This window comes from Pinus tabuliformis, chromosome 7, assembly GCF_031772625.1.
Source record: "Pinus tabuliformis cultivar Carrire ecotype Pingquan chromosome 7, CPIR1, whole genome shotgun sequence".
Lineage (NCBI taxonomy): Eukaryota > Viridiplantae > Streptophyta > Pinopsida > Pinales > Pinaceae > Pinus > Pinus tabuliformis.
Window position 1 is genome coordinate 1,452,938,142 of NC_142293.1, and position 144,179 is coordinate 1,453,082,320.

At 35.0% G+C, this 144,179-nt stretch overlaps 3 long non-coding RNA genes and 2 pseudogenes across 4 annotated transcripts; all 5 read left to right on the plus strand.

Moving 5' to 3' along the window:
• Window positions 1–1,640: 1,640 nt before the first annotated feature.
• On the plus strand, window positions 1,641–73,663 carry LOC149253181 (uncharacterized; annotated as a pseudogene).
• A 4,721-nt stretch (window positions 73,664–78,384) lies between these two features.
• Window positions 78,385–84,730, plus strand: LOC149253182 (uncharacterized). The gene is made up of 3 exons (XR_016266141.1): window positions 78,385–78,618; window positions 78,704–78,783; window positions 84,011–84,730. It is a non-coding gene; the product is annotated as an uncharacterized LOC149253182 (long non-coding RNA).
• A 17,464-nt stretch (window positions 84,731–102,194) lies between these two features.
• Window positions 102,195–112,821, plus strand: LOC149253183 (uncharacterized). Its single transcript, XR_016266140.1, has 4 exons — window positions 102,195–102,726; window positions 102,813–102,894; window positions 112,493–112,547; window positions 112,647–112,821. It is a non-coding gene; the product is annotated as an uncharacterized LOC149253183 (long non-coding RNA).
• An 18,322-nt stretch (window positions 112,822–131,143) lies between these two features.
• Window positions 131,144–132,565, plus strand: LOC149253184 (protein trichome birefringence-like 11; annotated as a pseudogene).
• A 4,222-nt stretch (window positions 132,566–136,787) lies between these two features.
• LOC149253185 (uncharacterized) lies at window positions 136,788–139,440 on the plus strand. Of its 2 annotated transcripts, none has more exons than XR_016266142.1 (2): window positions 136,788–137,025; window positions 139,059–139,440. It is a non-coding gene; the product is annotated as an uncharacterized LOC149253185 (long non-coding RNA). The 2 variants fall into 2 exon arrangements; XR_016266143.1 differs by lacking the exon at window positions 139,059–139,440 and adding an exon at window positions 137,111–137,191.
• The last annotated feature ends 4,739 nt before the right edge of the window (window positions 139,441–144,179 follow it).

Genomic DNA, 144,179 nt, shown 5'->3' on the forward strand with positions numbered 1-144,179 from the left:
GTACATGAAGTGTGTGTGTGTGTATATATATATATATTAATTTTGAATTTATCAAAAACATGACTAAAGTTTTAAAGTACAATATACATGTCTTATAATAAAATTTGCAAAAATAGATAAAGATTTGAGCCTTTACCATTTCAATACTAACATTTAACAATGGAAGTTAATTTGGCAAGTTGCTCCAATATTTATTATATATATATATATATATATATATATATATATATATATATATATATATATATATATATATATATATATATATATATATATATATATATATATATATATATATATATATATATATATATATATATTTCTTTTCATTTATATATATATTAAAATTCCTTTATATATGGTGGGAAGAAGAGAATAAGAGCACAAAAAGTATGTATGGTGAGAATACAAAAATTAAATATGTATGCATAGTGAGAGTGCAATAAAGAAAATGTACACATGTAACAACACAAAACATGCATGGTAAGTGTGCTAGCTTTAGAATTTATTTGATTTTTTTCTTTTGAACTTGAGCATAAATATAATGTTAAGTGTTGTAATTGTGATAAGAAACAAAAGGGGTTGCTCTAGAAAGTTTTGTCACTCATAATACAAACTATCTTAACGTAAAATCAAATTGAATTGGTCCAAATTTTATTATAAATATTTTTTGTTTATTATTGTTATTTTTTTTGTATATTTCAAATTTATAGATGTACTTCTTTTGCCTTAATTGTTAATGCAACAATTAACACAACCATATCATGCAATATCAAACAAGTTATCCTTAAATATCAAGCACATCATCTTTATCGAACATGTCATGTTTAAATATCTAACAAATCATCCTTATTAAATTACCATGTCATCATTAAATATCTAACGAACCATCCTTATTAAATTACTGTAATAAAAAGATAATCGTAAGATTCTATATCTTGATCTTTTATTTACCTTCATAAGCCATAAGTTATTGGGCAAGTAATTATGACAAAACTAAGTTGTTTTCTGAGAGCAAACTAAGTTTTCCATCTTCTATTATTTTTTTTTCCAATACTATAAGTAAAGTTAAATCTACGGTCAACATCAACTCCAAAATATTTATATGAAAGAAAAATACAATCATGTACAGAATAAAGATCATATACACTAACTACATAATAGTTTCAGAAATAACCTTATATTAATTTTTCCTAAAACAATATAACTTTAAAAAAAATTAAGGCAAACCAATTTATATAGGACAATTCTAATTAGGTGACAAGAAAATTTTAATTAGGTTTGAATTTAAAAAAAAAAAAAAACATTAAATAATTCAAAATAAAATATATGAAAAATTAGGTGAAAAAAAAACATCAAATAATTTAATTCAAAATTTATAAAAGGATAGCTAGTAAATCAAAGATATAAAAAAAAACTAATAAATCAATATTAGATTATTTAAATCAAAGTAAATATTATCTAATTTATTTTATTATTGTAATTAATTTTCAATTATTAAAATTAGTTTTTAAGTAATGTAATGATTGTTGATTTTCTTTCATATTAATATTTTATTTTTTCAACAAAAAAAACTGCTTTCTATTGATAATAAGAGAAAGTATATTGAAGGACCAATTTTAAGGGGAATTGACGGCGCCATGGAAATGTGTTTCTCCTGTGACTGCAACACCTGCGGCGGCGATGCCCAGTGCCATTATCGCTCGGTGGAGTTTAAGCTCAATGTGAAATACGATGGCGATCAAACCCTAGACGTCACGAGCGTAGATCTCGTGAGAGAAAACCCCGTTGTTGCTGTGGATCGTGCTGTCGATATGAAGGTTTCTGATCCCTCTGAACAAAGATTGAGTGGATCTGCACTGACGACAAGCAAAGGACTCGATCCCTTGCCTTTCACTCGTCGCTGCAAGATAATCCTGAGGCCCAGGGTTCGATTCATCATACAATGGGGCCAGATTCCGACAGACCATGGGCTGGATCCTGTGCAGGGAGCGTTGGAAAAGAAGCAGAGTATGAATATGACGCCTTGTCTGCACGCAGTGGAGGTTCACCTCATCGCGATGCACGATATCTTCTGCAGGGGAAGAAGAGAAGGAACCCGGGGAGATCAGAGAGCGCGCCGGGACGTGGTAGGGTTTGGGCCTGTAGTTTTTCACGCCAACACAGCCCGTCTACCCCCGCCCCCTGCATGCAAAGATGGGGGACTGCATGTTGCAGATCCGCTCCATCACACAATTGCATGGCCCAAACTCTGCAGATCTGGGCCGGATCTATCCGATCTGATCAAGATTCAAGAATACCCAGAACCCAGGCAGCAGATTGGTGGAAATATGCATCGATTGAGCAGAGGGTACGCAGACCGTGACATGCAAATGGAAGAACTACCCAATAAGAGGTCAGATCTGGAAGATTGCTTACAGTCAGGACACATGGCAATCAGCAGTGACACTGGTTTAGGCAGATCAGGAACTCAGCCAAAACGCAGACATCAGGTAACAACATCTCGATTTCAAATTTTCATTAAAACCCCTGAGGGGAAATCCTTTTTAGTATGGGTACATGCAGAAAGCACTATTTTGCAGCTAAAACAGCAAATTTGGGCATTGATCGGATATCCCGGTCAGATCCAACATTTAGTCAGTGGCAGGTGGTCTCTCCAGGACAACAGAACCTTGGGAAGTTATGAGATTAGTTCAGGAAAAACCATTGTTTTAAACCTCAGGCTGAGAGGAGGGGCCCTACCTCAGGGACAACCAAGCAGCTCAGGGGGAGACAAGGGGAAAAAGACAACACCTCAGCATCAACCCAAGGGAGGTGCCTCCTACAAAAACATTCTTCAAGGTAACAGAGATTCAGGGGCCTCTCCAGACCAAGGTGGATATACACCCAGGCCATACATAGTAGATCAGCTAGGGAAAACTCCAGCCCTTAACTTCGACTCTACAGGGCTCGATGATTTTGTTAAATCCTATGAAACGCAGGCCCTAATATGTCGTTTCAACAGTTTTTGGCCAAAACCAATGGATCTATTTCATTGGATTTTCACCACTTGGACCATGGAATGTGATATACATCTATGCTCCAAAGGGTTTTTCATAGTTAGATTTGCATCCAGGGAAGTCAGAGATACAATCATCAGTGCTGGGCCTTGGTTCTGGGGAACGTCGGGGCTGTTCATGACTCCATGGTTTCCAGATTTCGATCCAAACAAAATGATTGTATCCAAAGTGCTGGTCTGGGTTCGTCTATATAACCTTCCCCTTCACTTTTGGAGTGAACGAGTCTTGGAAGGAATTGGGAACAGCATAGGGAAATACATCAAAACAGATCTGGAAAGGATTGATGAAAGGGTCTACACTTTTGCACGCATTTGTGTGGAAGTAGATCTAAGTAAAGGGTTGCTAGACAACATAAGGCTGATCTACAAACAACAAAATTGGTTGCAAGCATTAGACTATGAAAATACTGCTTTCAGATGCAGGCTCTGCAGACAAACAGGACACTTGCAAAGCACATGTCCAGAAGCCAAGAAAGCAAATAGTAAAAGAAAGCAGAAAGGGAAGCAGAGGAAAGGATGGCAATTCCCCCCTCCTAACTCAGAGGATGAAGAATCAGAAGCAGAAGAGGAAGATACTCCCACAGAGAATGTTGCGGTATCCCAAGAAATGGGGACCCAGAAGGAAACCACATCAGACAACAGGGCTTCACAGCTTCACCCAAATCAGGCAGAGAAGACAAACGAGGATCAGAGCATGGGCAGGATCAAACGGCACCACCAATCAGACACTTCAGATTCAGACAAGGAAATAGGCTTACAGAAAGCAGAAACACAATTAGTCATAACTTCGATCGAGCCCACCCAAGGAGAGTGGCGCAAGGTCGAAAAGAAAAAGGGAAGAAAAACTTGAAGTGTGAGTTTTACTCACTACTGAAACTCAGTTTTTCTTGCCTCCTACTTTCTTCTCTCTTTCCCTTTCTTCTTTCTTCTTCTTCAAATTGCACGTTAGTTTTGTAACGTTGCGAGGGGTGCGAAAGCACTCGTGCCCAATGGGCAGCTTATGGAAATGCTTCAATGCATCTGCAATGTGTAAATTTTCATTTTTTAAATAAAAGGTTACCAATTTTTCCACTGGAAAAAAAAAAAAAAAAAAAAAAAAGTACATTGACAGAGAGGAAATCTCATTAATGGCTTTGTGAAAGCTAAAGCAACAACCAAGAACTATATCTAATACATTTGATCTCTAATATGTAATAGGATACATTATAGAGGGATGAAAACTGTAGAGAGTTTTTTGGTTACAATGATCATAACATAGAGGTATTTTTGCACAAAAAGGGAACAGAGTGCAAGATATACAATAAAATGCCAAAAGTTAGATCAAAATATACCCAGACCTATGATAAGTTTCAAAGGCAAAAAAAAAAATGGAATTTTATCTTATGAGTGTTCGAGTTGCATCCTTCCTTGGAGAGGCGATCCACTTCACCATTTTCACTCCGATAAATGAGTGTGATGGAGACAAAGTGGAACTCCATGAGCAGGGTTTTGATTATGCATTTCTAGGTGTTGAGGTTAGGAGAGTCTAGGGAGCCTCAATCGTTTTCCTAGTTGATGATAGATTTGGAGTTTCCAAAAATTGTAAAAACTCAAATGCAAGCCAAGAAGCTCAATGTAAGACCCCCAAAGAGCTAGTAATTCAACACAAGTATTAGTTCCAATTCCACAATGCCAGTGCAACCTATAGAAACTCCTAGGTCCTAAATGTATGGCCATGCCATAACCACAAAGGTCAAAAGAGGAGGCCCCATCAAAGAAGCCGACTGGGTAAGAGGACCAATTGTTTTGAGGAGGAGAGGGACATTTAGAGACCGCTGACTTCAACAGAGAGTACTCAAGATAGAAAAAGAAGATTCTACAACTAGTTTTTGAGATGTCGGACTTCACATGCTTAAAGATGAGAGAATTTATGGAGTGCAAAATCCCTCAGATGATAAAGAAGGCTAGTGTTTTGTGTCGAGGGTTGATCCAGATTCCATCTGCCAAAGACAAGAGACAATGTCAAAGGAATCCCAATCTGCAGAGGATTTTGTCAGTTGTAGTGCATGTGTCCAGATAGAAGAGCCAAATCAGCAGTCGAGAAAGAGGTGGTTGATGTCCTCTCCAGCTGATAAGGAAAGGCATCATCTTCTCGAGCCTTGGTATCCTCTCTTGCAGAGTATTTGCAAGGTTAGAATCTGGTTGTGTGCCACCAACCAGGAGAAACACTTGATTTTGAGAGGAAAATTCCATTTCCAACACAGAGCTAATGAAAAGAGGAGTGATATATTCCTTGAAGGTTGGAAGATTATCCGATATGCTTCATTTACAATTACCTTTCTCTGTTGTGAGCCAAGGAACTAGATAAACTTGTCTACTTTTGTGGATAGGACAATCCCAGATAGTTTAAGATCTGAAATTTATGCTGACCATTCCCAACTCAGAGGGACTGAAATTTCTAGCTCTGCGGCATCTTTCCAATGTGTAGTTGTAGGAGAGGAGAGATATTCATTTTCTTTGTCATTCATCACAAAAGGGCCTTGATTTTGGAAAAAAATAATGAGGAGGTGATAATAGATGTGGACTTGTTATGCTTGAGAGGGGGTCTAGGCCAATATTTGAAGTGGATCCCATACCAAAAACCCATTTCAGGTTCCCAAAAAACCAGTGCTTAGTGAGGAGGAGGTTGTGCCACGAAATCGAAAAGTTGGGAGGGTCCGGAGCACCAACACGAAGCCATTCGATAAGATCTTTGTTCTAGAGGTATTTTGACTTGATAATTTGGTTCCACAGACCATCATTGCACACTATTCTATAAATGTTTTTAAGAAGCAAAGCCAAGTTGAAAAAGGTTATGTCTATGAGTCCCCAACCGCCTTTTTTTACTGTAAGGTTGAGGATATCTATATTGGCAAGATGAAATTTGTGTTTCGGTTGTGTGCCAACCCATATGAAACTTGAGATACTGGAATTGAGATTACAAGCAACTCCTTTGGGAAGTCTGAATATGTGCATCCAGTAGATGGGAATGTTGTGTAGTACAAACTTGATAAGAACGAGACGCCCTCCCAAAGAGATCCAATGGTGAGACCATTGTTTTAGTCGCTTACCAATTTTGTTAAGAAGCCAATCCCAATCCTTGCTTTTGTAGCCATTCGAATTTAGGAAGAATCCCAAGTAAGTGAAACCATCATCTAAGTGAGTGACTTTTACAGGTTTCAAAGTAAAAACTTTTCATCGTTCCATTTCTGAAATCCATGGTGCCATGGCGGTTTGTACCAGGGACTTTTGGGATTCAGGTAAGGAAACCTCGATTGTTTTCTCATAGAACAATTAGCTATTCTATCTGTCTTTTGTGTATTAGATATTTATTATTGTTGTATAGTTAGTGGAGGCCAAAATATTGGAAACTACACAGTACAGAGTTGTGAATGGAATGGGTAGAATTGAAAAGGAAAAAACACAATGTTATATGTTTATCTACCCATGTTTACACTTCTTTCTACGGATTAAAAAAAAAGTGTTTATCTATCGTGTTTACACTTTTTTCTAGAGATTAAGAAAAAAACCACTGAATGGCATTTAGAATGAATGGTCGTTTTACATTTTCATGTTAATATTTTGTGAGAAGACAATGAATGGTAATTTTAAATCTTTGTCATCGCCGACTTGGGAGTTTCAAAAATAGTGGTTGACCGAATTTTTTGTCGAACCACCATGGTCTTGTGAAAACCTATGAAGGAACCATTATTTTTGTAAACTATGTAATATTAGTGCATATAAGTCACCCATTGTGTGAGTAGTTTCCTCACCTCACAAGGAAAAATGGGCATATTGGGGTCCCAGTTATTATTTTCCATTCAAAAATCTAAGCACTCACTTTCATATGAAATTATATTTCCGCTCTTTAAAAACTGTAGAAATAGTCATAATGCCATTCACTACAAGAAAAAAGGTCATTGGTGAGGGTCATGCCTGTGACGGACCTTTAAGGTCCGTCAGGAATGTCACATATGGTGACGGTCTTTAAAAAAGCGTTGTTGTAAGTGTATATAGTGATGGTCCTTTAAGGTTTGTCACCAAAGCCATTTTCAATGACACTTTTGGTGAGGGTCGTTAAAGGCCCGTCACTAATTCTCCCTTTGGTGACACTTTTGGTGAGGGTCGTTAAAGGCCCATCACTAATTCTCTCTTTGGTGATACTTCTAGTGACAATATTTTATTGACCGTCACCAATGATCTTTTTGGTTACATTTGGTGACAGTTAATAAATGTTCATCATCATTGATCATTCCAATGAGTTTTTGATGACGCTTCATGCCTATGACGGACCTTTAAGGTCCATCACCAATGTCGCATATGGTGACGTTCTTTAAAAAAACATTGTTGTAACTGTATATAGTGATGGTCCTTTAAGGTTTGCCACCAAAGCCATTTTCAATGACACTTTTGGTGAGGCTCATTAATGGTATGTCACTAATTCTCTCTTTGGTGACACTTTTGGTGAGGGTTGTTAAAGGCCCATCATTAATTCTCTCTTCGGTGACACTTCTAGTGACGATCTTTTATTGACCCTCAGCAATGCTATTTTTGGTTACTTTTGGTGATGGTAAAAAAATGTTCGTCATCATTGATCATTCCAATGAGTTTTTGATGATGTTATGTACCTGTTACTATATTGTTTGTCAAAATATAACAATTTAAGACCATTGTTGTGGAGTCTTTTTATTTATGTGTCCAAGGTCATAGTGGTTATAATAGTCAGTCAATTGTTTAAGAAGTAATTAGTGTGTATCATTTCCCTCAAGTCATAAGATATAGTCTTTCTATGAGTCAACACATGATTCATCTCTATTAGGTTTATTATCTAGCAAATTTCATTTAAATAAAGTTCCACTAGTGTGTGTAGGAACTATATTATTTAATAGATAATCAAGTTCTGTCAATTCTATTAATGAGAGAGACTAGAACTCCTCAACACTCATGACACGCCTTAACATGCTTTGGAACACTACACTAACATTCCTTGGCACCTCGCATGTCTTGGAACATCTTTGTACCTGGAACATCTCTGTACCTAGAACATCTTGCCATGAGTAGGACGCCCAAGCGCATGTTGGCATGCCATAGCATAGCATAGCACTCCCCTATCATGTGCTGGCATTCCCTGTAGTCCCTAGCATGCCCTGGAACTCCTTGGCATAATATTTTGTTGACAAATATTAGCACATGGCACACATCGGCACTTGGCATGTATTGGAACATATTATTAGTGTGCCGAGCATGCCCCTTTTGAAAAAGATAAAGTCTCGACTTATTCACCCTCTTATGTGTTCATTTCCTTTCATTTTAGCTTGGTTATTCCTTTTTTTGCCTTGAAACACCTTCACACATATTGGCATACTCTGGCACTCGGCACATCCTAGCATGTCTTAGCATCTGGCATGCCTTGGCACTATTTGGAACATGTTAGCACACCCCGAAACTACCTAGCACACTCTAGCACTTCTTGACATTCCCTAATATTCCCTGGCATTCCTTACCCATTCTTAGCATACCTTGTCACTCCCTCCTTGGCATGACAACTAGCACTGGTTGACACTCCCCGACACACCCTCATATTCATTCACTTCCATGCATTTTGACCTACTACTCCCTTGTGTTGTCCTAGTACTCCCTAACACTCCTTAGCATGCATTGGCACTCTCTAGCACACCTTAGCACTCATAAGTGAAGAATGAAACTTGTAACCAATGTTACCAGACTCGAAATAGACAATAAATCAGCGAGGCAAAAGAGCTAAGAGTTTTAACCGGATTGGGGAAAAATCAATGAATTCAATAAATAAAAATATACACATATATTGAATAAAAAAAAAAAAAACTTTTTTCATTGATATTAAGTAAATCCATGTCCAAACAATTCATAATATCAATAGATGTCCAAAATATCATGAATGAATAAGCATCTCATATATGTTATGAGTCCAAACATGATCCAAAGTACTGAGTCATGACTCCTAACTAGTGACTACATAGAACTAGAAGCAACTATTTCTAAAAGTTTACAAACAACTGCATACTAATTAGAAAAAAATTAGTGACTAAGACTCTTAAGAGTGAGAACTAGAAGCGATTCCTCCCAATCCTTCGCTTGCTTGACTCTCAAAGTTATTCAAGCCATGTAGGCTTAAAAGAGGAGCCTCCTCTAATTGGACCCAATCTGCTGCATTTGTAGTTTGCAAATCTATGTCTTCAAGGTCTATTGGTGAATGATCCAAACCTATCATTATCGTGAGACATTGAAATGTGAATTTAAGTTTGACTTTGAACTTTAAAGTTTAAACTTTAAATTGCAAATCAGATTATGAAACCTTCAAATTCAAGCTCTCACCTAGTATTGTCTTGTTGCGAAGTCGTAGATTGTAATGGAAAAATACAAGGTCATTTAAGCGCTTTTGTGTCAATCGGTTGCGCTTCTTAGAATTTATTTTCTCAAACATGCTCCAGTTGCACTCACAACCTGAAGCACTGCATGCTTGGTTAAAGATTCGAATGGTGAATCTCTTCAAATCTGGCGTATCACTACAAAAGTTTTTCCACCAAAGACCTAGCAAGTGGAAAGGGTTTGTGAGTAGACGTACTAAATACTAAATAGTAAAAACTTAAAAAGACAACAAAATTTAATAAAATATTTAACATACAAAATAAAATTTAAACAAATTTAATTAATTGATGAAGCGTTCAAGCCTCAAAGGGTACCTAGAAAAATCTTAGACCTTTCTCGTATAACACTGGTATAGGCAAATAGTTTAGCTGGTGCTCTATAATCCTATAGTTGGGAAAAGACATGACTTTGAAATTTTGGATCAAGGAAGAACCTTTCCATGTATGTCATAAGTCCTCTGTGAACCTCCCCATCCTCATTAAATTTTATCTTATCATAAAAATACTGTGGGTTTAAGAAGTTCCTAGCAACATGTAAGGGGGAATGCAATTTCCTATCCCAATGTGCATCAAAAATGTTCCAAAGAGGCATATACTTTGCCTCCTCATCCCCATATCTTCTTTTGATGGCCTCCTTTGTGAGATCTATCGCCTCATAAATGTAACCCATAGCGGGTTTGTCACCATAAACCATCCTGAAAGTTCAAGCTTTCAAATTTAAATAAATATGAAACATTGAAAATAAAAAGAAGCTTGAAATGAAATTTAAAACATGAAAAAGTTAAAATACTTGAAGTAACTGAGAACTCTAACAAGGGACTCCATAATAGCAATAATCTCTTCGGCATCTTTCCAGAAACCATCATTAAATACAAGTGCAACAACTTCAATGCCTTCAAAGGGTCTTGGAATGTTTAGATGCCATCCACTCAGGTCCAATGAAGCTTACCAATGTCCTCAAGGATTAAATCTATGCAATGGGCAACACAATAGGTCCCAAAAATAGTTGGGTGCCTAATCTCAAAAACTCTACCAGCAGTCATATCATTAGCTGCATTTTCGGTGACAATTTGTACAACATGTTCTTCTCCCACTTCTTGAACGACTTCCTCCATAATTTCACAAATAAGTTGTGCAGTCATAACCTTGTCTGAGGCATCCACCGATTTGAGAAACATTGTACCTACTGGACAAGATACAAGGAGATTTATTAAAGTTCTATTCCTCTGCTCTGTCCATTCATCACTCGTGATGGTGCACCCTGTTTCTACCCATGATGAACGAAACTCAGATAGCACAAGCATGACATATTCAACACTTTCTAATAGAAAATTTGTCCTAATTCTCTCTGATGAAGGGAATTTGAACCTTGGACCTGCAACAGCAATTGCATCAATCATAGCTTGCCAATAAGGACTTATGGCACAGTGGAAAGTTATGTTAGAATAGTACCAAAAGTTAGCAATGGCCTTCCTTGCCTGACTATGGATATTTTTTTTCGAACCAATGGTATCCAAGGTAGGTTGGGAACCGGGTTTTGTGCGGGGAGAAAAAAAGGTGTTTATGTTTCCACCTCCAATGTTGAATGCAGGAGGATTCATTTGGCCTTGAGTTTGACTTGGACTTGGAGGCATGTGTGGGAAACTTGGGAACTGCATTGAGGATTCAACAAAGGGAGAAAAATTGTCAACTCCAGAAGTTCCTATTTCTTTTTTTTGCTTTTCTTTCTTTGCATTATGCTGACTCAACATATCAATGGCCAAGGTTGCTTGGTGTTTGACATTTTCGTCAATGTTTTTGTAGAGACCTATATCACGACCAAGTATTTGTGCAAGGTGGTACTTGAATATATAAATAGCTCCACTACATTTCACTTTGCCAAATTTATAAAGGAGCTCAGGATCTTCAAGAATCTTGTCACAATAACCCTAAGTAAAGTCCTTCTCCCTCAGCATTGTTGTTGTTTTGGACTTGTGTTTAAATTGCGGCTTATGTTTAGATTTGGAGTTGTGCCTTCTATTTAATTTGGCTCATGTAAAAGACAATAAAATATTAAAATTAAAAATGCCATATATAACTTCGCAAAAAATAGGGTTGGTTTTAAAAGATATGAGGTTTTGTTCAAGATCAAAGAGGAGTTTGTCCAGCAACACAAGCACATTTCGACCTAATATATCATTATGACCTTGAAACACAATTAGGTATGTATGAGGAAATTCTACCTAAAGGAAATATTATCAACATGTATTGCATTGTAATCTTGAATTTTCAAGTTCGTTTAGCATAAGACAACTGAACCAATACATTAATAACAGATTCTGGAAGAAAAAATACCCAAAGTTGTGAATGCATGGTTAAAGCCTTTGGAGTCGGCAAGACATCGACCAAGGAAGGAATGCTTGATGACTTGGCCGGTGGTTTATATGAAACCATTTCTTAGTGCATTTTTTAAATCTATTTAAGCCCCATTTACAGGGTTGAAAATTCATAACCAAAGGAATACGCCGAACATTCGATTGCTGAACAGTGATACTTGAAACTTGCCATTGAAAATTCAATATAGTAATATACCTATTATTTAATCCAAGTGCCAACGTACCTCGATTGTTGAATAGTGAAGCGGCTAAGCCTCAAGGTAACATATGTTGAAGGTGACGTGCGACTGCCCAAGGGTCGATATGGAGTATGGATAGAGCACAAGTTGGCAACTGCCCGATATGGAGTCTGGACTTAGGCTCACGTTGGCAGTTCCCCGATATGGAGTCTGGACTATGTAATAGTGAGTAGTGATTGATTACTGAAGGTCTCGACGTATGAGTTACGGGCCTGAGAAATGAGAAATAAATTTTGGAACAACCAACGTTTAGTTTTTGGTAATGCGGCATACCTAAACTTGAAAAACTTGTGCTCGTCGAGTCAAGGCCGAAAATCGAATAAATCGAAATCAATCACAGGAATGTGCTTTAATCGGCAAGTCGCAAGTCAAACTTGCATTGACCATGAGTTAAACTTGGTCAACATGAGTTTGACTCGCAAATATTTGGATCGGATTGTTTGGAGAGCGAGCAGATTCCGACTCGTGATTAATCGCGATTGATCGGCGAGTCCTGTTTCACTGCTTGTAACTGAAATCTGAACTGAAAATAGGAGATATTACATTTGAAACTAATTGTGAATTTTCTAAACTGAAATTGGCCCATCGGCATCGTTTCTATTTGCGTTTGGGCGTGTCAACGGAAGAGATTCATTTTAAATTAGGTTCATCGAGAAAATATTTTATGGAAGATGTTTGTTTTATGTCGAGGAAGACATAGTAATATTTTTTATTAAATTTGAATAACAATAGTATCTACTCTGTATCTCCCATATCTCATTATTTTTATCTCATGTAACTCATACAGAAAGTGGGGTAATAGTGGACATGTAGCATCAAGCTCCACTCCTTTTAATCCAAAGTTTTGCATGCAAACCTTTGTGTCACTTGCACCGCAAAGCCTTTGTTGTAAAGTGTGGAGTTAACACCTACCTCTGCATGACAAAAGCTACACATACATTTTGACTTGGTTTTTTCACCTTTTTTCCATTCTTTGTGTGGAGTCTGGGACAACAAGCTCCACATACTTTTTTTCCGTACCTCTATGTGAGTTTAACTTTGCACATCTTCTTTGCTTCAACCAATATCAAAAGCATTTGTGAGCTTCTTTCAAGGCATGAATACATGCTTCAATCATGGAAATTAGCAAAGTTTCTAAAGCAAAAAATAACCATGGAGTTGACCTTTGCCATTTCAAATATATTAGGATACTATTGAGAGTTTTTTAGAGATAATTATTAATTGGCCCTCTACTTTTCCCTTTTTCTTAATATAAACTGCATCTCTTATTACATTTCTAATCAATAGATTTACATCAAATACTGGATCAAAGGGCCAAGGACTTTTCATAAATGCTTCCTTGTCCAGTAGAAGAATAAATGGTCAACATGTCAGCTTGGCTCCAATTTCTTGGGAATTAATAATTGTTTTGAAAAATGACTACTCTTGTTTGAATCTAGAACTATGTTTAAGCTTTGAAAATGGATTTTCCTCCAAATTGATCTTGGAAAGGTCCTTATTAAAGGCTTCTCTATATCTCCTCCACTAGAATGAATAGCTTGTATGTTGAAAAGTATAGCAGAGCTCCCTTCTGAAAAGCCTAATCATACCATTGTCACCAAGGGCTCCTCCTTTTCCCCAAATTGGAGCCAAAACAACATTGAGTAGTTAATTATGATCCAACCTGAGAAATTTTGATTGAAACTGCAACATAAGAGCTATTCAATTTAAAGTGCAACAATATCATTCATCATTCTTTCATTGAATAAGTATATTGTTTTTTAATTTGTCATTTGTGAGTGTAGTATGTGGTATTGACCTTGTTTCACGCGAAATGGTTTTTATTCTTGGACTATGAAAATGCTAGTAAGATTTAGGCCTTTTGTAGTATTTGTACCCCATGATCATTTTTGCAAGATGTATGTCCTGTCTAGAAAGAAATAAGCATTTAGTTATTACCTCCTAAACTAAAGCATTGTTTCTTTTATTAGGTGCCATGTAACGTCCTCTACAAATTAAGGGTGAATGGGATGTAATATCCTGTCCATCCTTGTAGGCTATAGTCCTCCATAAAGGGGAAAAAACCCCAAATTACCCATTGTTGTGCAATTTTTGGGGAAACTAGGCTTAAAAAACCCAAATTTGGGGTTTGGAGTAAGGTTTACTCAATCACTTAAGAATATGAAACCCCTCTGGAAAATCTATAAATAAAGAAGGATTGAATTCATTTTGGATCACCAAGTGTGGATTAATTCATTTGTTCTTGAGCATTAGGTCTAATAGTTTTTTACCCCTTCTATCTCTTCTCAATTTCGGTGGTGAAATATTCCACCCTAGTTGACATTCCCTTATTATCTCTCTGTTTGGGCACAAGGGTCTCTGGTTGGTCAGTGAATTCTGTTGGATATTGGTCTCTTGTCTTTTTCTAGGCACAAGATTTCCGTTAAAGGTGAATGAATTTGGAGGATAGTGAAAGATAGCTTAGTTCTGTTTGGCATAAACCTCTCTTGAAGGAAGCAACAAAGTTTCTGAGTCCTTAATATCTTGTTCTGGGAAAAGCACTTACCTTAGGCAGTGGATTCATTTCTGGCACCTGGAGTAGCGAAACTCATTGCTTTATTTAGTTTTTGCATGAACAGTTAAAAGGAGCATTTCCCTAGTTATTAATTCTCAACCTTAGCTAAGGAAGCATGTTTTCATATCTCATATCATATTCAGTAGAGGTAGACTTTAATTGTCTTGTCTATCCATGCAAGGAAGGTGCATTAGGATTAGGAGCTAAGAAAGTTGAGACATTGTTGTACATGTTTCCAGATTCATTATACCTTCTAGACTAAAAGAAAAGTGAATAGTAGTGTTTGAAATTTTTAGTTATTTCCTGTTTCAAAGAGTAATAAACACTGATGTGATTTTCGTTTCAAATATGTGTACTTGTTGTTACTTTCTTCAATGGCATGTGCTTTCGTGTTCAGAACAAGGGGTTTTTCTGCAGTATCTAGCCTCCAAAGCTTCTTCAATGCAAAATAAATATCAAATCATGCCCTCGTACTCCAAATCATCTAAGGCATCACCCTAGAGAAGCTCCAAAGTAGACCAATGAGCTTTGACAAACCAACTCCAACCCCATGTCACCATACAAGTGTTGACATCACTGCTACAAAAATTATTCTGAAGTGTTGTATCCTACACTAATTCCTAAGATGGATGCCCAAAGGGGTTCTAGAATGAGGCTCAACCTTCATTGCCACATTTAAGACTTTTCAAAGGGATCGGTCCCTTTAAACCATACCAATTTTTACACTTTCACAATTTGGCCCTGTTCCTATCAATTTATATTTTATATTGAAAAGTCAGTCCTATTTTACCTGTTTATTAACTTTAGGAACAATTATAGGTCAACTCCAGCAAAATGTCAACAAATTTGTGGGTTATGTTGGCATTTCTCCAAATACTATCACACATGTACATATAATCACACATTTTCCTTTTTAGATCTTGATTGGTTGAACGAAAAGGTTTGTTGCCTGTGTAATTATGTCCCATACCTCCACATCAGCACTCATAGATAACAATCTTCTTAATTCTTCATCTGTGTGCACAGTAAGGTCCCTTTTGGTTGCTATTTTTGATGGAGCAACCTCTGACAGTACACCTTTTACCACAGAGATGTTGTTGTTGGATAGAAATCTCCAGAGGAATCTTACACCATACATATAAATCGCTATTATATATCACAATAATAAGAATTAACATATGAATATGTGGCAGACCCTAAACTTTGTGCATTCAATCCATTACTTTTCTTTCATGGCATATTTCATTCTGCATAGTAGATGTGTTGTGGCACTTGAGTGTGTTCGCATAAAAAATTCTAAGTCCAAACCCGGATTCTCATGTTTCATGGAAATTCAACATATGCCTTGCTCACCTAATAACTACTTGCAACTCATCTTAGGGTACTCATGTACAATCAAATCTCATCCCACTTAAAAAGTTACCAAGACAAGGCTCATCACATCCAACCTTGGTCTAAAACAATTAAGCAACACAATTTACATCTTGACATGCCATAGCACCTGACATGTCTTAGAATGCCTTGGCACTATGTGGCATGCATTAACATCCCCTACATTCCTTGGCATGCTTTGACACTCCCTAGCACACCGTGGCACTTCCTGACATGCCTTGGTATTTTAGCATACCTTGGCATTGCCTAGCATATAACCTTGTCACTCCCTCCTGACCACACCTAGAACTCAATGAAACTCCCTCTCACACACTCTTATTCGTTCATTTCCATGCATTTTGACCTAGTGCTTCCTTATGTTTCCCTGACACCCCCTAACACTCCCTAGCTCACCCTAGCACCTGACACATCTTGGCCTACCGCCTTAACACTCTAGCATTCCTTGGCACTACATAGTATACCTTGTCACTCTCTCCTTAGCACACCTAGAGATCGCTGACACTCTTGGTCACAAAATCTTATTCATTCATTTCCATGCATTTTTACCTAGTTCTCCCTTATGTTTCCCTATCACTCCTTATCACTCCTTGACACGTGTTGTTACACCCTAGCACCTATGACATCTTGGCATGCTGCCCTAGCCTCTAGCATGCCTTAACACTGCCTAGCATACCTTGTCAATTTGTCCTTAGCACACCTGGAACTCGCTGAAACTTCTAATCACAAACTCTTATTTGTTCATTTCCATTCATTTTGACATAGTTCTCCCTTGGTTTTCCCTGGCACTCCTAGATAACAATTCCTTACACACATTGGCACATCTTGGCCGCATGTCGCCCTAGAACTCTAGCATTCCTTAGCATTGCCAAGAATGCCTTGTATCTCCTCCTTAACACACTTGGAACTCACTGACACTCCATGCCACACACTCTTATTCCTTCATTTCCATGCATTATGACCTAGTGATCCCTTGTGTTTACCTAGCACTCCTTGGCACACATTGGCACACCATGGCACTTGTCACTTCTTAGTAGGCTTTCCTAGCACTCTATCGTCTATTAGCATTGCTTATCATACGTTGTCACTCTCTCCTTAGCACACCTATAACTTTTTAACACTCCCTATCACACACGCACATTCATTCATTTACATGTAATTGAAACGAGTCCTCCCTTGTGTTTCCTTGGCAATCCCTAGCATGTGTTGGCGCCACATCCTAGAACCTAGCACACATTGGCATACCTTAGCACTTGGCATGTCTTGACATGCCTAACATTCCTTGGAACTTTCTAACATGTGTCAGCACTTCCTGAAATTCCCTGCACACCTTGGCACTCCCTAGTTTTCATGTCCTCATAGATAATCTTACTTTCTTTGTGACTTGGGAAACCAACCAAGTCATTGAAAAAATAGTGTCGTGCCTAGACCAAAGTCTCCCTTTGTCTCAAACTGTTTTTTCCATCCTCTTATCACAATCGTAGGCTTTCCTCCTACAAGTCCTAATATGAAATTCTCCTAACACACTTTGTCCATGGGACACCTAGAATTCACTAACACTTCCTGGCATAATCTCTTATTAATTCATTTCCATTCGGTTTGAGCTAGTTCTCCCTTGTGATTCCTTGACACTCCCAAACACTCCTTGACATGCATTGACACTATCTGGCATATGTCAGCATGCCTTTTCATTCTTGGGCACGCCATGTCACTCCTTAATTATCATGCCCTCATAACTACCCTTATTTTCTTTTAGACTTAGGAACCCAACCAAGTCCTGCCTCGACTACAACAACTTTACCAAGTTACATTTACTACAACTAGACTATGCATTGTTCCCCTAATGGACTATAAATCATCTTAGGCTTCTCATGTCCAATCTTAACTCATCCCACTTAACACATTACCAAGTCAAGGCTCACATACAACCGTGCCCATAAAACAACTCAGCAACATAGTTTACATCTTCACATGCTATAACATCTGGCACGTATAACAATCCATTGGCACTACATGGCACACATTATCATCCCCTGCATTCCTTGGCATGATTTTCCACTCCCTAATAGACCCTACCACTCCCTAACATGCCCTGACACTCTAGCATGCCTTGGCACTTCCTAGCATATACCCTTGCCCCTCCCTCCTTAACATTGGAACTTGCTAACACTCCCTATCACACACTCTTATCCATTCATTTCCATGCAATTTGAACTAGTTCTCCCTTGTGTTTTCGTGGCATTCCCTGACACACATTAGCACACCCTAGGACTTGGCACATCTTGGCATGTCGCCCTAGCACTCTAACATTCCTTGGAACTACCTAGAATACCTTGTCACTCCCTCCTTAGCACACATAGAATTCGCTGACAATCCCTGTCATGCACTCTTATTCATTCATTTCCATGGATTTGAAACTAGTGATCCCTTGTTTTTCCCTAACACTCCATAACTCTCTCAGGCATGCATTGGCACACCTTAGCACCTAGCACATCTTGTCATGTTTCCCTGGCCTCTAGAATGCCTTAGCAGTGCCTAGCATACCTTGTCACTCCATCCTTAGCACATCCTGAAATCACTGACACTTCCTGTCACAAACTCTTAATCGTTCATTTGCTTGCATTATTTTCACCTAGTGCTCCCTTGTGTTTCCCTAATGCTCCCTAACACTTCCTAGCACTATTTGGTACACCTTGGCACCTAGCACATATTGGTTGCATGTCGCTCTGGCACACTAGAATGACTTATCGCTGCTTAGCATACCATGTCACTCCCCTCTTACCACACCTGGAACTCATTGACACTCCCTTTCACGCACTCTTATTCATTCATTTCCATGCATTTTGACCTAGTGCTCCTTTGTGCTTCCCTAGCACTTGCTAACACTCAGCAGACATTGGCACACCTAACTACAATGAGTTTCACTAACAATCAATCCAAAAACCCTTCCAGAGTCTAGCTAGTTACTTGTTCTTCACTAAGATAGTAGGGTTAAGTTTATTGTTTAGTGTTTAGTGTTTAGTGTGAAAATATTACTAGGTGTTTTTATCGCATTACTTGGAAGGTGGCTAAGCCACAAGCATTACTATATCTTGGATTGTAAAACTAACCAACAAATATATGACTATAATATATTTGGGAAATTGTAGTTCCCTAAAGAGATTCATGGTAGTGATTTTCCCATTGCGCTAGACCCGAGAACTTGATTGTTAATTAGATGTAGAGATGTGGTAGTTTGATGTTGTAAATGTCAAATTTACAGTTCAACAACATGATGGAGGCTTACCTCTAACATCAGAATCCATTTTTTTATCTTCGTGGTACAAACCCCACGATGTCTAAGTGTGACACCCTCCTTGCAACAACACCCTTCGAGTAGTTACCTAGTGACTTCCTTGCCTTTGATTGCCCTCTCCTCATCTTTTTCACTCTCAGTTCCTTCTCCCTTACTCTCCTCTCATTGTGCTCTTTTGCTTCCTATTCTCCTTATCCCAATTTCTCTTCTCTTTCTACTTCTCACTCCATCCTTCTAGTTAGTTAGGGCTTGGCTAACTGGATTTTACCTTTCCTGCCATTTGGCCTCCCATTTTCTCCCTATCTGTCTTTTTCCGTCTTCTTAGGTCTGTTCTAGCATCCATTCATGTGTGCTAATAGGTTGCAAAATATCTCCCCAGCCTCATTCACTACATCAAGGCCTATAAATATTATGCCTGTGAGTGTCTGTGAGTCTCTTCTTAGGTCTTGGGTCGAATTATTTTTTCTCTTTCAACTATATGAGTCGAGCTATATGCTCTTTAACCCCCCCATTAATAGAGTTCCTTATACTTGTATCATGCCCCTGGTATAAATACATATGTATAGGTTATTATGTTATGTATTGAACTTTGGTTATTACCCTCACCTTGAAGTCATTGAGGTTCCATCTAACTCCCCCTAGTTAATACAAGGTTCATTAAGTTATAAAAATGTGTTGCATCAATAATTATAAGTGGTTACCTTAAGGAAGGACCATTGGTTGAAGCCTCATCAATGGAGATTGGGTCGATGGTTAGGGTTTTGATTCAGTTAGACACTATTCACTATTATATTTTTGGGCATAGAGAAATTATGATCTTCCCCGTGTACACAAGGATAACTAAGAAGTGTTTCCCATAATCATGCAAGTGGAACTTCAACATGTACATCAGGGTAACCACAAAATATTTATCATATTTATACAATGCAAGGTGATAGGAAAACATTTACATTATATACATGAATTTATTAAGATCAGGACCATTAGCATCATATCTACATATTTACCACAAGACGAGGGTCATTACAACCCCTTAAAAATAGCCATAAGGCCTTCCTCTTTTGCAGCTCCTTGACCACAAGGGTTTAATTGAAAAACACATAGTTCCTTTAAAGATTTGTAGGTTGAGGCAGCCACTTCAAGCCCTTGAACTTAAAGATAATCAAATATTTACAATTTGTTACAATAATAAGTCCATTATGCACACTCCTCATCTTAGAGATGGGTGAGAGGGAGAATACTTGATTGATGCCAACCTTGTAAATGAAAAACTTTGCCTACTCATTGGTTGAACTCTCCACCACTAGTTGACACCACTAACACACACCAAAAGTCCAAGATACCCATAATATGTTCCCTACACCCAAGGGCTTAGATTACACCTCCATAAAATGTACCTTCAACTTTAGACGTCCCAAAACAATAATATCCTAACCCTAGCCTATTTGTTAGATTTTTGTAACTTTCTCCTTAACTAACATTTTTTTTAACTATTTAATCCACTTACCATATACTCTCTCTTGTTTGCACCCACCTAGTATACAAGAACACTTATGTTTTTAATACAACCAAGTTAAGAGGGCATGTTTCTTTCTTACACTTAAATGTTTTCAATACAACCAAGTTAAGAGCACATGTTTCCTTTTCAAATTCCAAAAGTATAACATGTATATCTCTATAAACTAACAACAAAATCATTGCATAAAAAAGGTAAGCTTAAAATTAAATTAAAATTAGATTATTATTATTATGATAAATACACCAAATATGGAAAAAATGTTTTCAAACACAACCATAAAAAAAAGTGTTAGTTTATCAAATACAACTACAAACTTATTAAGCCAGCCTAGATCCATCTTAACCCGAATCTATCAAGCACTGAGAGGGATCCAATCTCTCGATGTGCAAACATCTTTTTTAGTGCTTGATAGATCCAGGTTAATATGGATCTAGGTTGGTTATATAATACTATATAATATCTATATTTGTATCTATGTGTCTCTTTCTTATTCCCTCTCTCTATCTCACCCCCAAAACATACACACTCTCTCTCCATATCTATCTCTCTCTCCCTCCCTCTTCCTCTCTGCCTCTCTCTCTTCCCTCTATCTCTCCTCTCTCCATCGCTCCCTTGTCACTCCCTCTATCTCTACCTTTCTCCCTCTATGTTTTTCTTCTTCCTTCCCTCTCTCTCCCCCTCCAACTTCATCTCTCTCTCCCCTCTCTTAGTCCTCTCTCTCCCTTTCTCTCTCACCTTCCTCTGTCCCCCCCATCACTCTCTCTCTTTCTCTCCCTCCTCCATCTCTGTGCCTCCCTCTCTGTCTCTTTCCCTTCTCTCCCTATCTTTATCCCCACCTATTCTATCTCTTCCCTCCTCTCTTCTCTCCCTCTCTCACTATCCATCTATCCCTTGTCACTCCCTCTCTCTCCCGACCTCTATCTCCCTATGCCTTAGTTCTTTCCTCCCTCTCTCCCCCTCCAACTCCATATCTCTCTCTGCCCCCCTCTCTTCTTCTCTTTCTCCCCCTCCAACTCCATATCTCTCTCCCCCCTCTCTTCTTCTCTCTCTTCCCTCTCTTTCTTCATACCTCCTTCTCTCTGTCTCCCCCCATCACTCTCTCTCTCTCTCTCTCCCCACCCTCCATCTTTGACACTATCTCCCCGCCCCCACCCCCCCCCCCCCCCCCCCCCCCTCTTCCCTTCACTTTGCTTGCTATCATCGCTTGGATCCTCAGTTAAGATAGATCTATTTCTTACTAATATTTGTATTATATAAATTTCACATCTTTAAATACAAAAGTATTCTCATTTTTAATTTTATTAAAACCTTAATTTAATTTATATGGGAATAATTTCAGTAGTAGTGAGGATAGAGAGTTTATATATATCTCAAAACTAATTACAACCCTTTTCCTATTAGCTTCAAGTAAAAAATGTTATAAAATTAAATTAAATTAAAATATTTTTATTGTGAAATAAGTTATGGTTTTTGGGCATGTGGTATTGATAAGCCATGGTATTGGCCCATGGTATTGTAACAAAGCCTATTTTCAAGTTAATAATATCCATGGTAAAGTGGGGGTGAATATTGGTTAAGAATCTTGTCATATTGTTAAAAAATATTTAGATTGTGAAATAAGATATGATTTTTTGGCATGTGGTATTGATAAGCCATGGTATTAGCCCATGCTATTGTAACAAAGCCTATTCACAAGTTAATAATATCAATGACAAAGCGGGGGTGAATATCCATGGTTAAGAATCCTGTAATATTCTTATAAAATATTTTGATTTGGAAATAAGTTATGTTTTTTGGGCATGTGATATTGATAAGCCATGGTATTAGCCCATGGTATTGTGACAAAGTCTATTTCCAAGTTAATAATATCCATGGCAAAGTTAGAATGAATATCCATGGTTAAGAATATTTTCATATTGTTATAAAATATTTTTATTGTGAAAAAAGTTATGTTTTTAGAGCATGTGGTATTGATAAGCCATAGTGTTGGCCCATGGTATTATAACAAAACCAATTTTTTACAAGTTAATACTATCCACTGTAAAGTGGGGGGTGAATATCCATGGTTAAGAATCTTGTCATATTGTTATGAAATATATTGGTTGTGAAATAAGTTATGGTTTTTGGGCTTGAGGTATTGATAAGCCATGGTATTGGCTCGTGGTATTGTAACAAAACCTATTCACAAGTTAAATAACAAAATCAAAATATAACAAATTGATTTTTATTATTTTTATTCTTAATTGAGCCAACATTTAGATTTTTGCACTCATCCCCATACTTTTGACTTTTATCATTATTATTACTATTATTATTTAACTAATCCCATATTTAGAATTGTTTACATACTTACACTACACCTAAACATCTACTCTATACTCTATAAATATTGTATTTACTGTTTTTTAGGGAGGGAAATTTTAACATTTTTGAAAAAATTCAGCCTTAATTTCGATGTAACAAAGCCCTCCCAATTCCAATCTTCATTTACATTCTAAAACAAGTAGTATATTTTCACTTTTCATAGGGCGGAGGGGAAACGAGTAGATATTTTCACTTTTCACAAGGCGGGAGGGAAAATGAGATTCAAGAGAGTTGTGAATTAAATTTTCACTTTTCATAAGGTGGAGGGAAAACGAGTAGCATATTTTCACATTTCACAAGGCGGCAGGGAAAACGAGATTGAAGAGAGTTGTGAATTAAGGTTTTACTAGTAGTAGACTAATATCGAACCCCACCATCGAATCTTCAATCCATTAATGGCGCCCAGGTATGTTTCATTTCTAACCTCACTGCATTTCCACCCTACTTTTAGTCTTTTTCCACACAGGGAGGAGTACACACACCTCATATCTCTGGTTCAAATTTCACTATTTTTTTCATCCATGCTTACACACACCTCAGATCTCTGGTTCAAAGTTCACTATTTTTTTCATCCATGCTTTTAAGTTTACGAGTAGCATATTTTCACTTTTCACATGGCGATAGGGAAAATGAGATTGAAGAGATTTGTAAATTCAGGTTTTACCAATAACAGACTGATATAGAACCCCACCATTGGATCTAACGAGATTTAAGAGAGTTGTGAATTAAGGTTTTACCAGTAACAGAGTGATATGAAACCCCACCATTAGATCTTCAATCCATAAACGGTGCCCAGGTATGTTTCATTTCTAACCTTGCTACATTTCCACCCCACTTTTAGTCTTCTTCCACACAGGGAGGAGTACAGTAACAAACTAATATCGAACCCCACCATTTGGATCTTCAATCCATTAACGGCGCCCAAGTATGTTTCATTTCTAACCTCCCTGCATTTCTACTCCACTTTTAGTCTTCTTCCACACAAGGAGGAGTACACACACCACAGATATTTGGTTCAAAATTCACTTTTTTTTCATCCTTGCTTTTAAGTTTATGCTTTGATCTCTGTGCCGCATTTTGTTACTGTTTGCAGGGATGGCATTGGCATTTGATGACTTTGGGAAGCCATTTATTATAATAAAGAAACAGGGGCAAAAGACCCAAATTAGAGGCTTAGATGTTCAAAATTTCTAACATTGTGGTCACCAGAGCTGTTATGAGAATACTGCGCACCTCACTGGACTCCAATGGAATAAAAATGACGCTCTAGAACCCCTGCGGTGATGTCATCATCAATAAGCTCCTATTCTTTTTATTCATTCTATATTCATGGATTAGTGAAACCACGCTTAAATTATGAAAATTAGTAGAATTTATTTTAAAACTTGTATGATCCATAACTAAAAATTACTTAAATTTTCGGTGAAAACTAAAATAAACCATTAAATTATGAAAATTAGTAGAATTTACTTTAAAACTTATATGATTCATACCTAAAAGTTACTTAAACTTTCTGTAAAGACTGAAATAAACCAATACTCTCCGATCTACTCACTCTTTCTCACAAACTCTGAGGCCCACCAAGCTAGATGCTCTACATATGTCGATGCCTTCCTACTAAAGCTATTAAAATTGGTGAATGGGTTCAAATGTCGTTTGGATCATTGGACGTCTAATGTGAATTAAGGGCGTTTCAGCCCCTAGATTTGTATGTGTCATATTCCATCATGTTGGTTCCATTTATAGGTGCATGTCGGTTTTCGTTGTGGGTAGTTCTCGTATTTTATAAGAGCTATATTTTTAGGGCCTTCATGTCAAACATAGCTATATTGGTCGATGCATGTAATATACCCAATAACTTCTGTGCACTTTGAGGATGTGGTACTTCAGTTTACCACCCAAATTTGTGCACTTTGAGGATGTGGTACTTCAGTTTACCACCCAAATTTGTGCACTTTGAGGATGTGGTACTTCAGTTTACCACCCAAATTTATACAAAATTGAACCCAAATTCACACAAATTTACGAATCACACAAATTTACGAAGTAACTAAACTGAATTGTTTCCATTATTAACTATTTACTATTGACAGGCATGAAACTATAGATTTATGCAACCTAGATACACACAACCATACCATTAATCATGAATCATGAACCCATAAATCACAAATGCGGCTAACACAAGCAGTTAGAGAGGCAACCTAAAATTAATTCAGCAATGAAATAAACCATAAAAAATTAGTAATAATTCAATACAATTCATATATACATTTAAGAATACTTGTCTATCTGGAATTGTTCAACAATTAGTTGCAGAAGAGGGAAGTAAGATCACAACCATATAACCGAAGATCAATCACAGTTCATTTTTTACTCGATCACTCGCTTCATCATTGACATTAGCACTATTTCACGTGATCACGGGATCCATTGTTAGTAATATATTTGTTTGACAATAGACCACACATAAGGGTATGCAAGCGTATTGTCTTACTGTCCATAAGCATACCTGAAATATAATCTCTTCATGAGTATAATTGATGGCCTTTATTATATTGGAGCTAAGAAGTTGCTAAATTGAAGATTAATTTTTGTAAAGGATAGTGAGTAGTTTCACTGCCTTTTTATTTTTATAAATCTTCCTCCCAGACCTGTAGTTGTTCCTAGATGATAGGTCCAAACAGAAAAACATGATGCACTTCTTATCTTCACATTATTGTTTGTCAAGTCTATGCTTCGAACAAGACATGATAGCTCTTTTGACGATACAAAAAAAAACACTTCATACTTGGTGAATAATCTGAAGAAGTGCCTTGGTGGTGTTGTGCACAAACTTATGGACAAGAACAAGAAAGTGAAAGAGAGTTGTAAAATTGGCTAGAACATAGATTTTCTACTGATCACTAGATCCATAACTAATAATCCAATAGTGTTAGTAGATAATCGTTCCTTCAAACAATGATCCTCATATGTCTCGGGTTATTTTTGTTTTTTTCTACCTTCCATGGCGCCGACCTGTAATGTGGAAGAAATTTTCCGATGAAGGCTGCTAAATTAACCCACCAACTTCATAGGGCTCCAATTGACGTTCTTATGTCTAGCTTCTAATTTCTAGTCTTTAAGCTCTCTCGCAATGGTATATATATATATATATATATATATATATATATATATATATATATATATATATATATATATATATATATATATATATATATATATATACACATACATATATATATACATATATAGATATTCAAATATATATATATATATATATATATATATATATATATATATATATATATAGTTATCTATATATACATATACATATATGTACATGTACATATATATATGTATATGTATATATATATATATACATATATATACATATACATATATATATGTACATGTACATATATGTATGTATATGTATATATAGATATATATATATATATATATATATTGACAGGCCTTTCCGAACTATCTATATAAACAGATGATCTTTCACTAGATAGACAACGGAGTTAGCAGCCTGAAGTTTTATATCACATTTTTTTTTTTTACTATACTTCTTCTTTCAGGGTTCCTTGTTGCCCTTCATTTTCACTTCCATCATTTACTTTGGCTATAATTTTTCTCAATTGGGCTATTTCTATGGTTTCAATGTTGTAGTAATTGTTCTCAACATCTTCGTAGTATTTGCATTTCTTTGATATATGCTTCTCCAATTCACGTCCACTCCTCCATATACCATGTTTTTTCTCTTTTCGCAACTGGCTTCTGGACATCATCTTACCAGTTCTCATCCTAGAGTTGCTTCTCTCCCGCGAATCTCCTTTGTTGGATTTGAAACAAAGGAGGGAGAAAAAAAATTTCTCTGTTGGATTTGCCTCACTACAGGTTCTTCATGCTTTAATACCAATTGATGGGTGCTAGAAAATGCAAAACCTGAATAAATGCACACTAATCTGCTATAGGTAGATAAGAAATAAAATTTACTACCCATCTCAGTGGATGGTGTCAATCACAATCAATTTACTTCGTTAAACAGAGGCCAAACAATTCCACATGACGATTTTATCATTAAACTTGTATTATAACATTCAAGTAAATTAGTGAAATAATAGTGATGCTACTCAATTACATTCACTCTACAGCAGAAATTGATCCTCGTGCACAGGATTAAGAAAGGATAAATAAAAAGAAATACTATATTTCTCACAGAACAATGGGTTGCACGGTTTCTTGTTTAGGCAGAGATTCAATGCTAGTTCTCTTTCCAGGAGTTTACCCTTCTTGCTGCTCGGTGATTATTCCTTAACAATCTCCTTCATTTTCAGTGGAGTAATCTTCCTCAATTTCCCAGTGATATGCCTCAACTGATCCAAGGATCTTCTTGCCCAATGATTGTGCTCAATTGCAGTTGTGGAGAATACAAAAGCCCTCTATAGTAACATCATCAGACATGAGTACCAAATACACGACATTTCCATTCTCCAGCAGAGCTTTGGAAGCAATTGCCCCTTCCACCAGAGCTATAATTTGGCTCTGCTTCAGAGATATGCCAAGGGAATAACCAGCATCCAACTTCTGCTTTCCTAGCCTTGTATTTTCCATGGCGATGGCCTTGTTGGACTGACCATGGTATCTCTGAGTGATTTTCCACCAGCTATACAAAGAGGGCTCTAGGGTCTTGCTGGCTTCCAAGGACTAAACAAAATCTTCCACAATGGAATGCTAAGCAGGGCTGAATCTACCATACCAAATCAGATGAACATCCACAGTAGGACTACTAGTGAGCAGGGGACCATTGTGATAATTTAAAACAAGGGGTTGTTATTCAACCAATACGAAGGAACACAAATCAATCAGAAGAAGCAGACATACAATAAACTTAAACCCTCCCATTCCCAAAATCAGAGAAACCCTACAAACCCTAGTGTTGTTGGGTTTTGCGTGATAGACAAGAAACACATAAATAAATTTCTCCCTCCTTTGTTGGATTTTCCTCACTGGAGGTTCTTGCTACTTTAATACTAATCGATGGGTGCTACAAAATGCAAAACGTGCACAAATGCATACTAATCTGTTGTAGGTAGATAAGAAATAAATTTTACTACCCATCTCAGTGGATGGTGTCAATCACAATCAATGTACATCACTAAACATAAGCCAAACAATTCCACATGAGGATTTTATCACTGAACTTGTATTATAACATTCAAGTAAATCAGTGAAATAACAGTGGTTCTACTCAATTACATTCACTTTGCAGCAGAAATTGATCCTCGTGCATGGGATTAAGAAAGGATGAATAAAAAGAAATACTCTATTTCTCACACAACAATGGGTTGCACGGTTTCTTTTTTAAGCACAGATTCCATGCTAGTTCTCTTTCTAGGAATTTACCCTTCTTGTTGCTCAGTGATTATTCCTTAACAATCTCCTTCATTTTCAGTGGAGTGATCTTCCTCAATTGCCCAGTGATATGCCTCAACTGCTCCAATGATCTTCTTTCCCAGTTATTGTGCTCAATTGCATTTGTGGAAGTCATTGCCTTCTTCTCGAGAGAGTCTGTTTCTTCTCTTAATTTGTTTTCCTCAACGAATTCTTCCACTTTAGCCTAGTGATTTCTGGTCTATGTTAAAATTTCTTTCTTAGTGCTCTCCTCCTTTGCCATGAATGTCTTAATTATTGTTGGAGTTGATTTATGTTTCATCGTACAGTAAGATGTTTCTGGAAACAACAATATTCGTGATGCCATGCCATCGCACCCTGTTGTATTTCTGTTAATTCAGTATCTCTTTGTTTTTGTCTTATTTCTCCAGTAGCAGCAATCCGTCATCTCAACTCTTGTTTTTATTGTGGTTCCAGTGTAATGGGTGAATAAACTAAGTACACTGTATCTTGCCTTTCCTGCCAGCTATTTTTAGAAATGTCATGTTTAAAGTGGGAGTCGGTGAAGCTAAGAGTGATCTCATGTGGGCTCATGTAAGTCTCACAAGCACAAATTGATGATTAAACATGAACGAGATGCTGGAATTTAAACACGTTTTTGGTGATGCAAGAACACTAATGGACTGGGGATGCTCCTGCATCACTCATTCCAATGTCCAACAGATAGCCTTTGTTTGAAAATATATATTGAAGTTACAATTTATTTATCATGTGGCACCATTTGGTGCAGTTATAACAGATTGAGTAGACAAGTAGATGAATAGATTCAATAGAGAAGTGGATCCAAGCCTGAGATTCCAATGGTATTTTTCTTGATTTCAATGATAGGAATTGGATTTGCAACATGCCCCTGATGTTTTTAACTGCTTTCAACTTTTCCATTTGACAACATGTTTATGCCCTTGTTTGAATGCTAGAATTTAGTTATTTTCCCAATAACTATTTGGAGTAGTTTATGTTCTATTTGCAGGAATAATCTTTATTTATCAGGGTTCTTTGAATTTATAGGTTCATGTTTAAAGACATATACATTTGAGTTCCCCTAGGTCTAGTTCATTCGATTTCATCCTTTCATTCTATCAATCCTTGTGTTTTATGGTGATTTACAATTTGGTGATATCATTTTCTAGCTGCAACACCTTGTTGGATTTCTTAAAGATATTTCCTTGCCTTTATCTTACTATCTTTCCTACGAAGCATGATTATTTATTTGCATACGTAGGGTTGAAGTTTAAGCAGTTGGTTCTGCATTTGAAGGACGATTTTCTTATATTATTTGGTTCTGTTTGGCAGGTATATCAACCTTCAAAAGAAGAAGTAATGGGATTTCTTGATCCCTATGTAAATATAGTTTTCTTAGATTGTAATGAGGCTGGTGATGGTGATATTTTATTATTGTGTGATCGCTATGATTCAACATATCATACATATTGTGTTGGCCTTGGAAGGGTTATCCCTAAAGGAGATTAGTATTGTCAAGGCTATCAAACATCTATGCCTGGACAGTCCAGCACACATGATGAAGATGTTGAGGATTTTGTGCTTGATTTTGACAATGGGGATGAAGCTTAGGAATCAGAGGATTTGTGGAAGATGCTCCAGTTGGGATGGTTGTAGAAAGAATAAACTTAGAGCTCAATTTATCACCACCTTCTTCTTCTGCTCCTCTCACAGAGACAAGGCCAATTCATGTAAGAACAATTCACAGAAGGATTTTGCGACGAAGCACTCCAAATCCATCTCCTAGATTGCCAGATGCAGCAAGGGCTTCACTTAGGAAAACTGAAGTATCTAGGACTACATCCCAAGTATCCATTGTACGAACAAAAACTCTCTCAGGTCAGCACATACTTCAAGAGCGTGTACAGGCTTTACATGACAATTGGTATGTACCAAGAAAAGGCTTTTAGAAGTTTTCACCTAGCTCTTCCCTTGACAGATTTGGGGCCAGAGATGGGACTGATGTAATTGTACAACCCACACCCAACAACAAGTTGCTTCTCTTTCGTGAATCAACTCGGAGAAGTAATTTAGCCCCTGTTTTAGAGATGGAAAATTATACAGTTAAATCTAATGTTGATCAGGCGTGGGCAATGATGGAATGTACTCTAACATCAAGAGAAGATAATATAGGTCCGACTAATTCTCATAAAGATGGAAGACATTGGCAAGGATCATCTTCTGGTCATAAAAAAATGATTTATAAGAATTGATGGGCAATGCAAGGTCAAGTGTTGTGAGTGGAAGCATCTTAACTTCTCATGTACGATCAAGAACTAGCTATAGTCAAGATAGACACATTCCTGCAACTACTAACTATTTGGAAAATCCAAAAAGGATAACAGAGGAGATCTCATGTAGGGATGTTGGAAATAATAGGCTGCCAACACCTAGTGTTTCTAATGAGATATTGGGTATAAGATTATCTGAAAGAAGTAACAGTTTACATCATCAGCTAAACAATGGCACTTCATTTAGTAAACCTCATGAAAATGGAGTCCGCAAAGTTGAAGGTGAAAAGGAGAAGGTGATCTCCATGGTAAAATCTCACATGAAGTGCACACTCACAAGGGAACATAGGTAAAAGCATCTGTATTTTTCCTTCTTTTATGGTTTGTCTCTATAGAGTTGATTTTACTGGGTGTACACTGTATGCATCTCAAAATTTCTCTTTAGGAAATCCTATTTTTATTCTTTCCAAGAAAAAATCTCTAGGGAATCCCAATGGATGTTTCCCCACATTCATGGATGGCATCCCTGGTAAACCCATTGGCATTGACTAGTGCACCTCACCCAAGGGATTTCGAACAGGGCACCTGCCAGCACAAAACTAGCCAAATACCCAATAACATTAATGACATTCGGTTGGGCTAACCCCTTGGGCTCAATAAATCATAATCAACTAAACTATTTTTCATATTAACATATTGATCCTATTTAACATTTTGTTAGAGTAACCATAACAATCCAAGCCTGTTCTTATTTTTATTTTGGTTTTTAATTCCTTTTTTGGTGTGGTGACAACTTTATATGACTGTATAGATGTTTATTTTTGTCAGAGTATATTTTGAAAAGTAGATGCTCTCTTACATTCTACCTTGTCTGTTATGTATTTATGGATTTCACTTTCATTAGTTGTGACCAGAGAACTATTTCAGGCAAGTATACAAGGATTCTTGTATCACTATTTATAAACTGAACAGTGTCCTTAAACAAGCAAAGTAGATCCTTAATGCTACATGTTTGCATCTCAGGGAACTTCCAATCCTAATAAATGAGGTGAAATTTAAGTGTTTCCATAATCCAAATATCAAGTTTTGTGAATTCACTCATATATGGTCCTGGAAAAGCAAAGTGAAATTTAATTATTTCCAAATCTTAAGTTCTGTGAATTCACTCATATTTGGTGCTGGAATCTTTTGAGAAAACGGGAATAATTTCTTTTAGTTGCATTCAAATTTTCCAAAAATAATACTAAATTTCTCCGTGACTAAAATTCACCCTGAAATGGCTTTGGGATTGAAAATTTTGTAAATATTTTCAGGGAAACAACCCAAAATACTTTTTCCAGATTAGTGTTTTATAACACTAGGTACTAAAATAGTCTTCTATTTTCTGTTGCAAATGTCTAATAGAGTCTGACCAGAAACTGATCAGAAAATTAGGTAGATGCATTGGACGGACTAAATAATTTTGAATGGATAATCACTTAATATAAATGATATATTAGGTTACATAAATATATAACTTAGAAGCATGAACTGAAGAAGAAATCTCAACGAGATTGACATATTCTTAATTGAGTTGAATGAGGCCAGGTATAACTTTGACTAGAAGGTGTTGAAAATGGCATAATCTTGTTCTGGTTGGATAGATTTAGAACTAAAAATCAGTAGTTTTCTTGCTTGCATAACTTGGGAAGATTTTTGTATCTTAAGTCTCAACCTTATTGAATAGTATGATTTATGCCTTGCAATGTTGAGATATGTTGTGATACCACTTGATAGTAACCTAAACACTTTGGATGAAAATTTAGTTGTGAATTTTACTTGCAAAAGATATAAGTGAAATTATAGATTAATTGTCCCTTGTGTAGAATTTCCTTGAAATTCTGTTACTACTTGAATGAATAAAGCTGAAACTAATTGTTGTACCAAGACAAAAAATATCTCTACCAATTTGTAGTGGAATAGAACAGAAATAAAACACAGTCACACTATAGCAAAAAAAACAAAATTTTCTAGGGAACCCAACTAGGAAAACCCTTTGTTAGCTGTAGAAATTTAAAATACTATCCATATTAGACTCTGAGACACCTTCTTTAAGACCAGGTTCATCGATGCTTATTGCTTTTCATATTCATTTTCATGATCATTATGGTTGTCTATCAAATCAGAGTAGCTAGAAAGTGTCTCTTTGATTTCAGAAAGGAGATCAGGATCAACTTCATCCAAGAATCCCCAAAAGGCTCATCAGTAGCAAGAAGAAGGTCTTTGTTTACTTTATTTCATCACATGCATCCATCATAATCACTTATTTGTCTTCATTTCTTTCACAATCATTTTCAATGTTAGATGCAAAAGGTAATTTAGTATGATATAATCCTTAGGTAACCAACCTCAGACATATTGTTGGCTAATTTATGTTGTTTGAAGTTTATTGAGTTTAAGTTTTATCATAAAACTACTAGAAGTGTACTAGCATGGGTGAGTTGATTATCTTGATAATACTGTCATGGTTTGATCTAGTCCTTGAAAGGAACTTATAGTTGATGGTCAAAATTTCACATTCCTTTCATTTTTTTATCTTCACATATAACAAATATCTTTATGTTATAGCCTCTAGCTAGATATATACAGTAACTTCCACTCAGAAGTTGGATGCCATCATTTTGTAGCTTGAGCTTACTCAACTTAACTTTGTTTGAGTTTAAAATGTCATTAGATCTCAATGTTATATCATCTATGGCAGAGCATGAATCCAATTTACCTTTGTTTAAGTTTAAAATGTAATTAGATCTTGCTATATCATCTTTTGTAGAGAATGAATCCAATTTCTCATAGTCCATTTGCTTGAGGTATAACAAAGTTACTTTAATTCATTACACTTACTTTTCATATTCTATTTGTTGATTGTGATTCTGCAGGCCACATCTGCATTGGAAAAGGAGCATATTTAATGAAGTGTGAAGGAGAGGGAAGCTTCAGTTATGTCCTTTCAACCTTTCTAAGGTATGTAATAAATTTTTAAAAAAATTCTCCATAGAATGTTGTGATTTACCATTTTCTTTTGACAATGAATTATTTATGTGATCTCCCCTCTCTTACACACAACCAGAGTCCAGACATACATGGTTTTTTGGGATATGTGGACAATGGACAGATTTACGCTAGCCATTTATCTAGAAATTTACATTGTAGAAGATCAAGCATTTACAGTTGAATATTTCCTTTCCACTAAATTAGAGTTGAAGAGTCGGACTCCTATTTGTCAGGCATATACCTCACCTTTAAATCAATTTATTGCTGACTCTGTATAGACCTTCCATGGGAGGGAAAAGAGTGATCACTACCATTGCTTAATATTTCTGCAGACCAAGTAAAGATTCCAAATGTGTATAAATTAGTGGCTCCTTGGAGAATCCCAAGAGTGGCGCTATTGTAGCAACAAGAAATTCGTTTATTTTGAGTTCTTCATTAGTGCATTGATAGTATATTGTTTATTCCATACAATACCTCAACAGTGTATGATCAAATTACAGTTAATTCTGTCATAATATTTTGACTTACCCTCTTTTAGAGGGACACTAGAGTGTGTGTCAAGCTTGCACGTCACAATTGTATCATGCAAAGTTTACCTGGGACAAGTTTTGTGGATCTAAGCAGCAAGATACCTTTTGGAATTCAAGAGGCAACAATATTACAAAGTGGGAAAGAGGTTTCACAGTTAACCTGGCTTTCACATTATGGTTGGAGTCGGTTTGTTGGCAAGATGCTGGATACCCCAACTTCCTTTTTATGACTGAGTGCAAGATTGAATCCTTCGATACATTCCTTGCTCAATTGTCATTAAGTGATGGGCTTTCTCAAAAGTGCTTCAAACCTATAAACTGTACTAGAGTTATTCTTGAGTCTTTGGAGGTGGTTAGACTTTCAAAGCACACACGTACACAAAGAGGAGAAATAATATGCCATGCTAATTTGAAGTTATCTACCTGTGAGTAGGGTGTTCCCATTCATAAACCCGAAAACTCACTCTATTTCTTTCTAGTGAAAAACTTTGGGACTTGCCATGAATCGTGAGACAATTCCAACCCCATAACTATAAATTTCTTATTTAAATCTATACCCAATAGATTAGAATATGTACAAGGAGAAATCCATTCTTGTTTCGAAAGAACCTGCAATCGACTAATACCATGCTATTTAATATTTTCTGTATTTATTCGCATCCTTGGTCTGTCATATAAAGATGCAACAGGCTACCTTGCATTTTCTATACTAACACTCCTAAAAAATAATAAAGTATTCCCAAATCTATCATTTCAAATGATCTATGTAGCTCACCTTTTGTTTTTTCAATTATCGAAGTTGTTACCTATATTGATGAGATCTTTTACAACCGATACGTAGTGACAATATATGTTATAGTTTTATCTGTGTTTCTTTGAAGGTGTTTCTCCTTCAGTAGAGCAACAATACACTGCAGTTTCCATTTAGCAGAGAAGTGTACCTAGTAGCAACCTTGGCCTGTGTGCAGATGGGTTGAATGCACATTAGACTCTATCTGTTGTTTTGAAGGTGTTTCTCCTTCAACATTACTTCATCTGAGTAGATCCTTTCAGTCTGCACCTTTAGTATATGCATGCAGCCTTGGGATACATGTTGTAGATTACAGTTTTCCTATGAGGTTGTAGCGGCGATGAAAGAAGTGCATCGATTTTAGGCATATTTTGGTTGTTGTATGAAAGCATGTTTGTTTAGTGTTTCCCAAACTTAGATACAACCATATTTAGTATGCTCTTATAGTTTGACTTAGATGCTCACTTTTCTTAATTTAGGTGTTTTTCTTAGTTATGTTTTATGCACATATTTATCTTTAAGAAAAGTGCACAATAGAGAAGGGTTCTATATTTTGAGCAGGGGACACGCTTCTTGGTAGGAGGTACTCTATTCTAGGAAGCTTTTTCCATGCAAGTTAGGTGCTTTATTCGAGAATCCTAATTTATTGTTCTTCATTAGTGCATTGATATTATATTGTTTATTCCACGCAATACCTCAATAGTGTATGATCAAATTACAGTTAAGATTGTCATAATATTTTGAATTGCCCTCTTTTAGAGGGAAACTATAGCGTGTGTCAAGCTTTCACATCACAATTGTATCATGCAGAGTTTACCTGGCACGAGATTTGTGGATCTAAGTAGCCAGATACCTGTTGGAATTCAAGAGGGAACAATACTACAAAGTGGGAAAGAGGTTTCGCAATTAACTTGGCTTTCACATTATGGTTGGAGTTGGTTTGTTGGCAAGATTTTGGATACCCCAACATTCTTTTTATGACTAAGTGCAAGATTGAATCCTTCAACATATTCCTCATTCAATTGTCATTAAGAAATGGGTTTTCTCAGAAGTGCTTTACATCTATAAACTTTACTAGAGTCGTTATTGAGTCTTTGGATGTGGTTATCTTTTCAAAGCATACACGTACAAGAAGACGCGAAATAATATGCCCGACTAATTTCAAGTTATCTTCCTACGAATAGGGTGTTCCCTTCCATAAACCTGATGACTCTCTCTGCTTCTTTCTAGTGAACGAATTTGGGACTTTTCATGAATTGTGAGACAATTTCAACCCCATAACTATCAGTTTCTTATTTAAAGTTATACCCACTAGATTAGAACCCGCGCAAGGAGAATTCCATTCCTGTTTCAAAAGAACCTGCAATCAACTTATACCATGCTATTTAATATTTTATATATTTCTTCGCATCCTTGGCTTGTGACATAAAGATGCAACAGGCTACCTTGCATTTTCTATACTAACACTCCTAAACAATAATAAAGTATGCCCAAATTTGTCATTTCAAATGATCTATGCATCTCACCTTTTGGTTTTTCAATTATCCAAGTTGTTACCTATATTGATGAGATCATGCTATAGATCTTTTGTCATGCATGTTAGGTTCTTTATCCTAGACAAAGTTCCAAGTCCTTGCCTCCTTGACAAAGTCCCTGCCAGACAAGACACCGGTGGATAGAGTTCCAAGTCCCTAAATTTTCAAAAAACCCACCTGAGCCTAGCTATCTAGCCTAAAATCCTTTGTATTCCAGTGATCTCTTGGTTGTGATTTCATAGAGAGAGCCCTCTCTAGTTTGGTAGGGCTAGATACCAAACTAAAAGCTTGGTTTGTGGTTACCTCTGTTGATCTCCTCATCATCTTGGGACATTATGGAGGATAACAAAGGGCATGGCAACTAGGGAGTGCCAAGGTGTTCTAGTGAATGTAAGGTTCCCAAGTCATGGAAAAATGCAATGCTAGTTGTGAGGTCATGACTGCCAAGGTGTGTTAGGGAATGCTAGGGCATGCTAAGATGTGAAAGATAGTACAAAGACATGTCAAACAAGCTAAGATGTGCCAAGTGCTAAGGCATGCCAAGATGTACAAGGGTTCCAAGTCCCTGTCTCCTCTTCTTCCATATGCTATCCCCTTATGACATCTACTTTGCAATATTTGGTGCATTTGATAGTTATAGGTCATTTATAAGTTATAAATGTCTTCATAGTTTCACTTCTAATTGATTATTCAACTAAACATATTGATTCTCTTATACATAATTATTTTTCCCTCCAACTAATTTTCATAACTTCAATAACCATTAGGTAGGGACCTACAACTTCGATGTTGCTTTGCTTTTTTAGTAAAATATTGTTGAGACTTTAATTTATTGAAAGTTGTAGAATTTACAATTTATGAAGTTTCAAGGTCTAATTTTTAAAAATATAATTCTTTAAAGCGTGCTAGCTCAATGGAAGAGCACCTGCTTTACAAGCAGGAGGTTGGTGGTTCGATTCCATCGTGCCTTGACATCCATATGGAATGGCGACAATCAATTTTTGGTGACGGAGGATCTTTTGACCATCATCAATGAGCTTTGGTGACATTTTTTGACCCTCACCAAAAACATGAAATGGTGACGGTCAACGAACGCCACCATATATACGCATCAATAGTGACGACCCTCAAAGGTCCGTAACCATAAATCGTTGTTGTTGATATGAAATGATGACGATCATTGTCTGTCATTATAGTCATTATTCGTGACGGACCTTGAATGTCCCCACAACACCTATACTTTTAGCAATATGTCTCTTGGTGACGGTTAATGAACGTCACCATATATATGCACCAATAGTGACGGACATTAAAGATCCATCACAATAAATCATTATTGTTCATATGAAATGGTGACAGTCACTATCCCTCATTATAATCAATATTCGTGACGGACCTTGAATGTCACCATAACACCTATACTTTTGGCGACGCTAACTTTGGTGACGTTAAGTTTTTGGTGATCGAGGCTATGGTCGATCACCATTGCTCATATGCAATGGTGACAGTCACTATTGTTCATTATAAATTATTATTGATGACGAAATTTGAATGTCATTACAACGCCTATACTTTTGGCGACGCCTCCTTTGGTGACATTTAGTTTTTGGTGACGGAGGCTATGGTCCATCACCATTGAAATTATGAAATGGTGACGGTCACTATCCATCATTATAAATCATTATTGGTGACGAACTTTGTATGTCACTACAACACGTATGCTTTTGGTGACGCCACCTTTGGTGATGTTCAGTTTTTGGTGAAGAATGCTCTTTTGACCGTCACCAATGAGCTTATGGTGACATTTTTCGCCCCTAGGCAATGTCCCTTTTTCATGTAGTGATTGTAACTCAAACATGTGTTGAATCGCCATTTGAATATAAAATTGCTATATTTGGAAGTCCCGAGCGAATGCTACCAGATCCTGCGCTTCTAGAGTATTCTATTCTCTGGAGAAACTGTACTTTTCCCATCGTAGGACCTTCTCAACAGTGTATATTTATAAGCAGCTCATAGGATTCATGTTAATTACTCGCAAAAGCATAAAGCGTCGGCCAAATCTAGGGAAATTGGTACAGTGGATTTCCAAAAAAACGGGTGAACAACAAAGCATTGGATAAAAGAAACAACTACCAAAATTAGGGTGCATTCTATAGTTTGGTTATATATAAAACACAAATTGGAAGTGCCTTTTTTTCGTTTTTAGTGGTAAATCAATAGATCATCTAAATCAGATGGAATTTATCTTCTCAACCTCCAAGGAGTTGAAATAGAGATCCAAATATGAAAGAATTGGTAGCTTCCTAGATCTGTAGAATTAAGCCTTGAAAATTTGTTGTTTGAGTGATAAAGATTAGAAAATTGATTAGGTCAATGGAACAAGCTGCCAGAGGATTGTTTTGCTCAAATATTCAATATTTTCAATTCATTTAGTGAACCAAGCTACGAGGCAGAGAACCCATGAATTGATTTTAGCCTTCAATCCATTAGAGCAACTTGAGGCAATAAACCGATCTGGGAAAGTAAGAATCTAGAAAAATGGTTTATAAGGAGTGAGAGTCACAAAATAATCCAATATATCCCTCATACAATGTATTCAACCTTTGTAGCTAATGGAGTACATTACATACAAATTAAGCTAAGGAAATATTTTTTGTTTTTTTTTTTTTACAAAATATAGTTGCATTTCAAAAGAATCTCTTAGATAAAAATAATGTTAAAAAAGAAAAAGAACAATAGGAAAATAACAAGATAACAAGACGTTTTTCAATCGTAACTTGAGACCATGAATTTTGAGCCAATCTTCATGGGAGACCATGATTTCTAAGCTAGCTTACTGGATTGGTTCTAGGCCAATACGAAAACAGTTTGGTAGGGTGTTTCGTTTCGAGTCAACTATTTTCAAAGATGGTATTATGTGCGTCTTATTGGGTCAGCAACTTGGTTGGTCGTCTTCGGACCTAAGATGAGTTGGGCCTCTAAAAATAGTGGTCGACCGAATTCTTACAATTGTCCTTTAATGTGTTTTTTTCTTCTACCTTCCAATTTGTGTGGGAACACTCATTATTACTCAATTTTTCTTTTTGCTTTCTTTTTTTGTTTATTTAGAAAGGAGTAATTCAAAAGGAAAAATATAGGAAAATGTTTGTTGTATGTTAAAAATGTAGTGTTTTTAGTTATCATCTATATAGGTATTTGTGAGTGAGAAGGTGGGTAGGGAATGCATAAGGGATATAAAATATATAATACTATGTGATGTGGTTTTTTCTTCCACCTCCCAATTTGTGTTGAAATACCTATTATTGTTCAAAGTTTTACTTGGAGCTTTCTTTTTCTTTCCCATTTTCACTACTAAAAACCCACCTTACTCACTGGTCCATGCATTGATTTGCTTCAAAGTTATGACATAAGAATGGAAACATTTGAGTGTAGATAAGGGGCATTGTGTGAGTAGTTGTCTTGCGTTAGAAGGAAAAGGGGCATTGTGGGCTTAGTTACCATGTTCCATACGAAAACCTAAGAAACCAGATCTAGTTTACGTTTTAGCTTGATTAAGTAAAGGCAAAGTTAGTTTCTCATTTTAACAACGCTTCGTCAAAGGTTGTTTGTAAAATGAAAGTTAGAATTTGCATAAATGTGAGTGAGTGGATAGCGGTCAAACACCTCGAAAGATCACTCAACTTTGGACATGGTAGGACCTTCGTAATAGCTTATAGTTATAAGTAGTCTACAGGATCCATTATAATCGAAGATTGTATAGTTAAATTACTCGTGAAAGGATAAAGCATTGGCCAAATCTAAGGAATTTGGCACAGTGGATCTGTAAAAAACCGAGTGAACAACAAACATGGCTACTACCTTTTCGAACTCCAAAGATTAGGGTGAACTCTATATGTTAATTATATATCATACGGAAATTGAAGTGCCTCCATTTTTAAATCACCTAAATTAGATGGAATTTGTCTTGTCCACATCTAAGAAGTTGAAATAGAGATCCAAATATGTAAGAATTGGTAGCTTCCTCAAATTTTGTTATTTGAGTGGTAGAGATTTGTAAATTGTTTCCATAATATATGCCAATGAACAATATGTTGGAGGATTGTTTTGCTCCAATATTCACTTTTTTCAATTCATTTAGTGAACTCAACTATGAGGCAGAGGGCCCATGAATTGATTTTAACCTTCCGTCCATTAGAGAAATTTGAGTAAACAACTCGATCTCCAAAGGAAAGCTGTTAGAAAAATGGTTTATAAGGAGTTCAATCCATCCCTTACAATTTTCACCAATCCATAGTTTTGTAGGGAATATATCCCTCGCATAATGTATTATTCAACCTTTGTGGCAAATGAATCACATTGCATTTGAATTAACCGAAGGAAGTATCCCTTTTGCTAACAAAATAAGTTGCATTTAAAAAAATATCTTAGATAAAAATAATGGAAAAAGGGACAATAACAATATTTTTTTTCAATCTTAACGTGAGCTAGCTTATTGGATTGGTCTTAGGCCAAGACTAGGACCAGTAAGGTTTTTTTGTTTCGATTAAACCATTTTCAAAGATGGTATTGTGTTTTATTAGGTTGTCTGTAACTTTGGTTGGTCGTTGTTGGTCCTCTAAGGAGGATTATAAATGATGTTTGTCCTTGTATAGAAAGAAAAATGAGGTTATAGATTTTATGGTTATAATAAAGAATTTTGATGCTTTTGAAATTTACATTTTTAATGGTATTATAATGTTTATTTATAAGGAGTAAATAAAAAGGAATAATATAGGAAAATATATGTTGTATGGTAAAAATGTTGAGTGTTTTTAGTGGTTAGTATTTAAATCGGTATTTGTGGGTGGTGGGTAGCCAATGAATAAGCCATATAAAACATGTAATATTATTTGACATTTTTTTAACCGAAACTTTATTGAGCGTCTTTCTTTTTTCTTCTTTTCTCTTTGCCTTCTTTATTATTGAAAACCCACCATTCTCATTGGTCCATTGCATTGATTTGTTCCAAAGCTATGACACAAGAATAACAACAATTGAGTCTGAACAAGGGGTCTATTGTTGTTAGCAAACCATAAATGACCAACCACATCATTGAGATTCTCCCCTCTTCATTGAAAACCCTAGCATTGAGGTAATCATTCTCTTTAACATATTTTGAGTTCTTATTACTATCTTGATTGGAATTGTTTTTTTATGAAGGATGCTTCAACCTGTTGTTGTTTTAATAAAATAGGCAAATACGGATGGTATTGTGTGGGTCTTTTTATTTTATTTTTACTCTTTTCTCCAATAGATGTTAACTAATATGGTTAGTTGGATAGGTTAAAAATAAGGTCCCCCCATTGGGAATTTCTCTCTCAATCAAAATTCATGAGAGAGCAATCCCTCTTAAGACTACTTGACTAGATTTAACTGTTGTTCCCTCACATTTATGCACTTGACGAAAAATCTTATTGGTTGTGCCTTCTTTGACCTTTGTCATTTCACTAGAAGGCTTCTTTGACCTCAAAAAATTAGTTGATGGGCTTGATCTCGTTCCTCCCATTCTTTGTATAAAGCATTTGAATGTTAATTGGATGGTTGAGAAGCAAATATACTATGTTGGTTGAGTTGGGGGTCAATGTCATTCATCCACTCAATTAGGTGGATGGGTTCATTTATAAGTTGTTGAAGTGATGGCACGAAAATCACCCAAGCATAGAAAGAACGATCAATTCCAATGTTTTATCCCCCTGTCATCTCTTAGCTTGAGTGACATTGTCAATAGAAAATTGCCTCTAACTTATCATATAGAGAAGAAATTTAACCTTTCTACTCACGAAGAAGATATTATTTTTTATTTCCCCTTTTTGAGCTTTATTCAGTAGCTTGGGTGATATCATCCCACAATACTATAGCTATCATTTCTAAATGGATGTTGACCAAACTTTCCATTGGAAAGAAAGAGCGACCATATTGGCATGTTCAAGCCTTCATCATAGATGATGTTACTGTTGAAATTGAAGCATTAAGATGATGTGTTTATTCTTTTTATAAGAGGAAAAAAATATTGTTAATGTATGTCCTCTCTAAAAATTATGTTATTCCAGGTCTTCAATCAAGTGTATAATATTACTATCTGTGTGGCATGTCTCCCGTGCATGGTTGGAGAATGTTAGAAATAAAGTCCAAGGGAAAACCCAATCTGCATTTTTTGTGCTTTAAGAGAAATTATGTGCACGTGTCAAGATGATGAATTTGTAAGAAAGACAGTTGAAAAGTTCTTTTAAGAATTTAGTAAACATAAAGAGTTTTTGGAATATTTTAAAACCACTTGGTTAGTCAACAACAAAATATGCAAGTTTCTTGTAAGTGGTTTTAATGACTCTATTTTTCATGTCATATGTATGGTTGTTAATGCATATCTAATAAATTTCTTTCTACAGATATGTGAGCAAAAACGTACATAAATTTTCCACACTCCAATCAATATACAAACAATGCAATTGAATCTTACCATTGGTATATCAAGGAAAGGTAATTAAGTGAAAAGAACAATGCATGCCATAGACGGGTTGATTGGTTATTTTATGTGTTGTTAACAAAGGTTGTATTATATTACAATCATATGCAACATTTAAAAGAAGTTGGTTTTGTACGACCCAAAAAAATTGAGGAACAATTGAATTCATTCAAGTGTAGAGTTAACCAAATCTCAAATGAAGATTGTGTGCCTGATGAAAAGAGTAATGATGATTATTGAGTTCATAGCCAAAATAAGGATACCCATGATATTTGCAATAATGTAATTTTTGTAGCGATTTCAATTTGGAAATGTACTTGGGAGTGCTAAGAGTGGCAAGAGTGACTTGTAGACCCATTTTCTAGATCAACGATGATGCCGTTTTTCCATTATGTCATCTATATCGGCATGAACTTTCATTATCCATGTTGGGAATGAAGATCCATTTTGTAGAAAAGCAAAATTTATAGTTGAACCAACTTTGAATACAAATACATGAATTTGGACTTGTGTATATCACAATGTCTTAATTGACTTTTAAATTCATGATGTGGATTTGATGTTATATTCTATCAATGTTACATTACTTTTGATAAATGTAGTTAGAATGGATTTATTTATTTTTATTTACAAATTATCAAATCTACAAGTTACTTATATATTTATATGTTACTCGATGTTGCATGCATGGACTAACATATCATTACCATGGAACTTTGTGTAGTTATAATAATAGATGATGTACATGAAGTGCATATATATATATATATATATATATTTTTTTAATTTTGAATTTATCAAAAACATGACTAAAGTTTTAAAGTACAATATACATGTCTTATAATAAAATTTGCAAAAATAGATAAATATTTGAGCCTTTACCATTTCAATACTAACATTTAAGGATGGAACTTTATTTGGCAAGTTGCTCCAATATTATTTAAGATAGATATATATATATATATATATATATATATATATATATATATATATATAGATATATATTTCTTTTTATTTTATATATATATATATATTAAAATTCCTTTATTTATCTATGGTGGGAAGAAGAGAATAAGAGCACAAAAAGTATGTATGGTGAGAATACAAAAATTAAATATGTATGAATAATGAGTGCAATAAAGAAAATGTACACATGAAAAAGCACAAAACATGCATGGTAAGTGTGGTAGCTTTAGAATTTATTTGATTTTTTTCTTTCGAACTTGAGCATAAATATAATGTTAAGTGTTGTAATTGTGATAAGAAACGAAAGGGGTTGCTCTAGAAATTTGTCACTCATAACACAAACTATCTTAACGTAAAATCAAATTGAATTGGTCCAAATTTTATTATAAATATTTTTTTGTTTATTATTGTTAATTTTCTTTTGTATATTTCAAATTTATGGATGTACTTCTTTTGCCTTAATTGTTAATGCAACAATTAACAATTAACACAACCATATCACGCAATATCAAACAAGTTATCCTTAAGTATCAAGCACATCATCTTTATCGAACATGACATCTTTAAATATCTAACAAATCATCCTTATTAAATTACCGTAATAAAAAGATAATCGTAAGATTCTATATCTTGACCTTTTATCGACCTTCATAAGACATAAGTTATTGGGTAAGTAATTATGACAAAAGTAAGTCATAAGTAAGATATTGGGCAAGTAATTATGACAAAAGTAAGTCATAAGTAAGATACTGGGCAAGTAATTATGACAAAACTAAGTTGATTTCTGAGAGCAAACTAAGTTTTCCATCTTCTATTATTTTTTTTCCAATACTATAAGTCAAGTTAAATCTATAATCAATATCAACTCCAAAATATTTAAATGAAAGAAAAATACAATCATGTACACAATAAAGATCATATACACTAACTAAATAATAGTTTCATAAATAACCTTATATTAAATTTTCCTAAAACAATATAACTTCAAAAAAAATTAAGGCAAACCAATTTATATAGGACAATTCTAATTAGGTGACAAGACAATTTTAATTAGGTTTGAATTAAAAAAAAAAAAAAATTAAATAATTCAAAATAAAATATATGAAAAATTAAGTGAAAAAAAAACATCAAATAATTTAATTCAAAATTTATAAAAGGATAGCTAGTAAATCAAAGATATAAAAAAAACTAATAAATCAATATTAGATTATTTAAATCAAAGTAAATATTATCTAATTTATTTTATTATTGTAATTAATTTTCAATTATTAAAATTAGTTTTTAAGTAATGTAATGATTGTTGATTTTCTTTCATATTAATATTTTATTTTTTCAAAAAAAAAACACTTTCTATTGATAATAAGAGAAAGTACATTGACAGGGAGGAAATCTCATTGATGGCTTTGTGAAAGCTAAAGCAACAACCAAGAACTGTATCTAATACATTTGATCTCTAATATGTAATAGGATACATTATAGAGAGATGAAAACTGTAGAGAGTTGTCTCGTTACAATGATCATAACATAGAGGTATTTTGCACAAAAAGGGAACAAAGTGCAAGATGTACAATAAAATGCCAAAAGTTGGATCAAAATATACCCAGACCTATGATAAGTTTCAGAGGCAAAAAAAATGGAATTTTATCTTATGAGTGTTCGAGTTGCATCCTTCCTTGGCGAGGCGATCCACTTCACCATTTTCACTCCGATAAATGAGTGTGATGGAGACAAAGTGGAACTCCATGAGCAGGGTTTTGATTATGCATTTCCAGGTGTTGAGGTTAGGAGAGTCTAGGGAGACTCAATCGTTTGCCTAGTTGATGATAGATTTGGAGTTTCCAAAAATTTTAAAAACTCTAATGTCAAGCCAAGAAGCTCATTGTAAGATCCCCAAAGAGCTAGTAATTCAACACAGGTATTAGTTCCAATTCCACAGTGCCAGTGAAACCTATAGAAACTCCCAGGTCCTAAATGCATGGCCATGCCACAACCACAAAGGTCAAAAGAGGAGGCCCCGTCAAAGAAGCCAACTGGGTAAGAGGACCAACTGTTTTGAGGAGGAGAGGGATGTTTACAGACTGATGACTTCAATGGAGAGTACTCAAGATAGAAAGAGAAGATTCTACAACTGGTTTTCGAGATGTCGGGCTTCACATGCTTAAAGATGAGAGAATTTCTGGAGCGCAAAATCCCTCAGATGATAAAGAAGGCTAGTGTTTTGTGTCGAGGGTGATCCAGATTCCATCTGCCAAAGACAAGAGACAATGTCAGAGGAGTCCCAATCTGTAGAGGATTTTGTCAGTTGTAGTGCATGTGTCCAGATAGAAGTGCCAAATGGGCAGTGGAGGAAGAGGTGGTTGATGTCCTCTCCAGCTGATAAGGAAAGGCATCATCTTCTCGGGCCTTGGTATCCTCTCTTGCAGAGTATTTCCCAGGTTAGAATCTGGTTGTGTGCCACCAACCAGGATAAACACTTTATTTTGAGAGGAAAATTCCATTTCCAACACAGAGCCAATGAAGAGAGGAGTGATATATTCCTTGAAGGTTGGAAGATTATCTAATATGCTTCATTTACGATTACCTTTCTCTGTTGTGAGCCAAGGAACTAGATAAACTTGTCTGATTTTGTGGATAGGACAATCCCAGATAGTTTAAGATCTGAAATGTATGGTGACCATTACCAAATCAAAGGGACTGAAATTTCTAGCTCTGCGGTGTCTTTCCAATGTGTAGTTGTAGGAGAGGAGAGATATTCATTTTCTTTGTCATTCATCACAAAAAGGCCTTGATTTTGCAAAAAAAAATAATGAGGAGGTGATAATAGATGTGGACTTGTTATGCTTGAGAGGGGGTCCATGCCAATATTTGAAGTGGATCCCATACCGACATCCCATTTCAGGTTCCCAAAAAACCAGTGCTTAGTGAGGAGGAGGTTGTGCCACGAAATCAAAAAGTTGGGAGGGTCCGGAGCACCAACACGAAGCCATTCGATAAGATCTTTGTTCTAGAGGTATTTTGACTTGATAATTTGGTTCCATAGACCATCATTGCACACTATTCTCCAAAGGTTTTTAAGAAGGAAAGCCAAGTTGAAAGAGGTTATGTCTATGAGTCCCCGACCGCCTTTTTTGACCATAAGGTTGAGGATATCTATATTGGCAAGATGAAATTTGTGTTTTGGTTGTGTGCCAACCCATATGAAACCTGAGATACTGGCATTGAGATTACAAGAAACTCCTTTGGGAAGTTTGAATATGTGCATCCAGTAGATGGGAATGTTGTGTAGTATAGACTTGATAAGAATGAGATGCCCTCCTAAAGAGATCCAATGGTGAGACCATTGTTTTAGTCGCTTACCAATTTTGTTAAGAAGCCAATCCCAATCCTTGCTTTTGTAGCCATTCGGCTTTAGGAAGAAGCCCAAGTAAGTGAAACCATCATCCAAGTGAGTGACTTTTACAGGTTTCAAAGTAAAAACTTTTCACCGTTCCATTTCTGAAATCCATGGCGCCATGGTGGTTTGTACCAGGGACTTTTGGGATTCAGGTAAGGAAACCTCGAGTGTTTTCTCATAGAACCATTAGCTATTCTATCGGCCTTTTGTGTATTAGATATTTATTATCGTTGTACAGTTAGTGGAGGCCAAAATATTGGAAACTGCACAGTACAGAGTTGTGAATGGAATGGGTAGAATTGAAAAGAAAAAAACACAACGGTATGTGTTTATCTACCCATGTTTACACTTCTTTCTACGGATTAAAAAAAACATGTTTATCTACCATGTTTACACTTTTTTCTAGAGATTAAGAAAAAAACCACTGAATGGCAGGTAGAATGAATGGTTGTTTTACGTTTTCATGTAAATATTTTGTGAGAAGACAATGAATGGTCATTTTAAATCTTTGTCGTTGCCGACTTGGGAGTTTCAAAAATAGTGGTTGACCGAATCTTTTGTCGAACCACCATGGTCTTGTGAAAACCTATGAAGGAACCATTATTTCTGCAAACTATGTAATATTAGTGTATATAAGTCACCCATTGTGTGAGTAGTTGCCTTGCCTCACAAGGAAAAATGGGCATATTGGGGTCCCAGTTATTATGTTCCATTCGAAAATCTAAGCACTCACTTTCATATGAAATTGTATTTCCGCTCTTTAAAAACTGTAGAAATAGTCATACGGCCATTGTAACTCAAACATGTGTTGAATCGCCATTTGAATATAAAATTGCTATATTTGGAAGTCCCCAACGAATGCTACCAGATCCTGCGCTTCTAGAGTATTCTATTCTCTGCATAAACTATACTTTGCCCATCGTAGGACCTTCTCAACAACGTATATTTATAAGCAGCTCACAAGATTCATTGTTAATTACTCGCAAAAGCATAAAGCATCGGCCAAATATAGGGAAATTGGTACAGTGGATTTCCAAAAAAACGGGTGAACAACAAAGCATTGGATAAAAAAAAACAACTACCAAAATTAGGGTTCATTCTATAGTTTGGTTATATATCAAACACAAATTGGAAGTGCTTTTTTTTCGTTTTTAGTAGTAAATCAATAGATCATCCAAATCAGATGGAATTTATCTTCTCAACATCCAAGGAGTTGAAATAGAGATCCAAATATGACAGAATTGGTAGCTTCCTAGATCTGTAGAATTAAGCCTTGAAAATTTGTTGTTTGAGTGATGAAGATTGGAAAATTGATTAGGTCAATGGAACAAGCTGCTAGAGGATTGTTTTTCTCCAATATTCAATATTTTCAATTCATTTAGTGAACCAAGCTACGAGGCAGAGAACCAATGAATTGATTTTAGCCTCTTCAGTCCATTAGAGCAACTTGAGGCAATAAATCGATCTGGGAAGGTAAGCAACTAGAAAAATGGTTTATAAGGAGTGAGATTCACACAATAATCCAATATATCCCTTGTACAATGTATTCAACCTTTGTAGCTAATGGAGTACATTACATACAAATTAACCTAAGGAAATATGTTTTGTTTATTTTTTTGACAAAATATAGTTGCATTTCAAAAGAATCTCTTAGATAAAAATAATGTTAAAAAAGAAAAAGGACAATAGGACAATAACAAGATAACAAGACATTTTTCAATCGTAACTTGAGACCATGAATTTTGAGCCAATCTTCACAGGAGACCATGATTTCTGAGCTAGCTTACTGGATTGGTTCTAGGCAAATACCAAAACAATGTGGTAGGGTGTTTTTTTTCGAGTCAACTATTTTCAAAGATAGTATTCTATGTGTCTTATTGGGTCGGCAACTTGGTTGGTCGTCGTTGGACCCGAGATGAGTTGGGCCTCTAAAAATAGTGGTCGACCAAATTCTTACAATTGGCCTTTAATGCGTTTTTTCCTTCTACCTTCCAATTTGTGTGGGAACACTCATTATTACTCAATTTCTCTTTTCTCTTTCTTTTTTTGTTTATTTAGAAAGGAGTAATTCAAAAGGAAAAATATAGGAAAATATTTGTTGTATGTTAAAAATGTAGTGTTTTTAGTTAGCATCTATATAGGTATTTGTGAGTGAGAAGGTAGGTCGGGAATGCATAAGGGATATAAATATATAATATTATGTGATGGGTTTTTTCTTCCACCTCCCAATTTGCGTTGAAATACATATTATTATTCAAAATTTTACTTGGAGCTTTCTTTTTCTTTTCCATTTTCACTACTAAAAACCCACCTTACTCACTGGTCCATGCATTGATTTGCTTCAAAGTTATGACATAAGAATGGCAACATTTGAGTGTAGATAAGGGGCATTGTGTGAGTAGTTGTCTTGCGTTAGAAGGAAAAGGGGCATTGTGGGCTTAGTTACCATGTTCCATACGAAAACCTAAGCAACCAGATCTAGTTTAAGTTTTAGCTTGATCAAGTAAAGGCAAAGTTAGTTTCTCATTTTAATAACGCTTCGTCAAAGGTTCTTTATAAAATGAAAGTTAGAATTTGCATAAATGTGAGTGAGTGGATAGCGGTCAAACACCTAGAAAGATCACTCAACTTTGGACATGGTAGGACCTTCGTAATAGCTTATAGTTATAAGTAGTCTACAGGATCCATTATAATTGAAGATTGTATAGTTAAATTACTCGTGAAAGCATAAAGCATTGGCCAAATCTAAGGAATTTGGCACAGTGGATCTGTAAAAAACCGAGTGAACAACAAACATGGCTACTACCTTTTCGAACTCCAAAGATTAGGGTGAACTCTATATGTTAATTATATATCATACGGAAATTTAAGTGCCTTCGTTTTTAAATCACCTAAATTAGATGGAATTTGTCTTGTCCACATCCACGCAGTTGAAATAGAGATCCAAATATGTAAGAATTGGTAGCTTCCTCAAATTTTGTTATTTGAGTAATAGAGATTTGTAAATTGTTTCCATAATATATGCCAATGAACAATATGTTGGAGGATTGTTTTGCTCCAATATTCAATTTTTTCAATTCATTTAGTGAACTGAGCTACGAGGTAGAGGGCCCATGAATTGATTTTAACCTTCTGTCCATAAGAGAAATTTTAGTAAACAACTCGATCTCCAAAGGAAAACTGTTAGAAAAATGGTTTATAAGGAGTTCAATTCATCCCTTACAATTTTCACCAATCCATAGTTTTGTAGGGAATACATCCCTCGCACAATGTATTATTCAACCTTTGTGGCAAATGAATCACATTGCATTTGAATTAACAAAAGGAAGTATCCCTTTTGCTAAAAAAATAAGTTGCATTTAAAAAAAAATATCTTAGATAAAAATAATGGAAAAAGGGACAATAACAATATTTTTTTTTCAATCTTAAGGCAAGCTAGCTTATTGGATTGGTCTTAGGCCAAGACTAGGACCAATAAGGTTTTTTTGTTTCAAGTCAACCATTTTCAAAGATGGTATTGTGTTTTATTGGGTTGTCCATAACTTTGGTTGGTCGTTGTTGGTCCTCTAAGGAGGATTATAAATGATGTTTGTCCTTGTATAGAAAGAAAAATGAGGTTATAGATTTTATGGTTATAATAAAGAATTTTGATGCTTTTGAAATTTACATTTTTAATGGTTTTATAATGTTTATTTATAAGGAGTAATTAAAAAGGAATAATATAGGAAACTATATGTTGTATGGTAAAAATGTTGAGTGTTTTTAGTGGTTAGTATTTAAATAGGTATTTGTGGGTGGTGGGTAGGCAATGAATAAGCCATATAAAACATGTAATATTATTTGACATTTTTTAAAATTGAAACTTTATTGACCGACTTTATTTTTTCTCCTTTTCTCTTTGCCTTCTTTATTATTGAAAACCCCCATTATCATTGGTCCATTGCATTGATTTGTCCCAAAGCTATGACACAAGAATAACAACAATTGAGTGTGAACAAGGGGTCTATTGTTGTTAGCAAACCATAAATGACCAACCACATCGTTGAGATTCTCCCCTCTTCATTGACAACCCTAACATTGAGGTAATCATTCTCTTTAAAATATTTTGAGTTCTTATTACTATATTGATTGAAATTGTTATGAAGGATTCTTCAACCTATTGTTGTTTTAATAAAATAGGCAAATACGGATGGTATTGTGTGGGTATTTTTAATTTTTTTTACTCTTTTCTCCAATAGATGTTAATTAATATGGTTAGTTGGATAGGTTAAAAATAAGGTTCCCCCATTGGGAATTTCTCACTCAATCAAAAGTCATGAGAGATCAATCCCTCTTAAGACTACTTGACTAGATTTCACTGTTGTTCCCTCACATTTATGCACTTGACGAAAAATCTTATTGGTTGTGCCCTCTTTGACCTTTGTCATTTCACTGGAAGGTTTCTTTGACCTCAAAAAATTAGTTGATGGGCTTGATCTCGTTCCTCCCATTCATTGTATAAAGAAGTTGAATGTTAATTGGATGGTTGAGAAGAAAATATATTATGTTGGTTGAGTTGGGGGTCAATGTTATTCATTCACTCAATTAGGTGGATGGGTTCATTTATAAGTTGTTGAAGTGATGGCATAACAATCACCCAAGCATAGAAAGAAAGATCAATCCCAATGCTTTATCCCCTTGTCATCTCTTAGCTTCAGTGACATTGTCAATAGAAAATTGCCTCTAACTTATCATATAGAGAAGAAATTTAACCTTTCTACTCATGAATAAGATATTATTTTTTATTTCCCCTTTTTGAGCTTTATTCAGTAGCTTGGGTGATATCATCGCACAATACTATAACTAATATTTCTAAATAGATGTAGACCAAACTTGCCATTGGAAAGAAAGAATGACCATATTGGCATGTTCAAGCATTCATCATAGATGATGCTACTGCTGAAATTGAACCGTTAAGATGATGTGTTTATTCTTTTCATAACAGAGAAAAAATATTATTAATGTATAATCTCTCTAAAAATTATGTTATTCCAAGTCTTCAATCAAGTGTATAATATTATTGTGTGTGGCATGTCTATCGTGCATGGTCTGATAATGTTAGAAATAAAGTCCAAGTAAGGGAAAACCAAATCTGCATTTTTTGTGCTTTAAGAGAAATTATGCGCACATGTCAAAATGATGAATTTGTAAGAAAGACATTTGAAAAGTTCTTTTAAGAATTCAGTGAACATAAAGAGTTTTTGGAATATTTTAAAACCACTTGGTTAGTCAACAACAAAATATGCAAGTTTCTTGTAAGTGGTTTTAATGACTCTATTTTTCATGTCATATGTATGGTTGTTAACGCATAGCCAATAAATTTCTTTCTACAGATATGTGAGCAAAAACGTACAGATATGTGACTAAAGTTCTAAACTACAATATACATGTCTTATAATAAAATTTGCAAAAATAGATAGAGATTTGAGCCTTTACCATTTCAATACTAGCATTTAAGGACGAAACTTTATTTGGTAAGTGTTCGCATTATGAGATAAGTGTTGTCCTTGATGGCAAACCTCACTGATGACAAATCATAGTATAAGAAGGTCAGCAGCAAGGAATTGATGATCAGATTATAAGAAGAAGAGAAAGTTCATACACGCAGGTTCGTTAAGCCCAAGTCGCGTGTACACGCAGGTTGGCTTCAGCAAAAGCGCGTGTATGTGGAAAAGTACCTTTGGTCCATTGCGGTTATTCCTTGGAAGTTGTGCCTATGGTTTTGGACCTTGGCGTCTCGGCGGACGTGTTGATCCCTAGTTTTGAAGTTGATGGTATTGGATTTCTATGGTTTTGGCTCTTGGTATTGAACAAGGCCTAAGGCTATATAAAGGGAAGGAAATCATTAGGCAAGGGCATCTGAAATGTCTTGAATATCTGATGAAGCATTAGATCCAATATACAGGGTTATGGGTTGATGATGCATTGCTTGATCTGAGCTAAGGAGAGATCTCACCGGTTGATGGAGAACTAGATCTAAGGAGAGATCGGGATCAAATGGTTTGAAATGAACTATCTTTATGATGCTTATTCTAGATCTACATACTGACGCATGTATAGTTCTATAAGTGTTATGAGTATGACTGATGTCTGGTACAGCTGCAAGTTATGAGAAATTATTTTTAGATCTGTACGCGGGTTGTCTTTGGTAATAGCGCGTATACACGCGGGTTTGATTCATCGAAGTAGCGTATACATTGTAAAGCTTGATATTTGAAGTTGCAGATGGATCTGATGGTTATTACAGAGTTCCGTATCTGTTCTGTGTTCTGGTGACTATTGTTAACAGGGTTTCAGTGATTCAGAGTTTGATGATTGTTTTGAGCTTCAATGATAGTTATGGGTCCAGTATGAAAATTGGATGAAAAGTGGCCTTACAGATTATGTGTTGTGCTTCAGTGTATCCAGTCTGAAAATTGATGAAACGTGGTACCTGGAGGTGAGAAGATTGTAAGCAAGCACCTATGTACTAGTATCTAAGCTAGTACAAAAGCTAAAGGAGATCTTTGGAGCATTGCAGCAGGTAGCAGCCTGCGTACTAGTAAATGGATCGGCTAGTACAAGAGCAAAGGGGTTGTAGCTCCCGTACTGGTATAAGACTGCACCAGTACAAATATTGTAAAAGGATTTTCTTATTAAGAAGAAGATTGAGATGACTTGCAGCAGGTGGTTTTCACCCACATTGGGTTTCCACCTTATATCTTTGTGTTCATGTGTGTGGCTCTTGTGTGATGTTCTGTTCTGTTTTTCTGCACCTGTTTACTGTTAATATGCTTAATAATGATCTGATGCATTTACTGAAGATTAAGCTAACTGAATTATAAGATCTCTGGATATACGCGAGTTTCATTAGACATAGTAGCGTGTACACGCGGGTTCACTTAATTGAAGTAGCGTATATGTTTCTGAGTATGAAATTGAAAAGTTTGATTGATCTGATAATACTGATTCACCCCCCCCCCTCTCAGTATTATTTCCAACAGTAAGTTGCTCCAATATATATATATATATATATATATATATATATATATATATATATATATATATATCTATTTCTTTTTCTTTTATATATATTTTAAAATTATTTTATTTATCTATGGTGGGAATAAGAGAGTAAGAGCACAAAAAGTATGTATGGTGAGAATACAAAAATAAATATGCATGCATAGTGAGAGTGCACCAAAGAAAATGTACACATGTAAAAACACAAGACATGCATGGTAAGTGGTAGCTCTAGAATTTATTTGATTTTTTTCTTTCGAACTTGAGGATAAATATGATGTTAAGTGTTATAATTGTGATAAGAAACAAAAGGGGTTTCTTTAGAAAGTTTTGTCACTCATAACACAAACTATCTTAACGCAAAATCAAATTGAATTGGTCCAAATTTTATTATAAATATTTCTTTTGTTTATTATTGTTAATTTTTTTGTATATTTCAAATTTATTGATGTACTTATTTTGCCTTAATTGTTAATGCAAAAATTAACAATTAACACAACCATATCATGCAAATATCAAACAAGTTATCCTTAAGTCTCAAGCACATCATCTTTAGATATCAAACATGTCATCTTTAAATGTCTAACAAATCATCCTTATTAAATTACCGTAATAAAAAGATAATCGTAACATTTTATATCTTGATCTTTTATCGATCTTCGTAAGCCAAAAGTAAGTTATTGGGCAAGTAATTATGACAAAACTAAGTTGTTTTCTGAGAGCAAAATAAGTTTTCCATCTTCCATTAATTTTTTTCCAATACTATAAGTCAAGTTAAATCTATGATCAATATCAACTCCAAAAGATTTATATGAAAGAAAAATACAATCATGTACAAAATAAAGATCATATACACTAACTAAATCATAGTTTTAGAAATAACCTTATATTAAATTTTCCTAAAACAATATAACATTAAAAAAAATTAAGGCAAACCAATTTATATAGGACAATTCTAATTTGGTGGCAAGACAATTTTAATTAGGTTTGAATTAAAAAAAAAAAACCAAAACAAACAAACAAAAACAAAAAACATTAAATAATTCAAAATAAAATGTATGAAAAATTAGGAGAGAAAAAAAAAACATCAAATAATTTAATTCAAAATTTATAAAAATATAGCTAGTAAATCAAAGATATACAAAAAAAAACTAATAAATCAATATTAGTGTTTTTTTTTTTGGTGACTAACCAAATTGGCAATGGCAGTGGTATCATACTCGCGTTACACGGGGTCGAATCCCTCTGACTGCCACTATAACCTCTATGAGGAACCGCCCAACCCGCAAGAACGGCCCTCGACTAAGACGAGACTCGAACTCGTGACCTGCACAATGGCACGGACGACTTAGCAGATCGTTCGCTGGCCACGAGACCAAACCTCTGCGGGCAATATTAGGTTATTTAAATCAAACTAAATATTATCTAATTTATTTTATTATTGTAATTAATTTTCAATTATTAAAATTAGTTTTTAAACAATGTAATGATTGTTGATTTTCTTTCATATTCATATTTTATTTATATATTTTTTTAAGGATTTCTATTGATAATAAGAGAAAGTACATTGACAGAGAGGAAATCTCACTGATCGCTTTTGAGAGATAAATCAACAACCAAGAACTGTATCTAATACATTTGATCTCTAATATGTAATAGGATACATTATAGAAAGATGAAAACTATAGAGAGTTGCCTAGTTACAATGATCATAAAATAGAGGTATTTTGCAGAAAAAAGGAACGGAGTGCAAGTTGTACAATAAAATGCAAGAGGTTAGATCAAAATATACCCCGACTTATGATAAGTTCCAGAGGCAAAAAACTGGAATTTTATCTTAGCAGTGTTCGAGTTGCATCCTTCCTTGGAGAGGTGATCCACTTCACCATTTTCACTCCGATAAATGAGTGTTATGGAGATAAAGTGGAACTCCATGAGAAGGGTTTTAATTATGCATTTCCAGGTGTTGAGGTTAGGAGAGTCTAGGGAGCCTCAGTCATTTGCCCGGTTGATGATAGATTTGGAGTCTTCAAAAACTGTAAAAACTCTAATTTCAAGCCAAGAAGCACAGTGTAGGACCCCACAAAGAGCTAGTAATTCAACACACGTATTAGTTCCAATTCCACAGTGCCAGTGAAACCTATAGAAACTCCCAGGTCCTAAATGGATGGCCATGCCACAACCATAAATGTCAAAAGAGGAGGCCCCATAAAAGAAGTCGACTAGGTAAGAGGGCCAGATGTTTTGAGGAGGAGAGGGACATTTAGTGACCGATGACCTAAATGGAGAGTATTGAAGATAGAAAGAGAAGATTCTACAACTGTTTTTCAAGATGTCGGGCTTCATATGCTTAAAGATGAGAGAATTTCTGGAGCGCCAAATCCCTCAGATGATAAAGAAGGCTAGAATTTTGTGTTGAGGGTCATCCACAATCCAACTACCAAGACAAGAGGCAATGTCAAAGGAGTCCCAGTCTGTAGGGGAGTTTGTTAGTTGTAGTTGATGTGTCCAGATAGAAGAGGCAAATGGGCAATGGAGGAAGAGGTGGTTGATGTCCTCTCCAGTTGATAAGCAAAGGAATCATAATCTCAGGCCCTGGTAGCCTCTCTTGCAGAGTATTTCCTAGGTTAAAATCTGGTTGTGTGCCACCAACCAGGAGAAACACTTGATTTTGAGAGAAAAATTCCATTTCCAACACTGAGCCAATGAAGAGGGGAGTGATATATTCCTTGAAGGTTGGAAGATTATCCGATGTGCTTCATTTACGATTACCTTTCTCTGTTGTGAGCCACTGAACCAGATAAACTTGTCTACTTTTATGGATAGGACAATCCCAGAGAGTTTAAGATATGAAATGTATGCTGACCATTCCTAAATCAGAGGAACTGAAATTTCTAGCTCTGTAGTGTCTTTCCAATGTGTAGTTGTAGGAGATGAGAGATATTCATTTTTTGTGTCATTCATCACAAAAGGCCTTGATTTTGCAAAAAAATAATGAGAGGAGGGAATAATAGATGTGGACCTATTAATCCTGAGAGGGGTCCAAGCCAATCTTTGGAGTGGATCCCATACCAACATCCCATTTTAGGTTCCCAAAACACTAGTGCTTAGTGAGGAGCAGGTTACGCCACGAAATCGAGTAGTTGGGAGGGTCTGGAGCACCAACACGAAGCCATTCGATGAGATCTTTGTCCTAGAGGTATTTTGACTTGATAATTTGGTTCCATAGACCATCATTGCAAAAATACTCTCCAAAGGTTTTTAAGAAGCAAAACCAAGTTGAAAGAGGTTATGTCTAAGAGTCCCCAATAGCCGTTTTTGACCGTAAGGTTGAGGATCTCTAAATTGGAAAGATGAAATTCGCGTTCCGGTTGTGTGCCAACCCATATGAAACTTGAGATACTGGCATTGAGATTAAAAACAACTCCTTTTGGAGATGTAAATATGTGCATCCAGTAGATGGGAATGTTGTGTAGTACAAAATTGATAAGAATGAGACACCCTCCCAAAGAGATCCAACGATGAGACGACTATTTTAGTCGCTTACCAATTTTGTTAAGAAGCCAATCCCAATCCTTACTTTTATAGCCATTCGGCTTTAGGAAGAAGCCCAAGTAAATGAAACCATCATCCAAGTGAGTGAATTTTACCCCGAAGATATTACCAATCTCCTTGGCCCGGTTTGCATCAGGTTCACTAGAGATCAGATTGGACTTTAATTGGTTCATGAGAAGGCCCGGGGTGAGTCAAAAATCAGAGAGGGTATTGAAGAGCACCTGCCATTCAAAAGGGTCTGATTTTCCAATTGTAAGAAGTTCGTCCATAAACATTAGATGGGAGAGGGAGACCCTATCAATGATTCTGCATCCAGATATGAGACCATGATCATGAGCATGAGTGATTTTTCTAGACAAACCATCAATAATGATGAGGAACAATAAAGGAGACAAAGTGCAGCCTTGTCTGAGTCCTATGGATATTGTGAAAAAATATGTGGGTGAGTTATTTATTATTATTGCAAGGGAGGTAGTCTTGATGCATGCTTTTATCCAATTTATCATACTGAACCCCAAACCAATTTTTTGTAGGATCATTTAGAGTAGTTACTAATCGACACAGTCAAAATCCTTGGTAAGATCAATATTCATGAGGCAGGAGTCTAGATGGTAGGTCTTGATAGAATGAATTCATTCCTGTGCAATTGCTACAACATCATGGATATGTCGATGCTACAGGAAGACAAACTATTAAGCATAAATGTGTTTTGACCAAAAAAAAAGAGTCGGTTTGTGATGGTTTTCAAGATCAATTTGTAGATAGTGTTGCACAAAGAGATGGGATGGTAATCAGAAAAGGTGTCAGAGTGAGGGACCTTCGGGATCAGGGTGATGAACATAGTGTTTGTAGCACCAGAGACCAAACCAAGGCTACGTGATTCCTCCACCATCTTAGTGAGATCAACAATCATGATCTCTTGAAAATGAATGAACAGTTGCACTGTCTAGCCATATGGACATGGACATTTTCCCTGGGAAATTTATTTTAAGATTGAAAGGAATCTATCTTGTGTAATGGTGTGGTCCATTTTCCTAATGTCCCCCATGCTAGGTGAAAAAGGAAATAGGTCGCATGTTTCCCGCTGCTTGTTTAGTGGGACTTGTTCCCAAGAGCAGAATATGTTGCAAAAGTGTCTCATTGCCTCCCTTTCGATTTCCTGCTCTGTTGAAATTTGTTCACTTGATTCTGATTTTATGCTCCATATAGAGTTTCTTTGTTGCCTCATTTTGATCTGTTTATGGAAAAACTTGTTGTTCTTATCTCCTTCCTCGACTCACATAATATGACTTTTTTGTTGCATTTCTTCACTCTGTCTTATTAAGATTTATGATCTGCGAATATCCAGTTGTAGGATCTCTTGCTTTATGGGTTCAGAGAAGTAAGCTAGGTCAGAAGTGTCCTCCAGTTTTTTAACCTGATGTTAAATCTAGATTAGCTCTCTACTCAGATCCCTTTTCTTCTTCTGAGCCCATCGTCTGACCCTTTCTTTTAGAGCTCTCAATTTACAATTGACCTTATCCATTTTCTGGGAGCCATGGTCTCCAAAAGGTGTCTGCCATAAGGTCTGGACAAGGACAATGAAGTCCAACTCCTTCAGCCATAAGTGCTTAAATTTGAAAGGTGGAGATTTCTTTTGTTGTTCCCCTAGACCATTTTAGCAAAATGGGAAAATGATATGATATTTTGATTTAGAGGATCGTCAAATTCAATTCCTGTAATTATTCGACAATCCATTATTGTACATAGAATCAGTGAAGTTGTTTTACAATTCCTTGTGAGCCCCATTGCCAATTTTTCCATGTGGGTCCAATAGGGTCCGGTTTAATGTCTTGGAGGCTTTTATGATTGAATAATTCCTTGAAGAATATCCCCAACGAGTCAGGCCTATAGTGGGAACCCCATATTTCTGAAGAATCAGTGGAGAAGTTGAAATTCCCAACTAGCATCAATGAGTTGAGCTCAAGGAAACCATTGTGATCTGCATTGTTCCATAACACCTTTCTATTTGAGTAGGATGCATATATATTGATGATTTGAAGGCGGATTTTGGAGCCTCTTTGACCCCCCGTGATGAGTAAACCCACTATTGTGTTGAAAGCCTTAAATTTATAGGTTTTTGGATTTCACATTGCGTCCATTCCCATAGATAATCCAGTTGCAGTGATTGCACATATATTCCAATTTGGACAATCCTGCAGTAAGTATCCCCACATCTTATCTTTCCTATTCATTGTTTCTTGTAGTAGAACAATATCAAGATTGTGAATGCCAATTAGGCTTTTCAGGGATCGTCTTTTCAGGGATCTTCATTTGTGTTATGACCCCAAACCCCTAACATTCAGTGACATTATGGTCATTATGGAAGGTCATGTTCGGGGGGATCTGCTCTAAGGACCCGAGTTTTTGGGGTAATCAGATCCCAGTGACTAGTCTGGGAGGATGAAGGGGGACTGATTTATGCAAGGTTGACTGGACACTGTTGAAATTGTTCCAACAGATTGAATGGGGCAATGGTGTAGTTTGATATTTTTTTGAGTTTGGGACCTTTCTTTCATCGAATGGTGACGTTTTTATGGGCAACACGATTGGGAACGGAGTCATCCAAATCAAAGAAAGATTTTTTAATTGTTAGTGGTTCTAGAGAAAATTGCGTCTCCCGAACTAGGACTTCTAGCTCCACGTCTTCTGAGAAAGGGGAGAATGTTCGACCTGAGGGAGCCCCAAATTTGATAGGGGAAGAGAAAAATTGATCAACAAGTGATTAAGTCATTATTGGGGACACATATTTCCTTTCAATATTAGCTATATGGGGGGGGCATGGTATTGTGTTTGAGGAGTGTTGATAGGGGCTTATGTTTGATTGATGAGGAAGATTTGATGATTGGGTTACGACGTGTAATTGGGGGTATAGTTTGGGGGTTTGAGATAAAGCTATGGATGTTGTTCGAGATGAGGCATGTAATAGAGGGTGTGGGGCAAGGGATCATTAGGATTTTATTATTGGGGGCAGGTTGTGAGGAGTGATTGTTTAGTGGTGAGGTGGAGAGTGTAATGGGATTGCTTCTTAGAGGAGGGGATTTTGGATGGAGAGAGACATTTGAATTGATATTTGCAAAAGGGAGAGTATTAGTCCTGTCATTTAGAATAGCGGAATGAGCCAGAATGTATGCTCATCTCCCAAAAACATAGGTGGAGTCCAGATATCGGGCCACTCTTGAGTGCCTATCTGCTCAGTCTATTATCAGAGGTCCCGTGCCATGACAACAGAGGCATCAGAATGGAATTGACCAATAATCTACAATTTTTTTAATATATATATTTTTTTCTCTGCGAGCATGGACTCCAATATAATTCAATTTATGCAAGAAGTCCCTTGAAATTTCTGCGAATTTTTAGATTTTTAGTTTTTAACTAATATGTTGAGAAACTTGACGTTATGCTAAACATCTTCAAAATCTGCAGTTTTTTGTATTGGTTCAATTCAAAAAATTCTAGTAATTATGATGTGCATTAGTTGGTTTCGTAAATATAACAATATCAAAGTAGAGTCTGTTTAGATTGTTACAACACTTTTTTTTTTCAAAAACGCCAAGTTAACAAAGAATACAATAGTGCCAAAAAACATGACTTTTTATGAATCCCTTGATTTTTAAAGAACACACAGTAAAGAATTGCGAAGTTGACATATTAGACGTGAATAAAAAAATTCCAATAAGCAATAGAAAGCTAAAATTTCTGACAAGTTTCTTTTTATTGTAAAATGAAATTCTAAACAAAAAAATTGTAACCCAACTTCACATTTTCACCCAAGGAATTTAGAAAATGGAGGAAAATAAACATAAATGGGATGTAGCTATCAAAGGCACCAAGCAAGTGTTCACTTGTCTTCTTGGCGATTGTGTTGGGATCCTGATTCAATCTAAATTATCTAGCCTCAATCACCATCGTGCTATCATACACAATATCCCTCCAATTCGTACATGTCAAAGATGTCGAGTAAGAGATGCAAATGCCAAATGCGTTGCCAAATCAACAAGTGCAGTTAAAATGAAAAATGCAAAAATACAATATGATTTAGATGCAAGGTTATGTTGTGCACGCTAACAAGCATATAAAACATTTGCCAATGTAGAAATTGTTTCAGTTGTAAGTATTTATTGGTATTTATGTGCATATGTTTTTTAATAATATAAATTTATTGTTATGGTCTAAATTCATTGAAACTTGTTTTCATAGTCAGTTGCTACATTTGATCAACTCAGTGATACTTCAAAGCAAAAACTTTGTGAAAAAATTCATCGTTGGGATCAAAGTCTACCTCGTAGACGTATGGCACAATGAAGTGCATAGATAATGCTTTAAAACGGAAAGTAAGGACGAAGGTTCCTGATGATGTAGGGGAAGAAGGATTAGATGGTCATACCCATATATTAAACTTTGATGAAACTAATAATAACAATGACTACACAGTTCAGTCCATTTTTTTGCATGTATTACTTTTCAAGACATTTTAACATTAAATCATATTTACTTTTATTATAAATTGTATACTAATTTCCCATTGTTATTGATATGCATAGCCTAATCAACAAAATTCCCTAGAGAGATCTCCACATAGTTTGGTTGCTAAATATAGATCCACAGACTTGGATATACAACAAACTTCAAGCTACCAACCATTATGAAGCTCACCAAGATTTCAAGGGGTTATTAGGCCAGTAAGTTTTTAATCCATATAACTTATTCCACAAAAGCATTAATATATAAATTGGTATGTTTTACTATAATGATGGATGAGAAATGGATGTTCTATATTTTATATTGTTATCTTTGAATTGTTTTGATTATATATATTTAATTTTTTTAGATCTATATGTTGTTTCTTATTTATGGTGCAGGTGTTTCTTTGGAACTAGTGCAATCAATGAAAACCCCACAAGATGGTCAAAGTCTTAAGAAAGATGGAAATGAAATGGTTCAAATGCTACAACCATCTTCACATCTAATGTCATATTGCAAAATAAGTTTATATTTATTTATTGATTCGTAAATTGTCATGGATATTTCGCTAGACAGTTCGTCACAACATATATGATAATAATATATTAAAATTCTGAATTTTGACACTATTATAGTTTTATTAAAACTCTAGATCTGTAAATTTATCTGTAATTAGTGTATGCATGCAAATGAAAATTATGCAGAAAAATAGATAACAACGAAATAACCTCGCACACACATTGACTATCATGTCCACCAACATATATGTGCAAAGGTGTTTTGGGAGATGTATATTCATTACTTTGAACATTATATTATACATAGATATAAGTATTTGACTCAAATAGAATTAAATGTAAAAATATGATAAAATTATAACAGTATAAATGATGTGGATTGGATCATTATATTGCTTTTCATCCATCTCGATGCATTCGAAGTGGAAAAAGTGGAGGAATCAACTCATGGGATTGTTTTTACCGACAGGATCCATTTTGGTGAAACAGTGTCTAAAACCTTCCAGGAGCATTTTGAAGCATCAAACAACATTTTTGGGAGGTTAAAACTTTGTTGCTTTAGCCCCAAACTTTTTTATGCTATTATACATACAAATATTTCCAATGACGTAAGAAGCACATCAATGAGAGTTTGTATGCAAAGGTTATGCCACTTAGAAGTTGACCTTCCACTTTTCACACCTATAATTTGGGAGGATGCTGTGTCAACCCCCATTATTCATGAAAAGGGACTAGCCACGTGTTTGTGATGTAAAAGAATCTAGAAGAGTCTACATTGTAACTCTCGTTAAGAGTTGATGTAGTCAAACTTAACCATTAGTAGGCTTTCAAGTTAAGTTATAATCGGGCCACTAGGAGGAAGAGGCATTCCATCCTTTTGAGAACATTTTGTTTCATAACTGAGCAAAGGTAGCCAAGAGGGATAGGAGGTAGAGAACACAGGGAGGGTTTGTGCACCGTAGCAGCCTACGAGCCACAAGACTAACTTCTTTGTACTTGCAACAAATTTATAGACAGAGAAAGAGAGTGAAGCAACCTCACCTTCCAGGTGGGTTTTCTCCCACAAGGGTTTCCCAAAGCATATCTTGTGTCCCTTATAAATGAACATTGAAACAATAGTGATGTTAAAACCATCATAAAAACACTTTCAAATAAGAATCAATATTCATATCTATTTCTTTCTTGTTAATCATAAATGAGCCATGTTGTTCCTATTATTTACAATGGCAATTTAAAGAATAAACCATGTTGTTTCATGAGCTATGTATAGTGTTTTTTTATCTCCAAGTGATCCAAAAATGATTAGCATGCAAACATAACATGAGTTATTAAAGTATGATAATAATAATTATAATATTGTTTAATTTTAGGTCCAAGATGCTCATCAATAGCCTATGGAGAATCAAAAGAGATAGGCCCATTTTGATTAAATAAGAGAAGCGTCAAGGTCTGCACTTGAATCCTTTCACATGAAATAAATGTAAGTTATTGAAATCATGTTAGGAAATTGACCCACTTTTTGGAATGATGAGTACTGTGGAATGATGAGTATTAGAAATATTAATTTTTTTATCATAGATTTTAGGAATATTTCAAAATTAAATATATAAAAGTGAAATATTTCAAAATTAAATATATAACAACAAAGGCAAAGTCAAAGTCAAATAATTAACTTTTCTAAGTTTTAAGAATATTTCAAAATTAAATAGATAAAGCAAAAGTAATGTTTCAAAATTCAATAGATAAAATCAAAAACAAAGTCAAATAATTAACTTCACTCATTTTCATCAAATTCTAAATGTTCCCAAAATCCCCAATAAAATTCAGAATTTCTTGCTTGGATAATCTTCACCTTGTTACCTTGATATATTGTTCGTTCACATAACCATTCGTTTGGGTAAATTAAAAAATTAGCAGTGGCCAATTTACTTTTTCTGGAGTCTCTTACTGGAGAGGGATATTCTTATACAAACACGAGATCAAATTTAAAAGATATTGGAGACAAACGAACTGGTAATTTTATCCATCTACTTAGTTATATAAAGTTATTGCAAAAATACATTGATCATAATTATATATTTTCCTCCTTTTCCAATCAACTAGTTTGAAAGGTTTCCTCAGTATAAACATCAAATTGTAGTTTGCTGGCGAGAGCTATGCAGGTGAGGAGTAGCTTTAAATTAAGAGCGGGGCATGGCTTTGATATGGGTGACAATAGGCAAAAATCTTGAAATTTTAAATTAAAATGTAAAATCTTGAAATAATAAAAATTTAATTATTGTAAAATGTTGTCTACCTTAGTCTTTAATCATCAAATTAAAGTGGCTGACAGAATTTTAAAGTGCCAGCGAAAAACACTAAATTTTGATTGGATTTATTTGGGATAATTGGGAACTTTAATTCACACTTCCCATTATGTTTTCAACTGTAAAATTCATGTTAAAAAATCTTAATTTGTTTGTTTATACAGGACATTATGTCCCACGACTTGCTAAAAAAATATATGAGTACAACAAAGGAAAGTTTAAACCATTTATAAATATGAAAATATTCATGGTAAACCCTTCTTTCTATAATTTTAGTTTCTATTAATGCAAATGATTTAGATACACATTTACATATGTAAAAGAATAATATTATTGAAGGTGGGAAATGTAGTTATGGACAATTATTATGACAACTTGGGCACTGTAACAATTATACTTATCGTAATATTACGAGGAATTGCAATTTTAGAATGCAAGAAAATTCAATTGATTGTGATCATTACATCAACCATGCAATGAATCACCTATGCGAATCAGTTTTTGTAAACCTCGACTTCAATAATTTTTTTTAAAACTTATATGTACTCCAATATTGAAATACACCTTGTTAATACTTTCACCACTGTGTATAATTTGTTGTTTCTTTTCTTTTTGTAGTTACTGAGACATTATAAAAATAAGACCCTATATGACCCTGAAATTGTTTTCATGAAGAGTTTGCATGTTCCCAAATTTGAAGGATGGCAAGTAAAACTAGTAAAACTTGTGGGTCATGGCTTTGATATGGGTGACAATAAACAAAAATATTGAGGAGCAATAAGGGTAGAATTGAGGAGTTTGTAATACATACACAACAATTAGAACATACAAGAGTTGAAATACATATAGGGACAAAGAAATAGATTATTGGTAAGGTTTAACATTTTCGAGAGTCAATAAAGTTTTCAATTAAGATTTTTGAGTGTGGTTATTTTATCCAATAATTCAACTTCTCCCAAATTCTGATGCATAATGAGTTCGAAACACCTATATTGGATTATTGAAAGTTCGTTCTGTAAATAAATACCAATGTTCATTAATTTGGCCCTGTGTATTAATTTATTGCACAGAAAAATTTTGAAATTAAAAAATTTAACACAGTTTCAAAAAAAGTATTGTTTGATTTCTAGAAAAAATGAACCAATAAAAATACCAAGAAAAGATGCCAATGGTTACACTACATTACTAATTTATCATCATTAATATGGCAAACCATTCGAGTATTCTGCATGGGATATGGAAAACCATGCGAACAACAATATAAAAATATGAATTAAGAGACAACCTTAAATGTATGCACATAAAAGAATGTGATCTTAATACTTTGTTATTTAGTGTTTATTGTTTACTAACTCTCAAGGTATCGCACAAATAAGCAGGCATGACAACCTAAAAAAGGAAAGCCTTTCTTAATGGTTAGTTTGGGATAAAATTACTTGTGACCTGGGCATCCGACGTATTGGATAGACTAACACAAGCAATTTCCACTCACGCCTCTACGGATCTTTTATGTTGGTACTAAATTTTCGTTCACAATGAATTACACTCCTGCTCTCTGCTCAACAGGGCATGCTCCAACTACTGCTTGACATGGATGAGAGTCGAGGTGTCAGAGTAAGACGCGGGATCCAAAAGGGTAGATGGGTGAGTTAATTCAACAGTAACTTGGCTTAATTGAGCATTGTTCCCCCATCCCTCGAACAACTAGTCGTCGTCCCATCTACAACTAGCAAGTCACATCCGTCAGAAGTCTAGACACTGGAAAATTCACTGAAGTCGTTTGGGAATGTAAAAGCTTCATCCATGGCATACATCACCATGGCCATGCACTACGCCAATGATTGGATTAGTGCACGACCCTTAAGAATTGCTTTCATGTATGGCCTCTTGTTTGAGTTTTCTCATTTTCTGGTGGGTCGTATATCGCTAATGCTATTAAAACTTACGTGCATTTGTTCTTTTGAGTTTCTACAACAAGATGTGCTTAATTACATTGCAATCTGACATGATATCGGGGTCTGAGCTCGTTGTGTTTTAATTCTTACATGATCTTGGGGTCTCAGCTAGCTATGTTTTAATGAGATCTAGATTGGTGTATTTGCCCAACTTAACTATTTGATTTCTTTTTTAATTTGCAAATTATATTGCAATCTAACATGATCTTGGGGTCTGAGTTGGTTGTGTTTTGATTCTTACGTGATCTCGGGTCTCAGCTCATTGTGTTTTAATGAGATCTAGATTTGTCTATATGCCCAATTTGATTATTTTATTTTTACTTTTTTCATTTGAAAATATAATTTTCAATAAAAAATGTTTTTTGTATTGTTTATAATATAATTTTATAAAAAAATGTATTTTTAAATTATTTATAATATAGTTTTAATATATAATTTTTTTCACTCTTTAAAAACACTCAAATTATATTCAAGTACAATTCAAAATTATAATTTCAACAATTTTCTCATAAATTTAAACAAAATCCACAAAAAAAAAACCATCAAATAGTTAAACTAAGCTAATCAACATCATTTTCAAATTTGGAGAGCGCCCTCGCAGCCTCACAACAAGGCCAGATAGCTAGCGTTCCCTGCCTCTTAGTTTAATTAATTAACTTTGAAAGATATGAACTAGCTCTCAAATTTTAACAAGGGATACAATGTACCTACTCTCGCTTAATTTAAATATAATTAAAATTAGAGTCAAAAGCAATAAAAAAAAAATTCAACATTATATTAATAAAAATTATAATTAAAAGTAGTCTTTAAGTGCAACTTTATGGAGTTTTCGGCGGGTTTTTGGTCGGAATCCGGCAAAAAAAATTGTGTCCAAATCTTTATTTGTTTTGTTTAAACAGGTTTTTTTACTGGATATATCGTTTCAGGCCCTCAAAAACCCCTGGGGCACTTCTATTGTGAAGAATTCACCAGTAAAACTTATGATTTCAATGAATCCCAGATTCTAAACAAATTAGATCGGAAAATAAATCGGAAAACTTTTCAAAAAGTCTCACTTAAAAACTACTCACAATTTAAATAGCAAGAAAATTGACCACTGCATTATATAATGCGACATGCTTGCACTTTTACGCATTCTTAGTTTATATATATGCGTAGTCTAACTTATGGATGGAATATATTTTTCACTGAAATTTGACAAAATAATTTCAATAAAGAATGTGATTTTTGTTATTTAAAATGTTTTTTTGAATGCATAAATAGATTCAACACCCTGAAACCCCCTCGTGACACTCAAATTCTACATATTAAACAACTTAAACCTAAGTTTTTAAAAATCTCTGTTGGATTTTAGTTAAAATTAAATAGAAAAAATGTCCCAAAAGACAACTTCTTCTATAAATTAGATTGCATATGCATATATGCAGGTAGAGGATAGTTATTAATGTACACATTAATAACACTCTACTTACATTAATAACACTCTACTTTGAAATGAGATGATTATTAAAGATATTATCAACAACATGTAGTTACGTTCATATGTGGTATGGTAATCGTGTTTGTCCAATTAACTTATTAATGTGGCACAAGCTATGTGAAAAGTCGTTGTCAATGAGATCTATTGTTTGATTGATTTTATACACAACTTGATTATTGATAAAATTATATCAAACATTCATTATACATTTATATACAAAATTATATTTACGTCGATAGGTGCCTCTTCTTGAAAATGGTGAGCCCAACCTTCGTCTACCCTTTTTGTCCTATGATGACATATGTCCCGTGGTGTGTGAAAGACATTTATTCTCAGTTGTGAACCTTCCCCATGCTGGATGATCGTGGTCTCCACATATTTCTATGCCAATAGATTTCTAGTGTCTTCAACAATCCGTTGTCCCCTTTGGGGGTCGCCGCCTTTCTCATCCTTTGCTTCTGTCACAGCAGGGTAAAGAGAAAATAAAAAAATATTATAAACAACAGAAGAGCCCCCAAACTGATGCGGATGATGTTCCCTCCCTGCTTCCAGAAAAAAATATCTCCAAGTTTTTCTGTTGGCTAGGCTGAATCATCCATGACCTTGATGAATGCTACCTGGGTTTGATCCTAGATGATTCTCATAGACAAAATCTCTTCGTAACGCAAACAAGATCCAGAGGATTGCCAATAAAACTCAGCTATGCAATAGTAGTTGGACAAGCAGAGGCTCTTGCATTCATCCAAGCTTGCTTGAGGCAGACACAAATACCTGCTTGAAAAATAATCGATTCCTCGTAGCTGCACCAATACTGTAAGGGACACAGTAGTTGGGAAAGAAACATATACCATTGAAGAAATCGACGAAGAAAATCTTTTCTACTGTCAATCTCAATGACGTACGCAAATAAAGCTTTATGTTCGCATTGAGCTCCATTACTATATATCGGAAGCCTTTCGGAAATTGGAGAAAACCATGATAGAGAACCTATACAACACCCCCATACGGGGCCAGGGTTCGTTGGATCAGAGGGTCTTGGGTGCTTATCTTTCCATTGACTCGAATATAACCTACAATCAGGTTATGTTGATGACAAGGATTGCTTCAGGTTTTTCTCATGAATTTTTGTGTTCTATTTTTCTCTAATCAGGATTTGAACAACAATCTGCATAACAATCCATAGTTTCAGTGGTTGGACCCTTCTAGAATTAGAGTAAGCTTAATTGTATGATTATAACTAAAATTGTGAGGTTGAATAAACATTGCGATTAAGCAGTCGATCCAGTCATTTCCACGTGTCGATAGCCAGTCGCCTGGAGGTGGTCATGGTTGAGTCGTGCGTGCCAGTTGTACGTGCCCCATAGTACATGCCCACCAGTTGTTGATCCCCATGCCCAGTTGTATGTGTCGTGTTGATCATCGTTAAAATTGTAAAATCCAAATTAAATGTTCCATATCTATATATATATATATATATATATATATATATATATATATATATATATATTTTATTTTTATTTTTTTTCTAAGCAAGTTGATAAAAAAAATCTCTAATTATTAATTTTATATAATTTAAATATTGTACGAATTGTTCCAAAACGATGAATTTAAATAATTCAATTTAATTATATATTAAAATATTTAATTTAAATTTAAAATCCACAAAATTCCCCCCAAAAAAAATCATAACATCCAATTCCAGTGATTTAATAAACGCCTATCGTTATATTGCCTGAACATATTAAGCTCCAAAACACCATATGGTAAAAGTTGTGGCACGAGTGTATCAAGGCGATTCTCAAAACTCTGTCAAAGTAGCCCGCCATTTCGATTATATATCAAGAGATTCCCCTTGGAACTTAGCATCATGCGGTAAATGACTATAACGCATTTTTGTGGGTTCTTTCTCGTTATTCTCGCAACACCTCTAGTTGTTTCTATGAAGCTTTTCATTAGATAAATGTATTCCAGAGGCGAGCAATTGATCCCAACAGGAGTTGAAACTGACTCGAAGAATTTGAGCATGTTAATTTCATTGTCTGTAAAATTCACGACCATAGACGACTGCCTTGCTCAGTGTAGAGCTTCTCGCAGTTAGCCTTAGTGTAAAATCCAATCCAAAATCTAGTAACTAAGGCTTAACATTCTGCTTTTCTAAACTTTTCAAAATTGCAATTTAAAAAAATTGTAATTTTGGAAAAAATGAAATTATTGTTTTCTATGCAACAATGTATCAACCACCCTCTAATACCCTTTTCTGAACATTAAATTGTCTACGGATCCACTCTCCATAGGGACTCTATTACTTTTGTGAGGCATATGTCCATTTGTTCTATTTATTCATGTTACATAGATCTATAGAGTGACCCAATGGCCATTTTCCTTGACTCAATTGTGACTAAAGTTTTTTGGAGGATTTGAATACTGAACCCACAACAGTGGACCACTTTCATCCACCTAAGAGACCTCTAGTGGTTATAAAACCCTATTAGGCCAACACAAATTATAACAATCTTTCCTTCTCGTGCTTGATTTCTACGAAACTTACCAATTCAATGAAATTCTAGACTGAAATAATCTTACTGTAGCCCTTTTATTAGTAAGTCACTGATGTGACCTGCTAAGCCATCGAACTATTGTGAGTGTTTTATTTGAACCCTGAGCTTTGTCTGCCACTATGATAACATGGTTATTTTCCTTCCCACTGAACAAAAAATGTGAATATTTTGATAATCCAAGGATTTTAGGATTGACTAAGATTCTCATGGGATTTTAGGATGTTTAGCAAGCCAGGCTTTGTTGGTTGGAGCTCTGAGTTTTGCTAGCTCAAAGTAAAAAGATCATTTTTTTCTTTCTTTCTGGGATATAGGTGATTTTAGAAGTTATGGACAAATGATTCTTTTTGTTTTCGAAGTGCAACAAACCACTGAACACAAGGATCTTCTGTTTAGCTTTTGTTTAGCTAAGCTTTTAGAATAGAGTGCACTATTCCATTGAAATCACCCAGAACTTGCACCCGATCTCAATGGTTATTCCTTTTTCTAAGGGAATTGAACCTTGGTGGGTGGCATCCAATCCCACCGCCTTGATCGTCAAACTCCAACCCCATTGAGAGCAATAGAATTTTGAAAATAATATGATGTTTTTTTAGATTCCATTGTCATCGAGAGTTCATGTGCATTCATCAAATTTGCACCCAGTTTACCAACTGCCATTGATATGATAATTGTTCATAAAATGCTCAATGGGAAAAAAGGGTTAGCACCAGTATACAATTTTGATAAATGTTGAGTGGTTATAGTTTGAAAACATTGATTTGTTTGTCTCTGTATTTTTCTGAACTTATATTCTTCTCAACATTCATCAAATATATTTAATGTCTAGTTTGAATTGAACTTCAGGTTCAATATAAGCGGCTTCTTGAAGAGGATCTACAACAGACATGTGGTGTTTGTGGGTGATTCCACTGGGAGGAACCAATGGGCGTCTCTGATTTGCATGCTTGTAGAAGCAATTCCGAACAAGAAACAAATTTATGAAGTCAATGGAAATCCCATAAAAAACACAATGGATTTCTATCCTTCAGATTTGTAGATTACAATTGTACAATAGAGTATTACAGGGCACCATTTCTAGTTTTCCAGGGTTGCCCACCTAGAGGAGTTCCTCATGAGGTCTAAACCACGCTGATAGTCGACACCCTAGATTATACTTCACATCTCTGGTCTAATGGGGATGTGTCCATCTTCAACATAGGACACTGGTGGAACTATGGAAATACAATTAAAGGGTATGTATGGTTTTTGATATTTCATTTTTGAGGATAAAAGAACCATGCCAGTTTAAGGAATGTAATTTTTTGACAGAAGTTTTTTGTAGGGGTTGTTATTTCCAAGAGGGAAATACAGTGGACATGAAGATGGATGTCGAAACCACACTCCAGAGAGTAATGAAGACATAGGTTGAATGGTTTCTCCAACATGTCAAATCTGAAAAAACCCATCTGTTTTCTGTAGCTACGCTCCTATTCACTACAAATAATTTTGGCCTCACTGGTCCATGGCAAATGCTTTCAATTCATAGGATGAAACATCTATGTACTAGATGCGAAAAAATAAAATAGAACCATTCTTCTATGTGATTTTGATTTTGAATTGGTCACAAGCTCATGACTCAAATATTACAACATGCTTTCCTCTTAAATGGTAGGATTTGAAGATTTTTAAGGGTATACTTGTATTTAAAAGCTTAATCTCATATATGTGTCTTTCAACATCTTAAAATGCATAAGACCGTCCTAGAAAACTAGAGGGAAGTGTCATAAGGAAGCTTGGATAGAGTTTATTTCTACTTGGTTTCAATGGGAGCCAGTAAGTAACCAAATCATGTCTAAAGCAATTAGACAACTCAATGGCAATAAGAATGCGCAATCATTAAACATAACATATTTGATCGAATTCAGAAAGGATGGTCATTCCTCATTGTACTTTTTGGGGAATGGGCATGGACTAGATCCACTCCACAAGAAAGATTGTAGCCACTGGTGTCTGCCTGGTGTCTCGGATACATGAAATCATCTTCTTTATGTCTACCTGCTTGCCAGTGGATATGAAATAGATATGAGCACATTAATGAACAAGGGATAACATTATTGAGTAACCTACATTTCTGGATGGTGTAAAATTTGTTTCCCCAGTACCACACCCCACAAAATGGGAGGTGGATTGTTAAATTAATTTCATAAACAACAAAAATATTTGCTGATAAGAGTTCCTTTTAATTAACACATGCCCTGTGATCCAGGGGGCATTCTTTCAGAGAACAAAATAATAATTTGCAGTAGTAGTAGAATGGAAAAACATGACCTATCTGTAAGTGGAAAATCATGACCCTTCACGCAATATATGCTTTAAAGTTGGGCCATATCCTCAGAGATCATGGCTCCTATATAATTAACATAAAGTAGCATGGCCAGACCATTTACATGTGAAGCAAAAGTCACATTCTTTTTTGGTTTTCTTCCACCATTGGGGTTTTCTTGTTACAACTTGTATTTCATTACTCAGGGTCGTGTAAACATGTGAATTGTACAAATTACACGAGAATTAAATTTAAATATGATTGAAATGCCCTCTTACGCCTCTGGGTAAAGGAATATCCACTTTGTTGATGGTTGTAACATTAACAAATTTAAATAATAATAAAAATGAACTTAAGGTTGGAAAATTTGAAAAAGGATGAATTGAAGATTGTGATATTTTGGGTTATTACATAGTTATTCCTGTGTTTTCACATTGGAAAAAAAGAAGGTATGCCCTTAGTCTAGGTTCGATCTAGCTCAAGAAAAAATAAATTAAGGTAGTGAGCTGACTACTTAGTGTGTGGCCTTTCATAAGGTGAGTTGGGTCATTATGGCTTCCCCATCCTCGAACAAGCTCCTGATCTAATCGGAGGTGAGACCAGTCTCGGGGATTAGGCATGTTGTTGAAGGCTTTCTGGGTAAGATAATGATCCTTCTATTGAAGGTCCTGAAGCCAAGGAAGAACATGGTAAGAAGCCATCGGTCTTTAGTAGGTCTTCTTTTAAAGAACAATCTTGACTTGTGCAGGTTGAGGGCATATTTTGCATGTACGTTATCAGAAGCTATTACATGAATGACTGTTGTGTAGGCTGCAATGGATCATCAAGGACTAGATGTGGCTCAAGGCTTGCAATATTGTGACACAACTGATCCAAATCCAAATTCTTACCCTGTTTCTGAGAAGAATGTGGAACTGAAGCCAAGTCCTAATTCAGAGTCCATGGATGGAGACATGAGGGAGTTATTCGAGTCTAAAGAAAGTGGCCATCTGGAGAATCAGAGCTTAGAAGATATTTCTTTATCATTTATGTTACAAGGTTGGATTGTGCACTTATGGTTATGTTGGTTCGTTCTTGAACTTATGTTTGCTTTCAACCTGGTAGAGGAGCTAGGTCTAGGTATTATGCTTTTAGTACATCAAGGTAGGGTTCATGTTTTTCCATTTGGCCATCTCTCCCTCCATATTTTTTTCACTATTTTGCTGAGGGTGCAAAACAAAAAAATCCTTCCATAGTGGCATGTGCCTATCACAACATGCAAATGGTAACACTGTTGGAAGCCTCCCATTAAGCTCTATAGTTTAAGTGTAATTCAACCCAAACCCTGTCAAAATTGAAATTCAATTGTAATAATCTCCAATTGTAATTCAAGTGTAATAATCTCCAACTGTAGAATAATACTCAGTGTGTGTTTTCAGGAAGTATGAATATAAACTGAAAACATAGTTATCACCAGTAAACACAAAAATTCAAGTGTAATTCAACCCAAGCCCTTTCAAAGATGGAATTCAAGTGCACTAAACTCCAACTATAGAGTACTCAGTGTGTATTTCCAGGGAGTGAATTTAAATTGAACTTACATTTTTTAACAGTAAACACAAATCAATTAGTGGATTAGTAGAGAATTCCTCTCGTTTTTAGTACTCTCAGTGTGAAGATAAGAACATTACACTCTGGATTAAATCAATAACTAATTGGATCATTATTATTAGTATTCTAAACTTATGTTTAACTATTTGAATTAAGATGATTAATCTATTTTATTTTAGTTTTATATTTTAAATATTTGTAAAAAGTTATTTATAGTTAAATTAAAATTAGAAAAAATAGATTATGAAATATTCAAAATTGCAAAACACTGATCGATACGTGAACAATTGATTGTTTAATGTATTTATTAAATGTATAAAATGTCAAATATACTGTATAAAATTATAATTATAATAATTTATTATGATTCTAAACCATTTTATGTTCATAAATATATATTTTATTATATAAATAAGTAATTGATGGAATTAAATCGAACATTAATTATACATTTGAAGGTTTGGAATCTTCCTACTCCAAAGAAAATACATCGAAAGGAAATCGCATTCAAAAATATCATGGCTGTGGCTGTCTTCTAGAGTAGAGTTGGATTAATAGAATTGAACAAATAAGTAATATTAAATTAGAACGTGAAATTATAGGTGTCATCCTTCCACGTGGCATCCGTGCTTGGAAGGTTTCTTATATTTAAAATTGTAAGGAATAAATGAAGTTGATCACATACGTAACCACATGGGTGGCACTTCAAACGGTTTCCGTGATCATTGCCGAGTTAAATGCTTGGGTACAAAGCTTCCTAATGGTTGTTTATGGTAATTATAATGGTCAAACCTTATAAAATAGAAAGTCTGAACGATTTTGTAAAATCACATGTTAAAATTGTTAGGGCATAAATGATGATTTTTATAAACTTAGAAGAATATATAATAAGTTAGTTTTAATTTATAATTGATTTGTTTAAATTTTTTTTTTTTCAGAGAGAAAAAGCTGTATGATTTATATTAAGGATATATAAATATCAAAGATACATATGCGTTCGGAATTACATCCAAAAAGGCAGTAACATTGTTGTAGGAAAAAAGATCGACCGATTCCCCCAAGATAGGATCTGAAAGATGAACAGACCAAAAAGATGCGAATAATAACAGCAGCTAAAAATAACGGTTGTATGGAGGCTCATTGATCAAAGCCCATAGATTTTACATATTGGAGTGAAAAGCAAGAGTTGTGCTTTGAAGAGAGCCCGCCATATTTATTTATTATAAATATGGATTAATTTGTTATTGTTATAAAAAATATATATTATTTAAAAAATATTATTAGTGTGTAAATAAATAAATTTTTATTTGTGATATTAATTTGGGTTATTTTAAGTGATTGGAGAGAAACAAATGAGATTCTTCCCATTCAAATTCAATTTTATCAAGTGATATAATAAATATTAACAATATACTTATATTACTTATATAAAATAAGTATTATTATATCTGTGAAAGAAAAAACAACAACAACAAATAAATTTTCATTGTGATAAACTCAACAAAAAATTGAGATAGTAAAAATTTAAATAATATTTAGGTAATGCTAATATCTTAATCTTAAATAAGATCATCTGTTTTTTTAATAAGTGTTTAACAACAACTTGATTCCAAATATCAAATCACAATTTAAACTCACACCCAATCCAAAAAAAATAATTTAAGTATTATTAATTTTTAATTTTATTAATTATAAATTGTATTATCATCCACATAAAACAATCTAAGCATGAACAAAGGGTCCCATGGTAGACCTGTGCACATGCACACCCCATTTTCAAAATCTAGATAAAAGGCGTGCAACACCCTTCATGTGTGTATATATACATTTCCAAAATAGTGCATGCCAATAATTCTAATACCATTTAACTAAATATTAAGCAAATAAAATATAACTAATTATTTAATAAAAAATACAACAATAGATTAAAAAATAACAATGACTATCAATATTTGTGAAATTATAGTTATATTAATATACTAAAACAATATATATTGTATATTAAATTTAACCAAATATAAAATCCAATATACCACATCCAAGAAATTAATGGAACTAAAACTACACACAAATATAAATATTAGTTGCCATCTTTGACACTATACATCAATACCAAAAACCCTGACCCTAAATTCGCTTTGAAGATCATGCTGTTGAGCTCGACCTCGTGGCCCTGGAACTAAAACTACACACAAATATAAATATTAGTTGCCATCTTTGACACTATACATCAATACCAAGAACCCTCACCCTAAATTCGCTTTGAAGATCATGCTGTTGAGCTCGACCTCGTGGCCCCTATAGTCAAGAGTGCATTTCACATTAGTGAGGGTTTTCGCGGAGCGGGGGACACAAAAAAAACAAAATGACACATATCCCAGACACAAATGGCCGAGAAACCTCCAGCAATTCGGAATAACTTGCATTGGACGGTTTCTCGGCCAATTCGGAATAAGTTGAATTGGACCGACCCAAGGACAACCTCCATACACGAAATCGATGTCAGCGGGTCCATCTGACCTGGACACGCATCAGATCATCCCAGCAATTTTACACAACAGTCCATAGCCCAGGGCCGTGTCTTATCATGGGTGGTATACAGTGTGTTAGCTTGAAAAACAATTTAAATTTAATGCACTGTTTTTCATCCCCCATTACCATTGAATGTTGTATAATGCTGTATATCATCCCCATTAAGTCCGCAGTCGGTGGCGGCTCTAAAATATTTAATGCTGGCACTGTACTGAGTTTTATAACATGATTTGATGTGACTGTACACTGTATTGTATTGACAATTGGTGAAGTACCTTATTGTATTTGATGTGACTGTACACTGTTGGATTGACAGATTTCAAGTTTTCATAGTGTTAGGTTTGTGACTGATAAGACTGAAGGACATCACCTGTGCGACGCGGCAGTGGCGTGTAAGGCACGCCTGTAAGTTTTCAGAGTGTTAAGTGTGTGACTGTTAAGACCGGTGACAGCCACCATCTATATCTTTCTTTCTAACACAATCTTTTCATTTCACTCGTATTTTATCATCTGAATCGGTATCAACATCACCAGCGTTTCAAAATAAACCTTTTTCATAGTTCCATTTCTGAAATCCATGGCGCCATGGCTGTTTGTACATGGGACTTCTGGAGTTCAGGTAAAGACACCTCGACAGTTTCTCATAGAACAATTAACTGCTTTGTTCGCCTTTTAAGTAATAAATATTAGTTATCGCTGTACAGTTAGTGGAGTCGAAAATATTGGAGACGGTACATGACAGAGCTGTATGGAATGGGTAGAATTGAAAAGAAAAAAAACCAAGGTATGTGTTTATCTACCCATGTTTACATTTCTCTCCTTGTATTAAGAAAATAAGTCACTTAATGGCGGGTAAAATGGGAAAAAAACACATGGTGTATAGTATTAGTATATACTGCTTACATTTACATGTAAATATTTTGTAAGAAGACAATGAATGGTGGTCTTACATTTACTTGTTGCTGAGGTTGAAGTTTGAAAAATAGTGGTGTGTGGCTGAACCTTTTGTGGAACAGACAACGTCTTGTGAAACCTATGAATAACCATTATTTCTGCAAACTATGTAATGATAGAGTATATAAGTCACCCATTATGTGAGCAGTTGCCTTGCCTCAAGGAAAAGGAGGCCGCGAGTGGTAGTAGCCATATTCACCATTCGTTGGAAAGATCCAGTGTTCTCAGCATTTTTTGTTGTTCCGGCCCAGACCTAGTTTATGTTACTGAGAGTAAAGGCAAAGTTAGTTTTTCATTTTATGTGCATAGTTTTAGTGGGTCACTCGCTTAGGTTAACAGCTCTTGGTCAAATGTTTGTTATAAAATGAAAGTTACAATTTGCATAAATGTGAGTGAGTGAATGGCGGTCAAACACCTAGCAACATCAGTCAGCTTTGGCCATCGTAGGGCCTTCGCAATACCGTATAGGTATACTTAGCTCACAGGATTCATTGTAATGGAGCATAACGCATCGGCCAATTCTAAGGAAATTGTCACAGTGCATTTCCAAAAAACCGGGTGAACAACAAACCGGGCAACTGCGTTTTCGAACTCCAAAAATTAGGGTGAACTCTATATGTTGGTTACATATAAAAAAAAATTGAATTGCCTCTTTCGTTTTTAGATCAACTAAATCAGATGGGATTTGTCTTGTCCACGACCAAGCAGTTGAAATAGAGGTCCAAATTATAAGAATTGGTAGCTTCCTAGTTCTGTAGAAAGAAGCGCTGAAATTTTGTTATTTGAGTGGTGGAGATCTAAAATTCTGTTATATTGTTAAGGATAATGTCAATGAACAAGCTGTTGATGATCGTTTTACTCTAATACTCAATCTTTTAAATTTATTTGGTGAACCAAGCTACGAGGCAGCGGGGACCATGAATTGATTTTAACCTTCCGTCCATTACAATTTTCACCACCTTGCAATCCATAGTTTTGTAGGCAATATATCCATCGCACAAAGTAGCATTCAACGTTTGAATCACATTTGCATATGAATAAACCGAAGTAAGTATCCCTTTTGTTAACGGAATCAGTTAATTTAAAAACAATGGAAAAAAGCACTGTAACAATATATATTTTTTTTCAATCTTAACGTCGGCGAGCTCCCTTATTGGATTGATTCTAGGCCAAGGACCAATTCAGTTTGGTAAGGTTTTTCGTTTCTGGTCCACCATTTTTTCAAACATGTTAGTGTTTTATTGGGTGGTCGGTAACTTCGGTGGGTTGTCTTAGTAGTTACCAAATTTGATTCGGAGACGGAAAAAGTCGACCCTATAAAATCTAATACAAAAAAATCTAGATATTATATCTCTTAGAAATACTTGAATATTATAATACTTTATATATATATATCAACCATCATTATATTCCAAACTGTCATGAAAATTCATTAAATTTTTCCCAAATAAAGATATGGATTTGCAATTAAGGTTTGTGATTTTATAATTTTTTTCTGAAATTTGTCATTTTATTATAATTCAGTTTGGTAAGGTTTTTCGTTTCTGAAACATTGTACATATACTACGTTATACATATACATCAATAGAATTTCCTCTGAAAAAAAAAGGTTTTTCGTTTCTGGTCCACCATTTTTTCAAACATGTTATTGTGTTTTATTGGGTGGTCGGTAACTTCTGTGGGTTGTCTTAGTAGTTACCAAATTTGATTCGGAGACGGAAATAGTCGACCCTATAAAATCTAATACAAAAAAATTAGATATTATATCTCTTAGAAATACTTGAATATTATATCTCTTAGAAATACTTTATATATATATATCAACCATCATTATATTCCAAACTGTCATGAAAATTCATTAAATTTTTCCCAAATAAAGATATGGATTTGCAATTAAGGTGTGTGATTTTATAATTTTTTTCTGAAATTTGTCATTTTATTATATTTTTCCAATATAGAAGTTACAATTCTTTATTTTTATGCAAGAGTTATTAGTTTTCAACCAATTTGCTATTTTATAATTTTTGGTAATTTAGAGTTAATTTTTTTATTTATTTAGCAATTTGCCTTTGCCATTTTATAAATCTTCTTTGTTTTTCATACCAGAATTACTAATTTACTAATTAATCAAATTAATCTTCCTATAAAAAAAATTAGAGTCTTCCATTGACTTTGTCTTTAGCCATATTACTTTTATTTTCCATGAAAGCTACACAGTTCCAAACTAATATTGCCTTTCCCTACATTATTTTCACCATTTTCACCCGTTACAATCTTCCATTAACTTTGTCTCTAGCGGTATTATTTTTATTTTCGATGAAAGCTCCACAGTTCCAAACTAGTTTTACGTTTCCCTACATTATTTTCGCCATTTTCACCGAGGCAAGTTGGGCAAGTACAAACTCGTATTCTCAAACAAAACAAAAAAGAGCAAGCATTGTTGCATTATTTATCACAAGTCCCAGGCCTTTGTGAAATAATAATTACATATTTCATACTACATAAAATTATTCATTAATTACCTTTGTCAAATTAATTAAGTATTGTATGTCATGTTTTCATGTGAACAAAATTATTCATTAATTACCTTTGTCAAATTAATTAAGTATTGCATGTCATGTTTTCATGTGAACAATTAATATGTTGGATCTTTGCCTTTTCTCTTTTCCGCGTTCAAACTGGCAGAGGCACAAATTGCAGTGGACTCTGGAACTGTGAATGTCGGAAGTGACAACCCACTCCAACAAGCCAATTGGAATCTATGGGCGATTCGACATTATCGAATACGAATTATTATTTGTACCAACACTAATCAACGAATATATATATATATATTTATTTATTTTATTTTATTTTTATTTTTATTTTTATTTTTATTTTGGCCAAAATCTTTGTACCAACACTAATCAACGAATATATATATATATATATATATATATATTTTATTTTATTTTTATTTTTATTTTGGCCAAAATCAAAGAGTGGATGATTTTTTTATATATATTTATTTTATTTTATTTTTATTTTTATTTTGGCCAAAATCAAAGAATTGATATTTTTTTTTAGAGTACGGCCAAACTTGGTAACTATGGTGGTTTTTGTCCTCTTGGATTATTAGCGGCTTTTCCTGGTACATAAAAGAAAATGAGGGTATAGGTTTTATGGGTGTAATAAAAGATTTCGAGGCTTTTGAAATTTACATTTTTAGTGGTATTAGAATGTTTATTCATAAGGAGTAATAAAAAAGGAAAATATATATTTTGTATGGTAAAAATGTAGAGTGCTCTCCATTGTTAGTGCATAGGTAAGTGAGTTCATAGGGCCATATGGTGGGTAATGAATGAATAAGCTATATAAAACATGTAATATTATTTGGCATTTTTTTTTAAATTTAAATTTTATAAATTTTATGTAGTGTTTTTTTTTTTTTTTTTTTTGTTAATTATTATTTTCTTTGTCATTTTATTATTAAAAATCTACTATTTTCATTAGTCCATTGCATTGATTTGTTTGGAAGTTATGACACAAGAATGACAATAATTGACTATGGACAAGGGGTTCAACAAATCACAAATGACCAACAACATCGTTGAGATTCTCCCCTCTTCACTGACAACCTTGGCATTGATGTGTCATTCTCTTTAAAATATTGAGTTTGTAATATTATCTTGATTGAAATGGTTCTTAAATTGAGGATACCTAAACCTATTGCTCTTTTAATAAAATAGATAAATAATGATGGTATTGTGTTAGTCTGCTCTCCATTGTTAGTGCATAGGTAAGTGAGTTCATAGGGCCATATGGTGGGTAATGAATGAATAAGCTATATAAAACATGTAATATTATTTGACATTTTTTTATTAAATTTAAATTTTATAAATTTTATGTAGTGTTTTTTTTTTTTTTTTTTTTTTCAGTGCGGTTATTTATTTGTTTTGTTCTTTTTGTTAATTATTATTTTCTTTGTCATTTTATTATTAAAAATCTACTATTTTCATTAGTCCATTGCATTGATTTGTTTGGAAGTTATGACACAAGAATGACAATAATTGACTATGGACAAGGGGTTCAACAAATCACAAATGACCAACAACATCGTTGAGATTCTCCCCTCTTCACTGACAACCTTGGCATTGATGTGTCATTCTCTTTAAAATATTGAGTTTGTAATACTATCTTGATTGAAATGGTTTTTAAATTGAGGATACCTAAACCTATTGCTCTTTTAATAAAATAGATAAATAATGATGGTATTGTGTTAGTCTTTTATTTATTTTTACTCTTCCCTCAAATAGAGGTTAACTAATATGGTTATAGTTTGATGGATTATAAATAAGGTTCTCATTGGGACTTTCTTACTCAAAGAGTCATAAGAGATAAATCCCTCTTAAGGGGGACTTGACTAGATTTGTTTGTTGTTCCCTCTCAATTATGCACTTGACCAAAACTCCTATTGGTTCTGCCTTCTTTGACCTTTGTCATTTCACTAAAAGACTTTTTTACCTCAAAAAACTAGTTGATGGGCTTGATTTCGTTCTTCCCATTCATTGTATAGAGCACTTGAATGTTGGTTGGATGGTCGAGAAGCGAATATATGTTGGTTGAGTTGGGGGTAATGTCATTCATTCACTCAACAATCACCAAAGCAAAGAAAGAGAAAGAAAGATCAACCCCAATGCTTTATCCTTTATCATCCCTTAGATTGAGTGACATTGTTAATAAAAAATTGTCTCAAAAATTGTCTCTTAACTTATCATATAAAGAGGAAATTTAACCTTTCTACTCGTGAATAAGATATTATTTTTTATTTCCCATGTTTGAGCTCTATTCAATAACTTGGGTGATATCATCACACAATATTATAGCTAATATTTCTAAATGGATGTCCACCTGCTTTTCCATTGGAAAGAAGAGATTAGATTGGCATGTTGAGAAAGCCTTTATCACAAATGATGCTATTGTTGAAACTGAAGGGTTAAGGTGATATGTTTACTCTATTTACAAAAGACAACAAAAATATTGTTAATATATACTCTCTAAAAAGTATCTTCTTCTAGGTTTTCGTTGTGCATGGTTTCAATCAAGTGTACATGTTGCATGTTCGTTGTGCATGGTTGGAGAATGTTGGAAATAAAGTCCAAGCACGAGAAAACCAAATTTTCATTTTTTGTGCTTTAGGAGATATCATGCACACAAGTCAAGATGATGAATTTGTAATAAAGGCAGTTGAAAAGTTCTTTTAAGAAGTGAGCATAAAGAGTTTTTGGAATATTTTAAAACCATTTGGTTAGAAAACAACAAAATATGTAAGTGTTTTGTAGGTGGCTTTAATGGCTCGTTTTTGCATGTCATGTTAATTAATGTGTAATTAATATATTTCTTTCTACATATATGTGGGCCAAAACGTACATAAATTTTCTACACCAATCAAGACACAAACAACGTAATTGAATCTTATCATTGGTATATTAAGGATATGTACATAAGTGAGAAGAACATTGCATGTCATAGAGAAGTTGATTGGTTAATTTATGTGTTATTGACAAATGTTGTATTATATTGCAATCATATGCAATGTTTATAAGAAGTAGGTTTTGTACGATCTAGGAAAAAAATAGAGGAACAATCAAATGAAGATTGTGTGCTTAATGAAAAGAGTAACAATGATTATTGAGTTTGTAGCTAAAATAAAGATGCCCATGATATTTGGTATAATGTAATTTTTGCAGCCATTTTAATTTGGAAATGCATTTGGGACTAAACGAGTGGCGATGGTGATTTATAGACCCATTTTTTTAGATTAATCATGATGCCATTTTGTCATTATGTCATTTATGTGCATGAACTTTCATTATCTATTTGGGAGTGAACTTCCATTTTGTAAAAGAGAAAAATGTATAGCTTAATCAATTTTGAATACAAATACATGATTTTGGATGTTGTATATATGACAATGTCTTCATTGAATTATTCTGTCGATGTTGCATTACTTTTTCACAAATGTATGTGATAATGGATTTAATATTTTTATTTACAAATTATCAAATTTGCAAATTAAATTACCTATTTGTTTATATTTCACTTTATGTTTCTTGCGTAAATGAACATATCATTACCATTCCAAAGCAGTGTTGACAATATTGACGAGATATTGTCGATATTCACAAATATCGTGATATTTTTGGGGAGACTAGATATTGCTGAGGAAATATCGCGATATTTTTTAAATCTTGGCGATTTTTTAGGAAAATATTGCTCTACGATTCAAAATATCGTCGGGGCACAACAAAAATTGTTGTCACGGCGAGAAAAGGTCGCTTTTGTTTTTTCATTCATTTTCATTTCTGATTGCTAGAGAAGGGGAGAGCTATGTGTTGGCTGGCAAGGAGGATTTGAGCGTTGAATAGCCATTATAGCCAGCAACAATGAATATTTTGTTGATCTAAGATTGAAGAACAGCCAGCAAGGAGGATTTGAGCGTTGAATAGCCATTATAGCCAGCAACAATGAAGATTTTGTTGATCTAAGATTGAAGAACAGTGAGACAATTTCATTTCTTCCATTAACATGGATGTTCAAATAACCCCTATGTTAATGAATTCTTTGATAGTTTTAGGATTATTCTTGTTTTCCTATTTCCCTACAAACATTTTGCTTGTTTTTTTATTTTTTCCCATTTGCTATGCTTTTCAAGCCCATGAGCAAATGCAAGGGTTTTCTCCATATTTGGACAACAAATTCCTTTTTTTTTTACTTTCAAATGCACCCTCTTATTGTGATTTATGGTTTTTCATTGAATTCACATTGCAAATAATTGCAAATAATGTAGAGAAAAATTTATTTTGTAAAATGAGGTGGTTATTACTTATTAATTCCAATTTTTTTTTGGTGCCCTAGGTTTGAGTTAGCTCACTACAAAATTCAAATATGACAAAAGCTTTGGACCCATTTTGGAAGTATGGGGATTCTGATGGTGGGACAAATCGAGCATATCTTACATGCAAATTGTGTGGGATCATGTTGACAGGAGGGGTTACACGATTGAAATACCATATGGCTAGACTCAATGGACATGATGTTTGGATTTGTACGGTTTCTAGTCCGGAGCTTATACAAAAAGTTTGAGGCAATTGATGAAAAAGACGGAAAGAAGGAAAAGACAGAAAGAAACAAGGTTGAACGTGTAGGTAGATCTTTCGGGTAGTGGGAGGGGCTCGATAGCATTACCTGCTATTGCTAGTGTGAGGTCATCATTTTTTGTTCCGTGAACAAGACATGGATCACAACTTGGCATAAAATCACTTGTTAAAAAAAAGAAGCAAGTAGACTCATGGGGAGGTGTCTTTTCTGGAGCGACTTACCTCTGAGCATCACCAAAACCAATCCATTTTGGAAGCCATTGTGTGATGCTATTGTTGTTGTGGGCCCAGGGTACAAAATTGCTACATATGAGGAGTTGCGGGAGTCAATTTTTTAAGCAGAAAAGTAAGAAATCAACACTCGATTGGCAGAGTTGAAAGAAACATGGGAAGTTATTGGATGCACAGTGATGTCTAATGGTTGGACAGATAGAAAGCGTAGGACCCTTTTAAATTTCTTGGTACATTGTCCTAAAGGTACCATATTTATTAAATCAATGGATGCATCAAAATGTAAGTGACAAGTCATCACTCATTAGAAATTAGAATTTTCAGTTTAGAATTTCTTTACTTATAATTCTATTTTTTTAAGTTTACTTATAATTTATTATGTTTTAAGTTTTTGAATTTTTTTATTTCTTTATTTTGTTGTAGATATTTGATGGAGACGCTATAGTGCAAGGGCACCGAATTTGCAGAAATTGGCCATATGAATATTAAGTCAAAACATGTAGCTCTTCGGGGTGTGAGCGCAATTGGAGTGTATTTGAGAAAATACACACTAAAAAGCGCAACATGTATAATTTTGAGCTCCAGCGTTCAGTTGAGCAATTACACTTATTGTAATTTTTAATTTTAATTTATGACCTTCAAGTGTCAAGAGTCCAGACTCGTTAGTTTTTTTGACACTCTTACAGGTTGGAGTTTGCACTCCTCAATGATTTAGTGTATGTGCATTACAACATCCGACTTCGAGTGAGGCAAATAGAAGCACCAATGGATTTAGATGCCATTTCTTTGGACAATATTGATGTATTGTCTCAATGGAGGGTGGAGTCTAAGGAGCCCATCTTGGAGGAGTCACCTTCATGGTTAGAACCAGATGATCCATTAGAACAGGGGCAGCAAGAGGAGGATGACTTGGAGGAGCAAGAGGAGCTAGTTTTATTTGTTTCGCTACATAAAAATCATGATGATGAGATACTTTTATATATGTGATGTTATTTTGTATTGGTTCTCCACATTTGAATCTTTGAATGGACAATTATCAGGGATCAACAGGATTTGGTATCGCTTTTGATGTATCAATTTTATTTGACATCACATATATGAGTGTTTTTTTCATATTTATGTGCCAATGTGTTTATTGACACCCAAGATACTGCTGCACCTGCAAATATATACAAATAACCTGTAGTGGATTTTCTGGTGTCCATATCTCTAGGCATATCTACATCTGTAAATCCTTCAAGCACAGTCTCATCATGACCAAAACATAAACAATAATGACTAGTACCCTTGAGGTACCTCAAAATCTATTTTACTGCTTGCCAATGTTGTTTGCCTAGATTGGCAAGGAACCTACTCACTATTCCCACTGAATATGCAATGTCTGGTCATGTGCATACCGTGGCATACGTCAAGTTGCCAACTGCTAAAGCATAAAGAATCTTTCTCATCTCTTCTTTCTCCTTGTCATCACTAGGACATAATCCAGTACTCAGCTTGAAGTGGGCTGCAAGGGGTGTACCAGCTAGCTTGGCATCCTTCATATTAAACCTATAAAGCACCACCTTGATATCTTTTTCTTGTGACAGCCACAACCTTTTGTTTTTCCTATCACGCATAATCCGCATGCCCAATATCTGTTGTGCTGGTCCCAAATCCTTCATTGCAAATTTGCTACCCAAATCTTTCTTCAACCTATTGATCTTATTTTTATCATGCCCAACAATCAACATGTCATCCACATTTAACAACAATATTGTTACAGGGAAAAGTGTCTATGCAGAATTGCTAATCCCATTAAGGCTGGTAGCTACCTTAGAAACAAACAAAGTAAAACTACTTTTGTTTTCTTTTATGAAAGATAGATGAGAGAAGAATAAAGGAGACCAACTTCTGTCTTGCGTTTGGTTCCTTGCTCGATTCCTCTCTCTTCCGATAGTCCTTTGCTACTTGCTTTCTTGTATACCCAGCGTCACAGAGTACCTGTAGAATCAAAGCAGCATAAAACTATACGAGAACATGGATCTATTATCATAAACAATCTAGGATCAGATGTAAATTGACCATACAAATGCGTAAAACATAAATCACACAAGAGTATGGAGGAAAACTTGAATAGTTTTATTGATAATCAAAAAAAAGTCAAGAAAGTTGCAACTAATTGTTCTGACCCAGCATCATCCTCTCAGCAAGAAGCCCTTCTTCACTTCATGAAAAGCTTAGATCACCCAACACTATGATGTTGCACCAATAAACCAGCAGCACTTCTTTACAAGATACAAAATTCCAACCTATGGATCTCTGGGATGAGGGATCCATATATAGATGTCTGCAAGGGAGGTGAGTCAGCTTTTGAGATTTGATTAGTGTCTTCCCTCTGATAGTTCTTGCTTCCACTTGGAGATTGATGATCTCTTACTCATCCCTGGTCGAATTCAGAGAGGCAAGTGTCACAAGAGAAGTTTCTGGAAGATTCCATGATTCTCCACCTCGCGGATTGACACTGCCATTTGTCCCTTCTCGCCCATCGCACCTCATAGAAGGGCTTTTTAAAATGCAAGGCACCTACTGTGTGTTTAGGTGAGATGCAACGCACTTTGCCTATGGAGCAGGTGAAATGGTCCAGTTTTGACTAGTTCTGAGTAGTTTTTCATGGAGAACTTTGGGAGAAGCTGTAATCAGTTGACTTTGTTCTTTTAGGGGTTGGAACAACACCTTTAGGGACTTAGGAGCCCTTGGTTTATGGACATTTATGCTTGGGGTTGTAGTGCCCAAAAATGTCTATAACAGTTGCCCCTAAAGCATGAGGTCATTAATCTTTTTGATGTCGGGTGAAATGCTTTATCATGAGGATCCGAAGTTCTTTCAAGCTGGAAGGAGACCTGTAATAAGAGACAATACAATACATTATATTCATAATATTTTCATGATCTAGTTGAGTCGAGCATTCCCATGCTCAGCTTTATAAATTCACTTTCATGTACATGAGACAGACAATCGTGTGAGTGTAGATTGATGATTCTAGTAGAGCCATCATCCCATAGATTGGATGATTATCTGTGCAGTAATGATGTACATTTGATGTCTTTATTTTCCTGAATATATATCGCAGCCCGGATGGATGGAACTAGATCCGGGGTCTTCAATCTCGTTTGATCTTCACTCAAAGTACAAGTCGATCCATGTGAGAGATGTTCTGGAGTCGAACATGGAAAGACATCGCCTGATTACCAGCCAATGATATAAGCGGTTAACAGGCGTGAGAGGAATCACCGATAATGATAATGATCCTTAAGGTACTGCAGTACAATTCACGTGGTGTAAATAAGGGACTTGGCATCGAACACCACGCAAAATATTTCGGTCGAAGGCCATTGATGTGAACCTGTCGTCGGAAGTGAGAAACTCGCCATTGAGGCATGCAAGCTTCAAAGTACTGAAAGGGTTGTTCCTAGATCAACTTCTTGGATAATGAGCTGATGTCGACAAGAAGCAATCCGTCATAGGAGGGCCTTAATGAATCCCACATCAATGACACGGAACGGAGCAAATGATTTTAATGGAGGTGAAAACGATCTGGTGATATAAGGTTTAGGGTGGCGGTCATGAAAGAATGGAGCGTAAATGTATTGCAGCGGGTGAGACACAGGTGAATTCTCTGAGTGACTTCTCTTGAACATATCGGCGACACTGACATGATGGATTGGTAGCATTAACCCCAAATGCGGATGGTGTGATGGAACCATGGTGATGTGACCAGTGAATGGAACAACCCAACCAGACTTGGATGCGGAGTGAAAGTGTCATGTTCAAGAGCGACTTGCTACCAACAAATTTTCTTCAAGTTTTCTTCCCAATTTTTCCCCAGTCATTGCTGACTAGTACCTCTTTATTTTGTCAAGCTTGAGGAGGATAACATATGCTTGTTTTATAATTTGCCCTTCGGGCAAACCCATCGCTATGTTTTAACGAGCCTAGCGATAGTGAAACTCGTTCTTGTCTGTTATGGACAAGTTTGTCGCCATTATGTTTTAACGAGTTTAACGACAAAGATAACTCGGTCCTTTTTAATTTTAGAGAGTCTGAAAAGAGACGTAAAGGAAACTCCAAAAAATCCTTTTTCGTCATCTAATCCCTTAGGTCTAAAAAAGTATAAAACAATACAGAAGGGATGAATTTTCGGTACTTTTAACGAGCCGAACAAAACAAGCGTTCGATCTTTTTGTGTAATAATCCCTCAGGTCCAAAAAGATTAAAATCTAAAGGAGGGATAGCACTTCTGGTCACTTTAACGAGCTGGAGAGGCCAATGGCTCGGCAATTTTTTCATATTTTACGAGTCAGTTGAAAAGAGCTTAAAGGAGACTCGTCTTTGAGGAACGAGTGATAAATTCGGGTAGCAGCTGATTCCAGGTAAGGTTTGGAATTTTCCAATCATGGCAGTGTCACAAGGATGGCTACCAGGATCACTCTTCGCAGCTGTTCCTCAAAAGGGGTAAACAATCAAGTGGAGGTGAATGATCGACCAATACAAAGTGGAGGTGATGATGAAAACACGACCAAGGCTTCAAAGGCTGAAGTACTACATTCACGATGGTTATTTACCGGAAATTGGTTCATTTTTTAATGAGCTTAAACGTTGGGGGAAACATTTGCTCATTGCTTATGATTATTTTTTAACGAGCATGAAGTCCGCGTTAAAACTGCTCGATTAATCCAATCGCATAATAAGGATGTCTCATATATAAAAAAGACATTATTTCAAAGCTTTGCCCCACATCCTTTCTTTATGCAAGTTAGGAAACGACCAATCCTACGAGTTTAAAGGGTTAGAGGACCTACAAATTTAAAAAAATAAATGGTCGCTCTTCGCTTGCATGCCAAAAGGTTTGCATGCCCCCAGGTATAGAGACAGAGTTTAAAGGTTACCCCGCAATTTGCAGACAAAACATTTGTTTTATCTGGAAAGGCCTACCTCTTTCAGGTTACCAAAGATTGTTCTATTCGCACCGCAAACAAAACACTTCTTCGGCGATGTCTACCGAAATAGACAAAGGCGAGTGGCACAGACGCCTCCACTCACATAACTTTGATGAGGGAATCTTATTCCAGTCTAACCCCCTCTTCCAATTACGGACGGGAGTGTCAGACTAGTCATATATCTCTCGCGGAAACCTACCCTATACCTGAAGTTTTCCTGTCGAAGCAGACCAGGGTGCATGCCCCCTGGGTTTCAGTCATGTCCCCGAATCACTCGCGCTCATCAGGAGGACGGACTGGGGATTGATGAGACATTCCTTGCGTGAAAAGACCATTCAGGGCTGGTGTATGACTATTTGCTATGTGTGAACCGGGAAATGAAAGCTGGTCTACGAGCTTGACCACTCTTCCTTCGTGCGGAAAACACATTACTCTAAATAGTGATGAGACAATGGCTCCCATGCAATAAATATAGTATCGTCCAAAGAGTAGATTATAATCCAGGGTTCGTTGGACTACCATTACGTTCATGTGAACGGTTTTCCCTCTCAATGTAATGGGCACATTGGAAAGGATCCCTAACGGTCCACTGGTTCCTTTGTCAAAGCCTGTTAGATTTCTCATTTCAGGCAAAAGCGATGGCGAACCAAGCGCTTTCCAAGCAGTCGAAGAAAGGATACTCACAGAAGCCCCTTCATCTATGATGGTACCGGCCATGACCATTCTATATATTTGAGTAATGATTCGAAATGGTACACTAGCCGGTAAACGGGGTCTGCCTAGTTGATTCCAGTCGAAGGAAACAACTAGGTTGCTTGGAGGTGGGACCGAATAGACGGCCGGATATGACCCTGAAGAACTTCCTTCCTGCGGTAAAGGAACGGGTAGACTGCCCCCATGTTCTTCGGAGTCCGTGCTTATGAAAAGAATCTGGACGGTGTCATCCTTGTTCTCTTCGGTGATTGTATCATCTGAAGATGGAACCTCTGAAGGCAAGACCGGGTCAACTGCCGCCTCGACCTTTTGACTTTCGTCTGGTATGGATTCATATGGTTCATCTTCAATGATAGACACTTCGGTCGACCACAAGGGCGGGTTAGCCGGATTTTCAACTAGTGACGGACTCGTCAAGAGTTTCTTATATTCAGGAGGAAGTCGTAACGGTGAAACCGGTCGATCGTCCAAAACTCTTTTAGCCTCGTATAAGAAGGGACAATGGTGTATGGCGTGATCGTCTTCACACAGTTTACAAGGAAATTTGCTTTTTCCTTTTTGTCCAGGGGCTTCACTTTCACTAGTTGACGGTGTGTTTTCAACATGATCATCAGAGGTTGACGACACCGGGTTGTGCAAGCGAGGAGACCAGTCCATTAAGATCTGAGGGATGCAAGGACAATCTCGATGATAGTGGTCTCCTTTGCAAATGACACGTGGCGATTTAGGCTTGGTCAGTGCAGTGTGTGGATTTTCGCTAGACGATGTTTGGTTGTGCCCCTTTTCGCCTTTGGCTCCTCCTTCTCTTTCTTCTTCTTTTCCTTCTTCTTCTCAGGTACTTGATTTTTGGCTTTACCAGCTTTATCAAGAAAAGAGGAAGGAGGAGAGGAAGAATTGGAGGAAGTAGAGGGTTGGGGGGTAACTCTGGAATCGTCTAGTTGCTGACTCGATTGTTCAGGAATCGCGGTATTCTGAACGACGGAGGTTGAGAAAAGTCATACGGGCAAGCCAATTGTCAATCCTGGAAGCGACAATGTGACCATATGGGGTGCACCAACATCTCCCCAAGAGGAGAAGGGACTAGGATTTCCTCCAAGGGGAACTCCTTGGTTGGTGGACTCCATTTTCTTCAACCTAAGACCAACGTAGGAAAGGTGATGATTATTCCGTTTAAAATAAATTTTAGACACTTTGACACAACTTGTTTTTTCAATTTTAAAGAGTCGAGAAAAAACAAAAGATGACTCTAGTCGCCTTCGATTTTTAATGACCTTGAAGTGACAAGTGCTCAGATGGACTTTTTCCGTTAAGGAGTCTGAAAAGGAACGAAAGGGACTGCTCTGGAAATCTAGACAGAGGGATTACCAAACCAATCGCAAAACTGCACAATACTTTTTACAGTACGGTAGTCAATCTTCTCAAATGTTGTGTTCAGTGCATTGCGATCGATAGGGCGGCAGACACGGCTTCCTATGGATAAAGGATTAAGCCTATTGTGGGCTCCCAAAATATACTCGACGGTATGTGGGAGCACAAGTCCGTACTGGCACTGATTGTCTCAAAGTGGAGGAATCACCCAACCAACAGTGAAAACAACAGTTACCAGGCTTTACGACGCCGGAATACGTCTCTAGCCTAGACTTCTAGATGTAGTGCGTTAGGTTCCAAAGCGTTGTTAGATTCATTAAATTTATTTTATAGTTGATCTTGCTTAAGAAATTTGCCTTTCAGGTTCACCGCGCGATGTAGATGCACAATTCCTAAAAATGCAATCTAAGATGACAAACAATCGTTTTATCTTCTTTGTGCAATGAAAATCCTAGCTACTAAGGAAAGTGAGATGGCGTTATTTCAACAAAGAGCAAAGAGCACACACTATATGCACTGTCCTAAATCAAACCAATCAAACAGTCTAAATGCAAATGCACATGCATGTATTTGTTTTCAACCTTCTTAATGTGAATGATAAAAAGAAAGCTAATGCGCAAATCTGAATTATTTTTCAAGGCGACAATTACTAACAAGTTTCTTTTCAAAACAAAATGAGGACAATGGAAACACTTTGTGATTCGGAATTGAAAACTTGCTTTCGACACTAGAAAAACTACTAATTCAGATCAAATACAATAGTAACAGGGTAATTGACTATCAAGAACAATCAGATTCTCTTCTATGACTGAAAACGACACTTGCGACACTTTCAAATCAAGAAACGACAGTACAATTACGTTACTTCTTTGTAAAGGAGAACTGAAAATGACTCAAAAAATACATAAAAACATTTACAGTTCTTTGCACAATGGAAGGCGGAATTGAAAACTTGCTTTCGACACTAGAAAAACTACTAATTCAGATCAAATACAATAGTAACAGGGTAATCGACTATCAAGAACAATCAGATTCTCTTTTATGACTGAAAACGACACTTGCGACACTTTCAAATCAAGAAACGACAGTACAATTACGTTACTTCTTTGTAAAGGAGAACTGAAAATGACTCAAAAAATACATAAAAACATTTACAGTTCTTTGCACAATGGAAGGCAGAATATCAGCAATGAAAGGGGTTTAAAACAGAGGTGTACTGACTACAGGCAGCAAAACTCCTGAATAGATCTGAAAAGAGTGAACACAGAAACCAAAATTCAGGAACAAGGCCTTGTCTGATCAGCGCACCTGTAACACAGTGAAACTGAAATGCAACACACCTGCTACACTCGGGAAGTGCGCTGCATTTGAAGTTCACAGAACAGATAGTGCACTGGACCTGGGACGAGACTTTGATTGGGTTCCAGGTCACAGTTTGCAGTTCAGTTCAGGGATTTTGGCCGAGCAAGTGGTAATCAGTAAATCAATCACAGGGGTAGATCTAAGGAGGTTACTAGAGCCACCACGAGGGTAATTAGAAAGCTTGTAAATCAATTGTTTAATTCATAAACAAAACCCGGAGATTGACTGAAGCAGCGTTGATCTACTTTGCACTTGCATATCAAATGCAGTTCGAAGGCTAGCTGGCTTGACTTCAGGCTCCGTCTGTAAGTTTATAAAGTAAACAAATGTAGATAAACAATCAATCTATTCGCTCCCCAGCGGAGTCGCCATTTTGTTACAAGGAAAAGTGTCTATGCAGAACTGCTAATCCCACTAAGGCTGGTAGCTGCCTTAGAAACAAACAAAGTAAAACTACTTTCGTTTTCTTTTATGAAAGATAGATGAGAGAAGAATAAAGGAGACCAACTCTGTCTTGCGCTTGGTTCCTTGCTCGATTCCTCTCTCTTCCGATAGTCCTTTGCTATTTGCTTTCTTGTATACCCAGCTTCACAGAGTATCTGTAGAATCAAAGCAGCATAACACTGTACGAGAACATGGATCGATTATCATAAACAATCTAGGATCAGATGTAAATTGACCATACAAATGCATAAAACATAAATCACACAAGAGTATGGAGGAAAACTTGAATAACTTTATTGATAATCAAGAAAGAGTCAAGAGAGTTACAACCAATTGTTCTGACCTAGCATCATCCTCTTAGCAAGAAGCCCTTCTTCACCTCATGAAAATCTTAGATCACCCAACACTATGATATTGCACCAATAAACCAGCAGCACTTCCTTACAAGATACAAAATTCCAGCCTTTGGATCTTTGGGATGAGGGATCCATATATAGATATCTGCAAGGGAGGTGAGTCAGCTTTTGAGATTTGATTAGTGTCTTCCCTCTGATAGTTCTTGCTTCCATTTGGAGATTGATGATCTCTTACTCATCCCTGGTCGAATTCAGAGAGGCAAGTGTCACAGGAGAAGCTTCTGGAAGATTCCATGCTTCTCCACCTCGCGGATTGACACTGCCATTTGTCCCTTCTCGCCCATCGCACTCCATAGAAGGGCTTTTTGAAATGCAACACACCTACTGTGTGTGTTTAGGTGAGATGCAACACACTTTGCCTATGGAGCAGGTGAAATGGTCCAGTTTTGACCAGTTCTGAGTAGTTTTTCATGGAGAACTTCTGGGAGAAGCTGTAATCAGTTGACCTTATTTTTTTAGGGGTTGGAACAACACCTTTAGGGACTTAGGAGCCCTTGGTTTATGGACATTTATGCTTGGGGTTGTAGTGCCAAAAAATGTCTATAACAAATATGATATACTTTCCTTGATCATACCTCTTGATATAGACGCAATGGTCAGCTTCCAACCTCTGAAAACCATGTTCCAACATGAATGAATCAAATTTCTTGTACCATTATCGAGGTGCTTGTTTCAACCCATAGAGATTCTTCTTCAACCTACAAACAAGGCCTTCTTTGCTTTTTTCTATGAAGCCTTCTGGCTGCTCCATATAAATTTCTTCCTCGAATTCACCATGAAGGAAAGTAGTTTTTACATCTAACTGTTCACATTCTAAGTCTAAAGTAGCAACTAGACCAAGAATGACTCTAATAGATGACATTTTAACAACAGGTGAGAAAATTTCAGTGAAGTCAACACCTTCTTTTTGAGCAAAACCTTTCACCACCAGCCTTGCTTTATACCTCTCCTTTTTTTCACCTTCATGCTTAATCCTGTAAACTGATTTTTTTTGTAGAGCCTTTCTACCTTTTGGGAGGTTTACCAACTCCCAAGTTTTATTTTCCAGCAAAGAGTTCATTTCTTCTTCTATTGCTTTCTTCCATTCTTCATTGTGCTCAACTTTACAGGCTTCTTGAAAACAATTAGGCTTATCCTCATCAGTCAACAAAATATAGTTTGAAGGAGGATGCCTTTGTGAAGGCTTATGAGCCCTAGAAGATCTGTGAACCAACTGTGGTGGTGCATTATCAGGTTGAATCTCCTGTAAAGGTTCTTGCAAGATTCCTCCTTGTTTTTCATCATTTTCCACTTGTTGTTCTTCATGCTCTTGAATTCGCTGTTCATTTTCTTGTATTGGTGGTATGTTTTCCTGCTGCTCTTCAAACCTGTCAATAACCTTCTTGACCTCCAAATCACCTACAGTCCTCTTGAACATTTCTAACTCATTAAATATAACATCATTTCTTTTAATAATTTTATGTTTGATTGGATCGCATAGATGATAACCAAAACCTTCATCTGCATATCCCAAAAAAATGCATTTCATAGATTTATCATCTAGCTTAGTTCTATTTTCTTTGGGAATATTTACAAATTCTTCACATCCAAAGATTTTCAAGTGATAATAATTCAAATTCTTACCAGTCCAAACTTCTTCAGGGATATCACCATCCAAGACTGTAGTTGGAGATCTATTTATGAGATAGCAAGCGGTCCTGACTGCTTCAGCCCAAAAATTCTTTTCCAAACCGGAATTGGACAACATACTTCACACCTTTTCCATAATAGTGTGATTCATCCTTTCTGCGACACACCATTTTGTTGAGGAGTACCAGGCACAGCCTTCTCATGCTTTATGCCAAACCTGTTACAATATTCCTTAAATTCATTTGAGCAATATTTTCCGTCATTATCTGTTCTTAAACACTTCAGCAATTTGTTAGTCTCTCTTTCAACAACAACATGGAATTTTTGAAACATTACAAACACTTCAATTTTATTTTTCATAGGATATGCCCAAACCTTCCTCGATGCATCATCTATAAATGTTACAAAATATGATGCTCCTCCTAATGATTTGATGTTAACAGGCCAAACACATCTGAGTGTACCAATTCTAACACATTTTTCTTTCTGTCATGGCCACCTCTAAGGAATGAAACCCTTATTTGTCTACCATATATACAATGCTCACAAAGATCAAGATTGTAGGATTTCAAACCTGGCAATATATTTTTATCAACAAGGATTTTTAAGCCCTTCTTGTTCATGTGACCCAAACGCTTATGCCACAGATCTGTTGAATTTCCTTATTTTGTGACAACAACGAAATTTGATTTTCCTATCAGTGTCTTCAATGTGTATAATGTTCCTGTCTTGGGTCCTTTGGCCACGACCAATGCACCTTTGCTAATTTTCCAGCCTCCTTTTCCAAAGCTTGTCAAATAGCCTTCATCATCCAGTCGTCCCATAGAGATTAAACTCATGCACATTTTTGGTACATGCATGACTTGTTTCAACAATATATCTTGTCCATCTTTCATCTTGATCTGCACATCTCCCACTCCAACAATATTATAAAAATGTTTATTCCCCAAATGCACTCTACCATAATCACCAGGATTATATGAAACAAAACTGTCTTTGCATGGGGTTACATGGTGAGATGCCCCAGAGTCAAGGATCCAATCAAAGCTACTGCTAGATGTATATACACATGCATCCTCTACTGAAACAGTAAACAACACATCACCATCTGTGGCTACAACAGTAGTCTCACCTTCATTTGTGCTGGATGACTTGTGATTTGTACTGGATGATCTCTAATCCTTTTGTCCTTTCTTCTAGAATCGACATTTTTCTTCATGTGCCCGAGTTTGCCACAATGAAAGCAGATGATCTTGCCTCTCCTTGATTTTGATTGGCCTCTTGATCTTGATCGCCCTTGCCAGCCTCGATCCATTCTCCTACCACGATCAGCTAGAGCTAGAGCCTCTCCTCCCTGGTTTTTCGCAATTGACTTGCGTCGCAGCTCCTCATTCATTAAACTGTTGCTGACATCATCAAACTTAAGGGTCCCTGTAGTTGCTGAAGTGCTCATAGCTACAATTAAATTTTCCCAACTGTCTGGCATAGAACACATTAGCAAAATGGCCCTAATTTAAGCATTTAAAATGACTTTAACATAGGTAAGTTGATTAGTAATAGTATTAAATGCATTCAAGTGCTCAACGACTAAAGCACCCTCTTTCATCTTGAGATTATAAAGCTTCTTCATCAAGAACACTTTGTTTGATGCCGTGTTCTTCTCATATAGATCATGGAGCTTCTTCCATAATCCTTCTGTCGTCTTTTCTCCGGACACATTGAAACAAACATTCTTTGCTAAATATTGGCGGATTGTTGCAATTGCCTTTCTATCTAGCTTATTCCACTCTTCATTTGTCATCGATGAGGGTTTCTTTGTTTTGCCCTCAATCGGCAAATACTGATCCTTTAAAATCAGTATATCCTCCATCTATGATTTCCATAGGGCAAAATTAGCCCCGCTCAACTTCTCCATATCTATAATTGTTGTTTCCATTTTCAATCAAATTCACGCCCCAAAACACAAAAACTCCACTTAAAAATAAAACTTTAATTAATACTCTTTAAAATTTAGTAATAATGACCGTCCTCCTTTTAAAATACCATTTTCAAAATTCTTGCTCCTTTTTAAAATATACTTTTCAAACTTCCAACATATAATTATATATGTTTCATAATAAATATAAAAAACATATATAATGTTTTAACCTTTTCACATTTCAGACATACATATGTTGGTTTGAGAAAAAAACTTGACGTATACGTGCAAGCTTGATGTAAAAAAAACTTACAAACACCAAATTTCAAACTCCAGCAACACGTTTCAACATAGGTCCACGACCTTGTTTTTCTTGCAGCAATTGTCTTTTCGTTCAAGTGTTCCTCAGTTATTTCCTGGACAAATCCCTTTCCTGGACTCTCTTCTTTGCAAGGATTTCCGATTTCCTGGACAGATCCTTCTATAGCTCCAGAGGTAACAACCAACGTTTTAATGAATGTTGCGAGAGTAAGGCGATTGCACTAAGTGGCTTGCACGGTGGATATTCGACCCTAGCTCTGATACCAATTGTTAGTTCAGAGCATACATAACACACAACAGATTTGCATTCAGAGACTTAGACAAAAATAGCAAAGAATAATTTCAGAGACAGACAAATGGAGAAACAACATGATTACTGAATTAGAAACAATGGAATAGATAAAACAATCACTGGAGAATAGAAATCACTTTGCATTACGTAACAGGCCTGGACCTTGGCTTGCAATCCCTGGCCATAGAAATTACAAATTTATAGAGGCAGAAGAAGGATCTAGAATCCTGTATGTGATTCAGAGATCTAGAAACTAATGGCGGTGTAGAAGGATTTAGAATCCTGGAAATCTAGAAACTAATGGCGGTGTAGAAGGATCTAGAATCCTGGAAATCTAGAAACTAATGGCGGTGTAGAAGGATCTAGAATCCTGGAAATCTAGAAACTAATGGCGGTGTAGAAGGATCTAGAATCCTACATGTGATTCATGAATTTGGCTTCACACTTAACAAAAATAAAATATGGTTTCAATGCAGGTGTGTCTGAGACAAAAACTAGAAAGGGAGGAAGGAGTCGTGGACATGATTCATAGTGATTCTAAAGCTTTTGTTTTCGGTAAGTATAAAAAATTCGTTATTGCAGGCATGATTTTTCAATGTTTGTGATTTCATGTTTGACATTCTATATATAGTAATATATAGACAAAGAAGAAATACACAACACTTGAGTAAATTATTACACAAAGGGTTTTCGTCTTAGGCGGGAGAGATCTGTCAGAAAAAGTCGGAAAAAAACATTGGATTTCATAGACAACGTAATAAAAGATCACCTTGTAAGGGTTATTTTTTTTTTGTTTGAATTCGTTGGGTTCCTCTTTTGCAAGCTTCAAACATTTCTTGTTTGCCAATGTACAACCTTCCAAGCCTTTACGATTTTTTTCCACCTTTGCAAGGGTGCTATGTTGTTTAGACAAAGCAAGCTTCTCTGCTCCATTCGTTTTCAGAATGTCTCACACAACATTATTGTCTAATTTGGCTTCAGGAATGCCAGGGGTACTTTTTCATGATGGGCTTCATCATTTTGTGAAGTTACATTGAAAATCCAGGGCATCCTTAACGTTGTGTCGACTGTTCGTTTCTTTTGTTAAGGACTGCTGCAACAAAGCTCTTTGAGCGACAACCTTTTTGTAATCGACACCCAAGTATGCCACCTTGTTCCCAACCCCCAACACCTAAGTATGCTACCTTGTTCCCAACCCCTGAGCTTATCTTGATTGTTGATTAGACTTGCTAATCACCCGGAGTAGCCAAATATTTGGCAATTTGACTGACATGAATTGAACACACATGTCTTTCCTTAACCACCCATGTCCTTAACAACCCATATCATATCTAAATATTTGGCAATCAGGCGGAGTAACCAAATATTTGGCAATCTGACTAACATGAATTGACAGCCCATGTCTTTCTATTTGGCAATCTGACCAACATGAATTGACAGCCCATGTCTTTCCTTAACCGCCCATGTCTTTTCACTTAGCCAAATTCAAGACCTCTAGCTTTGCTGCTCCTTAAAGCGAATCGATAACACATTTTGAATCCCAAGTGAATCGATAACACATTTTGAATCCCCCAAGATCATGAGATTTTTAATGTTTTTGAGCTTTGCAACGGTCACAAGGGTCCAAGCACCAATGAGCTCTCCTTTGGTATTATGCCACGACCAATACCAATTTTATACTGAAAAGATTTGGAATGTGGAATCACGCAGTTTTATCAATCTCCCTCCTCCACACTTTTTTTCTTTGGCAGCCCGGTAGAAAAATCCAATCAGAACATTTTATGGAATCTCAAGAAAATGATGACTTCTAGACTTCTTGTTAGGGAATTCATAAATAGATTCTGTGAAGTGAGTAACTATCTTGGAAGAAAGAGTATGAAGGCTAGGCCTATGATCTAAGAAGATGATTCCATTTCTCTATTTACCTGCATTTACTATTTTTATATGTCTAATTAATATAAAAACATGACAGTAAGTACTATGAATCAAAATGGATTGAATGCAAATATAATTCTTTATTATTAGAATTTTGATGTTAAATAAATAGTCTTCATTAATTTTTATTTACAAAAGGATAATATTATTTGCATTCATAATATAACTCAACTTCTGTGTAAATCAATTTATTATATGTTCCTGCTCATGGTTGTACTAATACTTAAAGAGAGATTCTCATACTGAAATAATTACGCTTGGTGTAACTGGAAGACTTTTTAAATTGTTAAATAAATCAAACAAAATATAATATGCTAAGGAAGTTTATGCTTCAAGCGTGGGCCTGATCCTTTAATCATCTCCTCCGCTCATCAATGTTCATTTTGTGAAAAAAATTGAAAATTAAAAAGAAGATATAAACTAAAATTTTGATAAAAGTCTATTTACCTCATTATTTTTAACTTTGAATTATTAAAATATGGGGCAGAATAATCGTTGGAGGTCATGAGGCCAAGCCATGGTTATTTTCAGCCCATATCTTCTATCACGTAGCCGGTTTGAAGGACATCAAATGTGCGACGCAGCAGTGGCGTGAAAGGCACGTGTGCAAGTTTTCGTAGTGTTATGTTTGTCACTGATAAGACCGATGCCTACCCTGACGTTTATAGGCCCTACCCTAATATCTAAGTGCACAGAATATCCAGAGCAGAATAATGGATGGAGGCCACGAGATCGACATCCATCAGACCGAAAGAAGACCGTATCAATCACATCGCTGGTTTGAAGGACATCGATTGTGTGACGCAGCAGTGGCGTGAATGTCAAGCCTGTCACATTAGGTATGTGACTGATACGACCGGTGACACCCTACCCTCTATATCTATGTCTAAAACTGCCTTTTAATTTCATTCCCATTTTATCATTTGAGTCGGGTTATCAGTGTTTCACATAGTAAAAAAAAATTCACCGTTACATTTCTGAAATCCATGGGGCCATGGTGGTTTGTACCAGGGATTTCTGGGATTCAGGTAAAGACACCTCTAGTGTTTTCTCTTAGAACAATTACCTGTTCTCTTGGCATTTTGTCCAATACATTTTTATTATCGCTGTACAGTTAATGGAGGAGAAAATACTGGAAACGTTTCATTACAGAGCTTTGAATGGAATGGGTAGAATTGAAAAGAGAAAAAACAACGGTATGTGTTTAGCTGCCCATGTTTACATTTTTTTTATTTGTATTAAGAAAAAAAGTCATTGAATGGTGGGAAAGAAACACAAGGTGTACACTGCTCTGCACATGTTTAATTTTCATGTAAATATTTCGTGAGAAGACAATGAATGGTTATTTTAATTTTAGTGGTTGCTGAGTTTGAAGTTTGAAAAATAGTGGTGGTTGACTGAACCTTTTGTCGAGACCACATGGTCTTGTGAAACCTATGAATAACCATTATTTCTGCAAACTATGTAATGATATTGCATATAACTCACCCATTGTGTGAGCAGTTGCCTTGCCTTGGAAGGAAAAGGAGGCCGCGATCCAGTGTTCTCAACATTTTTTGTTGTTCCTGTCCCAGATCTAGTTTATGTTCTAATTTAGTTACCGAATTCGAATTGATACTAAAAAAATTCGTCTCTGCCAAAAATTAGAGAATACACATCTTACAGATACTTAATATATTTTTAAAAATTTAAAAATTTATATATGAAATTTAATATTGTAAATTTACTTATTATACCATTCACAAATTTTTATCAAATGTAGTTACAAGTTGTTATTTTCTAATTTGTTTTCAATATAGAAATAACTTATAAATTTACGTACTATTTTATTTGACTCAACAGTTTACTATTTTATAACTATTTTTCAATATAAAAATAACATATAAATTTACTTATTTGTAACTACTATTTGCCATTTTACTAATTTTTTTCCATACAAAAGTTACCGTTTCTAATATTATTCCATTCACAAATACAAACCTATAATCTTTACAACTGCATTAAAAAAGTATATAAACAAAAGTTATAGTTTTTAAGTGTCACTCTGTGTTGTACATTTTAAGCATAAGCTCCCAGAAAGGGGTAGTTCCAGAATAAGCCAGCTAATAATGATAGTGTAGAGTGTTTTGGAAAGTATAAGCCTGTAGTGATGAAAACTAACATAGTCAATAGAATGTTCCAGATTTGGTTACTTTGGAACCTGAAAACTAGCATAGTCAATAGAATGTTCCAGATTTGGTTACTTTGGAACCTTTCCTTGCTTTGCTAGGAATAAACCAGGCTCTGGATAATAATGTTGTCGTGGACTTTGCTAGGAATAAATGGATAATAATGTTGTCGTGGACTTGGAACACAGTTGATAGAAGAACATTTTAGAATTTTTTTTCAATATGGAAACGGTTTTTGTTTTTAAATATAATTTTTGGTCTTTGAAACCGAATTCGAATTTGCCAATTATCTATCATACCAAAGTGAATCGGCGAATTTCCGTACTTTTTCGCCAATACACGCGTATTTGGTAACTATGGTTCCAACGATTGATCGAGTAAAGGCAAAGTTGGTTTCTCATTTTATGTCCATAGCTTTAGTGGGTTGCTCACTTCGGTTAACAGCTCTTGGTCAAAGGTTCCTTATGAAATTAAAGTTAGAATTTGCATAAATGTGAGTGAGCGGATAGCGGTCAATTCGCAATAGCGTATAGTTATATTTAGCTCACTGGATTCATTGTAACGAAGACTATATAGTTGAATTACTCGTGAAAGCATAAAGCATCGGCCAATTCTAAAGAAATTGGCAAAGTGGATTTCCAAAAAACCTGGTAAACAACCAACCGGGCAACTGCGTTTTCCAACACCAAAAATTAGTGTGAATTCTATATGTTGGTTATATATCAAACAAAAATTGAAGTGCCTCTTTCGTTTTTAGATAAGATGGAATTTGTCTTGTCCACGTCCAAGCCATTGAAATAGAGATCCAAATATGTAAGAATCGTTAGCTTACAAAATCCTAGAAATAAGCGCTGAAATTTTTGTTATTTGAGTGGTAAAGATTTGTAAATTGTTTCCCTAATATAGTGTCAATGAACAAACTGTTGGAGGATTATTTTGCTCCAAAATTCAATCCTTTCAATTCATTTACTGAACCAAGCTACTGGGCAGAGAACCCATGAATTGATTTTAGCCTTCCGTCCATTAGAGCAACTTGAGGAAACAACTCGATCTCCAAGAGCAACTTGAGGAAACACCTAATCTCCAAAGACAAACTCCTAGAAAAATGGTTTGTAAGGAGTGAGATTCACTCCACCCTTACAGTTTTCACTGCACCAATCCATAGTTTTGTAGGCAATATATCCTTCGCACAATTTATTCAACCTTCTGTGGCGAATGAATCACATTGCATATGAATTAGCAGAACGAAGTAACCCTTTTGTTAACGGAATAAGTTGCGTTTTAAAAAAAATAGATAAAAATAATGGAAAAAGGGCCAATAACAACAATTTTTTTTAATCTTAACGTGAGACAGAGCTAGCTTATTGGATTGGTCCTAAGGTACGAACAATTCAGTTTGGTAAGGTTTTTTGTTTGGAGTCAACCATTTTTAAAGATGGTATTGTGCCGTTTTATAGATCCATTAATACACCCTTTACGGACCTCAGGGCATAGACACTCTGACATCTATTTAATTTTCAGGCCAACACTTTCTGTTAACCATTCTACCAAAATGGAAATCCGGTTTTCCCTTTTCCAATTCTGACAGGGTTTTACAATTCTGATATGGTTTTACAGGCAACTCTGCCTGCGGATGTATATGCATATATGTATTGGATGGATGTGATGGTAACCATTCTACGAAATGGAAATCTGGTTTTCCCTTTTCCAATTCTGATAGGTTTTTTACGGGCAACTCCGCCTGCGGATGTATGCATACATGGTTCCATTTCGTACTCTTGGATGGCGGATAAAGATGAAAGGGAATGACATGTATATAACTTACCATCTCATGTCGCATACTCTACTCCACGCTGTCAACTCAACACATAATTAATGCGTATTATTTTCCAAATTTTGATTTGTATAATGGCGCTCTAAAATTCGAATTAGAATTTTGAATTCGTCAACCGGCCTTACCCTATTTTGCTATTTTGTTTTAGAAATTTGAAACAGAAAGTTGGGCCTGGGGCGGAGGTGGATTCTTCATTTCAACTCAACTCCAAACATGAACGTATCGGCAGTGGTTGGGCCCTCTGATCGAAGTCATCCACACCGCTACTCACTCCATTGAGCGGGAGATCAATTCTGTCAATGGATTGAGACATGACTCTTCACGACAGCAACTTCCAGGGAACACCCATTGGATTGTCCATGGAAAACAAAAGAATCTCTTTGGCAACCATCGGGAAGCTCATCTTCGCTCAGTTCTGGAACTCGTTTGTTAGAATAGCGATTTTCCTTCCCATCTCAACAGTGGCCGCAATCCCAGGTAGCTCATTCTACATTTTCACCTTTAAACAACCCATTTTGATTCTGTCCGAGATATAATCATCGGTATGCTTGCCTGGGCTCTACTATGCTAGGGATACTTCAGATCAAGAAGGAAGTATGCATTAGGACCATGGTTTGCAGGGCGCCGAGATCACCATGGTAGCTAGTTATTGTGGCCATGCTTATTGGATGAAATTTTCTTCATAAAAATACGTATGAGCTTTTCAGGGGTCCCAGGTGTCACACCCCTACACCTGCGGTAGTCTTTCAACCGCTTATAGCGAGGTGCGGCACCACCAAACACTTTTTTTTCACCAATACTTATGTTCGTGGACTACGCCTTAATTCACTTTCTCCTACTTAGTTTGTGTTTTGCAACCAAGTATTATTATGTTTATCCTTTATACCAATGAACATCCATACTCATTCATTATCAACAACAATTATAAACAAGAAGACAATTGCACAGTATAAAGGGGAGGGGCAACTCCCTGCAATATGAGTATGCCCGAATCAATATATTATATAATCATCACTTTTACAATGTACAAGCTAAATCTTGGGAAACCCCAAATTTACACTTAAACAATTTTACAATCAAGGTGAACCACCGTTCACCTTCGTGCACACCTTGCACGATGGGCGGGTGCTCGCCCGAGCCACCAAGACACCCACGCCAAGTGTAGGCACAAACCGGCACTTTGCACGACCGTCGTGCACACCTCAACCGATCACCGGGCACACCTTGCCCAACACCTTCACCCAACTCCAAGAACGACACTTCTCTACCGTGCGGCTAAACCAAGAACCAGCGCATGAGGTATGCACCTTCCCTCCTTGTCTTCTGCGCACTTAGACCTGCGCCTCTTCCTCTTGAACGAAGTTGCTTCGATTGAATGAATTCCAAGTGCTCTAACGCACTTACATATAGCCTTTGCAAGTGTGGGTGGGGCTTGCCTAGCCGACCACCCAACCATCGTGCGCACACCCCTTAACCGCGTTCAAGTGCCCAACACGTTAGTCGGCCCACCCTCCATCGTCGTCGACCTCCAAGTATGTTGCGCCATGCTTAAACCGGGTATAAGTGTCATCGCACAATTATCGTCGCATACAACTCTTCAAAACGTCGCATTGCCGTGTGCCCGCGCCCGCCGTGTGCGCTCACCCACGCGCACTTTGCACGACCGTCGTGCACACCTCAACCGATCACCGGGCACACCTTGCCCAACACCTTCACCCAACTCCAAGAACGACACTTCTCTACCGTGCGGCTAAACCAAGAACCAGCGCATGAGGTATGCACCTTCCCTCCTTGTCTTCTGCGCACTTAGACCTGCGCCTCTTCCTCTTGAACGAAGTTGCTTCGATTGAATGAATTCCAAGTGCTCTAACGCACTTACATATAGCCTTTGCAAGTGTGGGTGGGGCTTGCCTAGCCGACCACCCAACCATCGTGCGCACACCCCTTAACCGCGTTCAAGTGCCCAACACGTTAGTCGGCCCACCCTCCATCGTCGTCGGCCTCCAAGTATGTTGCTCCATGCTTAAACCGGGTATAAGTGTCATCGCACAATTATCGTCGCATATAACTCTTCAAAACGTCGCATTGCCGTGTGCCCGCGCCCGCCGTGTGCGCTCACCCACGCGCACGCCCGCGCGCCCATCTTGTGCGCCCGCCCGCCGTGTCAACTCGCCTGCTCGTCGCACCGCGCCTGCGCCCGTTCGTCGCACCGCACCCGGCTCAACTCGGAGACCTTACATCCTCCTCCACTTGAAATCGTTGTCGTCCTCGACAACATACCATCTCGGTAGCCATCCACCAAGATCATCAATATCCATGATGTCAACTCCTCCACATACTGCAACCATCTCTGCATCATATGTAGAACCACCGTCTCCACCATGTCTTGCCTCGACAACCCTCTGTCACCAAGATCACCATACCAAGGTATACACCTCATCGGTATGTCATACATCAGAGATCATCTCAATCCATGATCATCGATCACCCCGTCACAATCTCCACATGCTGCTCTCCATCATGGAAGGCTGGTCCTTCCATCCAAGCTACATGCTCACTGCAACATATCGTGTTGATCTCCCCATGTGTCATCATCTGAACTGCTGCCATGATACTCCAACATAATGCCAACACATCTCTGCACACTGTTAACCCCCATGTCTGAACTAGTTGGGTAGCTAATCCAACCGTCACGTCCAAACCATGAGAATGCACATCCTCATGCCACCATCAGTTGTTTCTCAAAACATCCTGCCACATCCTCAACTCGATCAAGAATCCATTTCCATATAAGTATAAGCCATGCTTAGGTCCATGAAGTAGCCCCCATCTCATCTGCAACATGCTGTCCATGATGTTTGGTGTCAATGTGCTACATGAAATCAGCCACATCTATCCCAACATCATCATCCATATGTGTATCTCCTCCATATGAAGAGATCATCTCATCAATCTCCAACTCTCGGTGTGCCACATCCAAGTCCATGAAGCAACCTCCATCATATATGCAATGTGTCATCCCTCAAGTCTGCCATAGAAACAATTATGCACTTGTCTCATCTATGTGCTGCCCATGATCATAGATCAATCAACTCCCATGTGTCAAAAGGTAGTTGATCCTCGGCTCAACCCATGCCCAAGTGTAGTCACCAAGGCATCAACATCATCGTGACTCCATCACTCCAAAGTGTCTCATATCGATCCTCCACATCAAGACTCTCTTCCAAGCCATTCCCATACATGTACTTGAAAGTATGCACCCCATCCTGCATCAAAGTCTCTGACCTCAGCTTCTCAATGCATCAGATCCTCCAAGTCCACCATATATGAAGTCCCTCTAGAAGTCACAACAATCTCATGTCATCATGAGCTCCATAAGTCATCCCCAACCAACATCCTAGCAAGCATACAAGTCTCAGCCCAAAGGTCTCTACAAGATGCCTCAGCTCTCCATGTAGTAGGAATGCTCCATAGTCTGCTCACAACTCCATCTAAATCCATGGCCTTGTTGTACAAGAGTGTACAACCTCTCCATCGGCTCATAAGTAAAACATCTCCATGTCACACCAGCAAATCCACTTGCACAACATTCCTGCCTTGGCACTCTTCATTGGATGCCCATAAGTGGCACCTCTACAAGTGCTCCTGCACAATGTCCCTGCATAAGACTGCCATGCTCCATGTCTCCAACCTGATGTCCATGACTCAAGTTGCCCATGTAACCCAACCAAGTAGACCCATCACAACAATTGGTCATCTTCATCCAAGTCTGCTATCTTCGGTCTAGTGAACTCGGTCACCCAACCATATCATCATCACATCACGAGTCCCTTTCATTATGGCTCCTCCACTGAAGGTTCCACCAAGAGTTACTCTTGGTCTCGACCATGAGAAGTCCACCCAAGCATCTCAAGTGTGTGCCCTTCTTCAATCTGTCCATGAGTCATGCCGGGCACTTAGCCAATGTGGCTAAAGCATGACCCAATCCTCCACAACGATCATCATGTTCCTCCCTTGTCACGGGCTTTGCACCTTTCATCATAAGGTCACAAACAACCCCAAAATGTCTTGCAACAATCAACAATCCTTGCTCTTCATCATGATCATGAGGCTCCTCCATGTGAGTATCCTGATCCATCCATGTCTGCAAACTGCACGATCCTGGTCCAACTTGATCAATTTCAAGTTCATCCTCCATCGTTGTCACATTTGCAACATCCTCAATCATCACGGCTTCCTCTTCCTTGTCAGCACAATTTGCAACTTCATCTTGCTCCATTGTCCAACCAAGTTGAAGAAGTTCGTCTTCAACATTCTTTTCCAAGACTTCAAGTTCCTCTCGAATCCGGGGATTCTCTTCTTTCAACCTCTTCAACCTGTATAAGGTAAGCAAGAGCTTCCCTTTGCATTCTTCCAAACTTGCCATGCCTTGTCGTTCAGCTTCGCTGTAATGATGTTCCATTGTTTTCTTTCCCATGGATATTATTTTGTAAACAAATATTAATTTTATTTTTTGATTAATTATAATGTTATTTTAATACTAAAATTCTGATATAGAAGGTTAAATACGTGAAAGTTTTGATTTTTTAAGATCGTTCATTACTCTCATGTATTTATAATTTTTTTTAATTTAAAATTAGGTTTTCTATTTTTTAATTAAAAATTTATTTTGATTTATTTAATATTTAACAAATAAATATAAACAATAATTAATTTATTTTAATATATTCATTTATGATTAAAAAGTTTTGGAAATAATCATAAAAATGTATTTTTTATTTTCATTTTTTTGGAAGTTAGTTTATTAGTTTTTTTGGCAGTGCATTAAAATTTAATGATTTAGAAATAAAAACCCATTTTATAAGAAAATTGGGTGCTTAGCTAAGCTACTAACTTAAAAATTAAAAAATTAAAAATTAAATTATTGACCATTGAAGTTATTTAAGAAATTAGTATTTTAAACATTTTCTAAAATTTTATTAATTGCAAATAAATAAAGTAATGAATGAATTTTTTATTCAAATTATAGAAATATGGAAAGTTTCTTGCATAAAAAATGGTGGGCAACTATCCACATGGCATTCTCTCTTGCAATGTTATAACACAGTGAATATTTTTTTTAAAGATTTTCTAGTTTTTAATATAATTTTTATATCTCATAAATCAATTTAAAACCACATTTTTTTGAGAACCTTTAATAAATTTCATAAAATTTGTTTAAACAAATTCAAAACTAATTGAAAGTCAAATTTTTTTAACCAAAATAAAAAACAATATATACTTTGCATATAAAATAGCCCCATCCACAATTAGAAAAATTAATTTACATTTTAAATTTTATTTTTTATTTTTTTAATTTTCAAATTATTCAGATTAATATTTTTTTAGAACCTTTAATAAATTTCATAAAATTTGTTTAAACAAGTTCAAAACTAATTGAAATTCAAATTTCTTTAACCAAAATAAAAAAAACAATATATACTCTGCCTCTACTCGTATAAAAATATGACTATGACCTTAATTTTCAACATGTGCATTAAATTTAAAGTAAAGTGCATTTATTAATGAACTAAAAAGTCTTAGGTTTATGGACTTTGTTCATCATTCTAAACTATTTGGAGGAAATAAATTAAAAGAGGACACTACCTATAGTAAACTATTTTCACCCCTACATTATTCATTTGAGTGTTTTGTTTAAATGACTTCACTTATTTAAGTGATATATATATATATATATATATATATATTATTTGGAGCAAATAAATAAAAATAAGTCACCCCCTAGATTTAATTATTTTCACCTCTATATTCATGTGAGTGTTTTGTTTGTATGGATGTACTTCTTTTGTATATATATATAGTGAGGAGAATCATCAAAGGTTGTTATCTTTGAATATAGGATGACTAGTAATTTCTATTTAAGGAAAACATTGTCACCTAAAATAAATCCTTAGTGGTCTATAAGGGGATAGGCTTTCACTCTTGCCATATGCCTTTAGGTTTTGGGCCATTAATCTATTTCCTTACATTAAAAGAAGATGAATTATTAGCTAATCATAAGTAGTTTTAGGTCTTACTAAAGGACCATTTTGGAAATTTCATCCCTTATAGTATCCCCAAAATAGCTAGTATCCCTTGTGCTCCATTACTGATAATGCTAAATAGAGCTCATGTGGTATGAAGTATCCACCTCAACCTAGCTCCATATCTGAAGCTAAGATACTATACTCAATTGTAGTTTTAAAATGTGAAGCATTATCATAATTATCTGAAGCTAGGATACTATACTCAATTGTAGTTTTAAAATGTGAAGCATTATCATAATTATTAAAAAAAAATGTGGAGCAATAAGGAATTAAGAATAAAATAGAGTTGAATTACTAAAAAGAAATCATCAACTTCAAGTTATAGGGTTCAAACTATCTTCTTATGGTTGAAAGTTAGAACAAATTACTTCGGTTTATAAGAAATTAGGTATTGGAAAAGGCATAATACAACTTTACACAAACAACTCAAATTGGTGAGATAAATAATTTAGAGGATGAAAAAACTCTCTTCAAGGGTTGAAAGGGTTGGATGAGTTCATGCAAGAAAAAAAAGAATGGATGAACAATTGGAGTTATCTTCTCAAAAACAAATAAATGTGGATCACGCGCTTGAGATAATGGAAGATTTTATTATACCCAATATTGGTATGGAAATTTCATGCTATGCATTGTTTTACGTTAAATGCGATATATTATCATGTTCAATACATTTGCATAACTATATGAACTTTTTTTATTGTTACAGCTGAGGGACCCACATCTCACAACATTCCAAATTGTCGAATTCTCAGATCCTCACGGTGAGAATGAGTATTTGATTAAAATATCATCATGAATTAATGAAATTGATTCTATGCCTTTCAATTTTTACAACTAAATGATTATTGTAATTTTTGCAGAGATATCAATTTGGAAATCCACCTGAGAGTGCCAAGAGGGACGAGGGTGACTTATAGACCCATACTTTAGATCGATCATGATGTTGTTTTTCCATTATGTCATTTATGGGCATGAGATTCCATTATCTATGTTGGAAATGAAGTTCTATTTTGTAAAAAAGAAAAATGTATAGTTGGACCAATTTTGAATAAAAATACATAAATTTAGATTTGTGTTTATGACAACATCTTCATTGAATTTTAAATCCTTATGTGGATGCAATGTTATATTCTATCAATGTTACATTACTTTTGATGAATGTAGTTGTAATGGATTTTGCTTTTATTATTTACAAATTATCAAGTTTACAGGTTTAGTTACTTTTATATTTATATCTTATTTGATGTTGCATGCCTGGACGAACATATCATTACCATGGATCGACCTCTTGTTTTAATAAATTAGGAGAAGACACGAAGTATAGGGCAAAAAACATATGTATAGAGGCTAGAGCTCTGCATAGCTTCCTGTATATGCGGTTTTTTTTTTTTTTTTTTTTGGTTCCTTCTGGTTTTTTTTTTTTTTTTTTTTTTGGGTTTATTTATTTTTTATTTTTTATTTTTTTTCGTATATGTGCATATATGAAAAATATACACATATACAAAAATATGGACATATACAAAAGTTTCAGATAAAAAAAAGATATACGCATATACAGAAGTTGCGCATATACGGAAGAAGTGCACATATACAGAAGTTATGCGTATTTACGAAAGATTTGAACATATATTGAAGATATGTGTATTTACGAAAGAAGCATAAATTTTATATACGGGGGTAGCACAACTTTATATATGTGCATATTTTGTATCGCATATCTTCCGTATATGCACAATTTATATGTATGTGCATATCTTCTGTATATGCACATAAACAGAAGGTCCACATATATATGGAGGTTTTTACGAAAGATTTGAACATATATTGAATATATGTGTTTACGAAAGAAGCATAAATTTTATATACGGGGGTAGCACAACTTTATATATGTGCATATTTTGTATCGCATATCTTCCGTATATGCACAATTTATATGTATGTGCATATCTTCTGTATATGCACATAAACAGAAGGTCCACATATATATGGAGGTTAAAGTTGAGTAAATAAGAAGGTTGAAGTTATTTTCAACTTTTGTATATGCGCATATATGGAAGCTACGTATATAAGGAAGATATGCACAACTTCCGTATATGCGTATATCCTCTATATATGTGAAACTTCCGTATATGCACATATACAAAAGCTAAGTATATAAAGAAGTTGTGCACAACTTCCATAATATACATACACAACAGTCCATATATGTGCTCAACTTCTCTACATGCACATATCTTCCGTATATATGCATATTGAGAAGATATACACATATATTTGAAACGTATATATTAAAACTACACACATACGGAAGATATGTGCATATGTCATGTGCATGTGCAACTTCTGTATATACGCATATCCTACATATAGGCATATCTGACAACCTCCATATGCACATATCTTATGTGCCTATACTGAAGAAGTGCATTACGGAAAACATGCACATATATGGAGGATAGAGTTCTGCACAACTTCTGTATATGCACATATCTTTCGTATATAGCATTTTTTTTTCCTGTATATGCAAAAAAAAAAAAAATCTGTATATGTGTGTATCTTTTGTAAATGTGCATACTTTCTCTACAGTGCACAATTTCTGTATATGTGTATACACAAAAGTTGTGCGCATATGGAAAATACGCATATATATTGGAGTTGTGTATATATGAAGGTTGCAGTTGTACATGTGTGTGCATAAACGAAAGATATGCGCATATACAAAAGCTTCACATATACGAAAGATATACGCATATAAGAATTCAGTGAACATAAAGAGTTTTTGGAATATTTTAAAACCACTTGGTTAGTCAACAACAAAATATGCAAGTTTCTTGTAAATGGTTTTAATGACTATTTTTCATGTCATATGTATGGCTGTTAATGCATAACTAATAAATTTCTTTCTACAAATATGTGAGCAAAAACGTACATAAATTTTCCACACTCCAATCAAGATACAAATAATGCAATTGAATCTTACCATTGGTATATCAAGGAAAGGTACCTAAGTGAAAAGAGCAATTTATGTGTTGTTAACAAAGGTTGTATTATATTACAATCATATGCAACATTTAAAAGAAGTTGGTTTTGTACGACCTAGGAAAATTGAGGAACAATTGAATTCATTCAAGTGTAGAGTTAACCAAATATCAAATGAAAATTGTGTGCCTGATGAAAAGAGTAACAATGATTATTGAGTTCATAGCCAAAAGAAGGATACCCATGATATTTGGTATAATGTAATTTTTGCAGCAATTTCAATTTGGAAATGCACTTGGGAGTGCTAAGATTGGCAAGAGTGACTTGTAGACCCATTTTCCAGATCAATGATGATGCCATTTTTCCATTATGTCATCTATACGGGCATGAACTTTCATTATCCATGTTGGGAATGAAGATCCATTTTATAGAAAAGAAAAATTTATAGCTGAACCAACTTTGAATACAAATACATGAATTTGGACTTGTGTATATCACAATCTCTTAATTGACTTTTAAATTCATGATGTGGATTTGATGTTATATTCTCTCAATGTTACATTACTTTTGATAAATGTAGTGAGAATGGATTTATTTATTTTTATTTACAAATTATCAAATCTACAAGTTACTTATATATTTATATCTTACTCGATGTTGCATGCATGGACTAACATATCATTACAATGGAACTTTGCTTAGTGATAATAATAGATGTCTCATGTACATGAAGTGTATATATGTGTGTGTGTGTTTTGTGTGTAGATTTAGAGTTATTTTAATTTTGAATTTATCAAAAAGATGACTAAAGTTCTAAAGTACAATATACATGTCTTATAATAAAATTTGCAAAAATAGATAAAGATTTGAGCCTTTATCATTTCAATACTAGCATTTAAGGACAAAACTTTATTTGGTAAGTTGCTCCAAAATATATATATATATATATATATATATATATATATATATTTCTTTTCTTTTTCTTTTATATATATTTTAAAATTCTTTTATTTATCTATGGTGGGAATAAGAGAGTAAGCACAAAAAATATGTATGGTGAGAATACAAAAATAAATATGCATGGATAGTGAGAGTGCACCAAAGAAAATGTACACATGTAAAAACACAAAACATGCATGGTAAGTGGTAGCTCTAGAATTTATTTGATTTTTTTCTTTCGAACTTGAGGATAAATATAATGTTAAGTGTTGTAATTGTGATAAGAAACAAAAGGGTTTTCGCTAGAAAGTTTTGTCACTCATAACACAAACTATCTTAACGCAAAATCAAATTGAACTGGTCCAAATTTTATTATAAATATTTTTTTTGTTTATTATTGTTAATTTTTTTGTATATTTCAAATTTATTGATGTACTTATTTTTCCTTAATTGTTAATGCAACAATTAACAATTAAAACAACCATATCATGCAAATATCAAACAAGTTATCCTTAAGTATCAAGCACATCATCTTTAGATATCGAACATGTCATCTTTAGATGTCTAACAAGTCATCCTTATTAAATTACCGTAATAAAAAGATAATCGTAAGATTTTATATCTTGATCTTTTATCGATCTTCGTAAGCCATAAGTAAGTTATTGGGCAAGTAATTATGACACAACTATGTTGTTTTTTGAGAGCAAAATAAGTTTTCCATCTTCCATTATTTTTTTTCCAATAGTATAAGTCAAGTTAAATCTATGATCAATATCAACTCCAAAAGATTTATATGAAAGAAAAATACAATCATGTACAAAATAAAGATCATATACACTAACTAAATCATTGTTTTAGAAATAACCTTGTATTAAATTTTCCTAAAACAATGTAACTTTAAAAAAATAAAGGCAAACCAATTTATATAGGACAATTCTAATTTGGTGGCAAGACAATTTTAATTAGGTTTGAAAAAAAAAACATTAAATAATTCAAAATAAAATGTATGAAAAATTAGGAGAGAAAAAAAACATCAAATAACTTAATTCAAAATTTATAAAAAGATAGCGAGTAAATCAAAGATATACGAAAAAAAACTAATAAATCAATATTAGATTATTTAAATCAAACTAAATATTATCTAATTTATTTTATTATTGTAATTAATTTTCAATTATTAAAATTATTTTTAAATAATGTAATGATTGTTGATTTTCTTTCATATTTATATTTAAAAAAAAAGGCTTTCTATTGATAATAAGAGAAAGTACATTGACAGAGAGGAAATCTCACTGATCGCTTGTAAGAGATAAATCAACAACCAAGAATTGTATCTAATACATTTGATCTCTAATATGTAATAGGATACATTATAGAGAGATGAAAACTGTAGAGAGTTGCCTAGTTACAATGATCATAAAATAGAGTTATTTTGCAGAAAAAGGGAATAGAGTGCAAGTTGTACAATAAAATGCCAGAGGTTAGATCAAAATATACCCCAACCTATGATAAGTTCTAGAGGCAAAAAACTGGAATTTTATCTTAGCAGTGTTCGAGTTGCATCATTCCTTGGAGAGGTGATCCACTTCACTATTTTCACTCCGATAAATTAGTGTTATGGAGATAGAGTGGAACTCCATGAGCAGGGTTTTAATTATGCATTTCCAGGTGTTGAGGTTAGGAGAGTCTAGGGAGCCTCAGTCATTTGCCTAGTTGATAGATTTGGAGTCTCCAAAAACTGTAAAAACTCTAATGTCAAGCCAAGAAGCGCAGTGTAGGGCCCCACAAAGAGCTAGTAATTCAACACACGTATTAGTTCCAATTCCACAGTGCCAATAAAACCTATAGAAACTCTCAGGTCCTAAATGGATGGCCATGCCACAACCACAAATGTCAAAAGCGGAGGCCCCGTAAAAGAAGCCGACTAGGTAAGAGGGCCAGAGGTTTTGAGGAGGAGAGGGACATTTAGAGACCAATGACTTAAATGGAGAGCACTAAAGATATAAAGAGAAGATTCTACAACTGTTTTTCAATATGTCAGGCTTCATATGCTTAAAGATGAGAGAATTTCTGGAGCGCCAAATCCCTCAGATGATAAAGAAGGCCAGAATTTTGTGTTGAGGGTGATCCACAATCCAACTGCCAAGACAAGAGGCAATGTGAAAGGAGTCCCAAATTGTAGGGGAGTTTGTCAGTTGTAGTGCATGTGTCCAGATAGAAGAGGCCAATGGGCAGTGGAGGAAGAGGTGGTTGATGTCCTCTCCGACTGATAAGCAAAGGAATCATACTCTCGGGCCATGGTAGCCTCTCTTGCAGAGTATTTCCTAGGTTAGAATTTGGTTGTGTGCCACCAACTAGGAGAAACACTTGATTTGGAGTGAAAATTTCCATTTCCAACACCGAGCCAATGAAGAGAGGAGTGATATATTCCTTGATGGTTGGAGGATTATCCGATGTGCTTCATTTACGATTACCTTTCTCTATTGTGAGACACTGAACCAGATAAACTTGTCTGCTTTTGTGGATAGGACAATCCCAGAGAGTTTAAGATCTGAAATGTATGCTGATCATTCCTGAATCAGAGGGACTAAAATTTCTAGCTCTGCGGTGTCTTTCCAATGTGTAGTTGTAGGAGAGGAGAGATTCATTTTTTGTGTCATTCATCACAAAACTCCTTGATTTTGCAAAAAAAAAATGAGAGGAGGGGATAATAGATGTGGACTTGTTAATCCTGAGAGGGGGTCCAAGCCAATCTTTGGAGTGGATCCCATACCAGCATCCCATTTTAGGTTCCCAAAAAACCAGTGCTTAGTGAGGAGCAGGTTGCGCTATGAAATCGAGTAGTTGGGAGGTTTTGGAGCACCAACACGAAGCCATTCGATGAGATCTTTGTTCTAGAGGTATTTTGACTTGATAATTCGGTTCCATAGACCATCATTGCAAAAATACTCTCCAAAGGTTTTTAAGAAGCAAAGCCAAGTTGAAAGAGGTTATGTCTACGAGTCCCTAATAGCCTTTTTTGACTATAAGGTTGAGGATCTCTGAATTGGAAAGATGAAATTCGCATTTCGGTTGTGTGCCAACCCATATGAAACTTGAGATACTGGGGTTGAGATTACAAACAACTCCTTTTGGAGGTTTGAATATGTGCATCCAGTAGATGGGAATGTTTTGTAGTACAAAATTGATAAGAATGAGACGCCCTCCCAAAGAGATCCAACGATGAGACCACTGTTTTAGTCGCTTACCAATTTTGTTAAGAAGCCAATCCCAATCCTTGCTTTTATAGCCATTTGGCTTTAGGAAGAAGCTCAAGTAAATGAAACCATCATCCAAGTGAGTGAATTTCACCCCGAAGATATTACCAATCTCCTTGGTCCGGTTTGCATTAGGTTCACTAGAGATCATATTTGACTTTAATTGGTTCATGAGAAGGACCGGGGCGAGTAAAAAATCAGAGAGGGTATTGAAGAGCACCTACCATTCAAAAGGGTCTGATTTTCCAATTGTAATAAGTTCATCCACAAACATTAGATGGGAGAGGGAGACCCTATCAATGATTTTGCATCCAAATATGAGACCATGATCATGAGCATGAGTGATTTTTCTAGACAAACCATCAATAATGACGAGGAACAATAAAGGAGACAAAGTGCAGCCTTGTTTGAGTCCTATGGAGATTCTGAAAAAATCTGTGGGTGAGTCATTTATTATTATTGCAAGGGAGGTAGTCTTGATGCATGATTTTATCCAATTTATCATAGTGAACCCCAGACCAATTTTTTGTAGGATAATTTAGAGTAGTTCCCAATCGACACAATCAAAATACTTGGTAAGATCAATATTCATGAGGTAGGAGTCTAGATGGTAGTTCTTGATAGAATGAATTCATTCCTGTGCGATTGCTACAACATCATGGATATGTCGATGCTCTAGGAAGCCAAACTATTAAGCATAAATGTGTTTTGACAAAAAAAAATTGAGTCGGTTCGTGATGGTTTTCAAGATCAATTTGTAGATAGTGTTGCACAAAGAGATGGGACGATAATTAGAGAAGGTGCTAGAGTGAGGGACCTTCGGGATCAGGGTGATGAACATAGCATTTGTAGCACCGGAGACCAAACCAAGGCTACGTGATTCCTCCACCATCTCAGTGAGATCAACAATCATGATCTCTTGAAAATGAATGAACAGTTGCATTGTCTAGCCATATGGACATGGACTTTTTCCCTGGGAAATTTATTTTAAGATTGAAAGGAATTCATCTTGTGTAATGGGGTGGTCCATTTTCCTAATGTCCTCCATGCTAGGTGAAAAAGGAAATAGGTCACATGTTTCCTGCTGCTTGTTTAGTGGGACTTTTTCCCAGGAGTGGAATATGTTGCAAAAGTGTCTCGTTGCCTCCCTTTCGATTTCCTGCTTTGTTGAAATTTGTTCACTTGATTATGATTTTATGCTCCATATAGAGTTTCTTTGTTGCCTCATTTTGATCTGTTTATGGAAAAACCTGTTGTTCTTATCTCCTTCCTCGACCCACATAATATGACTTTTTTGTTGCATTTCTTCACTCTGTCTTATCAAGATTTATGATCTGTGAATCTCCAGTTGTAGGATCTCTTGCTTTATGGGTTCAGAGAAGTAAGCTAGGTCAGAAGTGTCCTCCAGTTTTTTAACTTGATGTTAAATATAGACTAGCTCTCTAGTCAGATCCCTTTTCTTCTTCTGAGCCCATTGTCTAACCCTTTCCTTTAGAGCTCTCAATTTACCATTGATCTTATCCATTTTCTGGGAGCCATGGTCTCCAAAAGTTGTTTGCCATAAGGTCTGGACAGGACGATGAAGTTTGAATCCTTCAGCCATAAGTGCTTAAATTTGAAAGGTGGAGATTTTTGTTGTTGTTCCCCCAAACCATTTTAGCAAAATGGGAAAATGATTTAAGATTTTGATTTAGAGAATCATAAATTCAATTCCTGTAATTTTTGACAGTGGATTATTGTACATAGAATTAGTGAAGTTGTTTTACAATTCCTTGTGAGCCCCATTGCCAATTTTTCCATGTGGGTCCAATAGGGTCTAGTTTGATGTCTTGGAGGCTTTTCTGAGTGAATAATTCCTTGAAGAATGTCCCTAATGAGTCAGGCCTATAGTGGGAACCCCATATTTCTGAAGAATCAGTGGAGAAGTTGAAATCCCCAACTAGCATCAATGAGTTGAGCTCAAGGAAACCATTGTGATCTGCGTTGTTCCATAACACCTTTCTATTTGAGTAGGGTGCATATATATTGATGATTTGAAGGTGGATTTTGGAGCCTCTTCGACCCCCCGTGATGAGTAAGCCCACTATTGTTTTGAAATTCTTAAATTTATAGGTTTTTGGGTTTCACATTGCGTCCATTCCCATAGATAATCCAGTTGGAGTAATTGCACATATATTCCAATTTGGACAATCCTGCAGTAAGTATCCCCACATCTTATCTTTCCTATTCATTGTTTCTTGTAGTAGAACAATATCAAGATTGTGAATGCCAATTAGGCTTTTCATGGATCGTCTTTTCAGGGATCCTCATTTGTGCTATGACCCTAAACCCGTAACATTCAGTGACATTATGGTCATTATGGAAGGTCATGTTCGGGGGGATCTACTCTAAGGACCCGAGTTTTTGCATGTATTACTTTTCAAGACATTTTAACATTAATCATATTTACTTTTATTATAAATTGTATACTAATTTCCCATTGTTATTGATATGCATAGCCTAATCAACAAAATTCCCTAGAGAGATCTCCACATATTTTGGTTGCTAAATATAGATCCATAGACTTGGATATACAACAAACTTCAAGCTACCAACCATTATGACGCTCACCAAGATTTCAAGGGGTTATTGGGCCAGTAAGTTTTTAATCCATATAACTTATTCCACAAAAGCATTAATATATAAATTGGTATGTTTTACTATAACGATGGGATGAGAAATGGATGTTCTATATTTTATATTGTTATCTTTGATTTGTTTTGATTATATATATTTAATTTTTTTAGATCTATATGTTGTTTCTTATTTATGGTGCAGTGTTGCTTTGGAACCAGTGCAATCAATGAAAACCCCACAAGATGGTGAAAGTCTTAAGAAAGATGGAAATGAAATGGTTCAAATGCTACAACCATCTTCACATCTAATGTCATATTGCAAAATAACTTTATATTTATTTATTGATTTGTAAATTGTCATGGATATTTCGCTAGACAGTTCGTCACAACATATATGATAATAATATATTAAAATTTTGAATTTCTACACTATTATAGTTTTATTAAAACTCTAGATCTGTAAATTTAACTGTATTTAGTGTATGCATGCAAATGAAAATTATGAAGAAAAATAGATAATAACAAAATAACCTCACACACACATTGACTATCATGTCCACCAACATATATGTGCAAAGGTGTTTTGGGAGATGTATATTCATTACTTTGAACATTAGATTATACATAGATATAAGTATTTGACTCAAATAGAATTAGATGTAAAAATATGATAAAATTATAACAATATAAATGATGTGGATTAGATCATTATATTGTTTTTCATCTATCTCGATGCATTCGAAGTGGAGGAATCAGCTCATGGGACTGTTTTTACCAGCGGGATCCATTTTGGCGAAACTGTGTGTGAAACCTTCCAGGAGCGTTTTGAAGCATCAAACAACATTTTTTGGGGGTTAAAACTTTTTTGCTTTAGCCCCAAACCTTTTTATGCTATTATACATACAAATATTTCCAACGACGCAAGAAGCACGTCAATGAGAGTCTGTATGAAAAAGTTATGCCACTTAGAAGTTGACCTTCCAGTTTTCACACCTATAATTTGGGAGGATGCTACGTCAACCCCCATTATTCATGGAAAATGGACTAGCCACGTGTTTGTGATGTAAAAGAATCTAGAAGTGTCTATATTGTAACTCTAGTTAAGAGTTGATGTAGTCAAACTTAACCATTAGTAGGCTATCAGGTTATCTTATAATCGGGCCACTAGGAGGAAGAGGCATTCCATCCTTTCGAGAACATTTTGTTTCATAACTAAGCAAAGGTAGCCAAGAGGTATAGGAGGTAGAGAACACATGGAGGGTTTGTGCACCGTAGCATCCTACGAGCCACAAGACTAACTTCTTTGTACTTGCAACAAATTTATAGACAGAGAAAGAGAGTGAAACAACCTCACGTTCCAGGTGGGTTTTCTCCCAAAAGGGTTTCCCAAAGCATATCTTGTGTCCCTTATAAATGAACATGTAAACAATAGTGATGTTAAAACTATCATAACAACACTTTCAAATAAGAACCAATATTCATATCTATTTCTTTCTTGTTAATCATAAATGAGCCATGTTGTTCCTATTATTTACAATGGCAATTTAAAGAATAAACCATGTTGTTTCATGAGCTATGTATAGTGTTTTTTAATCTCCAAGTGATCCAAAAATTATTAGCATGCAAACATAACATGAGTTACTAAAGTATGGCAATAATAATTATAATATTGTTTAATTGTAGGTCCAAGATGCTCATCAATAGCCTATGGAGAATCGAAAGAGATAGGCCCATTTTGATTAAATAAGAGAAGCATTGGTCTGCAATTGAATCCTTTCACATGAAATAAATGTAAGTTATTGAAATCAGGTTAGGAAATTGACCCACTTTTTGGAATGATGAGTACTATGGAATGATGAGTATTAGAAATATTAATTTTTTGATCATAGATTTTAGGAATATTTCAAAATTAAATATATAAAAGTGAAATATTTCAAAATTAAATATATAACAACAAAGGCAAAGTCAAAGTCAAATAATTAACTTTTCCAAGTTTTAAGAATATTTCAAAATTAAATAGATAAAAGCAAAAGTAATGTTTCAAAATTCAATAGATAAAATAAAAAACAAAGTCAAATAATTAACTTCACTCGTTTTCATCAAATTCTAAATGTTCCCAAAATCCCCAATAAAATTCAGAATTTCTTGCTTGGATAATCTTCACCTTGTTACTTTGTTATATTGTTCGTTCACATAACCATTTGTTTGGGTAAATTAAAAAATTAGCAGTGACCAATTTACTTTTTCTGGAGTCTCTTGCTGGAGTGGGATATTCTTATACAAACACGAGCTCAAATTTAAAAGATACTGGACACAAACAAACTGGTATTTTTATCCATCTACTTAGTTATATAAATTTATTGCAAAAATACATTGATCATAATTATATATTTTCCTCCTTTTCCAATCAACTAGTTTGAAAGGTTTCCTCATTATAAACATGAAATTGTATTTTATTGGCAAGAGCTATGCAGGCGAGGAGTCGCTTTAATTAGGAGCAGGGCATGGCTTTGATATGGGTGACAATAGACAAAAATCTTGAAATTCTGAATTAAAATGTAAAATCTTGAAATAATACAAATTTAATTATTGTAAAATGTTGTCTACCTTAGTCTTCAATCATCAAATTAAAGTGGCTGACATAATTTTAAAGTGCCAGCGGAAAACACAAAATTTTGATTGAATTTATTTGAGATAATTGGGAACAATAATTCACACTTCCCATTATGTTTTCAACTGTAAAATTCATGTTAAAAAATCTTAATTTGTTTGTTTATACAGGACATTATGTTCCATGGCTTGCTAAAAAATAATATGAGTACAACAAAGGAAAGTTTAAACCATTTATAAATATGAAAATATTCATGGTAAACCCTTCTTTCTATAATTTTAGTTTCTATGCAAATGATTTAGATACACATTTACATATGTAAAAGAATAATATTATTGGAAGGTGGGAAATGTAGTTATGGACAATTATTATGACAACTTGGGCACTGTAACAATTATACTTATCGTAATATTACGAGGAATTGCAATTTTAGAATGCAAGACAATTCAATTGATTGTGATCATTACATCAACCATGCAATGAATCACCTATGCGAATCAGTATTTGTAAACCTTGACTTCAATATTTTTTTTTAACTTATATGTACTCCAATATGGAAATACAGCTTGTTAATACTTTCACCACTGTGTATAATTTTTTGTTTCTTTTATTTTTGTAGATACTGAGACATTATAAAAATAAGACCTTGTATGACCCTGAAATTGTTTTCATGAAGAGTTTGCATGTTCCCAAATTTGAAGGATGGCAAGTAAAACTAGTAAAACTTGTGGGTCATGGCTTTGATGTGGGTGACAATAAACAAAAATATTGGGGAGCAATAAGGGTAGAATTGAGGAGTTTGTAATACATACACAACAATTAGAGCATACAAGAGTTGAAATACATATAGGGACAAAGAAATAGATTATTGGTAAGGTTTAACATTTTCGAGAGGCAATAAAGTTTTCAATTAAGATTTTTGAGTGTGGTTATTTTATCCAATAATTCAACTTCTCCCAAATTCTGATGAATAATGAGTTCGAAACACCTATATTGGATTATTGAAAGTTCGTTCTGTAAATAAATACCAATGTTCATTAATTTGGACCTGTGTATTAATTTATTGCAAAGGAAAAATTAAAAATAATAATAATTTAACACAGTTTAAAAAAATTCATTGTTTGATTTCTAGAAAAATTGAACCAATAAAAATACCAAGAAAAGATGCCAATGGTTACACTATGTACATTACTAATTTATCATCATTAATATGGCAAACCATTCGAGTATTCTGCATGGGATATGGAAAACCATGCGAACAACAATATAAAAATCTGAATTAAGCGACAACCTTAAATGTATGCACATAAAACAATGTGATCTTAATACTTTGTTATTTAGTGTTTATTGTTTACTAACTCTCAAGTTCTTGCACAAATAAGCAAGCATGACCACATAAAAAGGGGAAGCTTTTCTTAATGGTTAGTTTGGGAGAAAATTACTTGTGAACTGGGCATGCGACGTATTGGATAGACTAACACAAGAAATTTCCACTCACGCCCTCTATGAATCTTTTATGTTGGTACTAAATTTTTGTTCACAACGAATTACACTCATGCTCTCTGCTCAACAGGGCACGCTCCAGCTACTGCTTGACATGGATGAGAGTTGAGGTGTCAGATTAAGACGCGGGATCCAAAAGGGTAGATTTGTGAGTTAATTCAGCAGTAACTTGGCTTAATTGAGCATTGTTCCCCCATCCCTCAAACAACTAGTCGTCCCATCTACAACTAGCAAGTCACATCCGTCAGAAATCTAGACACTGGAAAATTCACTGAAGTCATTGGGGAATGTAAAAGCTTCATCCATGGCATACATCACCATGGCCATGCACTAAGCCAATGATTGGATTAGTGCAGGACCCTTAAGAATTGCTTTCATGTATGGCCTTTTGTTTGAGCTTTCTCATTTTCTGGTGGGCCGTATATCGCTAATGCTATGAAAAATTACGTGCATTTGTGCTTTTTGGTTTCTACAACAAGATGTGCTTAATTACATTGCAATCTGACATGATATCGGGGTCTAAGCTCGCTGTGTGATCTTGGGGTCTCAGCTAGCTATGTTTTAATGAGATCTAGATTTGTGTATTTGTGGAACTTAGCTAATTGATTTTATTTATTTATTTATTTTTTATTTTTTAAATTATATTGCAATCTAACATGATCTTGGGGTCTGAGTTGGTTGTGTTTTAATTCTTACATGATCTCGGGGCCTCAGGTCACTGTGTTTTAATGAGATCTAGATTTGTCTATATGCCCAATTTAGCTATTTTATTTTTACTTTTTTCATTTGAAAATATAATTTTCAATAAAAAAATTGGTTTTTTATTGTTTATAATATAATTTTATAAAAAAATGTATTTTTAAATTAATTATAATATAGTTTTAATATATAATTTTTTTCACTCTTTAAAAACACTCAAATTATACTCAAGTACAATTCAAAATTATAATTTCAACAATTTTCTCATAAATTTAAACAAAATCCACAAAAAAAAACCATCAAATAGTTAAACTAAGCTAATCAACATTATTTTCAAATTTGGAGAGCGCCCTCGCAGCCTCACAACAAGGCCAGATAGCTAGCGTTCCCTGCCACTTCTTTTAATTAATAAACTTTGAAAGATATGAACTAGCTCTCAAATTTTAACAAGGGATACAATGTACCTACTCTCGCTTAGTTTAAATATAATTAAAATTAGAGTCGAAAGCAATAAAAAAAGTACAACTTTATATTAATAAAAATTACAATTAAAAGTAGTCTTTAAGTGCAACTTTCTAGAGTTTCGGCAGATTTTTGGTTGGAATCCGGCAAAAAAAAATTGTGTCCAAATCTTTATTTGTGTTGTTTAAACTAGTTTTTTTACTGGATATATCGTTTCAGGTCCTCAAAAACCCCTGGGGCACTTCTATTGTGAAGAATTCACCAGTAAAACTTTTGATTTCAATGAATCCCAGATTCTAAACAAATTAGATCGGAAAACTTTTCAAAAGTCTCACTTAAAAACAACTCACAATTTAAATAGCAAGAAAATTGACCATTGCATTATATAATGCGACATGCTTGCACTTTTACGCATTCTTAATTTATATATATGCGTAGTCTAACTTATGGATGGAATAGATTTTTTCACTGAAATTTGACAAAATAATTTCAATAAAGAATGTGATTTTTGTTATTTAAAATGTTTTTTTGAATGCATAAATAGATTCAACACCCTGAAACCCCCTCGTGACACTCAAATTCTACATATTAAACAACTTAAACCTAATTTTTTAAAAATATCTGTTGGACTTTAGTTAAAATTAAATAGAAAAAATATCCCAAAAAAAACAACTTCTTTTATAAATTAGATTGCATATACATATATGCAAGTAGAGGATAGTTATTAATGTACACATTAATAACACTCTACTTTGAAATGAGATGATTATTAAAGATATTATCAACAACATGTAGTTACATTCATATGTGGTATGGTAATCGTGTTTGTCCGATTAACTTATTAATGTGGCACAAGCTATGTGAAAAGTCGTTGTCAATGAGATCTATTATTTGATTGATTTTATACACAACTCGATTATTGATAAAATTATATCAAACATTCATTATACATTTATATACAAAATTATGTTTACGCCAATAGATTTCTAGTGTCTTCAACAAAATTATATTTCTATGCCAATAGATTTCTAGTGTCTTCAACAATCCGTCGTCCCCTTCGGGGTTCGCCGCTTTTCTCATCCTTTACTTATGTCACAGCAGGGTAAAGAGGATATAAAAAAATATTATAAACAACAGACGAGACCCCAAACTGATGTGGATGATGTTCCCTCCCTGCTTCCAGAAACAATACCTCCAAGTTTTTCTATTGGCTAGGCTGAATCATCCATGACCTTGATGAACGTTACCTGGGTTTGATCCTAGATGATTCTCATAGACAAAATCTCTTCGTAACGCAAACAAAATCCAGAGGATTGCCAATAAAACTCAGCTATGCAATAGTAGTTGGACAAGCAGACGCTCTTGCATTCATCCAAGCTTTCTTGAGGCAGACACAAATACCTGCTTGAAAAATAATCGATTCCTCGTAGCTGCACCAATACCGTAAGGGACACAGTAGTTGGGAAAGAAACATATACCATTGAAGAAATCGACAAAGAAAATATTTTCTACTGTCAATCTCAACGATGTATGCAAATAAAGCTTTATGTTCGCGTTGAGCACCATTATGATATATCGGAAGCCTTCCAGAAATTGGAGAAAAACATGATAGAGAACCCGTACAACACCCCCATACGGGGCCAGGGTTCGTTGGATCAAAGGGTCCCGTTTCGAATTCAATGGTTGATCTTGGGTGCTTATCTTTCCATTGACTAGAATATAACCTACAATCAGGTTATGTTGATGACAAGGATTGCTTCAGGTTTTTCTCATGAATTTTTGTGTTCTATTTTTCTTTGATCGGGATTTGAACAACAATTTGCATAACAATCCATAGTTTGAGTGGTTGGACCCTTCTAGAATTAGAGTAAGCTTAATTGTATGATTATAGCTAAAATTGTGAGGTTGAATAAACATTTGTCGTGTTGATCATCGTTAAAATTGTAAAATCCAAATTAAATGTTCCATATATATATTTTTTATTTTCTAAGTAAGTTGATAAAAAATAATCTTTAGTTATTAATTTTATATAATTTAAATATTGTACGAATTCTTCCAAAACGATGAATTTAAATAATTAAATTTAGTTATATATTAAAATATTTAATTTAAATTTAAAATCCACAAAATTCCCCCAAAAAAATCATAACACCCAATTCCAGTGATTTAATAAACGCCTATTGTTATATTTCCTGAACATATTAAGCTCCAAAACACCATATGGTAAAAGTTGTGGCACGAGTGTATCAAGGCGATTCTCAAAACTCTGTCAGAGTAGCCCACCATTTCGATTATATATCAAGAGATTCCCCTTGGAACTTAGCATCACGCGGTAAATCACTGTAACGTTTAGAGACCAAATAAAGAAATCGTCCTCACCTTTTAGCACCAAATTTTTATCTTATTGACAACCAGTTTTGTAGTCCATGACATTGGCCTGTTCTTTTTGCTCGGCCAGACGACCGTTTTTTTGTACAAAAGTTTACAATCGAAGAGAGAAAAAAGTTTCCATCCAAGGAATGGAATTTAATGCCGAATTGACCTCCCTTGCTCTCGAGGATCATTGGAGAGGCAATGTTGGTTGCATCGACTATAAAATTATCACCTTGCAATTTTTTTTATTTTTATTTTTGTTATAATTGTAATCTTAATATTAATATTTCAAAAGATTTAAACATTATATTTATTTATATAAAAATATAATTTCAATAATTAAACTGATAGGCTTCTCTTCTTGAAAATGGTTTGGCCAATTTTCATCACATCTTTTGTGCTCATGCTCACCGGGCATCGTGTGCATGACTTCCATGATATTCCTACACCCTATTCGTTGTTCCACCGATGAAAGAGAAGAAATAGAAGAAGCTCAAAGCTTCTCTACTTTCAATGTTATAACAATCTTCATGGCGGTTTATTTTCTCGCCTTCAACATCACTAGAAATCACATAATTGTTCTCTCACGCATTTTTGTGGGTTCTTGCTCGTTATTCTTGCAACACCTCTAGTTGTTTCTATGAAGCTTTTCATTAGATAAATGTATTCCAGAGGCGAGCAATTGATCCCAACAATGGTTAAACTGACTCGAAGAATTTAAGCATGTTAATTTCATTGTCTATAAAATTCACGACCATAGATGTCTACCTTGCTCAGTGTAGAGCTTCTCACAGTTAGCCTTAGTGTAAAATCCAATCCAAAATCTAGTAACTAAGGCTTAACATTCTGCTTTTCTGAACTTTTCAAAATTGCAATTTTGGAAAAAATGAAATTGTTGTTTTCTATGCAACAATGTATCAACCACCCTCTAATACCCTTTTTTGTACATTAAATTGTCTATGGATCCACTCTCCATACGGACACTATTACATTTATGAGGCATATGTCCATTTTTTCTATTTATTCATGTTACATAGATTTACAGAGTGACCCAATGGCCATTTTCCTTGACTCAATTGCGACTGAAGTTTTTTGGAGGATTTGAATACTGAACCCACAATAGTGGACCACTTTCATCCACCCAAGAGACCTCTAGTGGTTATAAAACCCTATTAGGCCAACACCAATTATAATAATCTTTCCTTCTCGTGTTTGATTTCTATGAAAATTACCAATTCATAGAAATTCTAGACTGAAATAATCTTACTGTAGCCCTTTTATTAGTAAGTCACTGGTGTGACCTGCTAAGCCATCGAACTATTGTGGGTGTTTTATTTGAACCCTGAGCTTTGTCTGCCACTGTGATAACATGGTTATTTTCATTCCCACTGAATGAAAAATGTGAATATTTTGATAATCCAAGGATTTTAGGATTGACTAAGATTCTCTTGGGATTTCAGGATGTTTAGCAAGCCAGGCTTTGTTGGTTGGAGGTCTGAGTTTTGCTAGCTCAAAGTAAAAATATCAATTTTTTTTCTTTCTAGGATATAGGTGATTTTAGAAGTTATGGACAAATGATTCTTTTTGTTTTCGAAGTGCAACAAACCACTGAACACAAGGATCTTCTATTTAGCTTTTGTTTAGCTAAGATTTTAGAATAGAGTGCACTATTCCATTGAAATCACCCAGAAATTGCACCCGATCTCAACAATTATTCCTTTCTCTAAGGGAATTGAACCTTGGTGGGTGGCATCACATCCCACTGCCTTGATCGTCAAACTCCAACCCCATTGAGAGCAATAGAATTTTGCAAATAATATGATGTTTTTTTAGATTCCATTGTCATCGAGAGTTCATGCGTGTTCATCAAATTTGCACCCAGTTTACCAACTACCATTGATCTGATAATTGTTCATTAAATGCTCAATGGGAAAAAAGGGTTAGCACCAGTATACAATGTTGATAAATGTTGAGTGGTTATAAGTTTGAAAACATTGATTTGTTTGTCTCTATATTTTTCTGAACTTATATTCTTCTCAACATTCATCAAATAGATTTAATGTGTAGTTTGAATTAAACTTCAGGTTCAATATAAGCGGCGTCTTGAAGAGGATCTACAACAGACATGTGGTGCTTGTGGGTGATTCCATTGGGAGGAACCAATGGGAGTCTCTGATTTTCATGCTTGTAGAAGCAATTCCGAACAAGAAACGGATTTATGAAGTCAATGGAAATCCCATAAAAAACACAAGGGATTTCTATCCTTCATATTTGTAGATTACAATTGTACAATAGAGTATTACAGGGCACCATTTCTAGTTTTCCAGGGCTACCCACCTAGAGGAGTTCCTCATGAGGTCTAAACCACGCTGATAGTCGACACCCTAGATTATACTTCACATCTCTGGTCTAATGGGGATGTGCTCATCTTCAACATAGGACACTGGTGGAACTATGGAAATACAATTAAAGGGTATGTATGGTTTTTGATATTTCATTTTTGAGGATAAAAAAACCATGCCATTTTAAGGAATGTAATTTTTTGACAGAAGTTTTTTGTAGGGGTTGTTATTTCCAAGAGGGAAATACAGTGGACATGAAGATGGATGTCGAAACCACACTCCAGAGAGTAATAAAGACATGGGTTGAATGGTTTCTCCAACATGTCAAATCTGAAAAAACCCATCTATTTTGCGTAGCTACGCTCCTGTTCACTACTAATAATTTTGGCCTCACTGGTCCATGGAAAACGCTTTCAATTCATAGGATGAAACATCTATGTACTAGATGCGAAAAAAGAAAATAGAACCATTCTTCTATGTGATTTTGATTTTGAATTGGTCATAAGCTCATGACTCAAATATTACAACATGCTTTCCTCTTAAATGGTATGATTTGAATATTTTTAGGGGTATACTTTTATTTAAAAGCTTAATCTCATATATGTGCCTTTCAACATCTTAAAATGCATAGGAGGGTCCTGGAAAACTGGAGGGAAGTGTCATAAGGAAACTTGGATAGAGTTTATTTCTACTTGGTTTCAATGGGAGCCAGTAAGTAACCAGATCATGTCTGAAGCAATCAGACAACTCAATGGCAATAAGAATGTGCAATCATTAAACATAACATATTTGATCGAATTCAGAAAGGATGGTCATTCCTCATTGTACTATTTGGGGAATGGGCATGGACTAGATCCACTCCAAAAGAAAGATTGCAGCCACTGGTGTCTACCCGGTGTCTCGGATACATGAAATCATTTTCTTTATGGCTACCTGCTTGCCAGTGGATATGAAATAGATATGAGCACATTAATGAACAAGGATAACATTATTGAGTAACCTACATTTTTGGATGGTGTAAAATTTGTTTCCCCAGTACCACACCCCACAAAATGGGAGGTGGATTGTTAAATTAATTTCATAAACAACAAAAATATTTGCTTATAAGAGTTCCTTTTACTTAACACATGCCCCGTGATCCAGGGGGCATTCTTTTGGAGAACGAAATAATAATTTGCAGTAGTGGTAGAATGGAAAAACATGACCTATCTGTAACTGGAAAATCATGACCCTTCATGCAATATATGCTTTAAAGTTGGGCCATATCCTCAGAGATCATGGCTCCTATATAATCAACATAAAGTAGCATGGCGAGAACATCTACAACTTGTATTTCATTACTCAGGGTCGTGTAAACACGTGAATTGTACAAATTAGATGAGAAATACATTTAAATATGATTGATCTGCCCTCTTATGCTTTTGGGTAAAGGAATATCCACTTTGTTGATGGTTGTAACATTAACAAATTTAAATAATAATAAAAAATGAGCTTAAGGTTGGAAAATTTGAAAAAGGATGAATTGAAGATTGTGATATTTTGGGTTAGTACATAGTTATTCCTGTGTTTTCACATTGGAAAAAAGGAAGGTATGCCCTTGGTCTATGTTCAATCTAGCTCAAGAAAAAATAAATTAAGGCAGTGAGCTGGCTACTTAGTGTGTGGCCTTTCATAAGGTGAGTTGGGTCATTATGGCTGCCCCATCCTCGAACAAGCTCTTGATCTAATCGGAGGTGAGACCAGTCTCGGGGATTAGGCATGTTGTTGAAGGCTTTCTGGGTAAGGTAATGATCCTTCTATTGAAGGTCCCGAAGCCAAGGAAGGACATGGTAAGAAGCCATCTGGCTTTAGTAGGTCTTCTTTTAAAGAACAATCTTGACTTGTGCAGGTTGAGGGCATATTTTGCATGTACGTTATCAGAACATGAATGACTGTTGTGTAGGCTGCAATGGACCATAAGGACTAGATGTGGCTCAAGGCTTGCAACATTGTGATACAACTGATTCAGACCCAAATTCTTACCCTGTTTCTGAGGAGAATGTGGGACTGAAGCCAAGTCCTAATTCAAAGTCCATGGATGGAGACATGAGGGAGTTATTCGAGTCTCAAGAAAGTGGCCATCTGGAGAATCATAGCTTAGAAGATATTTCTTTATCATTTATGTTACAGGGTGGGATTGTGCACTTATGGTTCTGTTGGTTCGTTCTTGAACTTATGTTTGGTTTCAACCTTGTAGAGCAGCGAAGGTCTCTAGGTATTATGCTTTTAGTACATAAAGGTAGGGTTCATGTTTTTCCATTTGGCCATCTCTCTCTCCATATTTTTTTCACTATTTTGCTGAGGGTGCAAAGCAAAAAAAATCCTTCCATAGTGGCATGTGCCTATCACAACATGCAAATGGTAACGCTCTTGGAAGCCTCCCATTAAGCTCTATAGTTTAAGTGTAATTCAACCCAAACGCTGTCAAAATTGAAATTCAATTGTAATAATCTCCAATTGTAATTCAAGTGTAATAATATCCAACTGTAGAATAATACTCAGTGTGTGTTTTTAGGAAGTATGAATATAAACTGAAAATATAGTTATCACCAGTAAACACAAAAATTCAAGTGTAAGTCAACCCAAGCCCTTTCAAAGATGGAATTCAAGTGCACTAAGCTCCAACTATCGAGTACTGAGTGTGTATTTCCGAGGAGTATGAATTTAAATTGAACTTACATTTTTGAATAGTAAACACAAATCAATTAGTGGATTAGCAGAGAATTCCTCTGGTTTTCTGTACTCTTAGTGTGAGGATAAGAACATTACACTCAGGATTAAATCAATAACTAATTGGATCATTATTACTAGTATTCTAAACTTATCTTTAGCTATTTGAATTAAGATGGTTAATCTATTTTATTTTAGTTTTATATTTTAAATGTTTGTAGAAAGTTATTTATAGTTAAATTATAACTAGAAAAAATAGATTATGAAAGATTCAAAATTGCAAAACACTGATTGGTACGTAAACAATGGATTATTTAATGTATTTATTAAATGTATAAAAATGTTAAATGTAATATATAAAATTATAATTATAATAATTTATTATAATTCTAAACCATAAATTACTATAATTCTAAACCATTTTATGTTCATAAAATATATATTTTATTATATAAATAAGTAATTGATGGAATTATATCGAACATTAGGTTTGGAATCTTCCTACTCCAAAGAAAATACATCGAAAGGAAATCACATTCAAAAATATCATGGCTGTGGCTGTCTTCTAAAGTAGAGTTGGATTATGTAAACTATCATCCATAATAGAATTGAACAAATAAGTAATATACCGTGAATATTAAATTAGAACGTGAAATTATAGGTGTCATCCTTATCCAGGTGGCACCCGTGCTTTGGAAGGTTTCTTATAATTAAAATTGTAAGGAATGAATGAAGTTGATCACATACGTAAGCACTTGGTGGCATTTCAAACGGTTTCCGTGATCATTGCCGAGTTAAATGCTTGGGTACAAAGCTTCCGAATGGTTGTTTATGGTAATTATAATGGTCAAACCTTATAAAATAGAAAGTCCCAACGATTTTGTAAAATCACATATTAAAATTGTCAGGGCATAAATGATGTTTTTATAATAATAATAATAAACATAGAAGAATATGTAATGCGTTAGTTTTAATTTATAATTGATTTGTTAGTTTTAATTTATAATTGATTTGTTTAAATTATTGGGAAATAGTAAAATTTATGGTAAAAATAATTATTATATTATTTATTATAAATATGGATTAATTTATTATTGTGATAAAACTATATATATTATTTAAAAAAAATATTATTAATGTGTAAATAAATAAATTTTTATTTGTGATATTAATTTGGGTTATTTTAAGTGATTGGAGAGAAAGGAATGAGATTCTTCCCATTTAAATTTAATTTTATCAAGTGTTATAATAAATATTGACAATATTAACAATATACTTATATTACTTATGTAAATAAGTATTATTATATCTGTGAAAATAAAAAACAACAACAACAAATAAATTTTCACTGTGATAAATGCAAAAAAAAATTGAGATAGTAAAAACTTAAAAATAGTTAGGTAATGCTAATATGTTAACCTTAAGTAAGATCATTTGTTTTTTTAATAAGTGCTTAATAGTAGCTTGATTCCAAATATCAAATCACAATTTAAACTCACACTCAACCCAAAAAAAATAATTTAAATATTATTAATTATTAATTTCATTAGTTATAAATTGTATTATCAACCACATAAAACAATCTAAACACGAACAAAGAGTCTCCCATGGTAGGCCTCTACACAATCACACTCCATTTTCAAAATCCAAACAAAAGGCCTCCAACACCCCTCGTATATATATATAGTACATACCAATAATTCTAATACCATTTAATTAAATATTAAACAAATAAAATATAACTAATTATTTAGTAAATAATACAACTATAAATTAAAAATAACAATGACTATCAATATTTGTGAAGTTATAGTTCTATTAATATACTAAAACAATATATATTATCCATTAAATTTAACCCAATATAAAATCCAATATACCACACATTAATGAACTACACACAAATATAAATATTACTTGCCGTCTTTGATACTATACGTCAATACCAAGAACCCTGACCACTAAATTCGCTTTGAAGATCATATTGTTGAGCTCGACCTCGTGGCCCCTAAACTGAAGAGTGCATTTCATATTAGTGAGGGTTTTCGCGGGGCGGAGGACACCAAAAAAACAAAATGAGACATATCCCAGACATAAATGGCCGAGAAACCTCCATCAATTCGGAATAACTTGAATTGGACGGTTTCTCGGCCAATTCGGAATAACTTGAATTGGACCGACCGAAGGACAACCTCCATACACGAAATCGATGTCAGCGGGTCCTTCTGACCTGGACACGCATCAGATCATCCCAGCAACTTTACATAGCCCAGGGCCGTGTCTTATCATGGGTGGTATACAGTGTGTTAGCTTGGAAAACAATTTAAATTTAATGCACTGTATATCATCCCCCATTACCATTGAATGGGGATGATATAATTGCTGTATATCGGTGGCGGCTCTAAAATATTTAATGCTGGTACTCTACTGAGTTTTACAACATGATTTGATGTGACTGTACACTGTTGGATTGACAGATTTCAAGTTTTCAGACAGAAGGACATCACCTGTGCGACGCGGCAGTGGCGTGAAAGGCACGCCTGTAAGTTTTCAGAGTGTTAGGTGTGTGACTGTTAAGACCTGTGACACCCACCATCAATATCTTTCTCTCTAACACTATCTTTTCATTTCACTCGTATTTTATCATCTGAATCGGCATCACCAGCGTTTCAAAATAAACTCTTTTCATGGTTCCATTTCTGAAATCCATGGCGCCATGGCTGTTTGTACCAGGGACTTCTGGAGTTCAGGTAAAGACACCTCGACAGTTTCTCATAGAACAATTAACTGCTTTGTTCGCCTTTTATATAATAAATATTTGTTATCGCTGTACAGTTAGTGGAGTCGAAAATTTTGGAGACGGTACAGGACACAGCTTTATGGAATGGGTAGAATTGAAAAGAAAAAAAACCAGGGTATGTGTTTATCTACCCATGTTTACATTTCTCTCCTTGTATTAAGAAAATAAGTCACTTAATGGCGGGTAAAATGGGAAAAAAACACATGGTGTATAGTATTAGTATATACTGCTTACATTTTCATTTAAATATTTTGTAAGAAGACAATGAATGGTCGTCTTACATTTACTTGTTGCTGAGGTTGAAGTTTGAAAAATAGTGGTGTGTGACTGAACCTTTTGTGGAACAGACAACGTCTTGTGAAACCTATGAATAAACATTATTTCTGAAAACTATGTAATGAGAGAGTTTTTAAGTCACCCATTATGTGAGCAGTTGCCTTGCCTCAAGGAAAAGGAGGCCGCGAGTGGTAGTAGCCATATTCACCATTCGTTGGAAAGATCCGGTGTTCTCAGCATTTTTTGTTGTTCCGGTCCCAGATCTCGTTTATGTTACTGTGAGTAAAGGCCAAGTTAGTTTTTCATTTTATGTCCATAGTTTTAGTGCGTCACTCGCTTAGGTTAACAGCTCTTGGTCAAAGGTTTGTTATAAAATGAAAGTTAAAATTTGCATAAATGTGAGTGAGTGAATGGCTGTCAAACACCTAGCAAGATCAGTCAGCTTTGGCCATCGTAGGGCCTTCGCAATACCGTCTAGGTATACTTAGCTCACAGGATTCATTGTAATGGAGCATAAAGCATCTGCCAATTCTAAGGAAATTGGCACAGTGCATTCCCAAAAAGACGGGTGAACAACAAACCGGGCAACTGCGTTTTCGAACTCCAAAAATTAGGGTGAACTCTATATGTTGGTTACATATCAAAAAAAATTGAATTGCCTCTTTTGTTTTTAGATCAACTAAATCAGATGGATTTTGTCTGGTCCACGTCCAAGCAGTTGAAATAGAGGTCCAAATTGTAAGAATTTATAGCCTCCTAGTTCTGTAGAAAGAAGCGCTGAAATTTTGTTATTTGAGTGGTAGAGATCTAAAATTCTGTTATATTGTCAAGGATAATGTCAATGAACAAGCTGTTGATGATCGTTTTACTCTAATTTTTACATTCATTTGGTGAACCAAGCTACGAGGCAGGACCATGAATTGATTTTAACCTTCCGTCCATTACAATTTTCACCACCTTGCAATCCATAGTTTTGTAGGCAATATATCCATCGCACAAAGTAGTATTCAACGTTTGAATCACATTGGATATAAAATAACCGAAGTAAGTATCCCTAACGGAATCAGTTAATTTAAAAAAAATCCATTAGATAAAAATAATGAAAAAAGGGACCGTAACAATATTTTTTTTTTCTTTTTCAATCTTAACGTCTGCGAGATTGATCCTAGGCCAAGGACCAATTCAGTTTGGTAAGGTTTTTCGTTTCTGGTCAACCATTTTTTCAAAGATGGTATTGTGTTTTATTGGGTCGGTAACTTTGGTTGGTTGTCTTAGTAGTTACCAAATTTGATTTGGAGACGGAAAAAATTTCGACCCTATAAAATCTAATAAAAAAAATTTAGATATTATATTTCTTAGAAATATTTCATATATATATATGACTGTTATTATATTCCAAACTGTCATGAAAATTTATTAAATTTTTCCTAAATAAAGATATGGATTTGCAATTAAAGTTTGTGATTTTATAATTTTTTTCTAATATTAAACTGAAATTTGTCATTTTATTATTTTTTTCCAATATAGAAATTATTATTTTTTATTTATTTTTTATATAAGAGTTATTGGTTTTCAACCAATTTGCTATGTTATCATTTTTGGTAAATTTAGAGTTATCTTTTTTTTTTTTTTAGCAATTTTGCTTTGCCATTTTATAATTTTTCTTTGTTTTTCATACCAAAATTACAAATTTGCTAATTTAAGCAGTCCCTGCATATCTACTGGGTGATGAAGAGATTATTGGCTAAAGCCTTGGAACAAGCTGCAACAGAGATGGCAGAACTGGCGCAAGGAGTCCCCAACCTAAGGAGGGAGATGAGGATTATTCAGATTACATTGGAGATGCAAGAAAATAAGCTGGAGGAAATTCAGCAAATGATAAGGGAAGGACAACAGGGTGCCAACAGGGAGACAAACCAGCGACCAGATATGTATTAATTTTGATGAAGTTGCATAGTATGGATAATTATAGTTTGCTTAAAGTATTAGATGAAGAAAATCGCTATATGCATACAAGTAGAAATAGAAATATGCAAGACTGTTTAGTTTATTTAGCATGGATAATCAGAATCTGGAACTTTTATTTTTGATCGGCTATTAAGAACTTTAGGTGGCTGAAAAACTCGGTTTCCCCAAGAGGGCGAGTTGAAGTCAACCAAATATGTACTATTTTGTTTTTGATTTAAAGTAATAGAAAAAGAAGAGTACCACCGTAGCTTACAAAAAAAATTACTAATTTGCTAATTAATCTTCCTATAAAAAAAATTACAATCTTCCATTAACTTTGTCTTTAGGTTCCAAACTAATTTTGCCTTTCCCTACATTATTTTCACTATTTTCACCAAGGCAAGTTGGGCACCTCCAAACTCGTATTCTCCCAAAAACAAGGCATTTGGCCTTTCCCTACATTATTTTCAATATTTTCACCAAAACAAGTTGGTCAAGTCCAAACTCGTATTCTCCCAAAAACAAGGCATTATTTATCGCAAGCCCCAGGGCTCTCTGTGAAATAATCATTACATATTTCATTCTACATAAAATTATTCATTAATTACCTTTGTCAAATTAATCAAGTATTGTAGGTCATGTTTTCATGTAAACAATTAATATGTTGGATCTTTGCCTTTTCTCTTTTCCGCGTTCAAACTGGCAAAGGCACAAATCTCAGTGGACTCTAGAACTGTGAATGTCGGAAGTGACAACCCACTCCAACCAGTAGAAAGCTTTGAGCCAATTGGAATCTATGGGCGACAGGACATTATCGAATACGAATTATTAGTTGTACCACATTGAATCAACAAAAATATATATATGTATATATATTTTTGCCAAAATCAACGAATTGACAATTTTTTTGGGGAGTACGGCCAAACTGGGTGATTTTGGTGGTTTTTGCTCCTCTTGGATTATTAGCGGCTTGTCGTTGTACATATAGGGAAATGAGGGTATAGGTTTTATGGGTGTAGAAAAGATTTTGAGGCTTTTGAGATTTACAATTTTAGTGGTATTAGAATGTTTATTCATAAGGAGTAGTAATAAAAAGAAAAATATATTTTGTATGGTAAAAATGCAAAGTGCTTTCCATTGTTAGTGCATAGGTAAGTGTGAGTTTATAGGGCCATATGGTGGGTAATGAATGAATAAGCTATATAAAACATGCAATATTATTTGGCATCTTATTTTTTTAAAACTTCAAATTTATAAATTTTATGTAGTGTTTTTTTCTAATTCTTTTTTATTTTCTTTGCCATTTTATTATTAAAAATCCACTATTCTCATTGGTCCATTGCATTGATTTGTTTGGAAGTTATGACACAAGAATGACAATAATTGACTATGGACAAGGGGTTCAACAAATCACAAATGACCAACAATATCGTTGAGATTCTCCCCTCTTCATTGACAACCTTGGCATTGATATATCATTCTCTTTAAAATATTGAGTTTGTAATACTATCTTGATTGAAATGGTTTTTAAATTGAGGATACCTAAACCTATTGCTCTTTTAATAAAATAGATAAATAATGATGGTATTGTGTTAGTCTTTTATTTATTTTTACTCCTCTCAAATAGAGGTTAACTAATATGATTATAGTTTGATGGGTTAAAAATAAGGTTCTCATTGGGACTTTCTTACTCAAAGAGTCATGAGAGATCAATCCCTCTTAAGGGGACTTGAGTAGATTTGGTTGTTGTTCCCTCTCAGTTATGCACTTGACTAAAACTCCTATTGGTGTTGCCTTCTTTGACCTTTGTCATTTCACTAAAAGACTTTTTTGATCTCAAAGAACTAGTTGATGGGCTTGATTTCGTTCTTGAGTCAAAACATGTAGCTTTTCAGGTTGTGAGGGCAATTGGAGTGTATTTGAGAAAATACATGCAAAAAAGTGCAACATGTATTAACTTTGAGCTGTAGCCTTCAGTTGAGCAATTGCACTTATTGTAATTTATAATTTTTAATTTATGACCTTCAAGTGTCAAGAGTCAAGACTCGTTAGTTTTTTTGACACTCTTACAGGTTGGAGTTTGCACGCTTCAATTATTTAGTGTATGTGCATTACAACATCCGACTTCGAGTGAGGCAAATAGAAGCACCAATGGATCCAGATGCCATTTCCTTAGACAATATTGATGTATTGTCTCAATGGAGGGTGGAGTCTGAGGAGCCCATCTTGGAGGAGTCACCTTCATGGTTAGAGCTAGATGATCCATTAGAACAAGGGCAGCAAGAGGAGGAGGATTCGGAGGAGGAGCAGGAGGAGGAAGAGGAGAACACTGTGGGAGCATCAACATCAACACCATTTGCTATAGATATAGGAGAGCACAACGCCATACCTAGCACTCATTATTAGGTGCAGAGGCAGGGCCAGGGCCTTCTACTACTAGGGGCAGGCTTGGCAAACAACCCATCACGTTTTCCTGTAAAATGGGGAGAGGGTAGTGATTTCAAATAGATCGCTGCTAGTTTTATTTGTTTTGCTACATATAACTCATGATGATGAGATACTTTTATATATGTGATGTTGTTTTGTATTGGTTCTCCACATTTGAATCTTTGAATGGACAATTATCATGGATCAACAAGATTTGGTATCGCCTTTGATGTATCATTTCTATTTGACATCATATATATTAGTGCTTTCTTCATATTTATGTGTCAATGTGTTTATTTCATGTTGTTATTGCTTTATATGTTTAAAAAGCTTAAAAAATTGAATATATTATGCCTTTTTTTTGCTTGCCGATATTTTGCCGATACCGATATTTTCAACACTATTCTAAAGCAACTTTGCTTGGTTATAATTAGTGTATCATGTACATCAAGAGAATATATATATATATATATATATATATATATATATATATATATATATTAATTTTGATTTTGTGAAAAAGAAGACTAAAATGTTAAAGTGTAGTATAAATGTCTTGTAATAACATTTGCAAAAATAAATAAAGATTTGAATTTTTACCTTCAATACTAACATCTAAAGATGAAAACTTTATTTGCAAGGTACTCCAATATTATATATATATATATATATATATATATATTCTTTTTGTTTTGATATATTTTAACAATTCCTTTATTTATTTATGGTGGGAAAAAGAGCACAAAACTTATGTATGGATACAGACAAGAAATACGCATGCAAAGTGAGAGTGCACCAAAGAAAATGTATAGTAGTAAAAAAACAAAACATGCATGGTAAGTGTGGTAGCTTTATAATTTATTTGATTTTTTGGAACTTGAGCATAAATATAATGTTAAGTGTTGTAATTGAGATAAGAAACATGTTGCATGGCAAGTGTGGTAATTTGGTAGGAAAAAGAGCACAAAACTTATGTATGGATACAGACAAGAAATATGCATGCAAAGTGAGAGTGCACCAAAGAAAATGTACAGTAGTAAAAAAACAAAACATGCATGGTAAGTGTGGTAGCTTTATAATTTATTTGAATTTTTTGGAACTTGAGCATAAATATAATGTTAAGTGTTGTAATTGAGATAAGAAACATGTTGCATGGCAAGTGTGGTAGTTTTATAATCTATTTGATTTTTTTGGAACTTGAGCATAAATATAATGGTAAGTGATAAGAAATATGCATGCAAAGTGGATACAGACAAGAAATATGCATGCAAAGTGAGAGTGCACCAAAGAAAATGTATAGTAGTAAAAAAACAAAACATGCATGGTAAGTGTGGTAGCTTTATAATTTATTTGATTTTTTTGGAACTTGAGCATAAATATAATGTTAAGTGTTGTAATTGAGATAAGAAACATGTTGCATGGCAAGTGTGGTTGTTTTATAATCTATTTGATTTTTTTGGAACTTGAGCATAAATATAATGGTAAGTGATAAGTAATTTAGTAGGAAAAAGAGCACAAAACTTATGTATGGATACAGACAAGAAATATGCATGCAAAGTGAGAGTGCACCAAAGAAAATGTACAGTGGTAAAAAAACAAAACATGCATGGTAAGTGTGGTAGCTTTATAATTTATTTGATTTTTTTGGAACTTGAGCATAAATATAATGTTAAGTGTTGTAATTGAGATAAGAAACATGTTGCATGGCAAGTGTGGTAGTTTTATAATCTATTTGATTTTTTTGGAACTTGAGCATAAATATAATGGTAAGTGATAAGAAACATGTTGATTTAAAAAGTTTTGTCACTCATAATACAAGTTATGAAAGTAAAATCAAATTGAATTGGTCCAAATTTTATCATATTTTGTTTTGTTTTGTTTTTTATCGTTAAATTTTTTTAGTTAATGATAGAAGTCTCTATATCGATAGCGGCAGTGCTTTTTATTTTTTACATATATTGGCAAAATCAAATTGAATTGGTCCAAATTTTATCATATTTACTTTTGTTAAATTTTTTTAGTTAATGATAGACATATCTATATCGAGCCCAGATGGATGTAGCGATGTTGTTTTCTATTTTTTTCGTATATTTTTAAAATATGGACAACCCCAATTGAGCCCCGAGCGAATATGCTTTGTATGAATCGAATATCGATGGCTTGGCCGATGGGGAGCTCGAATATTAAGCATCATATAAAGTATTAAGCATTTCAATAGAATGGAGTGAGCAGAGTGGGCTAAGGTTTGAATATTAAGATATATGACATGGATAACCTTCCAAACTCGGGTTAACCTTCTCTATGTAAGCCTCTCAAAGTTTTTTTTTTTTGGTGTGTAAATTATAAATTTTTTTAAGTTAATGATAGACGTATCTATATCGAGCCCAGATGGATGTAGCGATGTTGTTTTCTATTTTTTACGTATATTTTTAAAATATGGACAACCCCAATTGA